Below are 144179 nucleotides of genomic sequence, written 5' to 3'. Positions count from 1 at the left end.
TAGATTTTGACAGTTTGACTGGAATACTCTCTTTGAAATTCCAGCATGGTTAAAATACAGGGAGCGAAAGGCTATTTACAACTTGCATAGAAACCAGAGTCGAGGGCCACGAAGGGGAAGCAGTGGTTGAGAAGGGAGAGAGACAGGGTCGTAGCCTATCGCCGATGTTATTCAATCTGTACATTTTAGCAAGCAGTAAAGGAAACCAAAGAAAAATTTGCTGTAGGAATTAAAGTGCAGAGGCAAGAATAAAAATCATTTAGGTTTGCTAATGACAATGTAATTCTGTCAGATACAGGAAAACCTTTGGAAGAGTAGTTGAATGGAATTGACATTGTCTTGAAAGGAGGAGATAAGATGAACAACAATAAAAGCAAAAGAATGGTAACGGAACGTACTATGACAGTTAGGCAGGAGATGAGAAAAATTGGATTTCATGATCGAGCGGCTGCTCATAAGCCACACATCACGCCGGTAAATGACAAACGACGCCTCCCTTGGTGTAAGGAGCCTAAACATTGGACGATTGAACAGCGGCAAAGCGTTGTGTGGAGTGACGAATCACGGTACACAATGTGGCGATCCGATGGCAGGATGTGGGTATGGCGAATGCCCGGTGAACGTCATCTGCCAGCGTGTGTAGTGCCAACAGTAAAACTCGGAGGCGGTGGCGTTGCGGTGTGGTCACGTTTTTCATGGAGGGGGCTTGCACCCTTTGTTGTTTTGTGTGGCATTATCACAGCACAGACCTACGTTGATGTTTTAAGCACCTTCTTGGTTCCCACTGTTGAAGAGCCATTCGGGGATGGCGATTGCATCTTTCAACACGATCGAGCACCTGTTCATAGTGCACGGCCTGTGTTGGAGTGGCTACACGACAATAGCATCCCTGTAATGGACTGGTCTGCACAGAGTCCTGACTCTACAGAACACCTTTGGGATGTTTTGGAGCGCCGACTTCGTGCCAGGCCTCACCGACCGACTCCGTGAAGAATAGGCTGCCATTCTCCAAGAAACTCTCCAGCACCTGATTGAACGTATGCTTGCGAGAGTGGAAGCTGTCATCAAGGCTAAGGGTTGGGCAACACCATATTGAATTCCAGCATTGCCGATGGAGGGCGCCACTAACTTTCAAGTCATTTTCAGCCAGGTGTCCGGATACTTTTGATCTCACAGTGTAGATACATAATTTTTTGGAATATTTATGGATGTAACTGAATTGTGGTGTTTTGAATTTTCTTCAATTTATATTGCATTGTGCAATGTCGTATTGTAAATTGGAATGATGCTGTTCGCTGTATAGAAATCTATAAGCAGAAATGTTAGAATGGACGGGGAGCCAAAGGATAAATGTATAAGTTTTCCATATTATTCTTTTCGTCCTTTAAGCCCGCGGACAGCGCCACTGCCATGCGGCCACAGATACGCAAGCGCCAGAGACCTTGATCGGCAGCAAAGAGGTATACATGAACCGAATCTGCGATGCCACGGATGGGCCACGCTGGAAATCCGATATATCGTTATGAGCGGCACTGTGGCGACGTTTTTGCAGGTTTACTAAAGAAAGCGCCAGATTCCATGACTTGTCCAAGCTGAAACCGCTGCCTCTATTAATCAAATTGTTCTCCAAACGAAATTCAAGTGCTTCTTTCCACCGTGTCTCAGAAGGATGGCGTCAACGCTAAAATTTCGACATTTTCGTACAGCATATAGTGAACTGTGCCCATACGGCGCTTTGTTGCCCCTATTTATTGGGTTGTAAGAGCTGTCACGATGTTCTGTGCGTCTTTCATGGACCGTGCGAGTTGTCTGCGCCACGTACGAAAGGCCTTACTCCCAGGGGATCATACAAACTCCAGCACTCCGGAGTGTCAAATCCTTTAGCGGAACCCAGACTGCTGTTGTCTTCTGTGAAGGGTGAAAAATCAGTTTCACTTAGTGCTTCCTGAGCATACGTCCCATTTTTGACGACAAACTTCCTATATTTTGAAGGAAAGCCATTAATATAATGTTTTCTCTGTCTTCTTCCAAGCTTCTTTTGCCTACCTTAGGTTTTCTTCGTAGCGCCTTCAGTATCTTCTGCGGAGAGTAATCATTTGATTCAAAAAAACTCTCTTTAAATGTAGAAGCTCGTGCTGCAGACTGCTCTTGTCAGCAATAATGTGCGAAAAGTGAACCAAGGTTCTGACAACATTCATCGTCTGACAAGGATGGTGGCATCTATTTGTAAGTAAATATAAATTCGTATGCGTAGTCTTCCAGTGAACTGTGTGTCCCAAGGCGTCATCATCTCTGCGACGAACCAAGCAGTTGAAATTCGTTTGCCGAAGAATTTAATTAATTAGAGACAGCGGTTTCAGCTTGGACAAGACATGAAATCCGGCGCTTTTGTAAAGAAACTTGTCAAGACGTACGCCTCTGTCGGTTGTGTATTTGCGACAGCTTGCGCAGTAACACGGTCCGCGGTTTTAAAAGGACGGAGCAAGTGCTTTAGCATCAGACTTTCGTCTCAAGGTAAGGTTGGACAGTAAGTGTTCGCCGCCGCTATTGACTGACTCTGTGACGTCACTAAGGAACAGCCTCAGCCTCGGAAACAGCGCCGTAAAACGTGGGCCGCTTATTTACGTGATGTATTTGTGTAATGCTTTAATTTCTGCTGAAATAATGAAATGAAAACTACTATTGTGCAGCGTAGTGCTAGAACGTTACTGCTATATTCTTTAACTTGTCGGGCTTTTAAACATACACCAGTGACTTAAAAAATTCAAGCAATTATCACATCGAAAGGACCGGGTTTTCCCTGGGTGACCTTGAATACACCTCCCCAATTGCCTCAGATGTAACCTGACACCGGAGGTGTAACCTCATACCCCACTTATCTTATCAGTGCCCTTGAGATAACAGGTGGTTATAATTATACTGTCAGTATTCCAAGTGCTGCAGTGTGGGCTGTATACAGCGCAAGATTCTAAAGCATAGTACGTTTGTTCCAAATCAGTGGGCTCGCAGAGTACACTGAAAATCGATAGTTCCACTTTCTACCACCAGGCGAAAATATGGCGCTCTAAGTAGTCAGAACGTGATGCGGTTGCAGAAAAAAGGGAGGAACGATCAAACTCCTAATAGCAGTGTATCCGGCTCGCTTATTAGGATATGGTCAGAAGTTACAACGTGTACACTGTGGTCTCTCCACTCAGCAACATGCTGCACGAGTAATAAGGCATGGACGACAGTTGCTCGCAGCATATCTGGTGTAATCAGGATGATATATCGTCATATCCTATCTTTCAGATCAGGGAAATTCCAGATACCTCCCTGATAGACATTATCTTTCACATATCTCCACAACCAAAAGTCAGATGCATTTAGGTCTGGGGATCTGGAAGGCCACATATCTTGAAATGGACTAATGATACGGTCATTATCAAAGCATTATCAAAGCTTTCACCTGTCAAGCAACATTTGGTGTCGCCCTATCTCAGTTGCTTTCTTGCAAATCACATGTTACACAATAAAGTCCTTATAATGTGAATATAACACTGAAAATCTCACAGGACTGTTAGATATCATCTCCTTGAAGAGCAATGGTCCAAGAATGAAAGAGCTTGTGAAACCACAGCCCATAATCATATAAGCTGAGTGGAGTGGATGTTTCTGCACAACATGTGACGGACCAGGGCTCCATATGCGATAGATATGTACATTTACGGTACCATATAGAAATAAGATGTGCTCGTCTATCCAGAGAATATTCCCTGGCCACAGGTCATTCATTTCCATGTGTCGAAAAAACGAAGGTCATAGTCACAGTGTAGTAGCCTATCTTGGGGCTTCGTTTGATACACATTCCGAATCTTGTAGAGATACCAGTGTAAAACGCGCCGCAGTATCTCTTGAACTGTTGACCAGAGGAGAGACAGTCCCCATGATACACCTCAAGCACTGGCCGCAGAATTTGAGGCATATGCTGCACATTTGGCTGTAGCTACAGTAGCTACATCAACAACTACCATTGGAATGGGCTGCCTTCCTCTCCCTGCTGCACCACATAATACACCTGTTATTTCAAATTTATTACATTCTGACATGGGACCTTTTTGCAGCTCTTTCTCTCGGCGACATTCCCGCAATGCATCGCTGCTATAGCTGCTGTTCCGATAAAACAACTTCACCAGTAGAGCACGGTCTTTCCTCTGAACAGCCACTGCGTTTCGTACGGAAAATTTCAACTTTCGTAATCTTTTACACCAAAAGTCAATTCAAAAAGAAATAACATTAATCGCCAAGCGACAAATAGCATACCGCTGTCAAAACAGAATATGTTTCACATTCAGAATGCTTGTAGTGCCATATTTTCACCTGGTGGCAGAAAGTGGAACATACCTAAGATGTTTTAGCATCCTGTGATGTATACAGCCCGCACTGCAGCACTCGAAGCGCCGTCAATTTAGTACAACCACCCAGTATATCGCATAAACTACTGATGTGCATGTTCGTCTGATTTCACAGCACTGGACCTTTTTCTCTGTGTATTGCCTTTAAGATAAGTCTACGCACATGTTCCAGTGGCCAACCCTTCAGTCTGTTCACTAGTTCTTCCACCAGCCACTGCAATGGTTCATTGACGTAGACGAAAAGCATTTCGAATACTTGGTGCTATAAATGAAATTTTAAGGAACTGCTGAAGACGGCATTTTTTGTGATTTTTTTGCTGTTGTTGGTGGTGATGTAATTTTGAAAAGTAAATGTGTATCTTAGCATTAAACTCATGAGACGAAGTTATTATTTGACAGTCTTTATACAACGAAACGTCTCCTGAAGACCACCCCTTTAAGACGACCCCCTCTCTAAACGACGATATTTTTAAGGAACAGAAATAAACTTCCACAAGATCAATGCTTCTTTACCCCCTTTCAGATGATCGCACATTTTCTCGAACAACGACCATTTTTTAACTAACAATGTCCTCCTCTTAAGACGACCACAAACAATCATAGGTGGGGGATTACAATACTGTATTGCTGTAAGGTTTCTTGTCGACAATGTGAAACAACAATCTCTAAAATTTCTTTGTCATTTGTATTTCTATTAGCAGTTCTGGTTTCCCCTCTATAGTGAACAGTTATAGCTACTTCAAATAAAAGAAAACTTGTTGTTCTTTTACTAGAGCAGCGAAATTTTATTGTTCTGTTATTAGAGATAGTGAAAAACAAAAATCTCTGCGTCAGTTGGCGAGTGAGTTTAATTATGAAAAAAGTCAAATACGGAATATAATTGCAAATCGCAGGAGGTACAGTACGAAATGGAAAGAAAGCGCAAACAAAAATTTATAGAAAAGACGATGTAAACCATTTGAAGATATTAATACTGCTGTTTTAGCGTGGTTTAATAGAGCACATACCAGAGGATTGTCTGTTGGTGGACCGATGCCATAGGAAAAAGCAATTCAATGCAAGCAACGACTGGTTGGGCCGATTTCATGTTCGACACAGTGTTGTTTTTCCAGCAGTCTGTGGAGAAAGAGCAGAAGTTACTCAAGATGTTATATCCGACTGGAAGTAGACACTTAATGTAATTACAGGTGGCTATTGTGATAGTGGCATTTACAACATGAAACTGGTCTATTTTCTAAAGCTATCCCAGATAAAACACTAACTGTGAAAGGGGATCAGTGCAAAGGCGGGAAAATGGTGAAACAAAGATTAACGATCGGTCTTTGTGCCAACCTCTGCGCTGAAGAAGAAGAACGACTAGCGATACATACATTAAATTACCGAAAGAAGAATCTGCGTTCCCTATTTGCGAAAATGGACAACGCCATATCCGTGTATGACATCGCTAAGACTGTGACCGTAGATGATACTGTCAGCTGGATTAAAAGTGCATGAAATGAAATGAAAAACGAAACAGTTAGAAATTAATTCTGGTTTTCAATCTTCACAAAATGTGGACGCTGGAGAAGAACAACGTGGCGATGAAACAATAAACAACCTCAGTCAGCTGTGATATGCTGCCAGTACTGAATTGGACATTTCTACAATTAACGAAGAAATTGAATGCTTAAACAGTGGTGATAATTGGGAAGACGTCGTTGCGGAAATGGATCCAGATCCTTTGTATAGTGACAACCAAAACAGTGATAGTGAAGATGACGCAATTCCTGTAGAGGCAAAACCTTTAGATGATACCTTACATACTATTGCTAGACAAAAGTCCCTTGTTCTGAGCTTTCCAATCAGAAACTGATGTACTTACTATCTAAGGTGGAAAAGGAATATGAGAATATGGTTGTAAACAAACGTACGAAAAAGGATGTGCAGAGGCCAATTTACTCGTATTTTATTACGTATTATTATTATTATGTGATCTTGTTTTGTGTTGCAGCAATTGTTGTCATTAATTGTGTTTAAATGATTACATTCTGCATCACACTTCACCTTGATCACCCTTTAAGAAGACCTCTCTTCCAGACGACCACTTTCTCACAAAAATTCATGTTGTTGACTTAAAAAGGTTTCACTGTACCTCAATTCCCTGTTTTACAAATCCATTCAATTTGGACGTTCACTTTTCTTTCAAGGCTCTGGTAGGAACAAGAGCAGAAATGTTACCGACGTTAACTGGTGGATCATCTTCAGATGCTACGGACTTTTCCTTCCAGTCCAGTCAAATATAGTTGAGTATATTTAGTATCAGTTTTAAACAAAACTTCTTTCTACGACTGCTGTTCTTAGCTGCGTCAAGCTGAAGTATTCCATCAGCCTAAAGCGACAGTTCCATACCACAAAACGAACTTCCGCATAAGGCAGCAAGACGTTTAATGTTCAAAACAGATAAATATTGAGTTCTAAATATTGTAATTTCTTGGAAACTACTGATTGGACATTGAAGAGTGAAACGCTGTTGAAGTAGTCTCTTTTAGAACTAAGATAACTGCAGGAGAAATACGTATGTACAGTTGAAAAAGTCAAGTTGATGCCGAGATCTCTGTAATTAATATAGCTATGACAAAAGACTATATGTCATTTAGTGAGGACTTGTTTACGGTTCATTTGGGTGAAAAAAGAATTATGATATGTTAAACGGATCAGGAAATTTCTTAGGTGAACAACTTAGCAGAATTACATGCATGGTAATTCCGTGATGATGTTACAAATTTTCAGGAGTGATGGAGAAGAATAAATCTATCAATCTGAGTCTTGAGGCCTTACTACGAAAAAGACCGAGTCGAAAGATATAAGTGAATGTCTACCCGAGTTCCGCTTAGCCTAGCGCCGCACTCAAACTAAGGACCCCCAACTTCAGAACCCTGATCATGACGTACAGAAGTCGCATTGAATACTCCCCAATACCCTCAGATAATTTCCCCTGTTGATGGACTATTAACGTCGCACGTAACTTGATGTCATAGAGACCGAAAATTTTAAGTCTACAGTACAACAATAGCGAATCCCACTTGTCTGCATAAGTTTCACTAACGGCTACATATACAACAGTTGTTTAAAATGGCGTCCCTCAGCGTCAGTGCAGGCTTGGCATCATCGCAAAAAAAAATCTGTCGTACCCGTTCTAATACGCTGGTGTCATCTGAACAGTGTCGCAGGCAACGAGAATTCTTGCCAGGAGTTCCTCTTCAGTCCCGACAGGCATCTCGTAGGCAGGATTTTTTGTATGGCCCCACAAGAAGAAATCAAGTGGGCTGAGATCAGGTGAACGTGCTGCCTCTGCCTATTCACTTTGCAGGGAACGTTTGATCCAAGTGTTCCTCAGTCCAAAGCGACATAGGCTCCATCATGTTGGAACCACGTCCGTTGAGGAATAACAAGTGGGATACGAGTATGTTCCAGGAACCTGCTTAGTGTGTCTCTCTTAAACACTGTATACACTTGTGCATTTAAATGGCGTGGAAGAGCAAACAGGCCTTTCACCTGATCATTAAGTCTGCCTGTCCACACGTCTGAGGCTGTAGTGTGGTGATTCTCCTCGGGCCGAACATGACTGTTGCGATTATTCAGTATTCCGTCTCCGGTGAAACAGGTTTCATCCGTGAAGAGTACATACCCAGGAAAGTGAGAATCGACAGTAAGACCCTGCAAGAACCACTGGTTGAACACAAAACGAAATCCGAAGTGCGTGGGAGTTAAAGATTTCACCTTTTGTGGATTGTGGAGGTGTAGCTGCATTTCCCGTAATACTCGCCACACAGTACTGTGCGGAACATTCATTTCACGAGCAACTACTCGAGTGCTGAGTGCAGGCGCCTCATCCAGTCGAGCAAGTACTGCATATCCTAAGTCAGGAGTCCGTTTAATTGCCCTCCTCGGTCGTTGTACTATGGTACAAATTGCACCGTTTCACTTAATAGCTGTAACAGTCTTGGAAGCATTATGTGAACGGGATGACTTGTATGATGGTATTTGAGTATTTGGTCCTGTACGACCTTTCCTCTTCTGTACAGCTTCCATTTGCTTCCCATGCGTGAAAATCATACCTGCAAGTTCCGTCACAGGGTGAAATTCCATTTGTTTAGCGCTGATCGCCCTCAGTACTTCAGCTTGTAAAAGCAAACTGCAGTCTACTACAATAGAGATACTGTACACCAGGACTCCTCGTCTAAGTACACAATACGCCATCTACATTGGATTAATAAGTGCCCCAGCGTCTACACTTCAGTGCTCGTCGGTATTGCCTACCCTACAGTCTTAGCAACAACACTACCGGTACATGTAACCCACTGTCAGAGACATCAGAACGATTTCTGCTTATAATTTTCGACTCGATCGCTTTCGGACCAGAGTCCCTTACCTCAAACTGCTACATTTACCTTTTACGATCATCACTGAAAGTTTATAAAATCATCATGGTATCACCCTGTGTATCTTGTCCCGCTCACGAAATAAAAGCAGCGATAGGTCAATGCGAATCACATGTTCTCACAGGAGACAGAACTGATCGCAGCTAGAAAGGAAGTCCCTATTATTATTTGTCTAGAAACCAATACTTGTTGAGATATGAGTTGATTTACTTGTGATGAGTCAATTAGAGGATTCGGTGGTGTAGACCTTCTTACTGTTTCTATTCATTGCACATATCTGAATGGTTGCAGTTTGCAAAACACAGATGTGGTGCTGATACCAAACACGGCAGTGGAACGATCTGTTACATCAGTCAGTAATTTTTTTTTTTTATCGATGGTGCAACTGTACCTCACCGCAGCGTGTCTTGGGCGATGGACTGGACGGAGGTCAGGTAGCACGACCTCCTCTTTGTCCAGACCTGAATCCGTTACCGAGTAAGCTGGAGCAGTGCTTAGCATACTGGATTCGCATTCGGGAGGATGACGGTTCAGATCCGCGTCCGGCCGTCCTGATTTAGGTTTTCGTGATTTCGCAAAATTGCTCCAGCCACATCCCGGGTTGCTTCCTTTCAAAAGGTCACAGACGATTTTCTTCCCCATCCTTTCGCAATCGAAGCTTGTGCTCCGTCTTTAATGACCTTGCTAATGCATGCGCGTGACTCACTGAGAACAAGAGCTGAAGAAAATGTCAGGATGCGTGGTAACCACATGCAGCACTGCCTGCACTGGGTAATCCTATGTGACAGACAGATGGGAATCAGAGGACAGATTGGCTCATATCTCAATACGTTCTGGTTTATTGGGATACAGGGGATGGACAAAAAATGGAAACACCAAAGACATAACACATTACCATTCCTAATACGGTGTAAAAAAAACCGTTGGCATTTAAAACAGCTTGCAGTTGACTCGGGGTGGATAATTACAGGTTTTCAAGGAAATATTATACCATTTTTCCTGAAAAATAGTGGCAAGTTTATTAAACGTCCCTTAAAAAAATTGTACATGACTGTTTAAACTGACACACAATATTTTTTAGCGCAACGCAATCTGACTTTCAATAATCCCTACAAGAGAATGGCCCTGACTAAATTAACCTATACGTTTCACAAATCACTTACCTCACAAAAATCTTCGTTACTCGAACTACTGCAATATAGCGAACGCCACTACTGCCAGCTAAATAAAAGATTCAAACTACTGAAGGCACTAACTACTGATAGGCATAGTTAGCAAATGAAAGATTTTGATAGAGAACAAACAATGTATTTACCTTAATAGTGTTCAAAAGTCATAATATATATATCCGTTCATGATATCCAATATTACAAATTTGCTCTTTCTGATGGACACACGTCCAGATCGTCCGCTCTCAAAATTCCGCCATCTCTCTCCTCACATCCACCACTGCTGGCGGCTCACCTCCAACTGCGCAACGCTACGCGCTGTTAACAGCCAACTGCCCACCACTACAATAGCGAATATTACAACAATGCCACCAAGCCACAGACCGCACACAGCACAGCCAGTGATTTTCATATAGAGCGCTACGTGGCGTTACCAATAAAAAAACCTAAACAGCCTACTTACAAGTTCAGGTAATGGTGATGGAAGTGGATAGCAGCTAAGCATCCTTCTCTGCGAAGCAGGCTGCAGAAACTCAGTAATAATGATTGTGAGATCAGCTGACTGCGGTGGCCAGGAGATATGAGACAACACATCCTCGTGCTCACAAATCCAGTCCTGGAGGATGCGTGATGTGTGAACAGGGGCCCTGTCGTCTTGGAATATAGCCTCACATTGTGGAACAAACATTGTACTGTGGGATGGACCTGACCAGCCAAAATGGTCACATACTTGGCATTAATGCAGCCTTGCAGATTAACCATGCGCTCCATGGAATAGTTAGTTAGTTAATTAGTTGGTTGCGTGTTCCATTGATCAATCGCACGGTCCGGTAGCCGTTCTGATGTGGAACGTGTCAAGTGCACAAGAAATGCACATATGAATATACAGACTTAAGGATTAATATTTATATTTTTACTCCATTACCTTAAATGGCACAAAATGCATATACTATATTTATAGATTTAATTATTCCTATTCAGGAATTCATCTATGGTATAGAAGGACTTGTCAGGGACATATGATTTCAATTTATTTTTGAAGCTATTACTGCTGTCTGTCAGACATTTTATTTCATCTGGTAATTTGTCGAAAATTTTTATAGCAGCATATATTACCGCTTTCTGTGCAAAGGTAGGCTGAGTAAAGGATAGTGTAAGTTTTTCTTTTTTCTGGTATTATAATCATGAATGTCACTGTTGTTTTTAAACTGGTCCATGTCGTTGAGAACAAATTTCATTAGTGAGTAAATGTACTGTGAGGCTGTTGTAATAATTCCCAATCTTTTAAAAAGATGCCTACAAGATGTGCGACTATGAACCCCACACATTATTCAAACCACTTTCTTTTGAGCAGTGTATGTCTGCCCAAATCATCACTGAATCACCGCCATGATTCACTTTTGGGACGTAAACTCGGCCAGAAATTAGAAACTGTGTGAAACAAGACTCATCCGAGCAAATGACCTTGTTCCATTGATCCATAGTCTAGGTGTATGGCTTCGGTACCGCATCTTCCTGTTAGGAGCATTTCCATCCATTGGTGTTTTGGAATTGCAGCTCGTCTTGCAAATTCCCCGCTTATGGAGCTCCCTTGTTTTAGTGCTAACAGGTACGAGGTGGGGTGATTGCGGTTGTAGCGTCCATACTCCTGAGAAGCAAAATTAACGGCCGGCTTGGAGCTAGAGAGGCACCACAGAAAATTTTAATTTCCAGTGTCTATACTTTTACAAATAAATTCATAAAACCTTGTCAGCATGAGCAGCAGGATTCACAATCATAGCAGTGGAAGTTCAAAAACATAACAAAATATTTTTTTTTACATGTGAAATTTTACAAGTGGCTGCATTTGTTGCTGTAGGTACATTTTTCTTCATAAGTAAGAGAGATTCTTCGATGAATTTTGCACAGCACACAAACCATACTTACAGGTGTACCAAACTCTAGAATTTATTTAATTTATGAAAAAATGAATGAGCTGTTACATTTTAAACTTCATGTTTAGAAAAAACTCAAATTTTATAGATAATTACCTCAATTTTTACCACAGTTTTTAATAGATGTGGAAAATTCTAGAGCTTTGCATTAAGGAGTTTGTGTTTAGTAAGCATACCATGTTTGAAAGTTATAGCATATTTATTTTGGAAGTCACATGTAACTAAGTACAGAAATTTGTGTTTCGCGGAAATTGCCGTTAAAGTTGCTGCTTGTATTTGGCATTCTTTTAGAACTGTCCAGCACCATAAGTAGGTTCTTTTTCATTTTCTAAATCAGTTTTCTTCCTTTTCATATTCCTATGACGCACTCTTCTTGATTTTATCACCTCCAGAAATGATTTCTCTGCTTTCACTACACGCTCTCTGTCTATCGCATACAAATCTTTGATGCAGTTCACTCCGGGCTTAACTCCCATTTTCCCTAAAACATATTTTCTGCTTTGCACACCATCATTAAAACATGAAACGATGTCATAAACACCAACAGCAAGTGCATTTCTTCCCACAAGAATTGTTTTTGGCAATCTTTCTCATACCCATTAGTTAAAACTTTCATTTGGGATTTGGGTACCGCCAAGAAGACATTTCTTCAGTGAGTTTTCATTTGCAAGGTCCCTGAATATAGGTTTGATGGGTTCCATTACAGCAGTTGCTACAGAATTCCTGTGATGATATTCTTCATAACCAGCAACTGGCCTTTGGTAGCCATGCCATGATTCACTTTCTTTTCGGCACAAGTTGTGGATAGGTTTATTGGCTGTAGATATTTTGTGGAAGTATAAGGCCCAAACTGCTTCCTTCATATTTTTCAAGTACCATGTGTTTCTTCTTATTGCCAAGCTGTAATATGTCTGTAGCTTGTCACTTTCTACATCCGTCGCCCTCTCCCTTCTTTCCCTTCCCATCAGGTAATTTTTTTTCCTGACGAATGTTGTCTCAGCCTTCCAAGTCTAGTGACAAGTCTTTTCTGTACATGTCCCACACATTCTAACTTCTGCACAATAGACTCAGCTCCATATGTAGCACATTTTTGAACCTCAATGAAAGCTTTACAATCACCATCACCAAGGTACTTCACATATCACAGGCCACAGCCATGATCCGGAATCCCTTTCACACAACTATGACAAAATTTGCTCAACACTTCAATATCTAGTATTTCGCCAGTGTCAATAGACGTTGTTGTAACAACACCATTCAATGAAGTGCGTCCTATTTTTTGCCAGGTACGATCAAAAGCGGCCACTGTGTCCCTGTCACCATCATTTCCGATAATAGATTCTTCTGCAACACTTTTTATTGATGATTCTACAACTTCTTTTGCAGCCCCAAGCAGTAAGCCATAATATCTCTCAAATTTCGCTGGAGGAGGTGGAAGATTCATCACAGCACAATGTGTTCTTGCTGCCTTCTGTTCCCTACCAATACAGCGCATGCCATATGCTACCCTCAAATTCACATCATAACCTTTGTTTACGATTTTAAATGTCAAGCAAGACGCACCAACGTTGCATATCACAGATAAGATCGTAGCACGGCCTTTCCTGGCACTCTCATCTTCTACCACAGGAACACATTTCACACCAAAGCAATGCTTGCACATACCATTGTCCAACATTAACTGTGACAGTATGTTAACATCAACAATAATATTACACTAACATTCATATACAAAGACTACATTTTTATTAGCACCAAAAACAAGTTTCCTTCTTGAAGCACTAGGCGGTGGTTTGCTTACCGGCTCTGAGAGGTTGCAGTCTTGATCTACTGGTGTAACATTTGTTGTATCACTCTTTACTGTGTATCTGTTGCCCTGGTGACGTAATTTACGATTGAAGCAACGAGTTCTACGTATCTTGTGCGATAATACTCGTATGCCACAAACGAACACAAAACAACACAGCCAAATGAAAATCGTTTCGAAATTCACAACACCACACTGCAAGCCTTTCAAAACAGAGAACAAACACAATCAGCGATCACAACAATTAACGTCGATAGCAGCAGAGATAGAATCGGTATCAATAGTCCTTTGTTTCACGTATGACAATCCTTGGCGAAAATGTAAGCATTCGAATTCTACATAGCGAAATACACTTACGTATGACAGAAGAATGCTATGCAAAGGGCTGTGGCGTTGCATCTTGGCACACTTAAGACCAAATAACGTGCCTTACAATTTCTCAAATACACTCCTGGAAATGGAAAAAAGAACGCATTGACACCGGTGTGTCAGACCCACCATACTTGCTCCGGACACTGCGAGAGGGCTGTACAAGCAATGATCACACGCACGGCACAGCGGACACACCAGGAACCGCGGTGTTGGCCGTCGAATGGCGCTAGCTGCGCAGCATTTGTGCACCGCCGCCGTCAGTGTCAGCCAGTTTGCCGTGGCATACGGAGCTCCATCGCAGTCTTTAACACTGGTAGCATGCCGCGACAGCGTGGACGTGAACCGTATGTGCAGTTGACGGACTTTGAGCGAGGGCGTATAGTGGGCATGCGGGAGGCCGGGTGGACGTAACGCCGAATTGCTCAACACGTGGGGCGTGAGGTCTCCACAGTACATCGATGTTGTCGCCAGTGGTCGGCGGAAGGTGCACGTGCCCGTCGACCTGGGACCGGACCGCAGCGACGCACGGATGCACGCCAAGACCGTAGGATCCTACGCAGTGCCGTAGGGGACCGCACCGCCACTTCCCAGCAAATTAGGGACACTGTTGCTCCTGGGGTATCGGCGAGGACCATTCGCAACCGTCTCCATGAAGCTGGGCTACGGTCCCGCACACCGTTAGGCCGTCTTCCGCTCACGCCCCAACATCGTGCAGCCCGCCTCCAGTGGTGTCGCGACAGGCGTGAATGGAGGGACGAATGGAGACGTGTCGTCTTCAGCGATGAGAGTCGCTTCTGCCTTGGTGCCAATGATGGTCGTATGCGTGTTTGGCGCCGTGCAGGTGAGCGCCACAATCAGGACTGCATACGACCGAGGCACACAGGGCCAACACCCGGCATCATGGTGTGGGGAGCGATCTCCTACACTGGCCGTACACCACTGGTGATCGTCGAGGGGACACTGAATAGTGCACGGTACATCCAAACCGTCATCGAACCCATCGTTCTACCATTCCTAGACCGGCAAGGGAACTTGCTGTTCCAACAGGACAATGCACGTCCGCATGTATCCCGTGCCACCCAACGTGCTCTAGAAGGTGTAAGTCAACTACCCTGGCCAGCAAGATCTCCGGATCTGTCCCCCATTGAGCATGTTTGGGACTGGATGAAGCGTCGTCTCACGCGGTCTGCACGTCCAGCACGAACGCTGGTCCAACTGAGGCGCCAGGTGGAAATGGCATGGCAAGCCGTTCCACAGGACTACATCCAGCATCTCTACGATCGTCTCCATGGGAGAATAGCAGCCTGCATTGCTGCGAAAGGTGGATATACACTGTACTAGTGCCGACATTGTGCATGCTCTGTTGCCTGTGTCTATGTGCCTGTGGTTCTGTCAGTGTGATCATGTGATGTATCTGACCCCAGGAATGTGTCAATAAAGTTTCCCCTTCCTGGGACAATGAATTCACGGTGTTCTTATTTCAATTTCCAGGAGTGTATATATATCAAACTATAGAGGAAGATGTGGGCTATAAAAAAAGGATGTTTTTGAAAAATCGAATTCTTTTAAATTTTTGACGTCCTAACCCCCTTAATGTCCCCATGATCGGAAAATGGAGTGACGCTCCCTATGCAATCATAAGAATATATTTTTAAGATAACATCTTATTAAGTCTACATTTAACAGGGGTACGCTCACCTTAAATAGTTAATAGTCATGCATGAAATACCCAAGTCAACCACCGCATAACACCACATTTTAGTTAAGATAGGATCTACATATTAAACGAAAATGTACGCTTATAAAATATTCTATTTATTTCCCTGCCGGCCGGAGTGGCCGAGCGGTTCTAGGCGCTACAGTCTGGAATCCCGCGCCCGCTACGGTCGCAACTTCGAATCCTGCCACGGGCATGGATGTGTGTGATGTCCTTAGGTTAGTTAGGTTTAAGTAGTTCTAAGTTCTAGGGGACTGATGACCTCAGAAGTTAAGTCCCATAGTGCTTAGAGCCATTTGAACGATTTATTTCCCTAAACGAAACTTCATCAAGATAACAGTGAATGAGAAGGTAGAGAACAGTTATGTTTAAATCCGATGTTGGTATCAATATTAGGATTGCGTAATGAATATTGCCAATGGTTAAGTGAAGAGTATATCAGGTAGTGCTAATGAAAGTGAACTCAGAAGAACAAATGCCGTTCACAGATGCAAAGTGCAACCTGCAAATCAAACAGCTAAGTGCGGTCATCAATTACTGAAACGACTAACTCCGTAAAGTCAGCAAATACCGCCCCCCACCCCGTCAGCTATTCCATGGTACTCGATTGCATGTGCGCCGGCTTTCAGTCGCAGTTAACAGCTTACTGGCGCCACCTTCGTGTGTGCGGCTCACGAGGCTGCAGAAAGACCGTCGTTCGTGGAGGCAGAAGGCAGAGATTTAAACAGAAATCCTATCTTCTCTCTCAAGTTTTGGAAAAGCTCCAAGCCATTCACTGATGGGAATGGTACCGAGCGCCATGCAACCTTTGGCCAAGTTTTTCCGAGATTGTCATCAACGCCCCAGTGAAATTTCAAGATTCTTACAGACTGCCAGAGAGAGTGGTACTTTTTATTTATTTTTTTCGGGGGGGGGGGGGGGGGGGGGAGTCATGCGTAGAGGCTAACTGTATCTTGTGGTTCCCAAGGAATACTTTCAACCGCCTCTTTCGTTAAGTGAAGGAGAGAGTCCTCCAAGTAGGCATCGCGTCTTTGCGCAAGCGCTTTCAAGCCATACGGCACATTACCTCCTGGCGCGATAACATGGTCAGCTCCGAGTCAGGGGAAGGTTGAGGAAGGAGGCTGCATTGGCCCTGAGGACCACTTGAAGCTATACGTTTGTGGCCATGGGGAAGGTCTCTCTCTCTCTCCTAGGCTGTTGGGCCGAATAAACGAAAAAATATGACTTCTTACAGACCGAAGTGAACAGTTAGTTTAATTTCTTGCTTGGCCATAGACAATATGTGGAATTACTTACGCATTTTGCGGGTAGTAGTGCAAATTAGGAAGTTAAGAGCTGTCGGCTTGGCTAGCATTTGAATGGGTCGCCGTCTGGGTCTGCCGAGTGCTTTTGGCAATCCGGGTGCACTCAGCCCTTGTCCAGCCAACTGAGGAGCTACTTGACTGAGGAGTAGTGGCACCGGTCACGAAAACTGACAACGGCCGGGACAGCAGTAAAAAACGGAAATGAGCGTATGGCGTCATTGGCCGGGAGCTCCCAGGCGGGAGGTTCGGCCGCCAAGTGCAGGTCTTACTGAGTGCGACGCCACATTGGGCGACTTGCGCGTCGACAATGGGAATGAAATGATGATGAGGACAGCACAACACCCAGTCCTTGAGGGGAGTAAATCTCCCACCCCAACTGGGAATCGAACCCGGGCTCCCGTGCGTGGCATTCCAACGCGCTGACCGTTCAGCTATTGGGGCGGACGGGACAGCAGTGTGTTGACCACATGCCCCTCCGTATCCGCATCCGGTGATGCCTAAGGGCTGAGGATGACACGGCGGCCGGTAGGTACCGTTGGGACTTCAAGGCCTGTTCGGACCGGTTTTTTTAATACAAATTACGCAAAGAACATCTCAGTTACCCATTCATTATGTTAATAGACCTGTGGAATACTATTAGAGCATAAAAATAAAATATGTAGGGTGGCGCTACATTAACAATTACACCACCTAATACAGGGTTCGTGAGTGCGACATTCAGTTCTACAGTGACTCTTATTTTTCGTCACAATCTTCTTCAATGACCGTCTGTCATGATCACTTAACAAACACTTTCGTCCGCGTAGTGACTCGGCGGACGATGTTTTCTGTTTTCCCTGTATGTGATATAAATCTTCGATACGGTGCCTCTTGAAACACCAAACACTTTGGCTACCTTGGTTAAGGAAACATCGACCATACGAGCACCAACAGCTTGCCCCTATTTGTATTCATTTAGATCCAATATAATGCACTCACAGCTACGTTTAACACTGTTCTGACTACGGCTGAGACTTGTAATGTCCTGTGTACCTTGCACAGATGTCCTTCGTGGTACATTGGCGCAACCTACAGGCTGGGGTAGCATCTGCATTTTTTGCTCAAGCATGCATTTGTAACAGTGTTTCCAAATTTTTGTCCGGTCCATGCATATTTACAAGTAGTTTTGTTCCAGGTTTGACCAATACTGTTTCATGTAGGAACATGTGAAACATCCTATATATAATATTTATGTGCAGGGTGAGACAGAATACCAACGAACTTTCAGATATGGTACTATGGACCAAAACAAGGAAAAATCTCACTGAACGTGGTCTCGAAAGTGCATATGGTTCAAATGGCTCTAAGCACTATGGGACTTAACGTCTGTGGTCATCAGTCCCCTAGAACTTAGAACTACTTAAACCTAACTAACCTAAGGATATCACACATATCCATGCCCGAGGCAGGATTCGAACCTGCGACCGTAGCGATCATGCGGTTTCCGACTGAAGCGCCTAGAACCGCACGGCCACACCGGCCGGCGAAAGTGCATACCTTAGGAGTCATGAGCACTTGTTCATCTTCTCTACCGTGGGAATCACATTTCTTTACAACAACATCTCCATGAGTACTTTGCAATTCACAATTTAGTGCCAGGCAACGGACTCATTGAATCACCTTCAAGCTACGGTATTTCTCTACTGTTCCAGTCATCAACAGCGCGCGGGGAGAACGAACACTCAAATATTTCAGTGCGAACTCTGATTATTTTGTTACGATGATCATTTCTCCCTATATAGATGGACGTCAAAAAACATTTTCTCATTCGGAGGGGAAGTCAGTGATTTAAATTTCTTGAAAAGATTTCGCCGCAATGAAAATCGTCTTTGTTTTAATGATGGGATCCGCAACTTGCCTGTCATAAGTGTGAAGCTTTCTGCCCTACTTCGGGATAATGCAAAACGAGCTGCCCTTTTTTGAACTTTTTCGATGTCCTCCATCAATCCTACCTGGTAAGAATCTCAAACCGCTCAGCAGTACTCTAGAAAAGAACGGACAAACGTAGTGTAAACAGTCTCTGTTGCGGATTTGTTGCATCTCCTAAGAGTTTGCTAATAAAGTGCTGCCGGCCGCGGTGGTCTCGCGGTTCTAGGCGCGCAGTCCGGAACCGTGCTACTGCTACGGTCGCAGGTTTGAATCCTGCCTCGGGCATGGATGTGTGTGATGTCCTTAGGTTAGTTAGGTTTAAGTAGTTCTAAGTTCTAGGGGACTGATGACCACAGCAGTTGAGTCCCATAGTGCTCAGAGCCATTTGAACCATTTGAATAAAGTGCTGTATTTGGTTCGCTTTCCCCACAACCCTACCTTTGTGATCGATACAGTTAAGTTATCGGTAACTGTAATCCCTAAGTATTTAGCTGAATTCCCAGCGTTTAGATTTGTGTGATTCATCGTGTAACCGAAATTTAGCGGATTCCTTTCAATACTCATGTGGATGACTTCACACTCCTCATAATTTAGAATCGACTGCCAATATTCGCACCACCCAGATATCTTGTCCACATCGTCCTGTAATTGATTTGATCTTCTGCTGACTTTAAGAGACAGTACATGATAGCATCATCTGCAAATAGTATAAGATGGCTGCTCAGATTGCCTTATAAATTATTTTTAGAGACTAGAAACTGCAGAGGCACATAACACTTCATTGAGGAATGCCAGATATCACTCTCTGACTTTCCGTAAATTACTACGAACTGCGATCTTTCTGACAGGAAATGATGAATCTGGTCGCACAACTGTGATGATATTCCGTATGCACGGAAATTGATTGGAACTCGCTTGTGAGGAACAATGTCAAAAGCCATCTGGAAATATAGAAATATGGAATCAATTTGAGATCCCTTGTGGATAGCACTCATTACTTCGTGTGAATAAAGAGGTAGTTATGTTTCACAGGAACGATATTTTTTGAATGCTTGTTGGCTGTTAGTCAATAGGTCATTTTCTTCGTGGTAGTTCATAACGTTGAACACAGTATATGTTCTAAAATCCAACAGAATCTATTGAATAAGTGCTCATAACAGTTTAGGTATGCGTTCCAGAACCCAAGTTTACTGAACATTTTTTTCTCTTTTGATCCACGCTATCACCTCTGAAAGTTTGTCGGTGGTGGTGGAGTTCCTGTCCTTCTCGGTCCGCCTTCTCCTCTCCTCTCTCTGTTCATCTTCTCCTTCTCCTACCCCTCCTCCTCCTCCTCCCTCCTCTCTCTTCCATAACCTTCTCCCCCCTCTCTCTGTCCATCTGATCCTCCCTCCTTTGTGTCTAACAGCTCCTCCCCAATATCTTTGTCCACCTCTTCCTCCCATACCTCTGGCTCCATTTCCTGTACCCCGACTATCTCCTCCTCCCGTCTCTGTCCATCTCCTCCTTCCCACCCTTTCTGTCCAACTCTTCCCCCTCTCTCTGTCCGTGTATTCCTTCCCCTTTCTTTGTGCATCTTCTCCTACCCTTCTCTCTGTCCATCTCCTCCTCTCCCCTCTCTCTGTTCATCTCCTCCTCTTCACTTTCTCTGTACATTTCTCCCCTCCCCCCCTCTCTCTCTCCCCATACTCCTCCTCCACATCTATCTACTCCTTCTGCCTCTCTATCTGTCTATCTTCTCTTCGCCCTTCTCTCTCCATCACCATCTTATCATTCCTAGCCCAACAGGATGTTGGCGGTTCTCAGACCCACAGTATTTCTTTCCAGACAGGAAGTAACAAGTGTACCAAGTTGGTTTGAAATCGATCCTAAACTTTACGATGACCTTTTGACCTGTGACTTTGCCCAGGTTCACACGTATATTTTATCCACCTTCAATATACACTACTGGCCATTAAAACTGCTACACCACGAAGATGACGTGCTAAAGACGCGAAATAAAAACCGACAGGAAGAAGATGCTGTGATATGCAAATGATTAGCTTTTCAGAGCATCCTCACAAGGTTGGCAACGGGGCGACACATAGAACGTGCTGACATGAGGAAAGTTTCCAACTGGTTTCTCATACACAAACAGCAGTTGACCGGCGTTGCCTGGTGAAACGTTGTTGTGATGCCTCGTGTAAGGAGGAGAAATGCGTACCATCACGTTTCCGACTTTGATCAAGGTCCGCTTGTAGCCTCTCGCCATTGCGGTTTATCGTATCACGACATTGGTGCTCGCGTTGGTCGAGATCCAATGACTGTTAGCAGAATATGGAATCGGTGGGTTCAGGAGGGTAATACGAAACGCCCTGCTGAATCCCAACGGCCTCGTATCACTAGCAGTTGAGATGACAGGCATCTTATCCGCATGGCTGTAACGGATCGTGCAGCCACGTTTCGATCCCTGAGTCAACAGATGGGGAAGTTTGCAAGACAACAACCATCTGCACGAACAGTTCGACGACGTTTGCGGCAGCATGGACTATCAGCTCGGAGACCATGGCTGCAGTTACCCTTCACGCTGCATCACAGACAGGAGCGCCTGCGATGGTGTACTCAATGACGAACCTGGTGCACGAATGGGAAAACGTCATTTTTTCGGATGAATCCAGGTTCTGTTTACAGCATCATGATGGTCGCATCCATGTTTGGCGACATCGCGGTGAACGCACATTGGAAGCGTGTATTCGTCATCGCCATACTGGCGTATCACCCGGCGTGATGGTATGGGGTGCCATTGGTTACACGTCTCGGCAACCTCTTGCTCGCACTGACTGCGCTTTGAACAGTGGACGTTACACTTCAGTTGTGTTACGACCCGTGGCTCTACCCTTCATTCGATCCCTGCGAAACCCTACATTTCAACAGGTTAATGCACGACCGCATGTTGCAGCTCCTGTACGGGCCTTTCTGGATACATAAAATGTTCGGCTGCTGCCCTGGCCAGCACATTCTCCAGATCTCTCACCGATTGAAATCGTCTGGCCAATGGTGTCCGAGCAACTGGCTCGTCACAGTACGCCAGTCACTACTCTTGATGAACTGTGGTATCGTGTTGAAGCTTCATGGGCAGCTGTACCCGTACACACCATCCAACCTCTGTTTGACTCAATGCCCAGGCGTATCAAGGCAGTTATTACGGCCAGAGGTGGTTGTTCTGGGTACTGATTTCTCAGGATCTATGCACCCAAATTGGGTGAAAATGTAATCACATGTCTGTTCTAGTGTAATATATTTGTCCAATGAATACCCGTTTATCATCTGCAGTTGTTCCTGGTGTAGCAATTTTAATGGCCAGTAGTTTATTTCGCACGTGTATGCAGACATATTTCACCAGTATCTCTAGCGAATTTGGCCCTGCTGTTTCTTTTTCATGCAGCTCAACCTCTAAGGCGCCTGAACTGTGTGTCGTACAACAATATAATTTGCAGATACATGCAGTGATGTATGTAGATACTGTAGGCGAAATGTGTTGCTATTAGAGTCAGTAGTAAGGAAGAACTAAATTGTAACGTCATGCTAGATGCGGAAGCTTTACTGCATGAACAGCGAAAATATTTGAAATTATTTGTAAAGTTCGTTGCAAGTCACTAATTGCTTTCATCCTCAAATATTGGATGAATACAGTCTGACTATTTGCCCGTCGTAAGCTGCGCTTCTTTGTGACCCCATTTGGCAGGTAGACGGTCCTTACCACCACAGTGGTTCTTGCCAGATGGTAAATGATATATGTACCAAGTTTGGCTGAAATATATCCAGTGGTTTAGCAGAAGAAACATACAGAGATACGTCCATTCCAGTTATATTGTTGTTATATATGGTCAAGTTATCAAAACGATGATTTCGTGAGTAATGGTACGCACAGGGGCATGTAATTTTGTTGTGCAGTTTAATGCACTTAAGTCTTCTAACAGCGAGGTAAACAAATACATTGAAACAACTGTGTGTCCAAAAATGTTCAAATGCGTGCGAAAACTTATGGGACTTAACTGCTAAGGTCATCAGTCCCTAAGATTACACACTACTTAACCTAAATTATCCTAAGGACAAACACACACACCAACGCCCGAAGGAGGACTCGAACCTCCGAGGGACCAGCCACACAGTCCATGACTGCAACGCCAACTGCGTGTGTGTGTGTTTCTTTTTTTTTTTTAACTGAAGGCATAATTAACTTTTAGTGGCATTTGAGAGTGCCTGAAAAAACAAGTACAGTTATGCAACTCCAGTTAATGTTGGAAATGAAACTTTTACAAAAATATCCGAGAAATGTGATAAGAAAAGGCGGCCGGAACCGGCTGTTGCCGTATAGACATTGCCTGATGGGACCGTCGCGCCAGCAAAAACATCAGCCTACGCTAGTAACTCTCCGCGTCCGAACAGCCCTTGTCATCCTCAGCCCACCGGCGTCACGGGAGGCGGATATTGAGGGGCACACTGCTCTCCCGACCGCTGTCAGTTTTCGTGACAGGAGCCGCTACTTCTCAGTCAAGTAGCTGCTCACTTGGCCTCACAAGGGCTGAGTGCATCCAGCTTGCCAACAGCGCTCGGCAGACAGCACGGTAACCCATCAAACGGCAGCGGCGCTTAACTTCGGCGATGTTACCACCGCTGCAAGGCTGTTGACCTACGCTACTAACGTGAAACGCGGTTCAAGCCACTACTGTTCTCGACAACAACAGTAGTGAGTTGATCACAGTACCTCGAGGTAGGCTAGCGCTACTTTCGCTTATGACGATGCCGCCCTGCTACACAGCACAAGGAGTGGTTATTAAGGCCCACTGAGAGTTAGCTGCCCCGGATGGAGACGTTCGCGACGGGGGCGGAGGAAGGCGCGAGATGGCTGTTGGGGCAGGTCGGCACCGCGTCGGCTGTATCTCAGCGGGAGATGTCGCCAACGGTGTGTGAGCGGCTGGCCGCGGGCGCCGCGGACCGAAATAACAGCAGTCAGACTCTGGCCGAGGCGCAGGCGTGAGCCGAGTGCCGTCTGCACCTGCAGCCGCGTACCCGTCACCAGGACACAAGTCTCCGTCACCATCACCAGCACCCTCTGCTCTGCACTCTGCTCGTGCTGGCCGACCCCCAGCGCCGCTCTCGCGGGCCGGATTTTGCGCTCGCCCGTACTCGGTGACGAGCCCTAAATCATTTCAGCCACGCACCTGAGGAAAAAACAGCTCCTTACATACCACTACGACTACAAGAACTGCGGCGTGGGACTAAAGGTCAGGTAAGACACGGCCACATATCTGTCTCCGTCCTGCCTTCGCGAATTATTCACCAGCGCATTCCGCGAAAGTGCAGTTGCACAAGCATCCACCGAGTGCTAGGTAACGAATCGTGCCACACAAACGCCAGTCACCGCTGCACAATCCTGCCGAACTGCTGAAAACGAGAGGGGGATACATCTGTTACGACCAATGTTTTCTCACTTTACGGCAACGCATCTGTCTCGGCGCGTCTAACGAGATGTTCCGTTTGTAGAATCACGTCCGCCATGTGTATTCGCGTGCAGATCGCCTCGCTGAGAGCTGTGTGACGGGCTCTGATTGGTGTTACACGATTTCTTCACACGGGGCCAAAAAAACGGCCGGCGGCCATGTTTGCGAGCGTGACGTCAGCTGAACGCCGATGTAAAGAAGTTTTAAGAATAGTTTTTTCCACTATTAAACGGTTGTTCCTATCTCAAATACCAATAAAAAACGTGTACAGATAAGGCATCACGAAATTATAAGCAATATTGTTTTAGAAACACAAAATACGGCCGTTAAGATAGCTTACATGTTGCTCGTTCTGTGGCGGGCTGCCATCTTGGAAAACTGTTTTAATATAATTTCGCCTACAACGTATGTTGTTAATAGTTTGCGTTTGTGAACTTCTGCAATGAACGAAATACTTCACCGCTAATTACTATAAAGAGCTTTCGTTTACTTGGATATAACTTTTAAGTTCTCTTTTTCACAAACATTTTACACACACTTAACGTAAAATAGAGAGTTTTTTGTAACAAGTACTTAGTTCTTACCCTAGTTTACGAAGGCTGAAATGTTTTTAGGTACACGTTGCGTCCAACAATTACGTGTTATAGCCTATAACTAATTAAGACAGAAATCTCTGGAAGTTGGTGCACGCTGAAAAAAGGGTCTAATTTTAAACTCACGTGACGTATCACATAGCATGTGTCTTTCTTTTTCTCTCTGTTTGATACATATCCTATCCGGAGAAAGTCACACTAGTTGCTGATGGTGTCAACTGTGCAGTCAATAAATTCTTATTTGTATCAAATTTTCTATTTAACAACACTTTGATCTGTTTTACTTATGAACTCAGTATTGTGATATGTTTTCTCTCGACCTCTAGCTACACTTCCTTTCAAAGAAGTAACCTCTATAACATTGTCGGATCCAGGGGAGTTTGTAGCGTTATTCTCTCTCGGAATGATACTTCGTCAACAGTGCCGTTTATTTCTGTTAGAATAAATGAATCGCCTCATAATAAACTTAAACAGAAATTAATTCACAATATAGCCTGAATTTACGTTTCTATTAAAGAAAGAGTTGCCCATACAAGGGTTAAATTGTCATCACCAGCACACGGAACAGCTGGCACTGTTTTTCTTCACTGTGCGTACACACATATTGTGAACCATTAATATCACATGCTTTCAGCCCCTACTTGTTAAAAAACTGGAGCCATTAACGAAATGTACCGCCGGTAACTTTTGCATGTAACCGTTTTATTATTCTTTTTTAGTATCGTGTCTGTGACTGTCACAGTATAGTAATTTTCTTGAAAATAAAAACTAAAATAACTGTCTGAAAAATGCCAACTAACCATCTATAGCTCCTGCCTTCAGAAACACCAAAGGAAAACTTAAATTTAGAGTCAGACTTGACATGTTTATTAGTCATAGCCACATTGAGGAGTTGTTGAATAATCAGCGCTCTTTCTCTGGCTTATTCCGTGCACTCGCAAAATAAATCACTTCATGGAGCTCCTGCCAGTCACATATATCATTGTAAAATAAGAAAAACGAACTCTTTTGTACTTTTTCATAATTATTTTGTCTTTGTGCAACTGTTCAGTATAACCAAAGATGGATTATTTTATCACGTTCACATATCTTGCCTATAACAAAAGTGAGAAGTAATTTTTCATTTTCCTTAGCACAAATATATTTCTCCACTCATTTATTAGCATCGAATTTTCGGGATCAGTAAATATAAAAGCACAATATACAGCAGACAGCTATTAAGTTCTCGAAGTACATGCACCTTCAATAATTCATGCATGACAGCATAAGAGCGCTTAAATGTGATAACTACTCCATTTCCATATTAGGTGAAAATTGAGGATATTAACTGATTTGTAGAGTGGTGAATGTCTAATACTCATACTGTGAAAGAAAATTGATTGAAGGACTTCCCTCCATTTCTTCAAACTGAGCATGTGCTTAACTGGAAGGTACAAGTTTTTTTATTTATGTTAGATATTTATTACTTTCTTTGTTAGGAAGGCACGCTATTGTTTTGAGGCAGTTCTCAAGTTGGTTTTGGTATAGCCTCCTCCGCGATAGAAAAAAAAATTCAGCCAATTTTTTTTAGTTGCTTTTTAACCGAGAAAAGTTGCTCTGAAGTGGCAATCAGAGCTAGAGGCTGTGAACTATATTTATAACAATACTGTGTGTATACCTGGAGTATCTGATCTATGAAACAAAACTGTAAGTCAACATACACATAGAGATTGTGGCTGTGAAGGTATGAGTAGCTATTAGAAAGATCTATCGTAATATGTATTTGCATGGAAACATGGAAAAGAACTGTAATACACTAACTTTTGCTCCACCTTCCCCAACGTACACTGAGTATCTAAGATCCATAGAGATAGAATGGAGCAAAACGCCCACGAGCGCTTGGAAAACTGTGTTATTAACTGTGTGGGTCATTCCTGGAGTTTAATGAATGAGCTACACAGACATACGCGACAGACGAATACAGTCGTACCAAACAGACTACTGGGATGAGCGCAAACAGTTCCTGGTAAGCTTAGCGTGGCTAGGGAGGGAGCGGGACAACGATCGAGTGTGAGCGAGAGATAGTGAGCAAAAGAGCGAGAAGGGGATGAAGGGGAAAAAGTAAAGATATATGATGAGGGAGGGGAAGGACCCTATTTTACAAATGTAATGAAAGTCATATTTAGGTCAAACGCCTTTCGCTTTAATTCCGTGCATCTTCCGTGGCCACTGTAACAATGTGGATTTCCTTACAAGATTATAAACAGTTCTCAAGTTTAAGTTACTACTATTAAACAGTATTAATTTACAATTATTACTCACGAATTTTTTATACTTCATTTCTAATCTTCTTCTACACATCGGTATTCGATTTTAGTACATTGAACTTTCACTGACACTGAATACGTTTCCGTTTTCATGTTGTATAGATCCACTTAACCTCGTACAAAACAGAGTCTTTAAGAATGTGTGTAGACATACCCGTCGAGACAGATGACTGTTGACAAAAGAACCATTCTTTGCCAATGGGCAAAGAATTATATCTCTGGATGCAGCCAGTTAGTCAGAAGCAGCATATAATCGTAGAACTTGAACTAAGGACGGCACACGCTGCAAACCTTACATGTAAATCTCTCATAAACTACGTTTACATGTGACATATCTTCCGGAACATGAAAGCCGAATTTCGGAAACCGTTTCTCGTTGTTCTGTTTACATGATAAATCCTGAAAAGGATTTGCTAGCCCCGTTAAATATGGCCTCTGGAAAACGGCTGTTCTAGATTCTGATTTAGTCAGCACAATCGCTAGTGCTCTTCAGTTAAATATTAGAGGTGTAGACATCTTCATGCTCAGTCCAATATTTCTACTTTTCCTTCATTTCGCTTATATTATCTGAAAATTTTTAAAAATGAGAAGTAACCTGACAACCCAAGCACTGTCTCAAAATCGTTTGTGCGTTTACATTGGAGCGAAAATCTATTTGGAATTGGAAAACCGGCAGCTGGAACCGAATTACCAGAACCGATTTTGGCGTCTTTACATAACCAGGCAGAAGGGATACTGGGAAATCAGTTTACGAAATCCACGTAAACAAACTCATAGATAGAGGGCCATATATATAGACGTTACTACGAAGCTACTCACTACACTGACAAAAACAAACACCGTCCGAATAGGCCCTGAAGGTCCAAAGGTACCGACCGGCCGCCGTATCATCCTCAGCCCTTAGGCGTCACAGGATGCGGGTACGGAAGGGCATGTGGTCAGCACCAGCACACCATTGCCAGTTTTCAAATCGTTCAAATGGCTCTGAGGACTATGGGACTCAACATCTGAGTACCCTAGAACTTAGAACTACTTAAACCTAACTAACCTAAAGACATCCATGCCCGAGGCAGGATTTGAACCTGCGACCGTAGCGGTCTCGCGGTTCCAGACTGAAGCGCCTAGAACCGCTGTGCCACACCGGCCGGCGTCAGTTTTCCTGACTGGTGTCTTTACTTCTCAGTCAAGTAGCTCCTCAATTGACCTCGCAAGGGCTGAGTGCACCATTCTTGTCAACAGCACTGGCAGACCCGGACGGTAACCCATCCAAGCCTGACAGCGCTTAACTTCGGTGATCTGAGAGGAACCGGTGTTACCATTGCGGCAAGGCCGTTGGCATTTACTACACTGGCGGAAAAAAAAATCGCAGCACCAAGAAGGAGCTGAGTGAACGAAAATTTGTAAGTGTGTTTCTACATCTGAAAGACGATCTCCATTGAAATTTCGCGTAAGTCACATAGGAGAGACGCTAGCACTGCCACTATGAAGATGCAAATCAGGGTTGCTTTAAATACATGCTGTAACGCTCGTCAGCGTTAGTTACCTTTGAGATTGGATGTGGTGAGCTGATGTTAGTCAAGATTGCATTTAAGGTGACAAAGACGCCATTATCAACCTCTCATTGACTTTTATTTGGGACGTGTAATAGGGCTAAGAGAAACTGGAAGTTCTTTCTTTGATACTGCACAAAGACTTGGCAGGAATGTGGCCACTGTACATGATGGCTGGCGGGAGTGTTTATGAGAATGTACCCTCACAAGACCGGATTCCGGACGAGCACGTGGCACTACCTAGAGAGAAGACCATAGTGTTCGTCGTTTGGCTCTGGCACACCGTACTGTATCTGCAGCAGCAATTTGAGCACCAGTTGGTACCACACAAGGAACTGTTACAAATCGGTTACGTTAATGACAGTTCCGAGCCAGACGCCCTGTAGCGCATGATCCACTGCCCCAAACCACAGCCATTTACGACTTCAGCGCTGTCAAGCGAGAGCTCATTGGAGAGTAGAGTTGAGGTCTATTGTGTTTTGTGCTGAAAGGTGATTCTGCCTCGGTGCCAGTGATGGCCCGTTGTTGATTAGAAGGAGGCCTACGACCAACCTGTCTGTGAGCTAGACAGACTGGCTAGACAGACTGCACTTACACGTTGAGTTATGGTTTGGGGTTCGATTTAGTATAAAAGCATGGGCACTCTAGTGGTTATAGGACAGACACTGACAGTAAATTTGTACGACAGTCTGGTGGTTCGACCTGTTGTACTGCGATTCATGAACAGCATTCCAGGGGGTGTTTTCCAACAGGATAACGGTCGCCAACATACTGCTGTCGTAACCCAACATGCTCTACAGAGCGTCGATCATCAGATCTGTTTCCAATCGAGTGCGTATGGGACATCATCAGACGGTAAGTCCAGCGTCATCCACGAACACAGTAACTGTCCCTGAATTGACCGACCAAGTGCAACAGACGTGGAACTCTACTCCACAAACTGATATCCGGCACCTGTACAACACAGTGCATACAGGTTTGCATCCTTGCATTCAACTTTCTGGCGTTTACACCGGTTATTAATGTACCAGCATTTCACTTTTGCAATGGCTTATCTCGCGCTTACTTCAACCTGTGATCTTGCAATCTTAATCACTTAATCATGTTACCTAGATAAATGTATTCCAGAAAGTTCATTACTCTACATTAATTATTTTCTGGTGATGTATTCAAATGATTACAACTGACAAACGAAGCTGTAATGTTATTAATTTCGAGTTTTTCGTTACTGTTAATTGCATAGACTAAAGACGTGCACATATTAACGACAATTCTCCTCATTGTCAAATATAGTTAGGAATTCAGCAGAAGTGCAGCAAGGGGCAAATGAGCAACTGTATTTGGTCTCTTAAGTTAACAGGAATATTTATGCCCAAATTTGTAACATTTTAAAGTATTCTGTAAAGCTTCGATATGTTCAAGTAGAAAGAAGCTTCCTTATAAAATCTCTGTATTTGAGCTTTTATTTTTGCGTGGTTCGCATGTGTTGCTTAAATCGTGTAACCTGCTGAGACTATCTTCAGCTATTTGTGACAATTTGTGCTACGTTTTACCACTTTTGGGACTTATTACTACATTTAAAGTTACGTTGCGTGGCAATAGTGGTAAGACATATTTCTTCAGGTAATACACTCTTTTATTTTGATCAAAATCTCTACCCAATAATTACTGACACGTGATGTCTATAAATCACTTTAAGAGAATGCTGGTTTGGTTACCTCAACATACAATTGGTTTCTATCCCGGTTTTGTCCGATCATATGTAGCGCTCCATCTCTGATGAACTCTCTACAAATTTATTTGTCTTGGCAGCAGTCCACTGTACATCTAATGATCTCGTCGACCATGAATCTTTAAATTCTGAATTTCACTCCCTTCTTTCTTCTCTGAGGCAGTGTTGCTTTGTGAGATCAAAAACAACTTTCCTTATCACGTTTCTTTCGAATCATGCCTTACAACGTCGTCATTATCATTGTCGCCATCGTCATTATCATAATCGTCATCATCATTACAAGATGCTACTCCAGTCGGGTGTAAAATGAATGTGAGCAGCCCGCATCTCGTGGTCGTGCGGTAGCGTTCTCGCTTCCCACGCCTGGGTTCCCGGGTTCGATTCCCGGCGGGGTCAGGGATTTTCTCTGCCTCGTGATGGCTGGGTGTTGTGTGCTGTCCTTAGGTTAGTTAGGTTTAAGTAGTTCTAAGTTCTAGGGGACTTATGACCACAGCAGTTGAGTCCCATAGTGCTCAGAGCCATTTGAACCATTTTTTGAATGTGAGCAACGGAAATACTGAACGCGAAAATGAAGATTTGGCCCTGTTTGACTACCCCCTGAAGCAGATGTTAGTATCTGTTGATGGTGATTATCTCCTTCTTGCACTTTAACATATAAATTACAACATAAACAAAAATGAATGATTAAGGGTAGTAGTAACTACCAAATGATAAATGCTTTTTCCGGTTACACATTCATTGTAGATTAAAACCCCTTTACATTACAAATGTTTATATATCACTGTCCAATGGACATAAGGAGATACACATGAATTTCCTATCTAATGCGATTGATCAATTGCCCAAATCTGCCCCTTTTTAAGGCTACGTGAGCTAATATAAATAACGTGAGATGACTGACATCATCTACAAACCAAACACTAGAAGACACTACTTTCAAAGATCATCTACAGTGGTATGCAACTTCAATGGATATAAAATGTACGTGATCACAGCTGTTTAGTTTTATAGCCTTAATAAGCAGAATCAATTAGCAATATCACCGTATGTACTGCATCCGGTGCATTTGAGTGATGGTTCTCGTACACATCTGCATCGGTGGAAGAACCCCATCCACAAAATAAGACTCTTTCGAACACTAGGACGGCAGGAGGCGGTCCACTGACTATTATAGTTTAATACTGTCTTCTCTTCTCTGTGTTCTACAGACAAGAAATGCGAACTCCCAGCCACAAGGACGGAATTCAGATAACGTCTCTACACGAGTATAGACAGAAGAAGTGCTCTCAATCACTGAATGCTGCATACTCAACGACGACTCCCTACCCGGAGGCGAAGTTCATAATCGTATAAGTTCGCAACAGTACAGTGCCTAACTGTTCTAACCATAAAATCTCCTGAGAGCAAAGACAGCAAATCCGTCTGTATCAACAAAAGCTGATACTGAGTGACCGTCAAACACGGGCACTCAAAACGGAAGACTACTTCTTTCCACCTCTGGCTTCCCAGCATAGCTCGGCTCCCTCCCTCAGAACTCAGAAGGCGAATCATATTCTCTAAACCACGGAATATTCACCCTCTCTACAGACTCTTCCGAACGCCGACCAACCATCTTTTAGTCTTTTTGTCGTCCAGCACGGAAAGTTTGCGAGGAAATACCTATACTCATACAATGGTACGCTTCTCAGAGTAAAAATCCTCGGAAATAACGCAGCCTGCGATTTCCGAGGTAACGCTTCCCCGTTCCTCTCTGCTGCGTCCAAGATTTTCAGAGTTTCCCAAGTATTATCCGGTTATCCTTCCGACCCCCGCTACAATATCGGCCGACCGCCGCTGTATTGTGCTTCCGCGCTCAGGTGCCCAGACCGTCCGTCTTGGCACTTACTATGTGAAGCAGGACCAACACACCTGAGCGGGCATTTCCACCCAGGGCATGAGATACGCCTGCTGTTTCATTTCGACTGGCGTTCCAACCTCTACTAGCATAGACAATCGCCGGCCGCTGTGGCCGAACGGTTCAAGGCGCTTCAGTCTGGAACCGCGCGACTGCTACCGTCTCAGGTTCGAATCCTGCCTCAGGCATGGGTATGGGTGATGTCCTTAGGTTAGTTAGGTTTAAGTAGTTCTAAGCTCTAGGGGACTGATGACCTCAGATGTTAAGTCCCATAGTGCTCAGAGCCAGTTGAACCATTTGAAGTATAGGCAATCATTCATTACACCTATTTGATAATAAAGACACTCCGTCACCTTTCACGCAATAAGCGTTAACAATTATTTACAAGGTGTACGTGACAATGTCAGTCTACTTTAAATATTCATATATACGATGTACAAACTACCAAATGATACCTAATTCCGGTTGTAAATCACGGCAAAGTGTATAGATGAGTACTTGTAAGGTGCGAAATTATAGCCACCTTATATTATCATCATCATAGTATCATCACTATCATCATCACTATAATTATGTTGATCGCCTGCGTTCCATCTTCCTCCACCTCCTTCTGAACCATTTGCCACTCGCAGTTTCTAATGGTCATTCGCATACCAAGGAAGCTGATATTCATTTCTGCTGCTGAGTGACCTTCAAACAACATCATCTTTTTCAGTGTTCTGTGGAAAGCCGTACTATATGTCATTTGACTTTGAATCGAGTAAATCTTGTCCTGGTCGTTTTCATATTTTAATTCATTTTATGGCTTAAGCGGAAACGTCCTCCATAAACGGTTGGAGGACTTCTATACCTGGTGAACCTAACAATAAAATTAGAAACACTGTTCACTATACGAGACGCTTCATGTCTCATCACTAGATACAAGACTTTAATGCGCTAATGATTTGTAAAATACACAGGCAAAATCCAAACAAACTGATAACCAAGCAAATTTCACTTCTTCGTCGGGTGCGTTCATCGAACACCGTCATCTTATAAGTACATAGGACCTTGTAGTTTCAGCACGTACCACAACAGTTTCAGCAGCATATTTGTTATTGAAACTGTTTTGATACACGCCGAAACATCCCAAAAGATTCACTTACCACCTAATGATATTCGCTTAACGCTGCTGGTAGAGAATATTCATTCGAACTGTCTGTCCTAGGTACAATTTTATCACTAGGTCAACTTAACAAGATGAAAAAAACCAAACTTTTATGTGTCATACTGGAATTGTTTGGCAATTACAAGGTAAAGACGCAGGGAATGGTTCGAAAACGAACAGACTCGTGAGAAGCTAGTCAGTCAGGAGAACTTCAAGACTGGATTGAAAATGAATAGAGAAAAGTCAAGATGGTGGTTTTAATGCTTCAAGTGTTCTACATAGTCTATCCACACTTGGGTACAAAGCATAGAACGTTCCTAGAACCACGTGAGTCTTTCTTTGTGATGTTGTTCTACTCGCGCGTCAAAGCGTTGACCCTTCATGTGAATCTCCGTATTTTGTCGTAGCTTCATGTTGCTAAGTCTAAGTCTCGTCACCCGTGTCGGCTTTTACCCAAAAAAGATTTGTCCACGGTTTCCATTTAACTCAAGTCGCGGCAGGCGTCCATGCGTCATTGTTTCTGTTCGAGAGTCAAGGTGCACGGCACAAACTTTGCATACAACTTTTCTCTTCTTCAAAACTTCTGGGGAATGTTGTGAACTCTTGGTTTAGAGATGTTACTGCAGCATGATTCGTGACACAACAACGCTGACGCACTTGCCGGAGAACGTTCACTGCTCACCACTGTCTGCTCTCAACTAAGTGGTCGAATGCATGTTTGTTGTTTACTGTTGTTAGTTCAAGCTGCCACCGTAGATACTGCGCTGATGTCGCTTATAAGCCAGGAATAAAAAGTCTCGGAACTTCTTGGACGGACAGTTCTTGTATGTAAATGTGACAGGAAGCTACATAAATAATACAACCACTTTGATTAGGCGAGCAGAATACGTTCAGGAACTCACACATTAAGGACGCATGCATACTAGATACACGTCGGAAACCGAGACGTTTCACCAGTACAACTATAGTTTGTTCGTCATAAAAATGAACCTGATGTAATGAGTAACAAACGCGATGATTGGTCAGTAACCGAATCGTACCTACATTGGCGTTGTTACCGTCTTGGAAGTAAGTCTTACTTAAATATTAGATATCTTACTACTAAGTTACGGTAAATGCAACTTTCAGATATTTTAATGTATTAAAAGCCATCAGTGTTTCTCTTAATCATGCTTTAGCTATGCAGTTTTTATTTCAAAAATCGTGTACAGCCACAGTCTCTGCATTGTTGTGGTCTGATTGTCGCGCTGGCAACAAGCAGTGTGAAAATGGGTAACGCTGCTTCCTGCTCAGTAGTGAAACACGCGCGTCGAGCACCGTTAAAAAGGTTGTCCTTAGTGTTTTTTTTTTTTCAAGTCTACAGAAAAAAATCGGCTTTGAAATTTTCTGAGGAACTTTATTTACTACAGTGAAGACATTATTTTTAAACGGTATGCGTAGCTGACACTAGCAGGTTTTATAAAACCCAGGTGATGTTCCGTATCCAATCACAAAACGCAATGGTGTGAACTGGATAAGGGACGTACTACACATTACATTCTGACAGAAGAAAATAAAAGCAATCTGAGGAAAACCGAAAAAAAAATTTGCAAATTTCTTAAAACTTATGATTAACAAAAAAAGTAACTCACTGAAATCGACTGGAAAAAAGAAAACTGAATAAAAGTTAATCTGGAAAGTTTCAACAGATATCCACCAATCTTACATTTCATCGCCAACGGATATACATTAAAAGTTAAAGTTTTAAACGCGCAGACCTCGATAAAACAAAAAGAAAGTATATACCCATAACTGTCAATACTTGAGATTCAAGTTTGATATTCTACAATGTGCACAAGAATTCATAAACTGATTGTTTTGTTCACATGCTGGAAAAAAATCGGTAGCGTTGTAGAATGGTAATCACACAGTTCATAGACTGCTAGTTCAAAACTCGCTCCGGTCTTTATTTTTTTCTTTCAGTTAGGAATACCTGTATCTGTTAAAAGTCTAGTTCATGAAATTTATGTTAATTAATACATATTTAACCATATATTTTATGAAAAATGCACGTCTTCTTGTTTATAATTACATGCTGCACGTAAAATTCCACTTTTCATTGCAAATATAAATTCTTGATCATCGATATTTTATAAAAGATTTTTAATAAAGGTTGCTTAAAATAAGAAAACATAAGAAATTAAATTTTTTGGGTTAAAAATGAAAAAGCAAGTATTCTTTACTTGAACTATGTCCCTTGTTTTACCAGAGATGTGGTCTCAGACGAAGCAGGATGATGAGCATCGTATAAAGATGGAAAAGAATTTCCGTAGCATCGAGCACACGACATAAAAGCCGCATTTTTATAGTTCACACCGTACCACTGCAATGTGAACCGAACAGAACTGATATGGAGGGAGTTTAGAGATTACCAGACGCCCGACCCTAGGTAATACCTGCAGTGGCTTCAATATTTAACAATGCGGTGAAATCCCTGCAGTACGCTTTCGCGTCGTACACAGCTCGTTCAGAAAAATTACCCTGAGGTTAGGTTAGGAATTTTCATCAGTTTTTTTTTTAAGTAAAGTACCTTGTTAGTATGGCCGAGCGGTTCTACGGTCGCTGGTTCGAATCCTGCCACGGGCATGGATGTGTGTGACGTCCTTAGGTTAGTAAGTTAAAGTAGTTCTAGGGTAGTGATGACCTAGATGTTAAGTTCCATAGTGTTCAGAGCCATTTGAACCAGTACCATGTTAGCTAAGAACGAGAGCATGTCATGTTTTCCGTCTGGTCCCCTACGAAGCATGCGGTAATGGTGGGGTTTACCGAATATTATTTCGTACTCTTTAAAAATTGAATGGCGTTCGAAGCTGTATTCTCTGCTCGTCCCTTTCTACGGGGTGAAAAGTATTTAAACCGACAAACTATGGGAGGTTGTAGGGGACATCAAAACAAATATTTTTCCCTAGTGTCATTTTTTCCTATGAGGATTATTTAAACCAGTGGAGGCCATATTACGCTCTTCAGTTGTTAGAGGTCGTATTACGATCTTCAGTTCTTAGAGGGCGTATTACGCTCTTCAGTTGTAGGCAATTGCTGTCCACCAGTGTAGTAGTGCATTGACTCTGTTTACTAATGGATCGATACACCTGGAGTAAGTACACTGATATGGTTGGTGCGTACTACGTAGCACACCACAACGGACGAGCTGCACAGCGGGTTTATCAACAAAAATATCCTAATCGCCGTATCCCGCATCATACGACCTTTGCTGCTGTGTACCAACGTTTGCGTGAGACCGGGTCATTTAGCAGACTACCTGGACAGGGACGCCGTCGCACGGTAAGAACGCTGCAATTTGAGGAAGCTGTCTTGCAGCATGTGGAGCGGGATCCTTCAATCAGCACTTGTGCAATTGCACGTAACATGGGGACGAATCAGACGAATGTAAGAACAGCCCTTCTAGAGCACTTATTACGTCCATTTCACTTACAGCGTGTCCACATCCTGGAACCAGTTGATTATCCACCCAGAGCACAGTTTTCGCAGTGTTACCTGGAACAGTGTGAAATGCATCCTACATTTCCATCCTCTGTGTTGTTTACCGCTGAAGCAACGTTCGGGCGTGATGGAGTCTTCAACATGCACAATTTGCATGTTTGAAGTGAGGATAACCCACATGCCACAGTTACTAGCGCTCATCAAGTGCGGTTCTTCGTTAATGTGTGGGTCAGTGTTGTTGGGGACTGTTTAACTGGGACGTATCTGCTACCTAAGCCATTAAATGGCAGGCACTATTACAATTTTCTCGCCAGAGCATTGCCAGAATTGCTGGACGACGTCCCGCTCCCTGCAAGACAACGCATGTGGTTCCACCATGACGGGGCGCCGGCATATTTCAGTCGTCGTGTGCGTCGATTCCTGGACCGACGGTTCCCAGAAAAGTGGATTGGCAGAGGTGGTCCTGTACCATGGCCTGCTCGATCCCCAGATATTTCCCCTCTGGACTTTTTTGTGTGGGGAGAGATGCACAACCTTGTTTATGCAACTCCTGTTGCATCAGAAGAGGATCTGGTTGCCCGGATAGTAGGAGTAGCAGCAGGAACAATTCAAGATACTCCTGGGGTTTTTGCCCCTGTCAGACAGAACATGATCCGACGGTGTAAACTTTGTTTACGTGTCAATGGAGGCATTTTTGAAAATCTACTGTAATTGAAATTGGGTTGTGTTAATGTGTTGTATCTTGGTCATAAAAATGGAAAAGTGTTTGTTGGTTTAATTAATTTGCTGCCAGAGAAATCTTCCTCTACCGGTTGAAATACTCCTCATAGGAAAAAATGGCATTAGGGAAAAATATTTGTTTTGATGTCCCCTACAACCTCCCAGAGTTTGTCGGTTTAAATACTTTTCACCCTGTATATCTTAACTGCGACTGCTCACATCACGGCTGGTTAGTAGGACCAGCTGGCTGGCCAGTGCTGTCCAAGTTCAAAGCGCCGGTACAGCTGTTGTTCCATATTATCGATGAGTCGATGTGCGTGTAACAGACAGCATAAACCGTAACCTCATTATACTACTTGACTGCACTCGACGCAGCTTGGTTTCCGCTCCACGTGAAGCGAAATCCAATGAGATTCTAGCAAACGCGGAAGAATACATGGAGTAATGTTTACATCAGGTTTATTTTTGCGATTAACACAGTATAACTGCTTGGCTGAATTGTACGTTGTCTACATCTGCATCTACATACATACTCCGCAATCCACCACAAGGTGCGTGGCGGAGGGTACCTCGCACCACAGCTTGCATCTTCTCTTCCTGTTCCACTCCCAAACAGAAAGAGGGAAAAATGTCTGCCTATATGCCTCTGTACGAGCCCTAATCTCTCTTATCTTATCTTTGGGGTCTTTCCGCGAAATATAAGTTGGCGGCAGTACTGCAGTCAGCCTCAAATTCTGGTTCTCTAAATTTACTGAGTGGAGATTCACGAAAAGAACGCCTCCTTTCCTCCAGAGACTCCCACCCGAGTTCCTGAAACATTTCCGTGACACTCGCGTGATGATCAAACCTACCAGTAACAAATCTAGCAGCCAGCCTCTGAATTGCTTCTATGTCCTCCCTCAATCCGACCTGATAGGGATCCCAAACGCTCGAGCAGTACTCAAGAATAGGTCGTATTAGCGTTTTATAAGCGGTCTCCTTTACAGATAAACTACATCTTCCCAAAATTCTACCTATGAACCGAAGACGACTATCCGCCTTCCCCACAACTGCCATTACATGCAATGTTACGCCCAAATATTTAAACGACGTGATTGTGTCAAGCGCTACAGTACTAATGGAGTATTCAAACGTTAGGGGATTCTTTTTCCTATTCATCTGCATTAATTTACATTTATCTATATTTAGAGTTAGCTGCCACTCCTTACACCAATCACACATCCTGTCCAAGTCATCTTGTATCCTCCTACAGTCACTCAGCGACGACACCTTCCCGTACACCACAGCATCATCAGCAAACAGCCACACATTGCTATCCACCCTAACCGAGAGATCATTTATGTAGATAGAAAACAACAGCGGACCTACCACACTTCCCTGGAGCACTCCAGATGATACCCTCACCTCCGATGAACACTCACCATCGAGGACAACGTATTGGGTTCTATTACTTAAGAAGTCTTCGAGCCACTCACATATTTGGGAACCAATCCCATATGCTCGTACCTTAGTTAGGAGTCTGCAGTGGGGCACCGAAGCAAACGCAGTTAGGCTGTACCGGTGGAAGTTGTCTGTTCCCCGCTGTGTATTTGACTCGCTTTGGTTCCCTAGAACAGCATTCTCGATTACCTGAAGCTGACGCTTCGGCCGGTGACTGGTGCGAGGTGCCGCTTGCGCTGCCTGGTGGGCGTGGAGCAAGCGAGGCGAGAACTTGCCGGCAGCGACCTGCCGTACTGCCCGCCCGTCCGCTTCCGCACCCAAGGAGAAGCGCTTCGCACGGCTGTTCAGTTTGCACGCAACGACATTTAACTCCCAGCCGTGGTCGCTTCTGTACACTGACGACTGTCAGTACCAACAGCAGCTACATCACTCAAGGAATTAGCGGTAAGTACGGGAGAACCCTTAATAACAAATAAATGTTTTTAAAATGAAGTTCTCGTGACAACCTCATTACTGACGTAATGTCAGCTGCTTAAAACATGGCTCATGTCTGAGTCCTGGACTTCGTCATCTTTGCCTACATCCACGTCTACATGATTACTCTGGAATCGCGCGACCGCTACGGTCGCAGGTTCGAATACTGTCTTTGGCATGGATGTGTGTGATGTCCTTAGGTTAGTTAGGTTTAAGTAGAATAGATTTAAAAGTCACGAAGTCGTTTCTGAAAGTATTTATATGGAGTGTAGCCATGTATGGAAGTGAAAAGTGGACAATAAATGGTTTAGACAAGAAGAGAATAGAAGCTTTCGAAATGTGGTGCTACAGAAGAATGCTGAAGATTAGATGGGTAGATCACATAACTAATGAGGAGGTATTGAATAGAATTGGGGAGAAGAGGAGCTTGTGGCACAACTTGACTAGAAGAAGGGATCGGTTGGTAGGACATATTCTGAGAAATCGAGGGATCACCAATTTAGTATTGGAGGGCAGCGTGGAGGGTAAAAATCGAAGAGGGAGACCAAGAGATGAATACACTAAGCAGATTCAGAAGGATGTAGGCTGCAGTAGGTACTGGGAGATGAAGAAGCTTGCACAGGATCGAGTAGCATGGAGAGCTGCATCAAACCAGTCTCAGGACTGAAGACAACAACAACAACCGTTCTAAGTTCTAGGGGACTGATGACCTCAGAAGTTAAGTCCCATAGTGCTCAGAGCCATTTGAACCAAGATTACTCTGCAGGTTCCTGGAATCGATTCAAGCTATTTATCGACCCTTCCACTCTCGAACACCGTGTGGGGAAAACCAACACTTAAATCTTTCCGTGCGAGCTCTAATTTCTCTTATTTTATTATGATAAGCATTCCTCCCTATGTATGTGGGCGCCAACAAAAATTTTCGCACTCTGAGGACAAAGATGGTGATTCAAACTTCATGAGAAGATCCTGCCGCAACGAAAATCACCTTTGCTTTATGATTGCCATCCCAAGTCGCGTATCATATCCGTGGCACTCTCTACCCTTTTTGTCGATAGTACAAAACGAGCTGCTTTTCTTTGAACTTTTTCGATGTCCTCCGTCACTTCCCTCTGATGCGGTTCCCACATCGCACGGCAAAAGGGCAGACAAGCGTAGTGTAAGCTGTCTCTTTGGTAGGCCTGTTACATTTTCTAAGTGTTCTGCCAACAAACCGCAGTCTCTGGTTTGCTTCTCCCACAGCATTATCCACGTGTTCGTTCCAATTTAAGTTATTCGTAACTGTAATCCCTAAGTATTTAGTTGAGTTTAAAGCCTTTAAATTTGTGTGACTTACCCTCTAACCGAAATAGATTCCCTTTAATACTCATGTGGATGGCTTCACACTTTTCATTATGTATGCCACTGTTCGCAACATACAGATATATTGTCTATATCGTTTTGCAATTTGTTTTATCATTTGATAACGGTAAATGACAGCATCTGCAATCAATCTGACAGATCAGATACTCTCCTAACTCGTTTATGAAGATTAGGAACAGCAGAGGGCCTACAAAACTTTTTTTGGGAAACGCCAGATATTACTTCTGTTTTACTCGACAGCTTTCTTTAAGTTACTACGAACTGTGACATTTCTGACTGGAAATCTCGAATCCAGTCGCACAACTGAGGCGATACTTCATAGGCAGGCAATTTGTCTAGAAGTCGCTTGTGAGGAACGGTGTCAAAAAGCCATCAGAATCAATTTGACATCCCCTGTCGATAGTACTCATTACTTTGTGAGAACAAAGTTCTAACTATTCTCTGAATTGCTGTTGCCTGTATGTCAATAAATCTTTTTCTTCGAGGTAGCCCATAATGTTCCAACATAGTATATGTTCCAAAATTCTATTGCAAACCGACGTTAGCGATGTGGGTACGTAATTCAGCGCATTACTGCTATTCCTTTCTTGGGTATTGGTGTTGCTTGTGCAACTTTCAAGTCTTTGGGTACGGATCTTTCCACGAGCGAGCTGTTATATTTGATCGGTAAGTAAGGAGCATATTTTGAAAGGAAGCTGAATGATATACACAATGGATCGCAGGCCTTTACTTTATTAAGTGATTTAAGCTGCTTCGCTACATCGAGGATGTCTACTTCCATGTTACTCATATTGGCAGTAGTTCTTGACTCGAATTCAGAAGTATTTGTTTCGTCTTCTCTGGTGAAGGAATTTCGGAAAAGACTAGTGTCGTGTCTGAAGCAAGCAAGTTAAGATTTGTCTTGTTACGGAAAGAATTTATTTTTCTGCACAGTCAAACCGACTGACATTTTGATTACACAGAACTGGCATTTGATTAGTAACTCTGAACAGTTCACATTTGAAGGTGTCCAGATAGTGTCATAGAAAGCCCATGTTCAGGATATTGTTCAAATACTGAATTCTGCTGTATTTACCACTAGAACAGTATCTGCAATAAGTTAGGGTCCACCACTAAAATTAGTCTACTTTGCTTACTTTCATTCGTTTATGACATACGTCATTATATTCTGGGGTAACTGTTCCTACTCAAAAAAGGTATTTTTGGCACAGAAAAGGGCAGTTCGAGCAAAATCAGGTATATGTTCGCGAACATCTTATCGAACCCTATCCTGGAGTCCGAAATTCCGGCTTCGGCCTCTCAATATATATATACTTCGATGTCGTTTGTTGTTAACAATATCGGTTATTCCTAAGAATTACAAGCTTTCACTCAATTAATACTAGGAAGGAGTCCAAACTGCATTTGTATCGCATTTCTTTGACTCTTGTGCAGGAAGGTGTACAGTATTCTGCTGCAACCGTTTTCAGTAAGCTACCATATGAATTAAAAGGCCTTACCAGTAATTCTTGCACATTCAGTTATAAGCTGAGGAATTTCCTTATGGTTCGCTCCTTCTCTTCTGTCGGAGAGTTCTTGGGAAAAAATAACCTAATTCCTGTCTTATAGTGTAGATTATGGTAATATATACGCGCAGCTTGTAATCTTTAATCTCATGTATTTACTCGTTCCATGACCATGGCGATTTGCACCTCAATTTGATCCTATAGAAATAAACGTGGAAAATGAAATAAAATAAAAATTTCAATACGATATCACCTGTCTCAGGCGTCGCCGGCCAACTTCAGATCATAAGACAGATGCTGAATTTCGCCCCAGCTACTGAGGAACCGCACTGACAGCTTGGTTTCCTCAGTGGTCAGAGTGAACTGCAACGTCTGTCTTATGATCTGAAGATGGGCGGTGACGCCTGAGACAGGTAATTTCTCACTGAAGTTGTTGTGTCTGCGCTGCAAACAATTTATTTTCGAAATAAGCATTCGGACAATCACTGGTGACTCCAATACGACTAAATTTTTGTCCTTTCCTAAATATTTGCCTGCTTGTATAACATCATTAGTACTGGTAGCATATTGTTGGCAACAAATTAGAAATCTGGGAGAGCTCATTTCTCTGGTATCTTATTCGCTTTTCTATTGTTCGTACTTTCCCCCCTGCAATCCCGAATTTCATAAAGGTCCTCGTAAGCGATTAATCTTCTTTGTAAAATTCGGTCTTATCTAGCCACGGATTTTTCGAGCAAGCCCGTGCACGTACCAGCAGAAAAGTTTGTCAATTTAATCTCACTTTTGAAGTAAACGCTGCTCATGTATGCAGTATTTTGACCCTAGTGGGAATGGCTGCAAATTCAGACAAAACATTTCTAGCACTGGCCTTGGCACTCTCTTAAAAGAAAAAGAAGAAGAAGATGAAAACAAGACATCGCTCCTTGTAATAGTTTAGATGAGAGAGAAATATACACGTGAAAATCTCGTAAAGGAAATGTTACACTCGAAACCTGATGATTACATCAACTTTCTCCGAATGGGCAGTGAAACTTTTAATAACTTGTTTAGACTTACTTCACCTCCACACGGAAAAGAAGGCACAAGTATGCGAAAATTTATTCTCTTCTACTTGGTCATCTAACAACAGTCCATTAAAATACCATAGCCTGGAAATATACCGTCGAAGAAACGGAGAGCTTCGATTTTATTTATCTTTTCGACTCCCGCTTGTATGTTGTGTGTAGAAAACTGATTTTCTCCTTAACCTTTTCATGCGTGATGTGCGGCTGGGAAAAACGTGACAGCTCTACTATTTCGGTAATTGTCAGTACTATTTTGTTTTTATCCTTGATCAGAATTTTCATAGTTGTGGAGACTCACGATACCAAGAGATAAATTGTATTTAAACTCTTTTTCACTAAACATACATCAACACAGACAACGACGGCCATCTTGCCACCTTTTTAATAATTTCTTCCGAACACGTCAAACGCGCTATATTTTGACAAACATGTCAAAACGCTCTGTGTTTGTTGAAGACGTCAAACGGCCCGTACACGGTCAAATATTTGACAAACACACTGAAGTTTGAAAATTTCTTTGATCATTTATGGAGGCCTTAAGAGGGAGAATTCATAACTTCAGATAATCTCAAAACTAGTTAAACTGTGCAACTCATAGTCTCAGTCAAACACTTAGGCACAAGTACTGCTTATTGCTGTTGTTAGTCCTTACCCGGCACTTGTGACGACATCTGTATGAGGTTTTAATAGCGCAGGGTGTAAGGAATTATAGGTTTTAGTAACTGCTTTTAGAGTAATATAATGGTGTTTATTAATATATATATATATATATATATATATATATATATATATATATATATATATATATGAATTAATTCATTTGTGTAAAACGTAGCCTCGTCTTAGGGTGGTTATCTACGAGATTTTTCGTTACTGACGTCCTCTCAAAGATCACTACACATATCCATGCCATCCACGTCATGTACTTCCTCCACGTGATGAATTACTACTCATACGTTTCATCTCAAGTGACTATATGCTCTGGAATCAGTCACTGGAAAACAAATGATATCCGTGTCATATCTGAGAGCGTTTGTCCACAGCGATTTAAGGAGGAACTACACGAGGCGATTTTGCTAAATGGTCACAAACAGCAGGAAACTACCCATGAGAGGATAACGTGCAGGAAAGGTCGTATGGACATATGGCCAGGAATGCATGGTGTCTACGATCCAGTGTATTTATGAATTCTTCGCTCCGGTACAACAAAATGCATTGTAAGAGGTGCTGTATTGTAAGAGGTGCTGTGATGATATCACCGCTGTTGAAGGTATCCGAACCGGAGTCCACGGGGCTCTAAGCATGCGTGACTACGACAGAGCAGCGACTGACGCATGTGCCATCTTGCAACTGAATGGCGTCACAGGCAGCATGAATGCGTTGTTCCAGTGGCTGTACGTTCAGAATGAGCTCCACATACATTTCTATGGGGTGCTCCAACAGGAGAAATCCGAAAGTTTGAGTTCCGGCGAGTGGGCGAGACTCGCGACCTCGTCCGGTCCTTTTCCGGGCATACGTGTTGTCGAGATGCCTTCGTACGGAAATGCGGAAGAGAGCTGTAACGCCTTCATATAGCAGCCACATTACCCTTAGTACCACCAAATGCGTGTCTTCCAGCCGGGGGAGGCACTATAAGCCACAGGACGTGTAGTCATGCCTCGCCTGTGAGGCGTTGTGGAAGGATGACTGGTCCCACATCTGAGTGTGGACCTGAAACACTAGTACATACATAACATTCTTACTTGCCTCCCGCGTTCTTATGTGTGCTTTCATTCACTGAAATCTATACAACGTACATTCCAGACCAATAGCCATAGGAAGAATCCCTAAGTCATCTAGAAAGGACAGCCCTTCCAAAATCGACTATTTCCTTCTAATGTGATGGTTTGGGAGCTGTACTAACAGGATCGGTGTGGCCGTGCGGTTCTAAGCGCGTCAGTTTGGAACCGCGTGGCCGCTACGGTCGCAGGTTCGAATCCTGCCTCGAGCATGGATGTGTGTGATGTCCTTAGGTTAGTTAGGTTTAAGTAGTTCTAAGTTCTAGGGGACTGATGACCACAGCAGTTGAGTCCCATAGTGCTCAGAGCCAGCCACTAACAGGACAAAACAACTGCTGTGTGATTCGCCACAGACCTGTTGAGTCAGCGCGAGAGCGCCGCGGAAGTATTCGGCAAACTACTGTATAATGAGACACGCTTCAATAGATTGACAAGTGGCTTTTGGTGGCATCTCTAAAAATCCCGGAAGCCGTCGTAGCAATCCAAATCGAGACACGCATTACTTCCTCGCTTCGTCCAATTTACATATCCACGAGTATAACACTTCATACAAGCTGGCTTCTACAGGGGCGTACAAGCAAAACGTTTTCCGACGTAATATCCGTGAATGGAACTAAAAGCGATGAAAATCCTACTAGAACATTGTCAGCTCCCCGCCACGCACTGTCGGTTCATTAGGGAGACGGACATTATTTGGATAAATTTATATCTATATTGCTACTAGAATAAATGAACAAATTTAAAAACATTTATTCCTGCACAAATTATTTGTCTACAAGGTGTTCGGAAATTCCCGTTACAAACTTCTAGCACTTGTAGATGGGAGTGAGTACATGATATTCTGAATAGGAACCCATTTCCGGAAAGGTACCGTTTCCCTTCTATGACGGTTTCAGTTCAGATGTTTAACTCATCCAGTTCTGCTTGAGGAATTAAATTAGGCGCGACGCAGTACAATTGCTATAAAACAGTTCGAAAGGAAACATAACGAAACATCCATTTATCACTTAAGCACATTTATTTGTATTAACAATTCAAGATTACGGGTTTACATTATTCCAAAACAAAAATAGATCCCTGCATTCTACAGGAATAGTACTGATGCATTACAACAGCGGCTCGACGTGGCGTCCACCAACTTTGTTACAGACATTACACCTATGAAGAATGTTTTGGTACTCACTCTCCATCCCACATGGTGTCTCTCCAATTTCTAGTGAAGCTGCCAAAACTCGTGCCAGCAGATCTTCCTATGTCTGTACAGGGGTCTCGTAAATAAAACTTTGAATACGACTCCACAAGAAGTAGTCCATACAGGTGACCGTCTGATGTAGTACACGTCGTCCTGTCTACCCTATTGCATACCAGAACAATCAGCTCTGAGACCTTGCAGGTTGCAGACACATGACTGACAACAAATGGATGTTAGGGTCTGGCCGTGGAGCGTGTTCGGACAGCCTAATGCTAATGCGAACGCTCGCGATAAGCGGGAAATCCGGTTCGAGTCCTGATGCGACACAAGTTTTCATTGTCGTAATTCCATTATACAGCTGATGGTCGTCCTTGTTCGCAACTGCGAATACATTACATGTGTTTCATAATGACTGTACTCGCTGCAGTGCCTGTTCCCTCAAACACGAGTGTCTCTTCGAAGGAATATTGCATCGTAATTCTGAACAACACAGCCACTGCAATATCGTAATCGACAAGTTGCGAATTCACGCCTTTTGGGCATGATGTATTGCGATCTCGTGCCAGGAAAGTTCCAGTAGCGTTCAACGCACTCGCCAGCCGTCATGTACTCACCTCTACATCTATAGGCATGACTTACTTCTGTACTGAAAAGAATCTCTCCTAATGATGAAATTTTATTCAACGTATTCCAAAAGGATGTAAATTCTGTTATATCAGTTCGATAGCGCCCGGCCAAGGTGTTCAGATATAACACTCTCCGTCAGTGTAATTCTGTCTGTCTACCTTGTGGCACTCTCAACCACAGGTTTAGCGCTATGTAATTACAATGGCGCCGCGGCGAATGCGGTTCCGCTTAGCAGTGGCAGTCGGCGGCAGTGATGACAAGATGCGTCACGCGATGCTCCCTGGATGCACGCCTCTGAAGTTAATCTGGCGGCACGCCAGGCGTGGGCTACTGCACTCTGCTGCACGTACGGCCGCTCAGCCGCACGCAAGTAAGCGCTTCTCCGGTGCTCTGAGGTCCGACTCCCTCAAGTTGTGTACTCGACACCAGACCCAACAACTGTTGTCACTATGTCTCTCCCATAGAAACAGTAATAGAGGGGGGTTTTATTTATTTTTTAAATTTATTGGCTATCGATATGTGCACATATAGCTGTTTCAGCGGTGGAAAGACGATAACCTTCCTCTGTGGCCTAGCGGTTCTAGGCGCTTCAGTCCGGAACCGCGCTGCTGTCTACGGTCACAGGTTCGAATCCTGCCTCGGGCAAGGATGTGTGTGATGTCCTTAGGTTAGTTAGGTTTAAGTAGTTCTAAGTCTAGGGGACTGATGTTGAGTCCCATAGTGCTTAGAGCCATTTGAACCATTTGAAAGACGATACGACAGTGTGTTTCGACAATGCAGAACATTCGTTAGGGCCAAGCCGTAGCCCGGTACGAAGTTACTTAGGCCTAGCCCTCAAATGTGACGCCATGCAGACGAATTTAGTGCCAGGTATGACGATACTAGGATAAGGACAATACAATACCCAGTACCGGAAACGGCACCACATGTTCAACCACTGGTGTGCCTAGAAAAAGAAAGAAGCGCAACAAATGATTAAAAGAAGGTGCGTCCTGAATCAGAAGCGAAAACGAATCTCAGTAAGTGCAAATTTTTCTACTTCTTAGCACAGTTATTTTCGTTTCATTCATTCTCATTGGCTTTTGTAGCAAAAAAGTGTGTCGATAAAAGTGTGTTGGATCAAACAAGTTGAACTTCCGAAATAAGAGTGACTTCCGGTGTGCCGCAGGAGGGTGTCGTAGGACCATTGCTATTCGCTTTATATATAAATGACCTTGTGGATAACATCGGAAGTTCACTGAGGCTTTTTGCGGATGAAGCTGTAGTATATCGAGAGATTGTAACAATGGAAAATTGTACTGAAATGCAGGAGGATCTGCAACGAATTGACGCATGGTGCAGGGAATGGCAATTGAATTTGAATGTAGACAAGTGTAATGTGTTGCGAATATATAGAAAGAAAGATCTTATATCATTTAGCTACAATATAGCAGGTCAGCAACTGGAAGCAGTTAATTCCATAGCCGGCCGCGGTGGTCTAGCGGTTCTTGGCGCTCAGTCCGGAACCGCACGACTGCTACGGTCGCAGGTTCGAATCCTGCCTCGGGCATGGATGAGTGTGATGTCCTTAGGTTAGTTAGGTTTAAGTAATTCTAAGTTCTAGGGGACTGATGACCACAGATGTTGAGTCCCATAGTGCTCAGAGCCATTTGAACCATTTTTTTTTAATTCCATAAATTATCTGGGAGTAGGCGTTAAGAGTGATTTAAAATGGAATGAGCATATAAAATTAATCGTCGGTAAAGCAGATGCCAGACTGAGATTCACTGGAAAAATCCTAAGGAAATGCAGTCCGAAAACAAAGGAAGTAGGTCAGAGTACACTGCTTGAATACTGCTCACCGGTGTGGGATCCGTACCAGATAGGGTTGACAGAAGAGGTAGAGAAGATCCAACAGAGAGCAGCGCGCTTCGTTACAGGATTATTCAGTAATCGCGAAAGCGTTATGGAGATGATAAACTCCAGTGGAAGACTCTGCAAGAGAGGCGCTCAGTAGCTCGGTACGGGCTTTTGTTGAAGTTTCGAGAACATACCTTCACCGAGGAGTCAAGCAGTATATTGCTCCCTCCTACGTATATCTCGCGAAGAGACCATGAGGATTAAATCGGAGAGATTACAGCTCACACAGAGGCATACCGACAATCTTTCTTTCCACGAACAATACGAGACTGGAATAGAAGGGAGAACCGATAGAGGTACTCAAGGTACCCTCCGCCACACACCGTCAGGTGGCTTGCGGAGTAGGGATGTAGATGTAGATGTAGATACGTGCAGACCGTGAGCCACAAGTTAAGCAAACATCAGAAACTTTGCTTTTCTTCTTCATCACTTATTTATTTGCAGTTCACCGACAAGGTTCTCATTGAATACCAAGGAACGTAAGTATAGGCACATAAGCTGCTTTCCAACGAACCTGAGAAAATGTGAACCGCAGATGAAGGAAAATTCGAACTTTATAGTTATTATCATTAATTTAGCACTATTACTCCTTCTGTGGCTATCCAATAACGGATGTTTGCGATCAAATTTTCCGTAGCTCCCGGTTTCCTTCGACGTAAATGGTGATCAGTAACAGCCTAAAAGGCTTGCAAGGGTGTTTCAGGGGAAGTAGTGCTGAGAAACAGTTGTTAAGAAAAAAATCGATATGTTACGCCGTTTCCGAGTTATTTAGCACTGAAGTTAGCCGATCAGGTCGTCGCGCGCTCAAATTCAAGCAGCCTGCCATAGTATAGCCAATCATGTTCTTCGCTTCGTTTCCTCAAACTGAACAAACGTGGTTTTCGCTCGCATAGCTTAAATTTATCACTTTAGACAAAGGCACATTCTGACCGGCAATGAGCAATTGAAGAAGTGGTGTCTGCCGGACTCAAAAAATGACTGAGCGTTTCAGCGCGTGCAAGTGCTTCAGTTTGCCCGCAAAGGTCTAATTGGCAAATTTCAATTCTAAATGACTCGGGAACGGCACAACGTGTCGAATTTTTTCTTAATTATTGCTCCTCAGCACAATCTGCCCTGGAATACCATTACAAGCTTTTCAGACTGTTTCTGAGCAGACTGCATATCAATCATTGAATACCATGTAGCCGCTTCCATTGTCTAAAGTTTCGTAGTGAAAATATCCTCTTTCTTCCGATTCTTCTTCTTCCTTCATCTTTATCTTCATCTTCAATTATTAGCTGAAAATATCCACATTTTTCGTTTCACTTCAAATGGTTCAAATGGCTCTGAGCACTACGCGACTTAACTTCTGAGGTCATCAGTCGCCTAGAACTTAGAACTAATTAAACCTAACTAACCTAAGGACATCACACACATCCATACCCGAGGCAGGATTCGAACCTGCGACCGTAGCAGTCACGCAATTCCAGACTGAAGCGCCTAGAACCGCACGGCCACAACGGCCGGCTCGTTTCACTTCATGGATCCTAAATACGCCGCCTTTCTCTTATCAATTACGTGTTATTTCTCGGTCTATGCTAACACATTAAATTTGTCTCCCTCGTTTGTCATTCTAGCTGTCTATGAAACATCAAGCACTGCAGTGTAGCCACATCTCTAAAGCTTTTATTTTGTTGATGGCGTACAATTTTAATCTCAACTTTTCTACACCATAAGTAAGTACAGGCCAAACAAACATTGCATCAACCTTAGCCTTAAACCCACGTCAAAATTTCAACATATAGCCACTTTTTAAAAATATTAGAATTTCTACCAAGCTTGTTCAATGCGGCATTTTACCTCATAATCAGATGTCAGTTCTTCTAAAAGCCATGTGCTCAGATATTAAACCCACTGATTCCTTCTACAGCCAATGGCCATGCTGCGGTGGTAACACCAGTTCCCGCCAGATCACCGAAGTTAAGCGCTGTCGGGCTGGGATAGCAGGTTGCCGGGTCACCGTCTGCGTCTGCTGAGTGCTGTTGGCAAGCGGGGCGCACTCTGCACTTGTGAGGCCAATTGAGGAGCTACTTGACTGACGTGAGATGCAGCGGCACCCGTCACGAAAACTTACAACGGCCGGCAGAGCGATGTGTTGACCGCAACCCCTCCGCATCCCGTGACGGCTACAGCCTGAGGATGACAGGGCGGCCGGTCGGTACTGTTGGTCCTTCAGGACCTGTTCGGACGGTGTTTGCTTTTGATTCCTTCTGCAAATGAAACGTTATGTTGTAATTTGGAAACAAGTTGAGTTTCTCAGAGATGATGATTACTGTTGTCTCTTTCACACTGACATTTAGTGTTCCCCTATTGCACTCACCAGCTGTTTTAGGACATTTATTACTCTCATCGCTAATATGGATTCCAATTACTTTAAAATACATGATTAATAATTAGTACAGTGTATAAGATGTATCTACACATCCATAACAAGTGCTGGAGAGCGGGGGACGGATAATATGAAGTTACTGGTTCAAAAGAGTACAAAATGTTCCTATGACCGCGTGTCCAACGGCGAGGTTGCCAGTAGTCGTCGGCACCTGTTTGAACTCAGTGCATCAATAATAATATGAATGGCCCATAAATGATATTCATACAACTTGAAGGCGCTAATGCTTCACCTTCTTAAGGGACATGCCGTGTATGTGTGTGTGTGTGTGTGTGTGTGTGTGTGTGTGTGTGTGTGTGTGAATTCCTAAGGAACCAAACTGCCGGGGTCGTCGGTCCCTAGACTTACACAGTACTTAAACTAACTTACGCTAAGAACAACACACGCACCCATGCCCAAGGGAGGACTCGAACCTCCGACGGGAGGGCCGCGCAATCCGTGACATGGCGCCTCAAACCACGCGGCCATTCCGCGCGGCTTGTGAGTGTGTGATGCTAGCGCTCATCACCGACGAAGTTGCTGATTGACGTTATTTATCATTTAATTAGGCTGTATAAATTACATGACAATCTATATGTCTAATATGTTCGACCTCTACGACCATTATCAACTGACCAGTGTGTGTAGAAACTGTAGAACGCTTATTGATAACTTGATAATGGCCGTCAAGCTAATCGTGTAAGACGTAAATACTTTAGTCTAATAAATACAGCGCAATTGCAAGAGAAATGAGATCAGAGATAGTTTTATACTGACTGTTGATGCATGTTTTAAGAAGTATCGAAGTTCTACCTTCCAACTACACTACTGGCCATTAAAATTGCTACACCAAGATGAAATGCAGATGATAAACGGGTATTCATTGGACAAATATATTATACTAGAACTGACATGTGATTACATTTTCACGCAATTTGGGTGCATAGATCCTGAGAAATCAGTACCCAGAACAACCAGCTCTGGCCGTAATAACGGCTTTGACACGCGTGGGCATTGAGTCAAACAGAGCTTGGATGGCGTGTACAGGTACAGCTGCCCATGCAGTTTCAACACGATACCACAGTTCATCAAGAGTAGTGACTGGCGTATTGTGGCAAGCCAGTTGCTCGGTCACCATTGACCAGACGTTTTCAATTGGTGAGAGATCTGGATAATGTGCTGGTCAGGGCAGCAGTCGAACGTTTTCTGTATCCAGAAAGACCCATACAGGACATGCAACATGCGGTCATGCATTTTCTTGATGAAATCTCGGGTTTCGCAGGGATCGAATGAAGGTAGAGACACGGGTCATAACACATCTGAAATGTGACATCCACTGTTCAAAGTGCCGTCAATGCGAATAAGAGATGACTGAGACGTGCAACCAATGGCACCCTATACCATCACGCCGGGTGATACGCCAGTATGGCGATAATGAATACACGCTTCCAAAGTGCGTTCACCGCGATGTCGCCAAACACGGATGCGACCATCATGATGCTGTAAACAGAACCTCGATTCATCCGAAAAAATTACGTTTTGCCATTCGTGCACCCAGGTTCGTCGTTGAGTACACCATCGCAGGCGCTCCTGTCTGTGATGCAGTCAAGGATAACGGCAACCATGGTCTCCGAGCTGATAGTCCATGCTGTTGCGAACGTCGTCGAACTGTTCGTGCAAATGGTTGTTGCCCTGCGAACGTCCCCATCTGTTGACTCAGGGATCGAGACGTGGCTGCACAATTCGTTACAGCCATGCGGATAAGATAGCTGCCATCTCGACTGCTGCTGATACGAGGCCGTTGGGATCCAGCACGGCGTTTCGTATAACCCTTCAGAACCCACCGATTCCATATTCTGCTAACAGCCATTGGATTTCGACCAACGTGAGCAGCAATGTCGCGATACGATAAATCGCAATCGCCATGGGCTACAATCTGACCTTTATCAAAGTCGGAAACGTGATGGTACGCATTTCTTCTCCTTACGCGAGGCATCACAACAATGTTTCACCATGCAACGCCGGTCAACTGCTGTTTGTGTATGAGAAATCGGTTGGAAACTTTCCTCATGTCAGCACATTGTAGGTGTGGCCACCGGCGCCAAACTTGTGTGAATGCTCTGAAAAGCTAATAATTTGCATATCACAGCATCTTCTTCCTGTGGGTTACATTTCGCGTCTGTAGCACGTTATCTTCGTGGTGTAGCAATTTTAATGGCCAGTAGTGTATTTTTCTAAATCTAGCTCACATCAGTCTGCTTCACTAACGTGTACATATGAATCACAGGAACTATGGTTGAGCACAATAAATCATGTTTCATTTGAAACAGAGGAAATAGGGTTAGGAGGTTGCAACCTATCGACAACTACACTGAGATGGAAAAAGTCATGGAATACCTACTAACATCGTGACGGATCTCCTTTTGCCCGGCGTAGTGCAGCCCCTCGACGTGGCATAGACTCCACAAGTCATGGAAGTCCTTTGCAGAAATACTGATCCATGCTGCGTCTATAGCCGTCCATAATTGCCGGTGCAGGATTTTGTGCGCGAACTCACTTATTGATTATGTCCTATAAACATTCTATGGTTTTCAGTCGTGCCGATGGCCAAATCATTCGCTCGAAATGTCCAGAATGTTCTTCAAACCAATCGTGAACAATTGTTGTTTGAAAACTTGAAGTCCATGAATGGCTCCATATGGGCTCCAAGTAGCCGAACATACAGAGGACCCACACCATTCCACGTAAACACAGCCCACACCATTATGACCCCACCACCAGCCTGCACAGAGTCTTGTTGACGACTTGAGTCCATGGATTCGTGGGGCCTGCGCCACACTCGAAACCTACCTTCAGTTCTTATCAACTGAAATCGGAACTCATCTGACCAGGCCACGGTTTTCCACTCAAATGGCTCTGAGCACTATGTGACTTAACATCTAATGGCATCAGTCCCCTAGAACTTAGAACTACTTAAACCTAACTAATCTAAGGACATCGCACACATCCATGCCCGAGGCCGGATTCGAACCTGCGACCGTAGCAGTCGCGCGGTTCCGGACTGAAGTGCCTAGAACCGCTCGGTCACCTCGGCCGACAGGTTTTCCAGTCGTCTAGGGCCCAACCGATATGCTCACGAGCCCAGCAGATTCACTGCGGGCGATTTCGTGCTGTTAGCAAACGCACTCGCTTCGGTTGTCTTCTGCCACAGCCCGTTAACGCCAAATTTTGCCGGACTTTCCTAACGGATACGTTTGTCGCAGTTCCCACACTTATTTCTGCGTTTATTTCACGACGTGTTGCTTGTATGTTAGCACTTAGAACTCTACGCAGACGCTGCTGCTCTCACTCGTTATGTGAAGGCCTGAAATTTGGTATTTTCGCCATACTCTTGAGACTGTGGATCTCAGGATATTGGATTTCGTAACGATTTTCGAACTGGAATGTCTCACGTGTCTAACTCCGACTACTAATCCACGTTCAAAGGGTGTAAACTGCCGTTGTGCGGCCATAATCACGCCAGGCTCCTTTTGACTTCAATCACCTGAGTACAAATGACAGCTCTACCAATGCGCTGCTCTTTTATTCCTTGTGTAAGCGATACTACCGCCATCAGTGTATTTCATTAGTGGTGATCCACAGACTCTGCTGAACAAGTACCAGTGGTCTCTTCAAGGTAACCATCCCGGCATTCGCCTTAAGCGATTTAGGGAACCCACTGGGAACCTAAATCTGGATGGTCCGACGGCGATTGGAATCCTGCTCCTCCCGAAAACACCGAGCGGGGTGACGGAGTGCTCAGCAAGCTGGAGGATGGTGGTTCAAATCCATGTCCGTCAATGAAGTTTTAGGTTTCGGCGAATTTCCCTCAGTCGCTTAGGGTGAAGGTGGGGATTGCTCCTTGTGAAAATTATAGATGACTAACCCCATGAGTCTAGGGTAAAAGATCTATACTAAAATAAGAAGAACAAGTCGTGTTTAGGAAAAGAAGAGAATGCATGGGTAATGTCTTCGCCATTACACAAATAATACACTCCTGGAAATTGAAATAAGAACACCGTGAATTCATTGTCCCAGGAAGGGGAAACTTTATTGACACATTCCTGGGGTCAGATACATCACATGATCACACTGACAGAACCACAGGCACATAGACACAGGCAACAGAGCATGCACAATGTCGGCACTAGTACAGTGTATATCCACCTTTCGCAGCAATGCAGGCTGCTATTCTCCCATGGAGACGATCGTAGAGATGCTGGATGTAGTCCTGTGGAACGGCTTGCCATGCCATTTCCACCTGGCGCCTCAGTTGGACCAGCGTTCGTGCTGGACGTGCAGACCGCGTGAGACGACGCTTCATCCAGTCCCAAACATGCTCAATGGGGGACAGATCCGGAGATCTTGCTGGCCAGGGTAGTTGACTTACACCTTCTAGAGCACGTTGGGTGGCACGGGATACATGCGGACGTGCATTGTCCTGTTGGAACAGCAAGTTCCCTTGCCGGTCTAGGAATGGTAGAACGATGGGTTCGATGACGGTTTGGATGTACCGTGCACTATTCAGTGTCCCCTCGACGATCACCAGTGGTGTACGGCCAGTGTAGGAGATCGCTCCCCACACCATGATGCCGGGTGTTGGCCCTGTGTGCCTCGGTCGTATGCAGTCCTGATTGTGGCGCTCACCTGCACGGCGCCAAACACGCATACGACCATCATTGGCACCAAGGCAGAAGCGACTCTCATCGCTGAAGACGACACGTCTCCATTCGTCCCTCCATTCACGCCTGTCGCGACACCACTGGAGGCGGGCTGCACGATGTTGGGGCGTGAGCGGAAGACGGCCTAACGGTGTGCGGGACCGTAGCCCAGCTTCATGGAGACGGTTGCGAATGGTCCTCGCCGATACCCCAGGAGCAACAGTGTCCCTAATTTGCTGGGAAGTGGCGGTGCGGTCCCCTACGGCACTGCGTAGGATCCTACGGTCTTGGCGTGCATCCGTGCGTCGCTGTGGTCCGGTCCCAGGTCGACGGGCACGTGCACCTTCCGCCGACCACTGGCGACAACATCGATGTACTGTGGAGGCCTCACGCCCCACGTGTTGAGCAATTCGGCGGTACGTCCACCCGGCCTCCCGCATGCCCACTATACGCCCTCGCTCAAAGTCCGTCAACTGCACATACGGTTCACGTCCACCCTGTCGCGGCATGCTACCAGTGTTAAAGACTGCGATGGAGCTCCGTATGCCACGGCAAACTGGCTGACACTGACGGCGGCGGTGCACAAATGCTGCGCAGCTAGCGCCATTCGACGGCCAACACCGCGGTTCCTGGTGTGTCCGCTGTGCCGTGCGTGTGATCATTGCTTGTACAGCCCTCTCGCAGTGTCCGGAGCAAGTATGGTGGGTCTGACACACCGGTGTCAATGTGTTCTTTTTTCCATTTCCAGGAGTGTAGAACGAAGAAGACAAAAGAATTTGGAAACATCTCGCTTTTATAAATTTAAAATTGATATAAAGTACTGACGACATTTTAAAGAAATGGAAATTGCTAGCAGATCCAGGAATTAAATTATCAAACAGTGTCTATTCAAACATTTTTTTATTTGCAGACAATCAAATAACGATTCAACTAAATGAAACTCAGTTACAGAAATTCATAGATCTTTTAAATAATCTATATGTTGTTTATAATGTTCAGGCAATAAGACGAAAATTATGGCTTTTAGAAGAATGGATCTAATCAGATGAAAAACAGTGCTAGGAAACCACGTTCTAGAACAAGTATCCAATTTTAAATATCTCGGTCGTCACACAAGTTTTTATAATGGAAAGAACATACAGCAGAAAGTTAGAAAATCTGAAGCCGCCTGTTCGACAATTCCAAGAACTTTTTAAAAAAAAATTTAGGAAAGAAATGAAAATGAATGTTTAGAAGTTCATGGCTTTACCAACATTGCCTTATGCCAGAGAAGCCTGGGTGCCGACTCGAAAGAAACATTGTGAGTAAAATAAACCGTCGAAAGTGAGATTTTTACGGAGTATTAAGGGGATGTACGAGGATGGACAGGATACGAAATGAAGATATTGAGAGATGATTAAATATTGAATCAGTACATAATAAAATATGAAGCAACAGAATTGGTCCGAGAACCTACAAAGAATGGAAGGTACCAGACTTCCCATGCAGCGTTGGATTACACGCGCAGAGTAAGAAGAAATCGACGAGAACCCAGGACACGCTAGAGACAACTGTGAAGCCGGAACAGGCAAGAATTCGTAATCCATGAAGTGCAGAAGAAGAAGATCGGTATATCAGAAGGTCTCTTACAACCATTATTGCTTTACTCGTAACTAGTAATACACATTCTTCTCTGATAATAATGGAATTATTGAAGTTGGGAAGAGATAGATCAGTCAAAGTAGGTCCCGCTTTATCACTTAGTTTCTCTTAATTCCGAAATGTATCTTTATCCAACAGACGATGACTTGTTGACTGTTGTAAATACGAGATCTGTTCTAAAAATTCCGGAGTATTCATAATTTCGCACCAATGGTGTGCTGGAGCGAAATGCGGTTGCCATCCCTGCACGCACCTGTTTAAAGTGTAACTCCCCGAAGTTAGTGCTGTACTGAGTAGAATGTTGTGTCACACAGTTCGCGAATTTCGAGACGGCAAAGTTAGAGGAGCAACGCGTCTGCATAAAATTTTCCGTGAAATTGAAGAAAAACTTTACAGAGGCACACCAAATGATGCAGGAAGCCTACGGTGATGAGTGCTTAAGCCGTACTCGGTGTTACGAATGGTTCACACGGTTTAAAAATGGCCGGATGGAACTTAAAAGATGATCCTCATTCAGGACGCCCTTCGACGTCTATCGACGACGCTATGCTAGGAACGTCAACGAAATTGTGCGTGCCAATCGAAGACTAACTGTCCGAGAGATTGCAGAAGAATGTAACGTTTCAGTTGGATCATGTCATGATCTCCTGATACAGCATCTTGGAATGCATCATGTTGCCACCAAGTTCGTCCCACGGCTCAGGAATCAAGACCAGAAAGACATTCACCTTGCAATGTGTGAAGATCTTTTAGATCACGCAAATGAGAACGAAATATTTCTTAAGAGACACATAACTGGTGATGAGACGTGATCTGAGATTATGATGTTGCAGCCAGGATTCAATCTTCTCAAAGCGTCTGGAAAGGTTCTCCAAGACCAAAAAAAGCTCGTCAGCTCAGGTCAAATGTCAAAGCCACGCTGATAGTCTTCTTTGACTTTGAAGGATTAGTTCGCATGAATTCATGCCACAGGGACAAACTGTTAATCGATAGCACCATCGGAACGACTTGCGACGCCCGAGAGAAAATGTAAGAAGGAAACGGCCTGAAACGTGTCGAGACAATTCATGGCTCTTGCATCACGATAACGCACCCGCACATTCATCCCTGTTGGTGCGTGACTATTGCACAAAAGACGAAATCACTGTGCTGCCTCATCCTCCGTACTCTCGAGACCTGGCCCCTTCGGGCTATTTTTATTTCCAAAGTTGAAAAACCATGTTAAAAAGACGAAGATTTGAACCATAGACGAGATAAAAGAAAATTCGCAGACGGCGCTTCGCGCGATCCACAAGAGGCATTCCAAGACCGGTTCAGGAAGTGGAAACAGCGTTGGGACCAGTATTATTTCGAAGGAGACCATGTACAATAAGTGAAAGGTAAGCGTAGAAAAATTTTGTGGACAAAGTTCTGGAATTTTTTGAACAGACCTCGTAGTGTTAACAGTTCCTATATGTCGCACTTATTTGTGCGATTATTTCTTTTGCTACATAAAAGCTTCAGGAAAGTAATAAATGATCTGGAATCAGTTAATATATAATCTGTTCTTATACTTACTGGTAAGCATATTGGAGACTGTCTAAGATGGCTGTCAGCTCGGTTATCAGAGCAGTGATAGCAGTTGGGCATAAATCTTTGTTTTGCATTCGGCAGTAGAATCCAGTAAGCTCTTACGCATCCTTCTTCACTTAGCAAGACATCGTTTTCCATGGGTCTGTCATTTTTCCATTTGCAGAACTATTCTGCTCCGTCCGTAATATCGGGGTTTAACGACAATTCGAGCTGTAAGGCGTAAGAGTAGGAGCTGAGCTAACATCAAAGCAGTGTAGTCTTTACGACGATCTGTTTCTGGTGATATCACGATTGGTAGTCACCAGGGGACAAGCGACCTTTCCTTCGTAAGTTTTTTTTTCAGGATGTCTTCAGCCTCAGCAGTAGGGCTTCCTTTGGGGTTCGCACCCTGATCCAAGGCAAGAAATGTGTGATTTAGACTGGCATTTATCAAGGTGGTGTAATGTCTCATCAGCAACCAAATCAGAGCATAGGCAGACGTAACTGAAACTGACCCGTATAAAATTGACTACCATTTTAGAATTTCGTATATTTGTTGTATTTTTATGCTTTTAAGCTCTCTGTCCTCCTCATCCTTCCACCTTTACCTATCCATTTCCTCCTCCCCAGCCGAGCAGTCTAAGGCGTTGCAGTCATGGACTGTGCGGCTGGTCCCGGCGGAGGTTCGAGTCGTCCCTCGGGCATGGCTGTGGCTCTGAGCACTATGGAACTCAACTGCTGTGGTCATCAGTCCCCTAGAACTTAGAACTACTTAAACCTAACTAACCTAAGGACAGCACACAACACCCAGCCATCACGAGGCAGAGAACATCCCTGACCCCGCCGGGAATCGAACCCGGGAACCCGGGCGTGGGAAGCGAGAACGCTACCGCACGACCACGAGATGCGGGCTGGCATGGCTGTGTGTGTGTTTGTACTTAGGATAATTTAGGTTGGTTGGTTGGTTTGGGGAAGGAGACCAGACAGCGTGGTCATCGGTCTCATCGGATTAGGGAAGGATTGGGAAGGAAGTTGGCCGTGCCCTTTCAGAGGAACCATCCCGGCATTTGCCTGGAGTGATTTAGGGAAATCACGGAAAACCTAAATCAGGATGGCCGGACGCGGGATTGAACCGTCGTCCTCCCGAATGCGAGTCCAGTTGTAAGTAGGCTGTTTATGTTTTCTCTATGTAAGTAGGCTGTTTATGTTTTCTCTATGTAAGTAGGCTGTTTATGTTTTCTCTATGTAAGTAGGCTGTTTATGTTTTCTTATTGGCAACGTTACGTAGCGCTCAATATGAAAATCACTGGCTGTGCTGTGTGCAGTCTGTGGCTGCTTTGCATTGTTGTAATACTCGCCATTGTAGTGTTAGGCAGCTGGCTGTGAACAGCGCGTAGCGTTGCGCAGTTGGAGGTGAGCCGCCAGCAGTGGTGGATGTGGGGAGAGAGATGGCGGAGGTTTGTAATTGGTCATGAACTGATATATATATTATGACTTGTGATGATATCAAGGTAAATACATTGTTTGTTCTCTATTAATATCTTTCATTTGCTAACTATCCCTATCAGTAGTTAGTGCCTTCCATAGTTTGAATCTTTTATTTAGCTGGCAGTAGTGGCGCTTGCTGTATTGCAGTAGTGGGAGAAACGAAGATTATTGTGAGGTAAGTGATTTATTGATTTGTGAAAGGTATAGTTTAATGTTAGTCAGGGCCATTTTTTGTAGGGATGTTTGAAAGTCAGATTGCGTTGCGCTAACAAAAATATTGTGTGTCAGTTTAAGCACAGTCTTGTATAATTGTTCAAAGGGGAAGTTTCATATGTCGACCCTTAGCCTAGGATACCTCACTGAAATCTTCTGATTTTTCTTGTAGTTTGTGTATTTAGTGTAGCTTTTGTTTATTGCTAGCGCGTAATTGTAGAGAGAATCTCCTTTGTAGTTGTAGCCTTTCATTGTTGTACAGTAAAACAGTTGTGGCATGCATATAGATTTGCACCAAGTATTTCGCAGCTGTAATTAACTAGATATTATTTTCAGTGCTATGTTAATGTGTTCTCCTATTTTTGCACTTCAAATTGTGCTTTTCTGTGTTATCGTGTGAAATACTGTGACAATAATGGCGTGTGAAAAACGTAATACTAGGCTCCAAAGTAAACTGAGAAATGACAGTGAAAATGAGAGCAGTGTGTTAGCGCCACCGAGTAATGAATTAACTGATGTTCAAAGTAGTAATTTGGTAACTGTGCATAGGGAAATGGAGCGGGCGGCAAACAATGGCGTGGACAGTGAAACAATTAGTGAAGAGGGAAGCATTATCGATCGATCGGTCGGCAACAGCTCGCCTCAGGAATCCGAAATGATAGGACACAATTTTGCAAACACTGTAGATTCAGGTTTTGCGTCCTCACCGTTTTCTCAAATGAGTCAAGACACATTTTCTGCTTGTCAAAATGTGAATGTTTCCGGTGCAAATTCACTGCCGAAAAGCACTGAGGAACATGTTTCAGACACCAATGCATTGTTATTACAATTAATACAACAAATGGGACAAACACAGCAAAAGCTTCAAAAGTTAGACACAATGGAACAAAATCAGAGACAAACACAGCAAAAGCTTCAAAAGTTAGACACAATGGAACAAAATCAGAGACAAACACAGCAAAAGCTTCAAAAGTTAGACACAATGGAACAAAATCTTAAAAAGTTAGACTCATTGGAGCAAACTCTTGAACGAACACGTGAGGATTTAACTGCTGAGTTACATAACATTGAATCGAAATGTCAAAAAGTCTGCAATGACGTAAAAACTCAAATTTGTGAGCATTTTCAACCTATTTTTTCGCGTCATGAAAATGCATTACAGAATCACGAAGCAGCCATAAAAGAACTGCAAACTATTGTTCATGAAAATCACAACACCTTGCAAGCTAAATTTGACGCAGTTGCATCTACCGATTCGGTTACGCAACTTGCAAAAAGTCAAGAAAACTTAAAAGACACAGTAGATATGATTTCAACACAAATGGACACTCTGAAACTTGGTTCAGAAAAACACACTGAGGAAATAAGTACACTATCGGATAAAGTAGCCGAACTTTCAGATCAGTTCACTAACTTATCTACAAAGGTAGATGATGATCTGAATGACACAACACCTGTAGCCTTCACTGACACAGAAGAGTATGAACAAATTAGGAAATTCAAACAAAATCAGAATCGAATTAATACACAACACCAAAGAGAAATCCGGGAAGTACAAGATCAGTTGGCACAAGTAGTACAAGAATTACGTATTTCAGAGGACACTCGCGCCCCAATACGGGAAGAGGGACATACAAATACGGAACAGACACAAAATAACAACACAGGGCACTTCGGAAATTGTGAAAGAAGTTGGCAAGGTACGCCGAATTTTGAGATGGAACCGCCGAAACGACGTAACAATGACCGACATGCGACTTGCCGACATGATGATTTTGACTATAAGCTGTTCATTACTACACGTAAATTCAAAACGTTTAAGAATTCTGCCAACGACATTCATCCACAAGCATGGCTCCATCAATTCTCTCATTGTTTTCCTCCCAACTGGTCGTTGGAACACAGATTAGAATTTATGTGTGGCTACTTAGAGAATGAACCAGCTGTAAGAATGCGATCGGTAATTCACGATTGCCACAGTGAAGGAGAGTTTTACCATGCCTTCCTCTCAGCATATTGGTCTCAAGCCACACAAGACCGTGTAAAACATAGTATCATAATGATGAAACATTTCGAACAATCTGAATTCTCCAGTCTTGTGAAATACTTTGAAGACATGTTGCACAAGAATCAGTACCTGTCAAACCCATACAGCCCCTCAGAACTCATCCGCATTTGCTTACTCAAATTGCCTGAACATTTACGGCATATTATTTTAGCAGGACGTTGCAAAGACGACATTGAAGCCTTTCAGGGACTGTTACAAGAACTGGAAATTGACACTGACAATCGCGGAACGCGAAAACAGGAACACAACAATTACAGGTCACATCTGTCACAATTCCGTGACGACAGAAACGATAACTGGACGCGACAAGGCTATTCTCACAACACAAATCGTGACCGAAACAGGCACCACCCGTATTACAACCGTTGGCAGAGTAGTAATAATTACAGGGAAAGATCACCTCTCCGCGGTAATGACTATTACAGAGACAATCAGAGAAACAGACAATATGGGAACCAAAATAATTATTATTACGGGAGACAGAATAACTTTAGACGCAACGGACCAGCGCGCAGTTACGATTCAGGGAGAAATTCTCCACCATGTGACCGACAAGAAAGAAACTATGGAATCTACCGACATGACGACAGACGATATGATCGTAACGACAGACCTGAATTGCATCAGAACTGGCGGGATTCAAACAGAGCAGGGCACTTTCGACAACGTGAATTTGTAGAAGTTAGGTCTCCTAATCCCAATAACGACGCGCGCCAACAAAGAAACAGACAATGACTCACACCGCAGGCAGCCGCGTGCGGCCGCTGGCTCAGGGAAAAATAACAAAGACGCTAGCCTTGAGAAAAGATTTAGCATTCTTTACCGATGTAAACAACATGATAATTGCTTTGAAGTTGAAAGTCTGCATACTAGGAAGAGTAAAGGATTGCACCACACTTCACATGTAAAACCGCTTACTGAGAGATAATCTGCTTTTTAACTTTGTCTTTGCCATAAAACGTTTCACTTCACGTTACTAGTATGCTTTAGAAACTGTTACCATGCAACAATGTTTGAAGTTAAATATCCCGCCAAGAACCAAGAGAAATTATTTAAACAGAAATTACGAATGCATTGTTATTGCGAACAGACGACACAGTGTAATTGTGTGTGTACATTCTTGCTTGTTAGTTGCACGATTAGAACATTTACCAGTACTGCTAATGAGATTTTAATGCAACATTTTGGTTTACTTGAAAATACATTCCGGATTTAAAGTACTTTCTGTGAGATACCAGATGAGACAATAGTTAGTTTATGTGACAGCTACACGATTTTATCACGACGCTACTAATGAGTGACAATTTACAATGTTGCTTTTGCGGTGTATCTGTTTTATATCTGCACAGTTTTCTAAATTCTTCTGGAAAGAAAAACATGTTTTAGTAGTAACTTTTGTGGTATAGCAACAATGAGACAGCCTTTTTCGTGGCACAACATTACGTTACTGTACAGTACTTTCTTCATCACGCCAATAAGCATTATAACTACGATATCTATACGCAAAGCATTTCACTTTTGTTTATCATGAGGTAAGTACATTGGCTTCTGCAGAACTTAGCTTTCGGAGGACGATAACTACGACACTTCCACAGAGATTATGTTGCAACAAGACGCACATTTAGCGCTACAGGACACGCATTTCAGTGATTAATTTTGTACTTAAAACATTTATTTTTAAAGATTTTTGAATTACAAAGAAAGTTTTCCGTGATATATTTCATTCCATTGGTGTAATCTGTAACACCTGTGGGTATAATTACATTAATCCTCAGGGGGGTACATGCCTACTTTGTGTACCATGTGTGTGGCAACCACAAGGAACCCTAGCTAATATGGTATTTGCTTATACAACTTTACACATCGGTACCATATTTCTCTAACACACAAATTACACAGCTATCTGATCATTTAACTGAGAGAGACAAACATTTATTTTACTATATCAGTGACAGATGTTTACGTAATTACACAGTTGGATAACTTCACACTTATGAAACTGTATTTTGTCTGTACTTTGTAAACTGTTCATATTTTTTTGGAACCATTGTGATACTATGAGAGCTTTGAATGATGTATTTGGTATGGATTCATGATTTTAAAGTACGTTTGAGGCAGCTGACACTTTTAACATGAGCAGAGAATTTTTTTAGGCTTGGAAATTATTGGAGGAAGTTACGACGATTTTGAGATTTGACTGAGGTGTTATGATGTTATTATTACGACGACGATGTGTATTATGTTGTTGAGGAATGTTTATTATGCTACGTATTTCTCAGGATGAAATATTGAAGAAGTGTCGACGAATATGTATATGTATAATAAGGTAAGGAATAATGAATAGTGGTTAGGGACTCTGATTTATGAAAAGGATGTTGGAAACCAAGAAACGTACTTTAAGAGTTATGAAATGTGTGTGTATATGCGTGAATGTATTACAATGAAGACGAAAATTTTTTTGGACACTGTTATATCAATAGCATTTTGTTTCTACAGATTTGTAACGCAAATTCTTGACCTGTGAAATATTTTTATATCAGACTGTCACTTTAGCGGTAAATATTTCCGTAAGAAAGTTAAGTGACCACCTGCACGTAATGCGTCGCGGGCACCCAGCTGTGTCAGACGCCTGGAGAAAAAGCCATTATTGCGAGCCCTTTTCAGCGGCACAGGTAGAAAAAAAAAGAAAGGGAAGGCCATTGTACGCGCTACTGACATCTCCTTGTTGAAAGCATACTGTGGAGCTCGTAATTTATGATATTTACTGAAATGCCTAATGAAACGATGAGAAACATTTCACAGCTATTGTCTTGCTAGTTAAGAAAAATGCCATATGGCTTGCTTTATGTATTTATTTACACATTTTGTTTAATATCAAGTTTCTAGCTGCACTGCAGCAATGGTTAAAATAAAATTTAAAATATGTACTAATATAAATATTTTATGCCTACAGATCCAGTAAAAAATTTTATGATCCATCCAAAACAAATGAGGGAGCACAAAAAGAAATTTCCCTTCACAGGAATTGCATAAATAATTTTTTTTACGATTTGGTAACTTATCTACTAGCGTAAGTTTTTGTGATGCATCACTCTAATGTTAAGATGTGACATAGGTATTAGACATGGCCATTTTAGTGTAATATTTTTTCTGCTTGCGCTATGTCATGTTTAAGTATAAGTTGCTGCTGTTTGCCAGGCATAGTGTTATTGAATTTGACTTTTGCTCATTTATGCTGCTAGCTTTGCCAATTTGCATTTTTTTTGCATTGCTGTTTGTGTTGATTTGTTATGTGATGCTGCATTGCCTCGTCCCTTAGTTTAGCATCTGAGCTCAGTAGATTTAAGTTAGCTTAAGAGGGGGTAGCCTCTAAGAGAATGAGTTGCGATGAATTGGAAGAAATGCATTGAGAAAACAGGTTTAGGTAGGATTTTCTTGGAAATAAATGTTGAGGTACGAAATGTGTGAACATTTAAATACAGAAAGCATGCTTAGATAGAATTTTTTTGGTGGAAACAACGGATGAAATAAAAGGAAAGATATATGAAGTTTTGGGTTGGACTGCAGTACCACATGTTACACTGAAAACGAACCCTGTCCTTTCCTATTGATGTTATCCCACTATGTGTTTGTGTACCCTTGTGTTTTTGTTTTCTTCCTGTCTCTGTGTAGTTTCATAGAATTTTTTCTTCTTTTAATATTAAGCTACATTCACTATGATGAGGAACACTGTTATCCTCAAATATAATTGGCATTAATAATATGTTATTTACCTTATAAATATGCTTACACATTATTTATTCTGTTTAATGCTCATGTGTGAAGTTGATGTTTCGAAAGTTATTCTGATCTTTTATGTACGTACTCATGTCATAATTCCTGTAACACTGATGTCTATGTTAGTTCGATTCTTTTGTAAAGCCTGTACTACAAATGTTATCTGTATTGTTATGTTCTTTAATGATGTATTTTGTACCTTTGTTATTGTATTCTTCTGTTATAAAATTGTAATTGTCACCAGTTCATGATATTATTAACTTGTAAGTTACATTTCACTGCACACGTTTCTGTTGGTCATAGTATATGGACAATATGTGAGAAGTAGGGACTGATAGTGTTTGCATGTGTGTTAATAACTCAGCAAGGGACTGGATAACAGCATTGCTGGTTCTAAGGACAATTTCAAAAACTTTGTGAGTGCACAAGTGGTGGTTTATGGACTTGCTATATTATCCGCAAGACTCTTCAATGGTGATTGTGCACCTGCACAGTCACAACAGATGGCTGCTGGCCATCTCTACAAGGACTACAGTGGGTCTGCATCTTTGATGGCCCACCAATACCGTAATCTCTACAAGGACTACAGTGGGTCTGCACCTCTGGTAGCCCACCAATACCACAATCTCTACCAGGACTCCAGTGGGTCTGCTCTGTGATGACCTACCTACCAATATTCTTCAAAACTTCGAATGACTCTGCTGTGGGTTTGCTCCATTGTGGCCCATTACCTGTCAGCATGTCAAGAGTCAGCACTGTCTTTCCATTGGAAGGACAACACTACTTCTTCAAGACTGCATGGAAGTCCACTACTTCTGTGTGCATTGTCTTTTACTGCTCAGACTTTGAGAAAAGAAACGGCAGTTTCACTGTGATGAACAATGTGGACTGTCTTTATGGACTGTGAGAAATTTTTAGCTTTTGACCAACAATGTATCAATAAGTGTGCGCATTTTATATCTTTGCTACTGTAATTGTGAAAAATTTTTGTCAAATCTGTATTGGCCAGTGCCCAACACCATTTGTAAAAATTTTTGTGGGGAGCATGGGGGCTATGTAAGTAGGCTGTTTATGTTTTCTCTATGTAAGTAGGCTGTTTATGTTTTCTCTATGTAAGTAGGCTGTTTATGTTTTCTCTATGTAAGTAGGCTGTTTATGTTTTCTTATTGGCAACGTTACGTAGCGCTCAATATGAAAATCACTGGCTGTGCTGTGTGCAGTCTGTGGCTGCTTTGCATTGTTGTAATACTCGCCATTGTAGTGTTAGGCAGCTGGCTGTGAACAGCGCGTAGCGTTGCGCAGTTGGAGGTGAGCCGCCAGCAGTGGTGGATGTGGGGAGAGAGATGGCGGAGGTTTGTAATTGGTCATGAACTGATATATATATTATGACTTGTGATGATATCAAGGTAAATACATTGTTTGTTCTCTATTAATATCTTTCATTTGCTAACTATCCCTATCAGTAGTTAGTGCCTTCCATAGTTTGAATCTTTTATTTAGCTGGCAGTAGTGGCGCTTGCTGTATTGCAGTAGTGGGAGAAACGAAGATTATTGTGAGGTAAGTGATTTATTGATTTGTGAAAGGTATAGTTTAATGTTAGTCAGGGCCATTTTTTGTAGGGATGTTTGAAAGTCAGATTGCGTTGCGCTAACAAAAATATTGTGTGTCAGTTTAAGCACAGTCTTGTATAATTGTTCAAAGGGGAAGTTTCACAGTGTCTAACCACTGCGCCACCCCGCTCGGTAGGATAATTTAGGTTAAGTAGTGTGTAAGCTTAGGGACTGATAACCTTAGCAGTTAAGTCCCATAAGATTTGAACCTCCTCCCCACTCTCTGTCTCTTCATCTCCTCCCCCCTCTCTTTGGCCGTTTCCTCCTACCCTTCCTCTTTCTCCGTCCATCTCGTCCTCCCCCCTTCCTCTGTCCCTCGACTCCCCCCTCCCTCTCCAATTGCTCCCGCCCACCACTCCCTATGTTCATTTTGTCCTTCCCAATCACTCTGTCCACCTCCCACTTCTTACGCTTTCCTCCAAAAGGAAAAATTCGTGATCAGAAACCCTTGACTCTATCCAAATAGATCGTCCTTGTATGCAAATACAAACCACATGTGGTAGTTTTGATAACATTCTGTAATGAAAAGAGACTGTATTGTTGCAAGTTCACGCAGATATTCTGTCTACTATGATGTCCCTCATCCGCTGATGGCCTGGATGGGACACGCCGTTATATGAGCCGTATTTTCTCCTAGGGGGAATCGCACTCTGCATTCTCGTTAGCTGCGCTACGCCAAAGAAATACGTGCACCCTATATACACTCCTGGAAATTGAAATAAGAACACCGTGAATTCATTGTCCCAGGAAGGGGAAACTTTATTGACACATTCCTGGGGTCAGATACATCACATGATCACACTGACAGAACCACAGGCACATAGACACAGGCAACAGAGCATGCACAAGGTCGGCACTAGTACAGTGTATATCCACCTTTCGCAGCAATGCAGGCTGCTATTCTCCCATGGAGACGATCGTAGAGATGCTGGATGTAGTCCTGTGGAACGGCTTGCCATGCCATTTCCACCTGGCGCCTCAGTTGGACCAGCGTTCGTGCTGGACGTGCAGACCGCGTGAGACGACGCTTCATCCAGTCCCAAACATGCTCAATGGGGGACAGATCCGGAGATCTTGCTGGCCAGGGTAGTTGACTTACACCTTCTAGAGCACGTTGGGTGGCACGGGATACATGCGGACGTGCATTGTCCTGTTGGAACAGCAAGTTCCCTTGCCGGTCTAGGAATGGTAGAACGATGGGTTCGATGACGGTTTGGATGTACCGTGCACTATTCAGTGTCCCCTCGACGATCACCAGTGGTGTACGGCCAGTGTAGGAGATCGCTCCCCACACCATGATGCCGGGTGTTGGCCCTGTGTGCCTCGGTCGTATGCAGTCCTGATTGTGGCGCACACCTGCACGGCGCCAAACACGCATACGACCATCATTGGCACCAAGGCAGAAGCGACTCTCATCGCTGAAGACGACACGTCTCCATTCGTCCCTCCATTCACGCCAGTCGCGACACCACTGGAGGCGGGCTGCACGATGTTGGGGCGTGAGCGGAAGACGGCCTAACGGTGTGCGGGACCGTAGCCCAGCTTCATGGAGACGGTTGCGAATGGTCCTCGCCGATACCCCAGGAGCAACAGTGTCCCTAATTTGCTGGGAAGTGGCGGTGCGGTCCCCTACGGCACTGCGTAGGATCCTACGGTCTTGGCGTGCATCCGTGCGTCGCTGCGGTCCGGTCCCAGGTCGACGGGCACGTGCACCTTCCGCCGACCACTGGCGACAACATCGATGTACTGTGGAGACCTCACGCCCCACGTGTTGAGCAATTCGGCGGTACGTCCACCCGGCCTCCCGCATGCCCATTATACGCCCTCGCTCAAAGTCCGTCAACTGCACATACGGTTCACGTCCACGCTGTCGCGGCATGCTACCAGTGTTAAAGACTGCGATGGAGCTCCGTATGCCACGGCAAACTGGCTGACACTGACGGCGGCGGTGCACAAATGCTGCGCAGCTAGCGCCATTCGACGGCCAACACCGCGGTTCCTGGTGTGTCCGCTGTGCCGTGCGTGTGATCGTTGCTTGTACAGCCCTCTCGCAGTGTCCGGAGCAAGTATGGTGGGTCTGACACACCGGTGTCAATGTGTTCTTTTTTCCATTTCCAGGAGTGTATATATTATTATAGGTCCGGCATACATTCTTTGGAACTACATTTTCATTTCATTATTTACGTTTTTCCTCGTGTTTTACAGTTTGGCTAAGTTTCACCACATTTTAGACATTGTTCGGTAGTTTCAAAGATGTTCCACCCATTTTTAATAATTGTGCAACATTAACACTGTGTACTACATTTTTAATACACTATGTGATCAAAAGTGTCCAGACACATGGCTGAAAATGACTTTCAACTTCGTAGCGCCCTCCATCGGTGATGCTGGAATTCAAAATGGTGTAGGCCCACCCTTATCCTTGATGACAGCTTCCACTCTCGCAGGCATCGTTCAATCAGATGCTGGAAGGTTTTTTGGGGTATGGCAGCCCATTCTTCACGGAGTGCTGCAGTGAGGAGAGGTATCGATGTCGCTCGGTGAGGCTTGGCACGAAGTCGGCGTTCCAACATATCTCAAAGGTGTTCTGTAGGATTCAGGTCAGGACTCAGTGCAGGCCAGTCCATTACAGGGACGTTATTGTCGTGTAGCGACTCCGCCACAGACCATGCATTATGAACAGGTACTCGGTCGTTTTGAAAGATGCAATCGCCATCCCCGAATTGCTCTTCAACAGTGGGAAGCAAGAAGGTGCTTAAAACATCAATGTAGGCCTGTGCTGTGATAGTGCCACGCAAAACAACAAGGGGTGCAAGCCACCTACATGAAAAACACGACCACACCATAAGACTACCCCCTTCGAATTTTACTGTTGGCACTACACGCGCTGGCAGATGTTCACCGTGCATTCGCCATACCCACACCCTACCATCGGATCGTCACATTGTATACCGTGATTCGTCGCTCCACACAGTGTTTTTCCACTGTTCAATCCTTCAATGTTTACGCTCCTTACACCAAGCGACGTGTCGTTTGGCATTTACCGGTGTGATGTGTGGCTTATGAGCAGCCGCTCGACCATGAAATCCAAGTTTTCCCACCTCCCGCTTAACGGTCACAGTACTTGCAGTGGGTCCTGATGGAGTTTGGAATTCCTGTGTGATGGTCTGGATAGATGTCTGCCTATTGCACATTACGACCCTCTTTAACTGTCGGGGATCTGTCAGACGAGGTCGGCCTGTGTGCTTTTGTGCTGTACGTGTCCCTTCACGTTTCCACTTCACTATCACATCGGAAACCGTGGACCTAGGGATATTTAGGAGTGTGGAAATCTCGCATTCAGACGTATGACACAAGTGACTCCCGATCACTTGACCACGTTCAAAGCCCTGAGTTCCGCGGAACGCCCCATTCTATCCTCTCACGATGTCTAATGACTACTGAGATCGCTGATATGGAGTACTTGGTAGTAGGTGGCAGTACAATTCACCTAATACGAAAAACGTATGTTTTTGGAGGTATCCAGATACTTTTGATCACATAGTGTATGTCTACGTTCCTCTAAGCACCGACGGAATAGTTCATAAACGTTACAATAATACTTGCAATTTGCAACAGAATCATCAAACAAGCAGAGGTTAATTTCTGCTGCTCTCTGTTGCATCGGCGTTGCTATCTCCGGCAGCAAAAAGATTTAATAATTAAACAAGTTATGTATTGTTTTAGTTGTCATCCTAAGCAAAACAAAAATTCAATACTTTTACAGTTAGTCGACTGCCTACTCACCAAAATATCAGCAAGACGCTGACTGCCATGTGTAATCTGTCCTCTACCACAAGCAAGAGAAACTGATGATGCACAGTGGAACCACAGCCAAAATGTACCTCGCTAACCCAAAAGCACTTCTGCCTCAGTGATGCAAGCCAACTGAAATTCTCTCCTGCTTTCGATAAGGACAGGCAGTTTTAATGTAAATAAATATTGCTAAAAGGGATTTGTACCAAAATTTTCGCTATCACTCTTACCCCCCACCCCGCCCCACATACGCACAGACACATGGTGGGGCTTGTGTGCCTCTATGACATAGAGCCACGTCGAAGAGGGTATCTAAAGAGGACCAGTAGCCTTTGCAGTAAGTGCAGCGGTAAGTCTGGATGGAGCACTGATCTAACCTTGTTACATCAGCCAACGTGGCCCTGCTATGTTGATATTGCGGAAGGACTGAAACTAGGGGGAAACTACAGCAGTTATATTTCCCGATAAATGCAGTTGTACTGCATGATTAAATGGTGGCAATCTTTTGGGTCGGACGTAAAATCGTCCTCTTTTGGATCTCTGGGCTGGGACTGCTCAAAGGTGGATTCACCAAAAATCAATGTTACTGAAGAATGCTGTAGGTTGGATGGTAGATAGAATAACCAGTCAAGGCACTGAACAGAATTGTGGATAAAAGGCTTTAAAGCACAACCTGAGTACAGACACCGATAGGTTGACAAGATATATCAAGAGGCGTCTAGGATTAATGAAACCGGTAACGGAGGAAAGTGTATGAGGTAGAATTTGTAGATGATTACGCTAAGCAGATTGCGATGAAAGTAGGCGACACTAGTTATGCGGAAATGAAGTGGCTTCCATATGACATGCTGACGTCAAACCAGTATTCGGACAGTAGACTACTAAAACAAGTTTTTAACTTGATAGGAAAATTGTAAGATCATTTAAGAGCTATAATTGCTTTAATATTGAAGAGGTGTAGAATATGATGCAGCGTAATTCTAATCTATGCCAAGATATTGTGAAGTAAGTTTAATATTTTCAGTTATTTAAAAGATTATATTGTTCCAATATTATGAAAAAGATAGTTGCTACTCACCATATAAAACAGAGATGCTGAGTCGCCGATAGGCACAACAAAAAAGACTGTCGGAAAGCGATATTTCGGTCACACACACATACGCTCACGCAGGCACAACTTACACACACATGATGCAGTCTTTGGCAATCGAGGCCACATAAGCTATAGATAAGAGAAATTTTGTAGACAAAATCTCCATAAGTTCTTGACGATTATTTATAATTTTTACACGTAATTGTAATTAACTTTCAGACAGACAAAGTCTACATATTTGTTAACATAATCAACTTCTACTTCACGTCAAGCATTAGGACTTGTTACGGTACCCTTCCTCTGTCTACCTTGACTTCTCACAACTAGCGTAACTCTCCTTATTTAGAGAGGTGTCTTTCTCCACTCATTCTTTCGAGATGTTCATTCTAGTTCCTTATATTTTTTTGCGAATGTTAAATATATTCAGCTTTTCTCTAATTTCCGAATTTCTAACTCTGTTGGCTCTTTCGCGACACTTTTCTGCTCTTAGAAACTTCATCTCCTTTTTTTGTATGCGATATTCTTGACATTTTCTTGTAGCCCACGACTGACTTTCGTAAACAAGCCTTCGAACTGCCATTGTAGTATAAAATTTCAATCTCGTTTAATTTTTAGATATTGTTTATTGTTCCACTGATGTTCCCAAAGTCTGCTAATTTCTTCTCTATGTCTCTATCATACTCATGTATGACATCACAACCTAAATAATTATGCTGTTTGATCTGTTCTGTTGTTGATCACAATTTTTGTCCTTACAGGATGTTTCCCTTTGAAAAGCATTGATTTGTTCTACATTTCTAAAATCTTCAGATGATACTCTTCACATATCTTACTTAATAAATATAGTCCCCTTTGTAGGTCATCTAAATTGTCCGCCAGAAGTGTGGCGTCGCCTGCGTATCAAAGACAGTTCCAGCGGTAATTACTGTTAATCTTAATCCCCCGTTAGAAATATCCTCTCATTTCCGAACTGCGTCATGTAAATAAATGTTAAAAAGTTCGCGTTAAATGCTGCACCCTTGTTTTACTCTTTTGTTTGTGAGTATAGGCTGTGTAGTGTCTTTGTACAGACCTTTTAAAATGTTTGTTCGGTGTTGTGGATATTCTTTTTTCCTCACAATTCTCCACAGATTCTCTCCACCAACATTATCGAATGCCTTGATAAAATCAATGAACGCTAAATGGGCTTCCCTAGTATGCTCTCTCTGTTTTTCGATTATTTGATTTATTATAAATACTGCATCTGTCGTCGAACTGCCCCTTTGAAATCCTGTTTGTTCTTCGCCTATAACCTTTAACCTCCAGTTCAGTATTCTTACATAAACTTCGTATGAGGTGTCAAGGAAGCTGATTCCTCTATAGTTATCGCAGATATTGCCGACTCATTTTTGAGTAGTGATATTACCATGCTTTTGGAATAGCTCCCTTTCTCCAGCACATATTAAATAAATGTAGTAATCTCTTTTGTAGTAAGGCGCCTCCATATTTTAGCTCATACCAGTCGCTTATCCGTTGTTTGTGGAGTCTTAATTCATCCACATACATTCGTCTACACATCCTATTTCAAGCTCATTCTCTATGTTCTCTGTGGAGCAATTTTCTTCATACCAATACCACAAGTTCTTGGAATGTTCTCTCCATTTTGCTTGTCGGGTGCTATGTATTTTAGCAACTTCTTTTTCCGTTTGATTGAGCATTTTCGTTGTTTTATAAGCTATCATTTACCTTCCGTGAATATCGCCTTCACTTACGCTTATAAACCGTCCCAAGATTCTTGACGAGCTCGTTTCACTGCTCGATTTGCTGCATTTCTCTCTGTTCGAAAATTCGATGACTCTTCTCTGTTGGTTCATTGAGATACTTAAGATATGCGTCTTGTTTTTTCTTATAACAATTCTGGTGTCCTAATTTTTAACCCTTTCTTCCTTCTTATCTTTTTCTTTTTTCCTAAGGCTTCTTGAACAGCTTTTTTAACTGCAGTTTCTGTATTGTTCCATTCCTTCTCTACTTCTTCGTCTTATTCTTCCTTCTCTAGCTCTTGACTAAGTCTCTTCTGGTAGAGTTCTCTTATGCTTTGTTCATGTAGTAGATGTAATTTATAGATTTTTTTCCTTCATCTTTTCTTCTGTCAACTTTTTATTCTTTCACCATTTCGAGTACATATCTATTTGATATATCACCAAGAAATGGTCAGAACCTATGTTATACCCCAGTACACTCTTGTGTCTCTTACTTTGCTTTCTAATTTTTCATTCATCATAATGTAATCAATAAGACGCTTAAATCCTCGGGCTGATCATGTACATTTATGGATATCTTTTCAGTGGAAGGATGTGTCTGTTACCTTTAGGTTGGTGAAAGAAACAAATTCTCTAACCAATCTTCCATTGTTTTTTATGACGTTTTCTCCCATCGTTCCCCCAATGTTTGGGATAGGGTTATTCCCCACCCTTGCATATAAATCGCCTGTCAATATTATTTGATACTTATTGTTATACTTGTCCAAAACAGATCGCAGTTTATCATAGAAATCTACAGACTCCCCTTCTTTCCTTCATCAAGTGTGTAAAGTTAAAACTGTAATTCTTTCATTTAAAATGTACTCTAGAATTCTCTTTTCCCATATTTTATGTATGTAAATGGCAACCCCAGCCTTCGTGTTCCGCTATGTAACATCTAATATTCTTCTACATATTTGTTACCCTGTAGCTATTTCTTTGTTTCTGTTATGGAAGCTATGTCTATCTTGGCCTTTTTAAAAATTTCTGCTATCTCCTTTGTTTGCTAACCCTTTGACACTCCATATAGCTACTTTGTTTGTATTAGCAACCCATTTATTCTTAACCATTCTCTTCGCCGGCTTCGTCATCGGTTTGTCTGATCTTGATCCGAGGCTGTTTTGGGTACTAGTAGTAATGGCCGCTTTACGAGGCCTGCTCAAGTATGGTTGGACAGTGGGACTGCCAATTTGCGGCCTTTCTACCCGCTTGATTTTCTTTTAAGGGTTTACTCTGACTTCCCTACATCTGAGAGTCCTCCATACCCTTTACTTATAACTGGAGATGACAGGAAAAGGGACATAGGAAGGACAGGCTTAGTATACGAGAAAGAGACCAATAAACAGTTGTGAGACACACTAAGTCTGGTTCCTCCCCTTCGGTCTACCCGGCTTGTGTGATCCTTCTGGTAGCTAAGCTACCGCCGGCATAGCCCTTCAGATCCAGAGCACGCAAACCTCCTTGCCCGCACGGATAGTGCTACGTTAAAATGGTGTCCCCTGAGAAGCGTTTGATAATATTTATGGTATATTTTTTAATATCTATGGTATATAAACACGCACTACATAAAGGGGAAACATAATTAGCAAAAAACTCTAAATGTTCCTGACTAATTTATTTCAAATCTTTACATTGTACTCTATTAAACGTTCAAATGGACATAGACTACATATTTTTTTACATCCATGGTACACAAATATATATGTAATACCTAAAGGGAAACGTAGCTAGTAAATATCTCGAAAAGTCGTTGACCGATTTTATTACAATTTTTACACTACACTCCAATAAATTTTTGGACAGGCATAGGTATAGAGATGTGCAGTGTAGCACATAACGGAAACGTTGTTAACAAAAATCTCGAATAGTTTTTGACGGTTTTAGTTTGTTACACGATAACCCACTAAAATTCAAACAGATACAGACTGTATATTTTTTTAAACAAAGATGTACAGATTTTGTGTTAAAACAACTGCGAGAAAGAAATTGCTGTGCTGTGAAAATGTACGGTTTCGTTTTCTTTCTCACAATGAGTTTTAACTTAGATGTCAGGGCACTTAAACCATCAGACAAAGTTTTTCTTCCGAGTATATTCTCTCTCTTTATATGTACTTTTAAACAAAAATTGTAAACACAACAATGTGCTGTTTTGTTTTCTCCGTCGTAGTCAGCCTTAAGAGGAAAAACGAATGTTGTATTTATAACTTATCGACTTATGATTAGAACGCTATTTTGCAATGCTACCCATTCACAGATTAAAACTATGAGAAACACTGACCGTGAAGCTGCTATCCTCACAGGTTCAGCAGCTAGAGAGGCGTCTCCTATATGCCTTATATTAATGATCCCAACCGATTTACCCATTCATTTTAAGTGACTTCACTTCTCAATCAATGTTTTGTTTGGAATAACGATAAGGGAGGCTCAAGCACGGAGAAAGAGGGGAAACGGCCAAAGAGAGAGAGAAGGGGAGATGGACAGAGAGAGGAATGAAGAGGAGATGGTCAGTGAAAGGGAGCAGAAGGAGGAGATAGACAAAAAGAGGGCGAAAAGGGGGAGATGGACAAAGAGATAGGGAGGAGGAATGGACAGAGAGAGGGTGGAGAAGAAGATGAGGATGTATATACAATTCGCATAGACATTCAGGAACTGCAAAGCATTGCCAGATTCGCTATTATTGTGTATTGCCTGTTTTTCCCCATATCAAGAGTATATCAAAGCTCAAGCACAATTTTACCTTGCTGAATTCTTATTCTGGGTTGGGAAATCCCACGAATGTGTCTTGATTTTTCTGAAGTCCGGCTTCCAAAATCAAATGCAACATCAGAAATACCTTCTGGTGCCTTTATATTTGCTAAAAACCAAATCCCCAAATCAGTTATGTGCTGTTTTCCATGTAGAGTTTTGCTGAAAACTGTATGTAAGTTTTACTGAAATAGTGATTGAGAGTGAATATTGTGGGGGCGAAAGACTTAACGACCTGTGATAATGTGTGTCGAATTTGTATTGAATGAGTTGATACATTAGGAAGGCAGCTCAACTAGCTGCTAAATCAATTTAAGAATAGCATTAAAATTTTCTGTTATTTTTGGCTGTCTGCCTTGACTTGTGGAAGGCCGCGTAGCTGTTCCAGGGAGAGACGTGTGAGACAGCGGGCGGTGCCGTTTGTGTTGCAGGAGGTATGAGGGAGTGGCAGTGAGGGACGCCCCCGACGCCGGCCATGGAAGCCGCGTCGCCGCAGGTGGGCAGGCGCGTGCTGCGCTCCCGCAGGAACAGGTAAGGACAAGGCTGCCAACTGCTAAACCCTTACAAGCCGTCGACGTCAACAATATTTTTCTTTTTTTACCTGCGATTAGGCCAGAGAACCACACGATGCTAAGCAGCTGCCACGTCACCATCTGATATATGACGTCATTTTGATGCGGTATAGCCGGCATGTGTGGCCGAGCGGCTCTAGGCGCGTCAGTCTGGAACTGCGCGACCGGTACGGTCGCAGGTTCGAATCCTGCCTCGGGCATGGATGTGTGTGATGTCCTTAGGTTAGTTAGGTTTAAGTAGTTCTAAGTTCTAGGGGACTGATGGCCTCCGCTGTTAAGTCCCATAGTGCTCAGAGCCATTTGAACCATTTTGATGCGGTATGAAGGGGCATGTGGTCAGCACCCCATTGAAGTCCTTCCACCAAGGAGAAGTCCTGGCAATGCTAGTAACTGAACACAGGTTCTCTGCAGGGCAATCAGCTATGGAGGCGGACGGGTCACGTACCTTAGCTTCCGATAATTCATTCCGGTGGGGACTGATATAGCAACGAAATGGTTCTGGACAAAAATAGCCATTATCCTTTCAAAAAATCGTGATCTGGGCGCTCATGAAACATCAAGGCAATATTCGATTATTGCCCATGAACAGATCGGCATTGCAGCATCTACATTTCTGAGTGCTTCACTGCCTCGAGCACGAAGGGTAGCAGTGTCATTGACGGGTATTATGTACACGCTCCACAAAAAGAACCTATTGGCGTGACATCTCGAGAGCGTGGGGCTTATGCTATAGCTCTGTGGTTTCCAACCTTTCTTCGACCATTACCCCTGCATGCAATCAAACATTAGCCAGTATCCCCACCCACCCACCTGACGACTGTTGCCTCTTCCTTTCCCCCACATTATCAACAATTTAGCATCTACCTAAACTGTAGAATGAAAGACTTTTCTTGGAACAATTTATTTTTAAAATGATGAAAGATAATTGATATTTAGTTTTTGTGTTGTTGTTGTTGTTGTGTGTGTGTGTGTGCGTGTTAGAATGAATGGCGAAGGTATCCGTGATGCATCGCAAGGGCTAGCCACAGCTCCTTCTCAGATAAGAAAGCTAACTATCCACAATGACGGTAGACATTTTGTTACGAAACATACTTCCCCTGCATTACTTCTGTTCACTGCAGCACTTGCTTGACATGCACGCTACAACTCTATTTAAAACCAAACAGGTTCAGATGTGTGCACTATACTTACAGTTTGTAAATCAGTTGATTGCTGCACTCCTTACTTCTGAACTTTCTTCCCATTGTCAGGAACTTGGGCGCCCCCACCTATAATTTGGCCAAATATTTAGCTTCAGTCCTCAAGCCATATGTGGGAAAATGTGAACATAACATATCAAATTCGTCCGACTTTATTCGACGATTAAAATCGTTGTACTGCGGTCCTTCTGACTTGCTCGTCAGCTTTGACGTTATTTCTCTCTTTACTCGGGTTCCTGTCACTAATCGGTGCCCGCATCTCGTGGTCGTGCGGTAGCGTTCTCGCTTCCCACGCCCGGGTTCCCGGGTTCGATTCCCGGCGGGGTCAGGGATTTTCTCTGCCTCGTGATGGCTGGGTGTTGTGTGATGTCCTTAGGTTAGTTAGGTTTAAGTAGTTCTAAGTTCTAGGGGACTGATGACCATAGAAGTTAAGTCCCATAGTGCTCAGAGCCATTTGAATCAAGTAATCGGTACGAAATTAGATGAAGAAACTACCAAGTTATGTCGTCATGTGTTGACTTCAACGTATTTTCTTTTTAATGATATATATTTTGAGCAAACAGCGGAGTGGCTATGGGGAGTCCACTGTCCCCCATAGTCGCCAACCTTTTTATGGAAGACTTTCAGGACATGGCACTCAAAACTTCGTTTCTTAAACCAAAGTGTTTTTTTAGATACGTTGATGACATTTTTATGGTTTGGCCACATGGAATTGATGCTTTGAATCGCTTTGAATCATTTTAATTGTCTACATCACAGTATTCAATTTACTATGGAAATTGAAAGTGATGGTAAACTTTCATTTCTTGATGTTTTAGTTCAAAGAAAGGACGAAGGGACTTTTGGACACTGTGTTTATTGGAAACCTACTCATACTGACCGCTTTCTTCATGCGACCAGCCGTCATCCACCACGCCAACGTAGTGGAGTTTTTCGGACTCTGGTGAAAAGAGCTTATGCCATTTCTGACGAGGAACATTTGAAAGAAGAACTTGATCATTTGAAGATTGTTTTTAAACAGAATGCGTATACAGAACAACAAATATGCCGTGATCTTCAGTTTGGTCCGTCACGCGAGCCAATAGAGGATACTTTTGAAGCTGTTGCTTATTTACCCTTTGCGTAAAGTATATCATCCAAAATTTCAAGAATTTTTAAGAAAATATGATATTAAAAGTGTTTTTACGCCGGTGGCCAAGACTAGAGCCCTTCTTGGCTCAGTTAAAGATGATTTGGGCTTGAGGAAGGCCGGGGGTTATGTCGTGTCACTGTGGAAAGAAGTATATTGGTCAAACTATTCGAACTTTTCAGGACCGGTGTGTGGAACATCATCGGCACAGTCGGTTGTTCCAGCCTGAGAAGTCGGCAGTGGCGGAACACTGCCTTAACGAAGGACACAGGATGATATATGACAAGACAAAATTGATGGCTTCTGCTGCTCGCTATTGGGAATGTGTTCTTAAAGACTCCACTGAAATTAGATTATCAAGTAATATTATTAACAGGGATAAAGGTTTTCCTGGAATCTGATTTTGTCCGACATTAAACAACAACGGTCTTCTTTACTATCACAGGATTCTTCCAGCTAGTGCTGTTGCGATTTATCGTTTCTGCCGTCTTCTCCCACCGGCGCGCTGCGTGCCTACTAGCCGCCTGGAGGCGCTGCCCATCATCTCGCGCACGCGCGGTGCTCTGTTCACGGCGTATAAAGGTTTCCGTCGTAGTGGCTGGAATTCAACTTTTGGTTTGGTCACCACGTTGGTGTGGGCGTGGAGGGGTCCCATCTCTAAGAAGAAAGAGGTTGGAATACAGTTTCCGGCGAGGCAGTGCACGAGCATTAACTCACCTGAAGATGGCGGCCAGATGGTCCGCCGAAATATTGTGTCTAGACGACGACATGATCCGGCTGCAAACCCGTGAAGAATATCAGCTGCTATTATGCCGGGAAAGTCTACGAAATCAAATTACATCATGGCCAGGTACCGATTCCGAAATCATATATTGGATTGTAAGGTGTACCCAGGAGCAGATACAGACTCAGATCACAATTTAGTAATGATTAAGAGTAGGTTGATGTTTAAGAGACTAGTCAGGAAGAATCAATGCGCAAAGGAATAGGATATGAAAGCACTAAAAATGCTAAGGAATGAAGACATGCGCTTGAAGTTCTCTGATACTGTAGATATTGCTCAGTAGGCAGTTCAATTGAAGATGAGTGGATATCTCTAAAAAGGGCAATCACAGAAGTTGGAAAGAAAAGCATAGGCACAAGAAAGGTAGAAGAAACCACGGGTAACAGAACAAATACTTTAGCTGATCTGTGAAAGAAGGAGGTACAAAAATGTTCAGGGAAATTCAGAAATACAGAAATTCAAGTCACTGAAGAATGGAATAAATAGGAAGTGCAGGGAAGCTAAAGCGAAATGGCTGCATCAAAAACGTGAAGAAATCTAAAAAGAAATGATTATCGGAAGGACTGACTAAGCATACAGAAAAAACAAAACGACCTTCGGTGACTTTAAAAGCATGGATGGTAACATTAATAGTGCAGTGGGAATTCCACTGTTAAATGCAGAGGAGAGAGAGGATAGGTGGAAAGAGTATACTGAAGGCCTCTATGAGGGAGAAGACTTGTCTGATGAGGCGATAGAAGAAGAAACAGGAGTCGAAAATATAGAGAGATAGAGGATCAAGTTTCAGAATCAGAATTTATAAGAGCTTTGAAACCCATAAGATCGAACAAAGCAGAAAGGATAGATAACATTCCATCAGAATTTCTAAAATCGTTGGGGGAAGTAGCAACAAAACGACTATTCACATTTGTGTATAGAATGTGTGAGTCTGGCGATATACCACCTGACTTTCGGGAAAACATCATCTAAACAATTCCGAAGATTGCAATAGCCGAGAAGTGCGAGAATTGTCGGACCCTCAGCTCAACAGCTGATGCATCCAAGTTGCTGACAAAAATAATGTACAGAAGGATGGAAAAGAAAATTGAAGATGTGTTAAATGACGATCAGTTTGGCTTCGTCCGCCCCTGGTAGCTGAGTGCTGTTGGTGCAATCAGCAGAGTTTTTAGCCGGCACGGTTACTTAGCGTGTTCGGTCATGGGGTTAGCTGCCCTCTGTAATAAAAAAAACTGAGTTAATTGATCAACGACGAACTGAAACGGGTGTCTTGCGACGTCCACCTCGAGCAGATACAACGAACGAAAACGAACAAAATGAGATAAAAAAAAAAAAGGTGGTCAGCGCGACAGAATGTCAATCCTCAGGGCCCGAGTTCGATTGCCGGCTGGGTCGGAGATTTTCTCCGCTCAGGGACTGGGTGTTGTGTTGTCCTAATCATCATCATTTCATCCCCATCGACGCGCAAGTCGCCGAAGTGGCGTCAAATTCAAAGACTTGCACCCGGCGAACGGTCTACCCGACGGGAGGCCCTAGTCACACGACATTTACATTTAGTTTGGCTTCAGGAAAGAAAAAGGCACCAGAGGCACAAATCTTCATGTTGCATTTGATAATGGAAGAAAATCTAAAGAAAAATCATAGGATTTCCGACATGAAAAAGCATTCGACAATGTCAAATGGTGCAAGATGTTCGAAATACTGAGAAAAATAGCTGTAAGCTGTAGGGAATGACGGGGAGTGTATAGTACGTACAAGAGCCAGGAGGGAACAATGAGAGTGGAAGACCAAGAATGAAGTGCTCGGATTGAAAAGGGTGTAAGATAGGGACGCAGTCTTTCGGCCCTTTTGTTCAATCTGTAAAGCAAAGAAGCAATGACGTAAATAAAAGAAAGGGCGGAGCGTGAAATTAAAATTCAAGGCGGAAGGATATCAACAATAAGATTCGCTGATGACATTGCTGTCCTCTGTGAAAGTGAAGAAGAATCACAGGATCTACTAAATGGAATGAACAGTCTAATGAGTGCAGAATATGGATAGAGAGTAAATCGAAGAAAGACGAAAGTATTGAGAAGTAGCAGAAATGAGAACAGCGAGATACTTAACATCAGTATTGTTGATTACGAAGTAGATGAAGTTAAGGAATTCTGGTACCTAGGCAGCAGCATAACCCATGACGGTCGGAGCAAGCATAACATAAAAAGCAGACTGGCGCTGGCAAAAAGGCGATTCCTAGCCAACAGAAGTCTACTAATATCAAGCATAGGTCTTAACTTGAGGAATAAATGTCTGAGAATATCCGTTTGGAACACAGTATTGCATGATAGTGAAACAGGGACTGTGAGAAAAGACTCGAAGCATTTGAGATGTGGTGCTACAGAAGAATATTGAAGAGTAAATGGATTCATAAGTTAAGGAATGAGGAGGTTCTCCGGAGAATCGTCGAGGAAAAGAATATATGGAAAACACAATCAAGTAGAGGGGCAGGATGGTAGAACAACTGTTAATATGTCACGGAATAACTTCCATGGTACTAGAGGGAGCTGTAGAGAGTGAAAACTGTAGAGGAAGCCAGAGATTGGAATCCATCCAGCAAATAATTGAGTTTAAAGGCTGCTAGTGGTGCTCTGAGATGAAGAGGTTAGCACAGGAGAGGAATTCGTGCCGGGCAGCATCAAACCAGTCAGAAGACTGGTGACTAAAAAAAAAAAAGAACCCCTCATCTGAAGACTGTCTCTCGAGTAGAGTTCGTTTACATTCTGTTGTATGTCGTTACTTGGACAGTTCATTAAGCTAAACATATACAGCAAACTACTGAGTAGACAGGATTAGCTGAACTACTAAAGACATTTTCTACATGCAGAATTCTGGCGGCAAAATACTTGATAAGCTTCGTAAGAACAGCACCTATTGCAGAGCAGCTGATGACCTTTCAGAATACAACTGGTACATTACTATCGACCAGCACTAGAATGCCAATTCTCTAAGCCAGTCCTCGCTTTGTAGTTCACTATACTGTCGCAGATACTCCACCCGGACCACAAGTCGTCAGTAACCGAATCCACTGGATCTGTTTTTATCTTCTTTTCAATTTTAATCTTTTTCTCGCATGGAATAAGCCTTGCTGCGAGACATTTTGGTAATCAAATGGTTCAAATGGCTCTGAGCACTATGAGGTCATCAGTCCCCTAGAACTTAGAACTACTTAAACCTAACTAACCGAAGGACATCACACACGTCCATGGCCGAGGCAGGATTCGAACCTGCGACCGACCGTAGCAGTCACGCGGTTCCGGGCTGAAGCGCCTAGAACCACTCGGCCACTAGGCCGATGGTAATCATTTCTTCGCTCTTCCAATCATTTAGAATATCCACGGACTTCCACATCAGCCAACATCTGCTTGCCAGCTAATTTGTATCTGAGGAGATAAGAAATATTGCGTGTGGCTCATTGACCGTGTGCAAGTCTTTCAATTGGACGCCACTTCGGCGACTTTCGTGTCCCTATCAACCCCAATTACCGACACGGACAAAAGGGACCTATAGTTTAACGTCAAATCCAACCTGACGTCTCCTCACAGCGTTGAGAGGTGAAGGCTACGTTAATTGCAGACTAGAAATTTCCATGGTCCGACCGTGGTTCGGTCCAGCGACCTCTCGATTGCAAGGCACACGGTTTACCCCTAGATCGCCAGAGAGGACCTGAGGGAACGCCTGATATCACTACTATTTTATTAGATGACCTTTCTGACAGGAAATCGCGAATCCAGTCACACAACTGAGACAATAAGCCATAGGCACAAATTTCATTATAAGCCGCTTGTGAGGAACGGTATTAAAAGCCTTCTGGAAACCTAGAAATATGGAATCAATTTGAGATCCCTTGTCAATATCACTCATTACTTAGCTTGTATATAGAGCTTCCTGTGTTTCAAAAGAACTATATTTTCTGAATCCGTGCTAGCTACGTTTCAGTAGATCTTTACTTCGAAGTAATTCATAATGTTCAAACATAGTATATGTTGCAAAATCCTACTACAAATCGACGTCAGTGTTATAGGTCTCTAATTCAATGACTCACTGCTATTTCCTTTCTTGAGTATTGGTGCGATCTATTCAGCTTCCCAGTCATTAGGTACACACTTTTCGTCGATCGAGCGTTGTATATGACTGCTAAGTATCGAGCTACTGTATCAGCATACTCTGAAAGGAACGTAATTACTATACAATTTGGACCGGGAGACTTCCCTTTATTAAGTAATTTGAGTTGCTTTGCTACATCGAAGACATCTGCTAAGTTACTCATGTTAGCAGCAGTTTTTGATTCGGATTCTTGGAATATGTATTTACTCTTCTTTGGGAGGAATTTTGGAAAACCATATTTAGTAACTAAGTTCAAAATGGAGATAAGGTGTTCATACAATACATTACAGAGCTTTGGTGAAAGTTTTTACTGAAAAGCAAAACAAATGGCAAAAAGTGTGGCGTGAAATGACATATGTATTATTATTATTATTATTATTATTACCTCATTGAAATTGAGAAGTATAGCGGCATTTATTTGGGTATGAAAAAACACAGGCTGTTCTGTGGACATATTAAACGAATGAAACCAACGAAATTAACTAGAAAGGTTGTGAAATTGTAAAAAAAAACTAAAATTGAAACAATAAACTGCAACGGTACAGAAAAAGAAGAACCAAAGCATGAGTAACACAACTTTATACATCAGACAGAAAAAAATTTAGGCGGAAAATTCAGGATTGGATAGCTGACTTGCCTGAAAGACCCACGAATACCGGAACAGCATGGTACGACGCCAGGAAAAAGCCCATTCTGAGAGAACAAAAATAATAGGGGCATAAAGAAAATGTAAATCAGAACACTGAAAAATGTCCTTTCTTGTGCGTCACACGGTTAATAATAATAAGAATCATTATTATTGTTATTATGTTACATTTTTCTTTCTTCAGCTATGCTACAATTGAACTTCTATGTCTGATCGCGTCCACATCGACGAAACATTAGACTTCCTTTTTCTTCTAACCTTCCTTCCATACTGGTAAGTCCAACGCTCTTTCTAATAGTTCCAGAATCTCTCTGACCGCTACTGCACGACGACGAAGTTGTCTATTTTTCTTGTCTGTAGTGTGTTTAGGAGAGCCTGTATCTGGTTTCCGTGACGCGAGGCATGATGTGTCCATATCTGTAAACATCGTGTATATTCGTGTCTGCACGCTCCACATGAAGCTCCGTACGTCGTATATCTCGACCATTGGACACCGTTCGAGCGTGTAATCTGCTCTCAGTGCCGCATCTACATCTGCAATCTACAACTACATAATTGCTCTACGATTCACAATTAAGTGACTGGCGGAGGGTTCATCGAACCACCTTCAAGCTATTTCTCTACCGTTCCACTATCGAACAGCGCGTGGGAAAAATGAACACTTAAATCTATCCGTGCAAGCTCATATTTCTATTATTTTATCGTTCCTCCCTACGTAGGTGGGTGACATAAAAATATTTTCGCATTCTGAGGAGAAAGTTGGTGATTGAAATTTTATGAGAACGTCGTGTCACAACGAAAATCGTCTTTGCTTTAATGATTGCCAGTCCAATTCGCGTCACATATCCCCTATTTCGCGATAATACAAAACGAGCTGCTCTTCTTTGAACTTTTTAGATATCCTCCTTCAATCTTATATGATGTGGATCTCACACCGCACAGTAATACTCCACAGTAGAACTGTTTTTCCAAGCGTTCTGCCAATAAATCGTTGTCTTCGGTTCGCTTTCCCCGCAACATTATTTATATGATGGTTTCAATTTATGTTATTCATAACAGTAAAATGTAAATGTCGTGTGACTAGGACCTCCCGTCGGGTAGACAGTTCGCCGGGTGCGAGTCTTTCGATTTGATGCAACTTCGGCGACTTGCGCCTCGATGGGGATGAAATGATGATGATTAGGACAACACAACACCCAGTTCCTGAGCGGAGAAAATCTCCGGGCCCTTAGGATTGACATTCTGTCGCGCTGACCACTCTGCTACCGGGGGCGGACATTCATAACAGTAATCCCTAAGTATTTAGTTGAATTTACAGCCTTTTGATTTGTGTATTCTATACTGTAACCGAAACGGATTCCTTTTAGTACTCAAGTGGATGACTTCACACTTGCCATCATTTAGAGTCAATTCCCACTTTTCGCACCATACAAATATCTTGTCTAAGTAGTTTTGCAATTTTTTCGATCATTTGGTTACTTTATAGGACGATAAATGACAGCATCATCTGCAAACAATCTAAGAGGGCTGCTCAGATTGTCTCCTAAATGGCTTACGTAGATCAGGAACAGCAGATGTCCTACAACACTTCCTTGGGATACGCCAGATATTTCTTCTGTTTTACTCAATGACTTTCCGTCAGTAACTACGAACTATGACCTTCCTGACAGAAAATCTTGAATTCAGATGCACAACTGAGACGATACTCCATAGGCACGCAATTTAATTAGAAGTCGCTTGTGAGGAACGGTGTCAAAAGCCTTCGGTCAATCTAAAAATATGGAATAAGTTTGACATCCCCTGTCGATAACACTCATTACTTAGTGAGAATAAAGTTAGTATTTCACAAGAACGATATTTTCTGAATCCTTGTTGTCTGTTTGTCAAAAAAAAAAAAAAAAAAAAAAAAAAAGTTCAAATGTGTGTGAAACCTTTTGGGACTTAAATGCCAAGGTTATCAGTCCCTAAGCTTACACACTGCTTAACCTAAATTATCGTAAGGACAAACACACACACCGATGCCCGTGGGAGGACTCGAACCTCCGCCGGAACCAGCTGCGCAGTCCATGACTGCAGCGTCCTAGACCACTCGGCTAATCCCGCGCGGCGTCTGTTTGTCAATAAATCTTTTTCTTCGCGGTAGCGCATAATGTTCGAACACAGTATTGTTCCAAAATACTGACAGCTAATCCTTTTTTCTGGCGGACACACGTCCAGATCGTCCGCTCATTGTAACCTCTCAAAACTCTGGTATCTCTCTCCCCACATACAACAATGAGTAAAGAATATAGCCACAGACTGCACACAGCGCAGTCAGCAATTTTAATACAGAGCGCTACGTGGCGTCACCAACTTAAAAACCTAAACAGCCTCCTTACACAGTGAGAAATTCAATGACGGCACATTGCTTGTAGCGTACATCACCTACAGACGTCATTTTGAAATTGTCCTGCAGCTATGCTATCTGTCGAAAGTGACGGAAACTTGGCGCGCTCACTGAACAGACTTCAAGTAATACATACGTAACGTTTCGCATTCGTAGCGTTGTTTTCGGCTGAGAATGCGGTGAATTACTTTCTGGACAACCGTCGTAGAAGAGTAGCAGAGCTACTCCTAGCGCCTTGGTGTGGGCAGCCATCAGGTATGATTTCAGGTCACAGATGGCAGTGATTGAGGGAACTCTGAAGGTACAACGAAATGTCAGGGACATCCTCCGTCCTCATGTGTTTCCTCTTATGCCACAGTATCTTAGGACCATTTTGCAATACAGCAATGCTCGTCCACACATGGTACGTGTCTCCAAGAAATGTCTGTGTGTGGCTGAGTTACCCTTGTGGCCAGCGCGATCCGCAGATACGTTCCCCATAGAACATGAATGGGACCAGCTCGGACTTCGACTCCATCTCAGTTCCAGTATCCATGATATCAAGTACAACAGTTGTGGGCCAGCTTGACTATGCCACCCTTCACAACCGACTTAGCGCATGCAGCCCGAGCCCGAGGAGTTCAGTATCTTATTGATAGTATGGCTCATAGAGCTACGTTCTTCCTAAATTTACCGAGCGAGGTGGCGCAGTGGTTAGACACTGGACTCGCATTCGGGAGGACGACGGTTCAATCCCGCGTCCGGCCATCCTGATTTAGGTTTTCCGTGATTTCCCTAAATCGCTCCAGGCAAATGCCGGGATGGTTCCTTTGAAATGGCACGGCCGACTTCCTTCCCCATCCTTCCCTAGTCCGATGAGACCGATGACCTCGCTGTCTGGTCTCCTTCCCCAAACAACCCAACCCCTCTTCCTAAATTTGACTCGATTTTCTAATCACCCAATAACATTGCATACCTTCTCAACCCTTGAAGTTTCATTTCGGCTTGTCCTCCCCTCTTGCGTGCATCACTTTGTCAAAGAGTGTATTTTGTACTTATGCAGGTGAATGTTGAGCCGTAACGAACATGGCCTCACTTTGTAGACTTATTTAGTGTGTAATCTATACATTCCTCTACTCGTTATTGCAAGCAGGGGTTTGCTTTTTTAGTTGTATGAGAAATAAAAAATAGTATAGGAGAAATGGGGGAAATGGCGGTCAGTTAAGCACGAATCAAAATTAGAATATCTAAAACTCAAGTGCTTATTTACTAAATGACATGTTTATATTCACTGAAATATAAAATTTAGAAATAATGTTGTCTTGCGATATTATTATCAGCTCTAGTGTGCAGAGTGAATCAAAGAAAATACTGCAGTAACCAAAGATAACAACGGTCAGAGGTCAGAGAAATCTTTATGGAATTAAGTTTAAGGAATAAATGTCACATGGTCACAAACATGGAAAACCACGCTAGTTCATTCCATCCCGAAGTGTCTGAATATGCCCATAGTCCACAGACTGTACACATGTACCATACTGAACTTCGCCGTACTGCATAAACTAGACACTTTTCCCCGCCAGTTTCAATGCTGTCGTCCGAGTTGTCGTCACTCAGGTTGTCAAAGTCACTCTCTGATGTAGTATCATCAAATGCAACAGCTAAATTTCTCCTGAGAATGCAATTTTCTTCCGAAGGATCGGTTTCCTCTTCTGCAAAGTCTTCCAATTTCTCTTTGTTTGCCTTTCCCGCAGTGGCTTAGCATGGTTTTCTGACACCCAGTGTGTGCCCAAGTTTGCCGATTCCTTCCCATTTTCGAAACTAAGCAAAAAAGTAAGAGAGACCGTTGACAGTACGTATCAATATTTCGTTAATGCCTTTCTAAAGAAGAAAGGGACGTTGCAATTTATTTTCCTCGTATAATTTTCTTGCTTTCTATTATTCTGAACAAATGACTTATTTGTGTGAGTTGTCCTAACAGCAAAGAAAAACATGATATACCTGACAGTTCCAACAAAGAAAATATATACATGCATCCAATGGCAAATAAAATCTTTGTAACATTTGAACCTACGAGGAAAGAAAGTCACTTGGTCGGATGAGACTTTTTTCAACTGTTTCTAACTTCTGACGGAGTTAACGTCCTTAGATTGAAACATGGCGGTAGTTCAGTGATGATTTGGGCAGCCATATCTGATGTTCCACAGGCCCCATGGTTACTCTGCAATGTCGCATTATTGCCAGTGATTATGTGACCATTTTGGTTGACCAGGTCCATCCCACGGTAAAGTGTTAGTTTCCCAATGGTGATGCTGTTTTCCGATAAGACAGAGCATCGACTGGCACAGTTCGTACCGTTCATTACTAATTTTTTGAGCACGAGGATCAACTGTCGCACCGCCCAAGTCATCAGACCTCACTATTGTTTAGCCTTGGTGGTGTGCTTTGGAGACATGGGTGCGCCATCGCCATCCATCTCCATCATCGTTACGTTTTCACTATTTTGCGGGAGGAATGGTATAATAGTTACTTGAAATTCATGCAGAACATGTATTTACCCGTTACGAGACGATTGGAAGCTATTTTGAATGTCAACGGTTTTCCTGCAACGTATTATGCAGGGTAATGTGTTGTGTTTTTGGTGTTTCCATATTTTCGTCCACCCCCGTACTTACGTCTCACGCGAGTTCTCTCCTGCTTTTGGAAGGGCTGCTGACACAAATATGAGGCTCATTCAAATGAAACCTGGTCAATGCGTCTACCTTTGCCTTACACGTAAGGTGGCACCACGCATCTGCGGGTATGGTGGCGCCATCTGTTGGCAGAGAGACCGACGCGTACGCACCGTTTGATGTTGCATAGCGCCAGTGTGGTTTCACGCCTAAGTGAAGGTGGTCACACAAGTTATTGCCCACTACCGGACATGCAGGCGACTTTCGAAATGTATTACGTATCTGAAATGCAAGTGAAGGAATTATAATGTTACAGAACGTCTGCGTCATTCGTATTGTTTATATAGGACGCAAGACAACCCATAGTTTCAACTCAACAAACATAATAAAGAAATTGCCAAATCTTTACTGAACTGTGTAAACGATAGTTAATAGTCACTTTCGACAGGCAGGCCTTAGAACTGAAACAATGTTTGGTTGACGACCAGTCTTCAAACTGGAAACATGGAGCTGAGCAGATTCGGACTAAAGCAAAAAAGTTCTTTTCACATAAATTGCACCGAAATATTAGAAAATGTCGAAACTACTAACATCGTTCAGTCGATGAAACAAATGATACACATTCGAACAGCGTTATTGAAAATATTCAGCACATTAAGGCCAGGTTCACACTAAAATGAGCAAAAAGTAGGCGAGGTTTGGAAGTTTTTATTGAGACAATGAAAAGACATTCAAAGGGTCTGTTTGAGGATTATGATTGACCATACTTTGAACTTTATTTTATATTTTCAATTTAAAAAAAAGGCACCCATAATTAAGGACTGATCAAGGGCCTGCGAATTTGAAATACACAGACTGTGTACAGTTTAGCCCCTCAGGAGTTGTCTGAAACCAAAAATGGATAACATCTGTCGATACTATATTAAATTTATGGTATAAGCTTTCAAGAAAAGCGTTTAATTTTCGCGGGCCGAAAGTGGAAATTAATAGGTTGAACCGATTTTTTTTATGCTACATGCAGTTCTAACAAATCGTTTCTCGAGAAAAGCCTGTTTAAATTTAAGGGAAAACTTTTATAAGTATTATTAGTTCTATTTGCATAAAATTAAAAATTTTTGATGTCGCTGAACACAAATCTGGTGTTGTTGTTGTCTTCAGTCCTGAGACTGGTTTGATGCAGCTCTCCATGCTACTCTATCCTGTGCAAGCTTCTTCATCTCCCAGTACTTACTGCAACCTACATCCTTCTGAATCTGCTTAGTGTATTCATCTCTTGGTCTCCCTCTACGATTTTTACCCTCCACGCTGCCCTCCAATGCTAAATTTGTGATCCCTTGATGCCTCAGAACATGTCCTACCAACCGGTCCCTTCTTCTAGTCAAGTTGTGCCACAAGCTCCTCTTCTCCCCAATTCTATTCAATACCTCCTCATTAGTTATGTGATCAACCCATCTAATCTTCAGCATTCTTCTGTAGTACCACATTTCGAAAGCTTCTATTCTCTTCTTGTCCAAACTATTTATCGTCCACGTTTCACTTCCATACATGGCTACACTCCATACAAATACTTTCAGAAACGACTTCCTCACACTTAAATCTATACCCGATGTTAACAGATTTCTCTTCTTCAGAAACGCTTTCGTTCCCATTGCCAGTCTACATTTTATATCCTCTCTGCTTCGACCATCATCAGTTGTTTTGATCCCCAATTAGCAAAACTCCTTTACTACTTTAAGTGTCTCATTTCCTAATCTAAATCCCTCAGCATCACCCGACTTAATTCGACTACATTCCATTATCCTCGTTTAGCTTTTGTTGATGTTCATCTTATATCCTCCTTTCAAGACACTGTCCATTCCGTTCAACTGCTCTTCCAAGTCCTTTGCTGTCTCTGACAGAATTACAATGTCATCGGCGAACCTCAACGTTTTTATTTCTTCTCCATGGACTTTAATACCTACTCCGAATTTTTCTTTTGTTTCCTTTACTGCTTGCTCAATATACAGATTGAATAACTTCGGGGAGAGGCTACAACCCTGTCTCACTCCCTTCCCAACCGCTGCTTCCCTTTCATGCCCCTCGACTCCTATAACTGCCGTCTGGTTTCTGTACAAATTGTAAATAGCCTTTCGCTCCCTGTATTTTACCCCTGCCACCTTTAGAATTTGAAAGAGAGTATTCCAGTCAACATTGTCAAAAGCTTTCTCTAAGTCTACAAATGCCAGAAATGTAGGTTTGCCTTTCCTTAATCTATTTTCTAAGATAAGTCGTAGGGTCCGTATTGCCTCACGTGTTCCAACATTTCTGCGGAATCCAAACTGATCTTCTGCGAGGTCGGCTTCTACCAATTTTTCCATTCGTCTGTAAAGAATTCGCGTTAGTATTTTACAGCTGTAACTTGTTAAACAGATAGTTCGGTAGTTTTCACATCTGTCAACACCTGCTTTCTTTGGGATTGGAATTATAATATTCTTCTTGAAGTCTGAGGGTATTTCGCCTGTCTCATACATCTTACTCACCAGATGGTAGAGCTTTATCAGGGCTGGCTCTCCCAAGGCCGTCAGTAGTTCTAATGGAATGTTGTCTACTCCTGGGGCCTTGTTAGATTTGCGAAATTCATGGCTAATCCTATATGGCGGACAAAAAGTTATGTTCTGACTAGTTACGACCAAAATTTGACAAAAAAAAGTGTTTTGTTACTTACGTTTAGTCTGCAATTCCAGGACCGTATATCAACCCTTCCTCTAACTCGAATTGCTCCTGGAGAGAAATTCCCTCGTTCTTCCTGGCGAGAAAAGCCGATCTGGCTGCGCTGAATATGCTGCGTTCGGCAGACTGCACACGTTGTTCTTCAGCTTTTTGGCGAATATGCTTGCATACTGCAAAATAAATCATTTTGTGAAGGTGCGTTACGGCTCAGGTTTTCTAGCTGAGCTGGGTGTGTCTGGCTGGGAGCGTCCCATGGCGACGCCGACGCTCTTTCGAACATTGGGCTCTATAATTTTGTAACGCACTGATAAAAAAACCTTTTCGTCCTAATATTCTAGACACACATACCTGTCAAAAAATGCAATAAAAATCGAATTTCCGACCATTTTAAATGAGAAGTTAGCCTTAAAGTTACTAGCGAAACAGGGTCTTCCAAGACGTGGACTCAACAATGATGAAAATTAACAACTTTGTCACGTTCTTAAAGACTCGAGCAGATGTGGGAGAATTAAAGTGTGGTTTACAAAGAGAGGGTTAGAAATGGCTTCCCAACTATAATCAAAATGAAGTTTGCGAGCTGATGGCCACAACAACCTTGTCTGGAATTACGGACGATATAAAAACTGCTGAATATTTTTCAGTTTTATAGGATAAAACTTGTGATTTGTTTCAAAGCGAGCAACTATCTGTTTAATTCGACGTCGTTTCTGAGGATCTGACAGCGAATTAATATGTTACTAGATTTTATTCTATGGTGAGTACTTCGGCAGGAATGTAGTTTGATCTCGTTAAAGACGTTTTAACCCTACACAAGTTACCAATTTCGAATCTCAGAAGCCAATGGGGCACAAATGTTTTTGGCCAAATCTCAGGTGTGCAGTCACGAAAACACAGAGAAGACTACCGAGCACTGTCTATGCATTGCAATGCTCGTAATCTTAATCTGATCGTGCAGGATAGGTTTGAAAACCTTTTACCACAAAGGAAATTTATTGAATTAATGAAAAATTTAATAAACTTTGTATGGAACAGATTGAAGTATTGTGCTGAATTCAAAACCTGCAAATTGAAATTGAGAAAGAAATTGAAAATATTTACCTGCATTCCAGCAAGGTGTGTATTACACTTAAAATTTTTATTGTATTGTGACTGCGGTTTTAAAGCGAGCTGATAGAATGGCATCAGCCAAAACATCAAGCTTCTGTCATTACTTCAAAGGTTGGAGTTTTATTTTAATTTAACAATGCCTACTTAAGTTCTTCATCGAATCACGCGGAATTACTGACGTTTAATACATGTGCTATCGAATCTTTTGAACAAACAAAATCAGTTACTGATATTAAGTACTTCGCTTTATTTTAAATTTTCGGAAATTTGGCATAAAAATTATCAAGCTGTTGCTGATCTTGATCTTGACCAACCTACGTTTCTGCAATAGCATAAAACTCCAAAACGTCTCGATCAAGGAAATAAATAATACATCAGATTCAAAACACTAGAAGAATTTGTCAAAAAATCATTTCTTGAAGCTTTCAGTAAATCACTCAGAATAGACTCGACAACGATTCTGCAATATTTTTTAAATCGTGTGAAAAATTTATTCTGGCACATCCTACAGGCAACGATAAAATTGTACAATTTTACAAAAATGATTTTGACTGGGAGAGATAGATAAGCGATAGAAACATGTTTTTGCATTTCGTGAAGAGACAAAACGAGCAGACGTGAGGAAAGTTGTGGAGTTCTTAAAAACATATGAATGATCAAGAGGGCTAATTCTTCAGCTTGTGGGCTTTGCTCGCTTACTTATTACAATTCATAGATTATCCTGTTCTAATAAACCAAGTTTTCCTTTTTACGTCCTTTCAAATCTTATTTAAGATCAATAATGTGCTATATCGATCCCATCATATTGTTTTGTTTTGCATATTAATGCGATATTACCGATAAACTAGATTTAGATGATTCGTTAACTGCATTCACAAGGTGCAGTACAGTTGTTGCTATATGCAACTGACTTTTTTGTACTGAACAGAATTTAATGAAATAAACAGACTTATTTTTAATTACATTTACAAGGGGGGGTGGTCACTTTCTGGACAACTATCAGTCACACAAAACATGAATCGCTGGGCCTGGTACGCGATACTTCAAAATGACTGTAAAAAGTCCTTTCTTCACACGTTTTGGAGATATTATGTCCTCCCATTCGTAGAGCGTAGTATCCTTCGACATTGGCCACTTACAGGTCTTGCTGGTGGGCCTCGTGCCTTCCATTAGAGGTCCCTAGACTTCTGTTTGGTAATTACTCGAAAATCCTTGAATAAACTACTTTTTACAAACATCAGTCTAGTTTTGCAAATGAATGTATTCCACAATAGTATCGCATGTGAAGGCTAGTTATGTTATTCAGGGTCACTTGACCCCAAATCACGTGCCAAAAAAAAGGGGTTGAAGTAGCTCTATTACGGTACTGCATGTTATAGTATATTGATAAGTTTTTTAATCCACGTGTTCTTACAATTTACTTAATAAAAACATTAAAATGACTATGAATAAAATTGTAAAAGGTGTTAAATTTGAAAAAAAGAACATCACTTACCAACAACCTATCTCCTTTGATGATGCGCATGTAGATGAAAGTTGAGAAGTAAACGAAACAATAATTTTTCACTGTGACAAACGATCCAGAACACATAATATCTGGTGGCCATTATATGAAATAACAAATCAATGCGTGCTGAAGACATTACTGCTACATATTGGAAAATCATCGAGCTCATTAGTACCTGTCACGTCTGACAACAGACCGAAACTTTTTTCGTTTGTGGGCTGAAGAGAACCCCTACACCTCAGCAGTCCTAGTTTACAGCTTATTTGTTTACCTCCAGTATTACATCTCTATTTTGAACCACTTACACTCGTCGAATTATCTTGAAATTCTTCATAAATAGGCCTACCTATGTAGTTCTCGATAACAATACACTTATCTGATCGAATGACCATGCAGACAGGATTATCTAGCATGGCCGTTAGCTGCCCTCGCCCCCCCCCCCCCCCCCCTCGCTGCCCTTAGTGTCATTTTCTTCATAGGGGATTCAGGATTAGCGAGTGCTATTGTTTCTTTCCCTGTCTATTCTTAGGGGCGTTGCTAGTATCTGGAATTGGAGATACTTCTGCAAATGACTTTATATTGCTGGAAGAAACTGCATCATGAGTGTCATTTGAGTAAAAGTAAATCAGAGTAACTTTTTACCGGTACCAGTTACTACTTTTGTATCAAATGGCTGCAGCTCCACCTACTTGCATTATTTGGGACTGAAAGTAACAGTTTCGATACCTCTATACTCGTAGTTTCAAGTTAGAATTTCAGTTGTCTTTCCACCTTCTCACAAGCTCTCAGGCTTGTGATTATTCTTTAATGGCCTTTGGCTGTGAAGACAATTTCTGGCGACAGTGATTTAAGTTGAACAAACGTCTTGATATTTCGAAGTAAAGCTCCAATACTGACTTAACGCTGTTTTCACTTCTTCTTAAAAAAAACTTGAATTCCTTCTAGCATGATCCAAATTTACACAGAGCACTAAAACATATGAAAAATGTTATGTTTTTTAAGACTAGTCTAAAGTTACCGTAAAAGACTGTGTCACTTTGTAGCAGTATCAGAATAGAAGTTTTACTCCAATACAGTATAGTTAGGGTACATTTTCACTCTCACAAGAAGTCAGTAATTATAGATGTAAAATGTCCGTTGTTATGTGAACTTATTTTGTGTTCAGTGTTTTCAAAAAATGGAAAAATGTGGTACAGAATTAACTTTGAGCCAGAGGACCTTCAGCGATAACGAATCTTAGAAAATGTGTATACTACGATTGCCTGTTTCATTTTATTTATTCTACCTATCCGTGGAAGAAGCCGTAATATAAGAAAAGCAAATACTAGTGGGGCAAGATGCATTATAAGAAATCCCAGCTAAAAAGATTTGCACATGATATCGGAATCTTACAAGGGAACTTCCCCATCGCACCCCTCTCAGATTTAGTTACAAGTTGGCGCAGTGGATAGGCCTTGAAAAACTGAACACAGATCAATCGAGAAAACAGGAAGAAGTTGTGTGGAACTATGAAAAAATAAGCAAAATATACAAACTGAGTAGTCCATGCGAAAGATAGGTAACATCAAGGAAAGGGTAAGCTCACGAGTGCTGTGGTCCCGTGGTTAGCGTGAGCAGCTGCGAAACGAGAGGTTCTTGGTTCAAGTCTTCCCTCGAGTGAAAAGTTTAACTTTTTATTTTCAGTTTATGTGACAAACTCTTATGTTTTCATCACTTTTTGGGAGTGATTATCACATCCACAAGAAAACCTAAATCGGGCAAGGTAGAAGAATCTTTTTACCCATTCGCCAAACGTACCAGTTAGGTGGGTCGACAACATATTCCTGTCTTGTGACGCACATGCCGTCGCCAGTGTCGTATAGAATATATCAGACGTGTTTTCCTGTGGAGGAATCGGTTGACCTATGACCTAGGAATCAAAAATTTTCTGTTCCCATTGGAGAGGCACGTCCTTTCGTCTACTAATCGCACGGTTTTGCGGTGCGGTCCCAAAACACAGTCACTAAACTTATTATAGTGAACAGAGACGTCAATGAATGAACGGACAGATCATAACTTTGCGAAAATAAAGAAAATAAACATTTTACTCGAGGGAAGACTTGAACCAAGGACCTCTCGTTCTGCAGCTGCTCACGCTAACCACGGGACCACGGCGCTCCTGAGCGCGCACTCTCCTTGATGTTGCCTATCTTGCACATGGACGACCCAGTTTGTATATTTTGCTATTTTTTTCATGGTTCCACACAACTTCTTCCTGTTTTCTCGACTGAGCTGTGTTCAGTGTTCCAAGGCCTATCCACTGCGCCAACTTGTAACTAAATCTGAGGGGCGTGCGATGGGGAGGTTCTCTTGTTAGCAGTCTACCCCGGAGGGATGAGTAAGATTCGTAAGTCCTTCTCGTTATCTCTGAAAGAAATTAGCAGAAAATTAGCTAATAAGACAAAATATATGTTCAGCTTTTACCTAAAACACAAACAGTAAAAAGTTACTTCAGAAACATAAGTGCTGTGCTGTCTGGATGGTACCATTACAGACCACAATAGAGATACTGAAGAAATGGAAAAGAATGAGACTTTTACAGTACCGTATTGATCTATGAAAGGAGGAAAAAATAATTCGAAATAATTTTGCACATACAGAAATAAAAGTTTTTTGTCTTATTATTACATTACAGTGAATTCTGGACAAAAAGATGCCAGGCAGGCACAATATGGCCTCAGTGGTAAGGGGACAAGGAAGAAACATATCAGAACATCTTCAGTAGATGGAAAAAGAATAACTCGATTTGTACTGGAGCAGACCGAGGAAATAAAAACTGCATCTGTAGACTACGTCACGAGGCACGATAGGCTGTAAGATAACACGGTGGGTGAGAAGATCTTGAGACAAGGAGGAGATGAACACCCAGAAAAAGATTTCCTGGGGAACATCAAGAATGACCATCCCAGAATTCCCGACATTTGAGGGTTTCAAGAGAGATTGATGACGAGAAGGCCTTAGTTGCGACAAGACATTGTCTTTAAAACGATAAATAAATGGTTATGAGGATGTGGTATCTCTAAAAACAAAATCCTTTAAAAATTGGAAAACAGTCTATATTACTAAACGGCTAACCCGGTCCGTGGCATCCAGTGCAAATTGCAGATGGCCTATCTAACATCTTCCAGGGGGCAACAAATTTGATTTTCAGTATTTCATATAATTACTGACCGAATTTAAAAACTTGAAACGCTATCGTAACCTTCTCATTACTGGTGTGATCTTATGTTAAACGTTTAACAGAGTAATACAAGTATTACTGCTAGACACTTGAGGCAGCGTAAGTAACTCGGACTTTTCTCATCCAGTATTTGAGAATGAGAGCATTTTGTGATTTGCAACAAACTTTGTACCTAGTCTCAAACCCTAAGGAAGCTTTTTCTCGCTGGCAACCTCCACAAAATCATAAAAGGAAAAAAGTGTATCTTACTAGATTTTCGCTCCTCATGCAGTAAAACTGCTGCATCAGGCCTGGCGTTTTAGTTTATTACTTCATTACTATTAACTCTAACCATAACACATTTTGCAGACAGTATTCCCATATAACAATGAATGTATCCGCAAAATTATATCATTGTACGACCCATAATTCAGGAAATATGACGTCATAAACATTGAGACGCGCTGTTGCTTGAAACGAAATGCAAATCACCCAATCTACACTTGACCTCTGTTTCACAATGAGAGCACTTAGCAAGATGTCTAACCTTTTCTACACTTTTTCACGCTTACACGCTTGACATAAAATATTAATTGCAGTAATTCATTTGTAAACAGAAATCTGAAGCCGTTTTGGCTCTGAGCACTATGGGACTTAACATCTATGGTCATCAGTCCCCTAGAACTTAGAACTACTTAAACCTAACTAACCTAAGGACAGCACACAACGCCCAGTCATCACGAGGCAGAGAAAATCCCTGACCCCGCCGGGAATCGAACCCGGGAACCCAGGCGCGGGAAGCGAGAACGCTACCGCACGACCACGAGCTGCGGACGAAGACGTTTTATGCACGAATCAGGGATTTACTGGTATTGTGTAAAGATAGTGTAGAACAGGGAAGAAGCTTCCTGGCCACTCGTCGATTGCACAAATTCAGTTCGTTGAGTCAAGAGGAGAAACAGTACAATTTCAACGGTATTTTAAGGTGTGCCTCGCACTGACGTAATTAGGGTTACTTGAACGGCTCCTATAAGCACGTGCAACACAGAAACACAGCAAACGCGTCGCTGGCACGGTACTCCTCTGGCACTCGTCCAGTGGAATGCCTGACGGGTGGTCGCGGCTTGTTTTGTCGTTGTTAACCGCGCCTCCACCTCTCGCGTCTCGGCTCAGAGCGAAATCTCGCTCACTGAGTGTGATAATAGAGCAGACCAACTTTGCACATTATCTACATAGGATATAAGTCCCAAAAGCCTTGATCGGAACCGGGGGACTGGGCCCATTTTTGGTCAAATGTTTGACCGGAGCGAAATCAAGACTCCCTAGAAATTACACAGTTGATTTTGGACCGTAATTTCAGAGCCAAACTAAAGTTGGGGATTGAACAAAAAAGGCGTACCAGATTGATGAGGGTGAGTTTTTCAAAAAGAAGGATTAATTGCTCGAATGTAGTCAGGGTAATTAAGAAAAAATAGTGAACTGAGGGTAGCTTTTTGACTGAATTTTTGCAGCCAAACGGGGAGTACGACATCGGAAAATAGGGTATCAAACTGACCACCTTAAAGTCTAGTTTCGAAAAAATTAATTAATTATTTTCTTGAAAGTAATCCGTGTAATTAAGAACGATTTAATTAGTGATCAGTGTTGATGGAAAATTGCAATATTTCACAAACAGGTGCTATGTAAATGTAGTGTCAAAAGATATCAAATCACCGCATAAACTGATATGTCTACGGTTTCTCTTAATCTACAGGGGTTGGACAAAAATATGGAAACACCACGAGAAGGCCGGCCGGCCGGAGTGGCCAAGCGGTTCTAGGCGCTTCAGTCTGGAACCGCGCGACCGCTACGGTCGCAGGCTCGAATCCTGACTCGGGCTTGGATATGTGTGATGTCCTTAGGTTAGTTAGGTTTAAGTAGTTCTAAGTTCTAGGGGACTGATGACCTCAGATGTTAAGTTCCATAGTGCTCAGAGCCATTTGAACCATTTTGAACCACGAGAAGTGCATGCTTGAACATATGTGCAGATGTTAGCCAAACCTCAGGTGCGTACGGGAAGGGAAAAACCCACTGACCCACCCCCTATACCGCCCTCCGTGTTGGTACACATACATCATGCATCTGCTGTATACTATAGTTCAGTGTATGGAAGCAGTGCTTAACTGCTTATTCAATTTTTATCCATTTATTGAATCCTTGAGCCCCCACTTCGCGATGTACGCTCAGCGGTTGGTGACGTCAGCATTCGGAGATTAAGGCAGCAAAGTTAAAGTTCTTATACATTGAGGGATAGGAAAGTCAATGTTTACAATCCTATAAAATAATAGTAAATGTTAGCTCTATCTGCAACAGCATTGGAGCACTATCCCTCGTCGTCGTGTCTATCGTCATCGCCGCCACCGCATGCCAGTCTACAAACACATAATAAGCCTGGAGAATAAACCTTGAACAGCCCCTGTCCATTGTCCTCAATACGTCGCAAATGTCAGTTGAGGTCAGAACAGTGTTGTGAGCGCATTGTCTTGGAGGCAAGTGATTTCGAACGTTGGCAAATTGTTGGTGGTGCTGGTGTGGTGAGAGCTTCCGCAACCAAGTTAGCCGAAGTGTTTGGTGTTCCAAAACGTGCCATGTCGAAGACTTACACTCCTGGAAATTGAAAAAAGAACACATTGACACCGGTGTGTCAGACCCACCATACTTGCTCCGGACACTGCGAGAGGGCTGTACAAGCAATGATCACACGCACGGCACAGCGGACACACCAGGAACCGCGGTGTTGGCCGTCGAATGGCGCTAGCTGCGCAGCATTTGTGCACCGCCGCCGTCAGTGTCAGCCAGTTTGCCGTGGCATACGGAGCTCCATCGCAGTCTTTAACACTGGTAGCATGCCGCGACAGCGTGGACGTGAACCGTATGTGCAGTTGACGGACTTTGAGCGAGGGCGTATAGTGGGCATGCCGGAGGCCGGGTGGACGTACCGCCGAATTGCTCAACACGTGGGGCGTGAGGTCTCCACAGTACATCGATGTTGTCGCCAGTGGTCGGCGGAAGGTGCACGTGCCCGTCGACCTGGGACCGGACCGCAGCGACGCACGGATGCACGCCAAGACCGTAGGATCCTACGCAGTGCCGTAGGGGACCGCACCGCCACTTCCCAGCAAATTAGGGACACTGTTGCTCCTGGGGTATCGGCGAGGACCATTCGCAACCGTCTCCATGAAGCTGGGCTACGGTCCCGCACACCGTTAGGCCGTCTTCCGCTCACGCCCCAACATCGTGCAGCCCGCCTCCAGGGGTGTCGCGACAGGCGTGAATGGAGGGACGAATGGAGACGTGTCGTCTTCAGCGATGAGAGTCGCTTCTGCCTTGGTGCCAATGATGGTCGTATGCGTGTTTGGCGCCGTGCAGGTGAGCGCCACAATCAGGACCGCATACGGCCGAGGCACACAGGGCCAACACCCGGCATCATGGTGTGGGGAGCGATCTCCTACACTGGCCGTACACCACTGGTGATCGTCGAGGGGACACTGAATAGTGCACGGTACATCCAAACCGTCATCGAACCCATCGTTCTACCATTCCTAGACCGGCAAGGGAACTTGCTGTTCCAACAGGACAATGCACGTCCGCATGTATCCCGTGCCACCCAACGTGCTCTAGAAGGTGTAAGTCAACTACCCTGGCCAGCAAGATCTCCGGATCTGTCCCCCATTGAGCATGTTTGGGACTGGATGAAGCGTTGTCTCACGCGGTCTGCACGTCCAGCACGAACGCTGGTCCAACTGAGGCGCCAGGTGGAAATGGCATGGCAAGCCGTTCCACAGGACTACATCCAGCATCTCTACGATCGTCTCCATGGGAGAATAGCAGCCTGCATTGCTGCGAAAGGTGGATATACACTGTACTAGTGCCGACATTGTGCATGCTCTGTTGCCTGTGTCTATGTGCCTGTGGTTCTGTCAGTGTGATCATGTGATGTATCTGACCCCAGGAATGTGTCAATAAAGTTTCCCCTTCCTGGGACAATGAATTCACGGTGTTCTTATTTCAATTTCCAGGAGTGTATGTCTCACACAGGGAAAGCGGAAAAACGTCATCCGCTAAGCCACAACGCTGCTGAAAATGTGTGTTGAGTGATAGTGACAGATGGTCATTAGAGAGGATTGTTATGAAAAATAAGAGAGCGACAGCTGCAGAAGTCAATGCAGAACTGACTGTCGCACTCGCGAACCCTGTGAGCACCAAAACAACACGAAGCTGGGAGTTGCTGGCGAGCTGGAATTCCAAAACCACACACCAGTCTGTAACAGGAAAACGTGGCACGGAAGCCATAAAACCTGAAGTGTGGAGCAGTGGAAGAAAGTCATTTAATCGGATGAACCTTCTTTCAAACTGTTCCCAACATCTGGCAGAGTCTACGACCAAAGAGTTCAAAATGGTTCAAATGGCTCTGAGCACTATGCGACTTAACTTCTGAGGTCATCAGTCGCCTAGAACTTAGAACTAATTAAACCTAACTAACCTAAGGACATCACTCACATCCATGCCCGAGGCAGGATTCGAACCTGCGACCGTAGCGGTCGCTCGTTTCCAGACTGTAGCACCTAGAACCGCACAGCCACTCCGGCCGGCTACCAAAGAGTGAAACATGGCGAGGGCTAGGCGATCATTTGAGCAGCCATATCGTGGTATTCCATGGGTCCAATGATTCCTCTGCAAGTCACTTTACTACCAAGGATTATATGACCATTTTGGCTGATCGGGTCCATCCCACGGTACTATGTTCCCTAATGGTGATGCTGTGTTCCGAGATAACAGGCCCCAAGTTCACACAGTTCGCATAGCCCAGGACTGGTTTTGTGAGTTCGAAGATGAGCTGATGCATCTCTCCTGGCCACCACAGTCACTAGATCTCCATTTTATTGAGCCTTTGTGGTCTACTTTGGGAAGAAGTGTGTGTGATTGTTATGCATCTCCGTTATGGTTAAGTCAACTTGTCACTATTTTGCGGGAAGAATGGTATAAAAGTCCCTTGAAAACCATACAGGACCTGAAACTTCCTGGCAGATTAAAACTGCGTGCCAGACTGAGACTCGAACTTGAGACCTCTGGCTTTCGCGGGCAAGTGCTCTACCAAAGGAGCTACCCAAGCACGACTCACGCCCCGTCCTCACATCTTTACTTCCGCCAGTACCTCGTCTCCTACCTTCCAAACTTCACAGAAGCTCTGCTTCTGTGAAGTTTGGAAGGTAGGAGACGAGGTACTGGCGGAAGTAAAGCCGTGAGGAGTGGGCGTGAGTGGTGCTCGGGTAGCTTCCTCAAAGTAAGTAATAAAAAATATTAGACAAACATCGAATGTGCATTTGAAATAATGCTCAAAAACATGTACCATATATGAAGTGCCGACTGAGACTTTGAAGTTCAATGTTCAACTTAGAATTCTAGAAGTTTAAAAGGGTACTATGAACATCATAGCTGCTTAGTCCATTAAATTTCGGGCATGCAGCCGCGCAAATAAAATTTCCTCCACTGATATTTCGGGCGCTCATCGTCCGGCCATCCTCAGAGTGAGTCACACGACTTACGACAAGATGCCAAGCGCGGCGTTATATGCTTCACCGCGGCGGTAATGCCCATGCGGGTCACAGATGCTGGTCAGCGGCAAAGAAATAAGCTTACACATGCGCCACCTGTGGCGAAGGAGTATAGACATTCGATTCGCTTATCGATGTGTGATCGGCGGCGGTGATACCATGACGACTTCTCTGCAGTTTAATTACCCCAAGAGTCGGATTCCATACTTTGTCCGTGACTCACTCTGAGGATGGCCGGACGATACGGGGCAGAAATATCAGTGGAGGAAATTTTATTTGCGCGGCTGCATGCCCGAAATTTAATGGACTATTAATTACGCCGCGGGAAGTTGAAAATGCACATACCAGCTGCTGTATATGATTTTGAGCCTAATTCAAAGGCACGTCAAATGTTCTCTAATTTTAATTTTCACACAACATACTTTTCATGATTAATTTGTATCTGGGACAGTGTTGCCCACTGACCCTGACCAAGATAACAGTTTTGTGTTGTGTTGTGTGTGAGAGTGTACGCTGGTGCACACCTCCCGCTTGTTGCAGGAGGGCGTGCACTTCGGGCGCTGAGCAGCGGCTGGCGAAGCGGCTGTTCACGGCGGACATCAAGCAGCAGCTGAAGCGTTGGCTTCTGCGCCGCCGGGACAACCCGTACCCCAGCCGCGAGGAGAAGCGGGCGCTCGCCCTGCAGACGGGACTCACCTACACACAGGTGTGTCGAGCTGTGCGGTACAAGCTTCCGAGGCTCTTGTCGGCAGGGAGAAAATGTTAAACTCCAGTATTTTTCCGCTGTGGTAGCGCCTATGCCGGAGAATCTACACTACTGGCCATTACAATTGCTACACCAAGAAGAAATGTAGATGATAAACGGGTATTCATTGGACAAATATATTGTACTAAAACTGATATATAATTACTTTTCACGCAATTTGGGTGCATAGATCCTGAGAAATCAGTACCCAGAACAACCACCTCTGGCCGTAATAACGGCCTTGATACGCCTGGGTATTGAGCCAAACAGAGCTTGGATGGCGTGTACAGGTATACCTGCCCATGCAGCTTCAACACGATACCACAGTTCATCAAGAGTAGTGACTGGCGTATTGTGACGAGCCAGTTGCTCGGCCACCATTGAACAGACGTTTTCAATTGCTGAGAGCTCTGGAGAATGTGCAGGCCAGGTCAGCGGTCGAACAGTTTCTGTATCCAGAAAGGTCCGTACAGGACCTGCAACATGCGGTCGTGCATTATCCTGCTGAAATGTAGGGTTTCGCATGGATCGAATGAAGGGTAGAGCCACTGTTCAAAGTCCCGTCAATGCGAACAAGAGGTGACCGAGACGTGTAACCGATGGCACCCCATACCATCACGCCATACTGGCGATGACGAATACACGCTTCCAATGTGCGTTGGCATCGATGTCGCCAAACACGGATGCGGCCATCATGATGCTGTAAACAGAACTTGGATTTATCCGCAAAAAAGACGTTTTGCCATTCGTGCGCCCAGGTTCGGCGTTGAGTACACCATCGCAGGCGCTTCTGTCTGTGATGCAGCGTCAAGGGTAACCGCAGCCATGGTCTCCGAGCTGATAGTCCACGCTGCTGCAAACGTCGTCGAACTGTTCGTGCAGATGGTTGTTGTCTTGCAAACGTCCCCATCTGTTGAGTCAGGGATCGAGACGTGGCTGCACGACGCGCTACAGCCATGCGGATAAGATGTCTGTCATCTCGACTGCTAGTGATACGAGGCCGTTGGGACGGAGCACGGCATTCCGATTACACTCCTGAACCCACCGATTCCATATTCTGCTAACAGTCATTGGATCTCGACCAACACGAGCAGCAATGTCGCGACACGATAAACCGCAGTCGCGATAGGCTACAATCCGACCTTTATCAAAGTCGGAAACGTGATGGTACGCATTTCTCTTCCTTACACGATGCATCACAACTAGGTTTCACCAGGCAATGCCGGTCAACTGCTGTTTGTGTATGAGAAATCGGTTGGAAACTTTCCTCATGTCAGTACATTGTAGGTGTCGCCACCGGTGCCAACCTTGTGTGAATGCTCTGAAGAGCTAATCATTTGCATATCACAGCATCTTCTTCCTGTCGGTTAAATTTCGCGTCTGTAGCACGTCGTCTTCGTGGTGTAGCAATTTTGATGGCCAGTAGTGTACGTACTAGTTTCATGTAGTGGCAGATACGGCGCCGCTTGTGGAAAAAATATGAACTAAACGGGATTTGATGAGATATTATTCCGTATCGTGTTCAAACTCTGACACTCCGACTCGTAGAACGTTTCCCTTTTGTTGATCATTTAGTCTTTTTCTCATGATCGGTGATTGTAGCATGTTTAAAGGCAACGATAGTTCAGTTGTACATGCCGACGTCGCAAGCTGAAGGTGAAGAGACATAGAAAGTACACGGGGTTACTGAACGTGTAATTCAGTACTCACAGGACGATGAAAATCTAAGTGTGTTGAGGGACAGGAACGCCGTTGTACAGGAAGGAGTGGAAGGAAGGGTTCCGGGGAACTCGAAATGAGAGAGGAGAAAGAGTAATTGAGTTCTGCAATAAATTTCAGCTAATAATAGTGAATACGCTGTTCAACAATCACAAGAGGAGGAGGTACATTTGGGAAAGGCCGGGAGATACTGGGAAGATTTCAGTTAGTTCATCGTAGTCAAGCAGAGATTCCGAAATCATGTACTGGATTGTAAGGTGTATTCAGGGGAAGATATAGACTCAGATCACAGTTTAATAGTGATGAAGAGTAGGCTGAAGTTTAGGAGACAAGTCAGGAATAACATGCAAAGAAGAGGGATATCGAAGTACTGACGAATAAAGAGACATGCTTGAAGTTCTCTGAGGCTATAGATACTGTGGTAAGAAAGAGTTCAAAAGGCAGTTCAGTTGACGAGGTATGAACATAGGGTAAGGCTGGGTTAGAGTACTTGTCTGGTAAGAGTTCGCATTGGCATTTTCTCTACACTGGCAAGGGTGACCGACAACAAAAACCTACGAGAGTTGCCTAGAAAGTAATGCACCGCATTTTTTTTCTTCAACAATTCTTTATTGAACATAATGAGAACTCCACACACGAAAGAATGGTGTTTTATCTGCATACCCTATTTTTCCACGTAATGTCCATCCCGTTCTACGGCCTTCCTCCAGTGTGAAACAAGGCCGTGTATGCCCTGTCGGTACCAATCCTTGTCCTGACAGCGAAGCCAGTACTTCACCCTGAGACTCACCTCCTCATCGTCCTAAAAATGTTTTCCACGAACGGCATCCTTTAATAGCCCAAACAAATGGTCCAAGGGGGCTAGGTCAGGTGTGACAGCCGTGGATGGTCTCCCCGACCGCTGCAAATCGTGGAGATCGGCCGAACCGCATTCTAACGGGCTCACCCTCCGAGCCCACGACTGACCCTACTTCTGTCGTCAGCAGATGCTCCACAGATTTTGCACAGAATATTCCCCACAGTTCCTTTCTCTGCAATGAGAAATTTCATGATTGCACGTTGCTTGTAACGTACATCACCTACAAACGCCATTTTGAAACTGTCTTGCAGCTATGCTATCTGTCAGAAGCGATGGAAACTTGGCGCGCTCACTTAGGAGACTCCAAATAATACATACGTAACGTTCCGCATTCGTAGCATTCCTTTCGGCTGAGAAAAAAAATGCGGTGCATTACTTTCTGGGCTACCCTCGCATATTCAGTTGCTGCTTCTATAGCGACTCCATCACATGTAATCTTGAAGAGCTCCGCCATGTTTATTGATTATAGCAGGTAAATATAAGTTTTTGTTCAAATTATGTAATCTTTTAGTTGTATATTGTAAGAAATAACCGCTATCTAAGTTTGCACTAGAAAATAAAATTATTTGGGAAAAGAATCACCGTTCTTTGAGGAACTAACGACGAACAATGGAACCAAGCAGTGACTGCCATTTATGATATTTTTTGAACTCTTTGGGGCATCAGTTAAAGAGTAAGCTGTAATATAGCGGGAAAGACTATGCGCGCACTGTTAATCCACCCCTCCCCTCCCTCTTTGTTTCTAATGGTTACTAAGTCCTTCGTTTCGAACTGCATATCCCAGAGTAGCCACAATCCAAACAGCTGAGAAGTCTTTCCAGTAATCGGGAATATTCCCGTTCAGTCCGGATGTCTTCACAGCAGAAGACTCTGGTGCATTAGAAATCACTGAGAGCGCCGAATTTCCAAGAACTGAAGAAGGCAGATGAGTTGAACAGGGACCCACGGACAAATTTTGCTCCTCAGTGACAGATATGCCTCTGCAGTCACTAGGAAAAAACCAAGAACGTGACACAACTGAAGTTCAGAGTGCTGATGTACGGACAGGTGTAGACCTATTCACTATTTATCCACTGTCAAAATATGACCGACCACAACTAAGAAGAAAATGGCAAAAAAATCCGACATTTTGTCTGGGTCTCCATACAATAACGCATTGTTAGAAAAACAAGCTAAACCAGGAAAAAAAACAAGAATAGACAAAGTACCAGTAACGAACAACGCAGAATCTCTGGAGCTAATCTGGACTTAACAGCGTCATCATTTTCAGGAACACCCGTGTGCAAATCCAAGAAGGAGTCTATCACGGAAGACTGGACTAAGTATGATAATTGCTCCCAATGGTGGCATGAAGAATGCATAGGTTGTGAAGGACATTGTGAATTTTTTTGTGTTTTATGTTAGTGAGTACTCTTTGACTATATGTCGCATACTCTTACCAGACCATACGGAAAGAGTACGAATGTGCAGTATCTTACATATGTTGACATTTAAGGTTTGTGTTAAAAGCTAGGCAGCTGTAAGTGATATATGTTATTCCTAAATAAACCAGCAATAATTTGTTATAAGAAAAGTTTGTTTTAACCTTCTCATCTGCTAGATATAAGCGGTTAAATACTAAGTGCGTTCTCTTTCCCGACTTTCCCTTATCTAAAAAGGGCAATCACTGAAGTTGGAAAGAAAAGCTTAGGTACTGCAAAGAAACCATGGGTAAGAGAAGAAATACTTTAGTTGGTCGGCGAAAGAAGGAAGTACAAAAATGAGCAGGGAAATTCAGGAACACAGAAATACTAGTCACTCAGGAGTGAAATAAATAGGAAGCGCAGGGAAGCTAAGGCGAAATGGCTGCATGAAAAATGTGAAGAAACTGAAAAATTAATGGTTGTCGGTAGGACTGACTCAGCACACAGGAAAGTCAAAATAGCGTTCGGTGAAATTAAGAGCAAGGATGGTAACATTAAGAGTACAATGGGCATTCCACTGTTAAACGCAGAGGGTAGGTGAAAAGAGTACATTGAAGGTCTCTGTGAGCAAGAAGACTTGTCTGATGATGTAATAGAAGAAGAAAAAGAACTCAGTATAGAAGAGAAGGGAAATAGTACTAGAATCAGAATTTAAAAGAGCTTTCGAAGGCTAAAGATCAAATAAGACAGAAGGATAGATAACATTCCATGAGAATTCCTAAAGTCATTGGGAGAAGTGGCAACAAAACGACTGTAGACGTTGATGTGTAGAGCGTATGGGTCTGGCGATGTACCATTTCAGATAAACATCATCCACGCAATTCCGAAGATTGCAAGAGCCGACAAGTGCGAGAATTATACCACAATCAGCTTAACAGCTCACTTACCCAAGTTGCTGACAAGAATAATATACAGAAGAATGGAAAAGAAAACTGATGCGACAATCACTTTGGCTTCAGGAAAGGTAAAGGTACCACAGAGAATTCTGATGTCGCAGTTGGTAGTGGAAGCAAGACTGAAGGAAAATAAAGACACGTTCACAGGATTCGTCTACCTGGAAAAAGCGTTCAACAATGTCAAATGGCGCAAGATGTACGAAATTGTGAGTAAAATAGGGGCTAGCTATAAGGAAAGACGGCTAATGTACAAATTGTACAAGAGCCAAGGGGGAACAATAAGAGTGGAAGACCAAGAACACAGTGCTTGGATTAAAAATGGTGTGAAACAGGGAAGTTGTGATTCGCTCGAACTGTTTCATCTGTTCATCTATGAAGCAATGACTAAAAGCATCATTTCTGTTCGTCTCATTGTATATATCTTTCAGTTATCTTTGTACTATACCAAGGCACATCTTTCTATGTCTGGTCCAAATTCTGTCGAGCTATGGTACTAGGTAGTGACACATCATACGAAAGTTATTCGTTCTTAAGTTCTCCACAACAGTATATTTTCAAATCCAGACAAGCTCAACAATCCGAACAGTTTATATGTAACCGTGCAAGTCTCGAGTCTTGACGCCATCAGATCACCGCCCAAAGAGCATTTTGATGGGTCAGTAAATTGCACCTTGCCACCAATATGACCTGGCACTGTTGACTGTCAACATTGCTGGCCATGTTCAGCAACATTGCTAGACACTGTTTCCCAGTAATGTTTCTGGCAGTACATTTCCGGACCAGAAGTACTTATATTTCTGGAAATAACTCGACAATAAAAAGAGAAATCAGGCTTTCCGGGAGCGCACTATTTTAAGTAAGCGAACAGTAAGCCGTCCACTGGGAGCACTTGGCCAAGACAGTCGCCGCCATGCAGACGCAGTACTCGCTGCATTCTCGCGCCATGTCCTGGGCGCAGCTGATGCGGCCGCTCCTGGCCGACCTTGGAAGCTAAAGGACAAATCTCGACAACTTCCACCGGACATCCGCCAGGTCATAAACGAGATGAAGCGGATCTTTCGTGAGTGGCGGATCACGAGGAATCCCGCCATCAAACGGCTGCTAAATCGACTCCGTCGTGACATTACAGCTGCAGTCGCCAACCACTGGAATCGAGAGTGGGCTGGCAAGATCGCCACGCTCAGGATCGACGGCAAGAGCGCCTGGAATATGGCGAATCAGTTCCTGAGATGGAGCCAGCGCATACCGCCGCTGCAAGTGGTGCGCGATGTTATCCCAGAACCAGACTCCAAAGCCAAGTCCTAGCCGACGTATTCGCGGCTAGTTTCACGCTGGCTCGACAGACCACATCCGCCTGGAAGCGGATGTTGCAGGTGTTCCTGGCAAACAGAGGCGTCATCGATAACAGCTCGCTCACATGAAACCCAGGAAAGCAGGAGGGTGCGACCAAATGGACAACAACCTACTGAAGGTTCAAATGGTTCAAATGGCTCTGAGCACTATGGGACTCAACTGCTGTGGTCATAAGTCCCCTAGAACTTAGAACTACTTAAACCTAACTAACCTAAGGACAGCACACAACACCCAGCCATCACGAGGCGGAGAAAATCCCTGACCCCGCCGGGAATCGAACCCGGGAACCCGGGCGTGGGAAGCGAGAACGCTACCGCACGACCACGAGATGCGGGCCAACCTACTGAAGCAGCTATTAGCAGATGCTATGCATATCCTGGTGGCGACCTTCAACAACATCCTCCGAACCTGCCGCTACCCTTCCACAGAGAAACACACGGAAGTAGTAGCCATTCCAAAGGCGGGAGAGAACGCCACCCTAGTGCAGAATTTTCAGCTTGCTGCCCTCGTTCTCCACGGTCTTTCACAAGCTCTACATCAAGTGACTGAGGCTCAATGGCAGGGAGAAAGGGCTGCTTCCTAACATATAATCTGACTTCCCAGAGGCTATTCCACGCAACATGAACTCCTACGGCTGGTGGAGCAGACGATGGGGACAATGGAGTATCGCAAGCACCTAGAGGCGCTGCCCTTGACGTCTCGAGAGCCTTCTACAGCATGTGTCACGAAGGTCTTCTACGCAAGCTGCTTGTGCAGGGGGTACCTGTGTCGCATGCCTGCCTGCTGCAAATCTGTCTGAGTGGACACACATTCCATGTGTGTGCCAACGGCGCCACATCAAGAGCAAGCCACATCACAGTGGGACCACCACAGGGGTCTCTGCTCGGGCCCCTTTTGTACTCCCTCTTATCAGTCCCAAAGACCCGGGAATTCAAATGGCTTTATATGTCGATGATACTGCATTACTTGTACAGAGCCTCAGCGTACTGTCACCTACAGATGACCTGCAATGAGCTTGGGGCCAGAGCCACCAAATGGCAGCTCAAGTTCAATGTAGCCAAAAACCAAGCAGTGGTCATCACCAAGCAGAAGTTGCCAGCTAATCTACAGCCAGTGTGAATTGTGAGTGGTCCTATTCCTTGGCCACTCAATAGTCAGTATCTCGACATCACCCTGGACTGGTGCCTGATGTGCAAGGCGCATATATGGTGGGCAAGAGTAAAGTGCTGGGAAGGTTGCACTTACTTTCCACCCTGCCAAATCATACGATGCTGCTGCCCTCACACTGCGGCATCACACTGTACCTAGGAGTTATCAGGGCACTGCTCGAGTACGCCACCAAGTTGTGGCGAAACGCCACTAATACATCATTCAAGATGTTGCAAATGGTACAGAACAAAGCTCTTCTCCTGGTGATACATCTTCCTACAGATTTCCCAACGAGGGAATTACATCAGATTGCAGGAATTCGGACGCTCCAAGACCGATTCTGGCATTCTGCAAGAAAATTCTAGGTGGCAGCATGAGAAATCGAACAACCGACTCGTCATTGGGCTGGGCAACTAACTACAGTGGCGGTCAACTATGAGGTGTCCAGACGTGGTGCGTCTTAGTCATGCCATGCAACAAGAGGATGGGAAAACAACATGTGACAATGAGAGAAAGAGGTCAACGTCGAGAGGCCGCACAACACTCAACCCAAGGCAGAAGCAGGAACAGCAAACGCTGCTTAATCTGCAACCAGATGAAGCAGGAAGCTTTGCAAATGTTGTGAGTGATTGATTGAGTAGTGAGTGAACAGCTTCCGAAACTTTAACTAGTGAACTGACGCTGGATACATACCTTTTCCGAAATGATGAAACACTGTTTTCAATATATTGTAAAAGCAACTGGTCGAGAACTGGTAACAACAGTACCAAAATGAAAGACCGTGTACCAATTACAACTAGACCATTAATTACTCTCCAGCTTTGGCTATCAATGATTCATACAGAAGTTTGATGTAACTTTTTCAAAGAGCATTCATCACTATGAATCTAGGAACCAGATGGTTGTAGCACTGATAGGACGACTCCAGGATTTTATAAAGATAATTTGGAGTAACTATCAAATGTTTCTGTTTCCGTAATGAAGTTTCACTCTGCAGTGGAGTGTGCAATGATTTGAAATATTCTGGCACATTAAAACAGAATGCCGTATAGGGACTCGAATGTGGGACTTTTGTCTTCTTCCCAGCGGGGTCAGGGATTTTCTCTGCCTCGTGATGACTGGGTGTTGTGTGATGTCCTTAGGTTAGTTAGGTTTAAGTAGTTCTAAGTTCTAGGGGACTGATGGCCATATATGTTAAGTCCCATAGTACTCAGAACCATTTTGTCTTCTGCAGGCAAGTGCTCACTGACTGAGCTATCCAAGAATGACTCGCAACCTGCCCTCACAGCTTTATTTTCTCCCATGCTTTACCTCCTTTTTTCCCAAATTTCACCGAAGTTCTTCACCATATTTTACTGAATTGACACACTGGAAATAAAGGGAGTGCTAGTCTCTCTAGCCCCACAAGATGTGCAGGAGAAGTTCTGCAAAATTTGGAAAAAAACGGAGATAAGGTATTGCAGAAAGTAAAGCTGAGAAGGCTGGATGTGAAGCTTGCCTGGGTAGCTCAGTCAGTGAGTACTTGTCTGCAAAAGGCAAAAGTTCCAAATTTGAGTCTCAATCTAGCACACAGTTTTAATCTGCCCAATGAGTGTGTGCATTATTTAACATAGCTCCAGGCAGCGGCATACTGGTGATAGTCTGGACTTTAGCAAACAGAAATTCACTCACCCTACCCTCCAATTGATGTTTTCATTGAGTCACTTCCTCTAAAAGAAACAAAAACTTGTAAGTATGTTAAGGATCCAAAATATGTAGACTGTAGCTCATGGACTAGGAAAAAGTTTTATTGCTATTTCTGCCCAGTTGCCTTGAGTAACATGAACCATCTGGCATCATGTTCGTGGCTGTATCAGTGACTGAATAACAACCTTGATGACAGGAAATATTTTATAAGCAGTTTTAAGAACTAAGTTGTTTCAAGTCATACTATAAGACTTAAGAGTAAAAAAATATTATTTTCCATGTATGTTTGCTAAGCTCCTACAGAGCTTCATTTAAAATGAGAACATACTTCTTGATGCAATCTTCACTAACACTAGGAGTGATACTGCACTGGGTTCTTAAACATGATTTTCACTTTATTTGCCTATTTTGATTAAGAGAAAAGAGATAATGTAGCTCCAATGACATTATACTATCAAGAATTCAATTTATCATACGTATGAAAAGGTCTAGGCCAACAGGCTTGCCACAACGGTACTACTGGTTCCTCTCAGATCACTAAAGTTAAGCATTGTCAGGCTGGGATAGCACTTGTATGGAAGACCATCTGGTCTGCTGAACACTGTCGGCAAGTGGGCTGCACTCAGCCCTTGTGAGGCAAACTGAGGAGCTACTTGACTGAGAACTAGCAGCTCCTGCCTCGTAATCTGACATATGGCTGGGACAGTGGCGTGCTGACCACGGGGCTCTCCATACCTGCATCCAGTGGTGCTTACTGGTTGAGGATGACATGGCAGCTAGTGGTACCATTGGGCATTCGTGGCCTTTTAGGGCGAGTTTAGTTTTTTAGCTTATGAAAAGGTCTTCCGTGCCAAAAAAGAGGGACAAAAATCATCTAAAATGTGCCTTGTAAAATATTCTATACAAAACACTAGAATGAGATAATGTGTTTTCTGGTAACATTCAAGTCAGCATTTTATTTCACATTAGTTGTATCAGATGTGGCTCTATTTTCTTGTTACCCTTTTTCACTGTTAAGTAACATACTTCTTTCCTTTCCAGATCTGCAATTGGTTTGCCAACTGGAGAAGGAAGTTGAAGAATGCAGGCTGTGGAACAGAACACCACTGCACATGGACATCACTCATCAAAAATTACAGCAGGAAGACACAAGGCAACATCGAGAGATTCAGCATCGCCTCAGATGACAGTATCTGGGATGAATGCGACACTGTCGATACTGGTAAGTCAGCGAGCATCTCACAATCAGGATGCTGTAAGTGAGTAATCAACTAGCTGTTTAAATATCAACTCATATATCTTTGGTACTTACTGCTTATGATGTGATAGCCCATTTGACAAGTGTTCATATGGTACAACTGGCAGTTAAAATTGTAAAACCTTGAAGTTGTAATGCAAGAAACACAAATTTGGTGTGCATGATTGGCAATGCAGCAGATTGCCATTTAAGTGATACCACACAAAGTAGTTAGGAGTAATCCCATCTACATTCTGTACCTAAGAAATTTTTATGCAGAGGGTTGCTCATTCAGAAGTCACGTTTGAATATTGGGTTGTTTTTGAGAAGATTGTGTCATGCTCCCTATAAGAAAGAAAAACATCTACCACCACATGTCAGAATTTGGTAGCATCAAGATTTTGGCCTATAGAGACTGCAGTTTAATGTTATGTAATATTACATCAGGATCCCATGAATGCCATGTAGATATGGAGTTGACACTCAGCCACACAGGATCATGCAGCCACATCACATGCAATGGGCCAGGAAACGGCCTTATTGGCAGCAAGCCAAATATCTACCAATATATTTACAGTTCATTTCTTTTATTGGGCTATCAATTTACTGACATGTTCCCTGGTTGCCTGTGAAAGGTCCTCTAAACAAATGTTTTAGTGCTATTAACTAAATAAACACTGAGGTGACAGAAGTCATGGTATAGCAATATGCATATATAGAGATGGTGCTAGTGTCACATACACAAAATATAAAAGGGCAATACATTGGTGGAGCCATCATTTGTGCTCGGGTGATTCATGTGAAAAGATGATTATGGCCGTACGACAGGAATTAGTGGACTTTGAAAGTGGAATGGTATTGGAGCTAGACAGATAGGACATTCCATTTTGGAAACCGTTAGGGATTTCAGTATTCTGAGATCCAAAGCATCAAGAGTCTGTTGAGAATATCAAATTTCAGGCATTACCTCTCACCACTGACAATGTATTGGCTGATGACATTCACTTAATGGCAAGAGCAGTGGCGTTTGTGTAGAGTTGTAGAGAGTGCTAACAGACAAGCAAAACTGCATGAAATAACTACAGAAATCAATGTGGGATGTACAATGAATGTACCCGTTTGGACACTGTTGTGAAATTTGTCATTAATGGACTACAGCATCAGATGACCAATGTGAGTGCCTTTGCTACCAGCACTACATCACCTGCAGCACCTCTCCAAGGCATGTGACCATATCAGTTGGACAATAGAAAACTGGAAAACTGTGGCCTGGTCAGATGAGTCCCAGTTTCAGGTGGTAAGAGCTGGTGGTAAGGTTCGAGTGTGGTGCAGACCCCATGAAGCCATGGACCCTGGCTCTTTAATGGTGTGGGCTGTGTTTACATGGAATGCAACTGATCATTAAATGAAAATGATTATGCTTGGCTGCTTGGAGAATGGCATTTTTAGGGTGACAATGCACATTGTCACAGGATCACAATCGTTCGCGGCTTGTTTAAAGAAGATTCTGGATCATTCAAGCTAATGATTTGGCCACCCAGACTGTCTGACATGAATTCCATCAAAAATTTATGGAATATAATTAAGAGATCAGTTCATACATAAATCCCTGCACCACACTCTTTTGCAATTATGGACAGCTATAGAGGCAGCTGAGTATTTCTGCAAGAGACTTCCAATGACTTGTCAAGTTCATGCCACATCCACTTGCTACTCTACAAAACGTACAAGGAGGTGAGAATATTCATGGGATACCTCCTAATATTGTCTCAGACACCCTTTTGCAAGGCATACTGCAGCAACTCAAGATGGCATGAACTCAAATAGTTGTTGGAAATTCCCTGTAGAAATATTCAGGCGTGCTGCCTCTGTAGCCCTCCATAGCTGTGACAGTGTTGCTGGTGCAGGATTTTCTGCACTATCTGATGTCTTCATTACACCTCATAAATGTTCAATGGGATTCATGTCAGGCAATCTGGGTGACAAATCCCTCACCTGAATTTTCCAGAATATTCTTCAAACCAGTCACAAACAACTCTGGCCCAGTGAAATGGCGTACTGTCATCTGTAAAAATTCCATTGTTTGCTTGGGATCATGAAGTCTACAAATGGCTGCAAATGGTCTCCAAGTAGCCAAACATAATCATTTGTATCCAACGATTGGTTCCATTCCCTGTAAACACAGCCAACACCATTATGGAGCCACCACCATCTTGCAGAGCACATTATTGACAACTTGGGTCCATGGCTTTGTGGGGTCTGCACCACACTCAGATCTTACCATCAGCTTTTACCAATTGAAATCGGGACTCATCTGACCAGGCCATGGTTTTCCAGTCATTTAGGACCAAACCGATATGGTCATAAATCCATGATTGATGCTTCAGGTGATGTCTTGCTGTTAGCAAAGGCCTCTGCACTGATCATCTGCTGCCACAGCCCATTAGTGCCAAATTCTACTGTGCTATCCTAAAGGATATGTTTGATGTATGTCCCACATTGATTTCTGTGATTATTTCATGCATTGTTGCTTGCCTGTTAGCACTAACAACTCTAAGCAAACACTGCTATTCTAAGCCATTAAGAAAAGGCCATTGGCCAGTGCATTGCCCATGTTGAGAAGTAATGACTGGATTTAATATTCTCAGCACACTCATGACATTGTGGGTTTTGGAATATGGAATTCCCTAACAATTTCTGAAATACAGTGTCCCATGCATCTAGCTCCAAGTACCATTCTCTAATCAGAGTCTGTTATTCTCATCATGTTGCCATAATAACATCGGGAACATTTTCATATGAAACACGTGAGTACAAACATAAGCTTTGCCAATGCTCTTCCCTTTTAATACCTTTTGTCTGCGACACTACTGCTATCTGTATATATATGTACTGTTATCCCATGACTTCCATTACCTGAGTGTATATTATTACTATTATTAACTTGATTGGCTACATTGGACCACTTGAGTCATTCCTTGTTCACTTTCTCTTTGAAGATTGGGCTACTTGCTTCTTGTGCTCAGCCCAGTGCTTTTTCATTCATTCCATACGCAATTTTCTTAGCTCATCTGAAATCACTACCAGTCTTCTTTGCATCATTTCTGCTGGAAATTTATGATTCTTAAGGAGATTGTTAATTTTGTTTTTGTTCTCTGCATCAGTAATACTAAGTCCAACTGCTTCAAGATCTTTCTGAATTTCTTTGACCCTCTGTCCTCCTGTCTTCTTCCAGAGACTCCTCATCACTAGTTGTTTTAAGGGGAGTTGGAATGCCCTATCTCGCCAATGTTAAATTTGCTAACTTTGTGTACCTTTTTCTTTGGAACTATTATCTTCAGAACTTTGAAATTCTGGCAGAGGTTTTCAGCATATATTGTGAGCCCACTGAACTAGAACCAATGTTTTCTTTTTGTTGGTATAGTATTTATGAATTTTTTACCATTAAGCCATTTTTTATTGGAAAAAGTATAACATAAACTTCCCTAGTTCAGAGAATAAGCCAGTTCTTGTCATGATTCTAGTTCAGTGGCCTCTTTGAACTGTTTTGCAGCATTTCTGAAAATTTGAATGTTGTTGGTTGAGTGGTTTATGAGATAAAGGTACATGTAACACTAAAAATGTCAAATGCCAGAAAATGCGATTAAAGTAATTTATTATGAAAATTCACAAATACCTTTTATTCTATTATCAAAAGTGTCCAGCAGAGTAATCAGGGTCATCTTCTAGTTCTTCTTCTTCACCTAGAAGCTTTCTTCTCCTTGCTGCCCTTGCTTTTTTTGTATTAAATTCAGCTGCATACTGAGCCTTCCTTACTCGCACGCTGTCCAGAAGCTGAAGACCTCTGATGGTGTTGATACCAGGAGCAATGCCGAGCCTTGCCATGACCTTTAGCCTACCCATATGACCATCATTGAATGAAATAACAGCATCACTGACTCCCCATTTCAATGTTTTTATCCCAACAAATACATTCTTAGGTACACGAGTCCAAATGAGGTTGTTGAACGACTCGTTTTGATTCTGGGTACAACCATGAAGACATTTTCGCAGAAGATCAGGATGCCCCAAGTCTCTATATATTGGTTTAATTACTTCCATAACAGCCAATGGAATATAATTTTTATGGTGATAAGGATCCCCAGTAGCTTGAGATTTTCTATAATTGCACCATGACTGAGGACCATCTGGACAAGCAAAATGTTGAGGATTATCATCAGTTGATGATCGATGTAAATATGTGGCCCATACAGCTTGTCTCATTTCCTGCAAATTATCTGCATTATTTCTTATTGCCATACCATAGTATTGTTGTAATTCATTTATAATTTTATCTGACAGGCGACCTCTAATGGTTTTACCATCTGACAAAATTTTGTCCTTCAGATTCTGTTTCAGTTTCCTTAGACGAGTGCCCATTCGTTTCTGAACATGACCGACACATTCTAGTTTAGTTATTGTCTTATTGACATATGGCATGGATTCTGTAACACTTTTGTATGCCTTGGAGTCCCCATCTCCAAGGAATTTTGTGTAAAATACTCCCCGTTCTTTTTCTGATCTGCTAAACATTTTCACAGCAGCGGCAGCCTCCATGCCTCCACTCGTACCTTCATAATTCTTGCTACATATGTGAGCTGCTTCTATCTTACCAGATGCACAATGGTAACAATGTTTAGTGAGCACTTCATAGTCCAAAACTTTACCGCTGTCCACACTAGTAACAGTAGCAACAGCATTTTTGGATGTGTGACCCCTTTTCTGCCAGGTTCCATCAAAAGCAACAGGGATATCTGGGTTTCCTTCATTTATATATTTTGCTTCACTGGCAGCAGCTTTCATTGATAAATCTGCTACAGACTGAACAGCATCTCCTATCACTTCAGTGTAATTGTCAATTTTAGCAGGTGGAGGTGGAAGATTCATTATGGCACAAAATGTTTGAGCAGCAGTATGTCCTTTACCAATTGCTCTCATTGCATACATTAGCCTGATATTACTCTCAAACAAATTGCTACTGCATGTTTTAGAGCTCCAAAAACAGGTCTCATTTTCACAACTGGCACAAACTATAGCAATTTTGCAGGAAAGTCCTATAGATTTTGTTATGTTCATATCAAAAGAACCTCCACAAAGATTACAACACAAACATTTCTTCATAAACTCAGTAAAAACAGGAAAGTCGACTAAAACATATTGTTCATTAGAAGCTTCATCTGTAATTTCACTTGCACAGTTTGATAACTTCTTTTTTGATGCACTGGTGGGCGTGTCTCCTTCACACATCTCAGCTGTACAAACGTCAGAACTTTCACCAGCATCAACAGGTGCTGAAGCAGAATCACTTGAACAAACGTTATTTGTAAATCTATTACCGCGAAACTTTCGCTTTTTAAATAATGATGCACTCCTAGGCATCGTAGAAACTACGCACTCACCACTGAAAGTCAAAACAAGACAGATAACAAACTCCAAATGAGCGACAAACTAAACTCGAGGCTCAAAACAAACACTCACAGATCAAAAACTGAACAATAAACACAGCTAGTCGTAAAAACAATGGTACCTATGGAAGGATCAAAGATTCTACAACTGAAGAGTGAAATCCACAGCCTTCTATATGTAATGTTTTCGGAAATGCGAAGATTTAAATGTGTACAAATCACAAGATGGGTAACTTTGCTGGGCGCACATGTAATTTTGAAAAATTAAATAAAAATACTTCCAATTGGAATTTCTTAACAAATTTTGCACCATTTTAAGCAGAAAATTTCAAATTAAGTTATAAGGTTAAAAACTGAAAATGTGAATTTTTTCCATTTTCCGGCATTCCAACTCCCCTTAAAATCCTGTTGTCAGGCAGTCAAAAGACATGAAAGAAATATGAGATTCTTTTCTCCTTCATTGTGCTGGTGATTGGGTCAATCTCACAATAGACAGTTTCATTAGGGAGGATTCTCCAGACTCCATCAACCTGGTATTTTTTTATTGATGCGATTGGTCCTTCTTTCATTTTTAAGTTGGAACAGAATTTCATAAGCATAAGTTGCTTCCGGGAGAGTTACAGTTGTATAATGTTTGGTCTTAGTGTCTATTGACAGGCATTTCTTATTATATGTTGACCAGGTTAGAAATTGTGCTTTTTTTCATTTTGTTGATTCTATTTATCCATGTTGCTTTCTCACTCAAGTTGCGCAAAATAATTTCTCCATGATATTTAAATTGTAGAACTATGTTAATTGCGTGATCATTTATGAAGATTTTATCTATGCAAAGAGGTTTCATAGGCATAATTTCAGTTTTTTCAAAGGATATTTGTAATCCTATTTTTGAAGCACTTTTCTGGAGGCTTGTGATCTGAGCATGAAATTCTTCCATGTCAAAGACTAAGTGAGCTAAATCATCAGCAAACCCAAGGCAGTTTGCTCTTATTGCTGGTTTTCCTCCAATTTTGATTTTACATGGATTTTCTTTTTGCCAGATTGTCATGATGTAATTGAGGACCACATTGAAAAGCAAAGGGGACACTATACACCTAAGTGTACATAGTATTATGTTATGATATTTTCCAGTTTGTATCATATTAGTAAAGGTAAAGAGAAAAAGATTAATGGTTTAGAGAAAAAATATAAGATAGGACACTACAATTAATTATACCGTAATTATGATGTATACAGGGCACCCCAGGAGGAATGGGAGAAACACATTGTGAGCAAAGAGACTGACAACAATGGCATAGACTGGGCTTGAATAAAACATCAAAGAGGTTACTTGAGTAATACACATACATTGGGCATCACTAGCCTTATAGCAAGTGTACATTAAATTTTTTCTATCTCAGAAACCATTCGGAATAGGGCATATGTCCATATGAATTTTTTTGCTTCATGCAAACATTCCTGTCATATCTCTGAATACTGACTGTTCCCACTGGGACACCCTGTACTTTCTTTCATGAGTTCAAAACATTCATTCTAACATAAACTTTGTTGTACACTGGATCTATTCTGGTTTGGTAGAAATGGGGTCATGGCAACCACTCTAACAGTTAACAACTTCTGCTGTCCAGGTAAAGCTATATGCTTTCGCTTTAGTCAGTAGAACTCATCTTGCTATGTCACATGTGGGTTGCCATGTGTTTAGTTATAAGTCCACAGCATTTAGCACACGTGATTTACTGTGTAACAACCCAATCTAGCTACATCAACTATAACAATATTAGAGAAGGAAAGTTGCTACTCACCATAGCAGAGATGCTGAGTCGCTATAGGCACAACAAAAAGATTCACACAATTATAGCTTTCGGCCATTAAGGTCTTTGTCAGCAACAGACACACAGACACACATACAACACGCAACCCCCACCCCTCCCACACACACACAAACACAACTTACACACACATCTGCAGTCTCAGACAACTGAAACCATACTGCAAGTAGCAGCACCAGTGTATGATAAGAGTAGTGACTGGGTGGGGGTAAGGAGGAGGATGGGGTGGTGAGGGGGAGGGATAGTATGGCGGGAGTGGCGGACAGTGAAATGCTGCAGTTTAGATGGAGGGCAGGAGAGAAGGTGGGGAGGGCGTGGGGGGCTAAGTAGCAGAAAGGAGAGAAATAAAAAGAAATTGAAAGACTGGGTGTGGCAATGAAATAATAATAATACTAATAATAATATTTATTCAACATTTAATAATCAGATACAATCCCTAGAAATAATACAGTTTAAGGACATCATACAGATTATTCTTCTGAATACGTCAGTTTTTAAATTACAAACTAAAGCTGTGTAGTGCTGGAATGGGAACAGGGAGGGAGCTGGATGGGTGAGGACAGGGACTAACGAAGGTTGAGCCCAGGAGGGTTACGGGAACATAGGATGTATTGCAGGGAAAGTTCCCACCTGTGCAATTCAGAAAAGCTGGCTTTGGTGGGAAGGATCCATAAGGCACAGGCTGTGAAACAGTCATCTCAGTGTGACTGAGATGACTGCTCCTCTTACTTCGCAGCAGATGAACATCCAAGAAAAGCCTTAGCACCATGTATCACCAGACTTTGCCTGGATTGCATCAAAATGGATGTTTGAATGCACTGGATTACTAGAGAATACTTTTTGTGTTGATGGTGACATGATAAGATGACCAATGACCTCGAGTGGCTGCAGAATAATACTGAACAAGATCAGAATGTGCCAATATGTTCTGCAGGGCCCATCTTACACTACTGGCCATTAAAATTGCTACACCAAGAAGAAATGCAGATGATAAACGGGTATTCATTGGACAAATATATTATACTAGAAATGACATGTGATTACATTTTCACACAATTTGGGTGCATAGATCCTGAGAAATCAGTACCCAGAACAACCACCTCTGGCCATAATAATGGCCTTGATATGCCTGGGCATTGAGTCAAAGAGAGCTTGGATGGCGTGTACAGGTACAGCTGCCCATGCAGCTTCAACACGATACCACAGTTCATATAAAGTAGTGACTGGCGTATTGTGACAAGCCAGTTGCTTGGCCACCATTAACCAGACGTTTTCAATTGGTGAGAGATCTGGAGAATGTGCTGGCCAGGGCAGCAGTCGAACATTTTCTGTATCCAGAAAGGCCCGTACAGGACCTGCAACATGCGGTTGTGCATTATCCTGCTGAAATGTAGGGCTTCGCAGAGGTCGAATGGAGGGTAGAGCCACGGGTCATAACACATCTGAAATGTGACATCCACTGTTCAAAGTGCCGTCAATGCGAACAAGAGGTGACTGCGACGTGTAACCAATGGCACCCCATACCATCACGCTGGGTGATACGCCAGTATGGTGATGACGAATACACGCTTCCAATGTGCGTTCACCACGATGTCACCAAACACGGATGTGACCATCATGGTGCTGTAAACAGATCCTGGATTTATCAAAAAATATGACGTTTTGCCGTTCGTGCACCCAGGTTCATCGTTGAGTACACCATCGCAGGGGTTTCTGTCTGTGATGCAGCGTCAAGGGTAACCGCAGCCATGGTCTCCAAGCTGATAGTCCATGCTGCTGCAAATGTCGTCAAACTGTTCGTGCAGATGATTGTTGTCTTGCAAACATCCCCATCTGTTGACTCAGGGATCGAGACATGGCTGCACAATCCGTTACAGCCATGCGGATAAGATGCCTGTCATCTTGACCGCTAGTGATACGAGGATCCAGTTCGCAGCGCGGCATTCCGTATTACCCTCCTGAACCCACCGATTCCATATTCTGCTAACAGTCATTGGATCTTGACCAACGCAAGCAGCAGTGTCGCGATACGATAAACCGCAATCGTGATAGGCTACAATCCAACCTTTATCAAAGTCGGAAACATGATAGTACGCATTTCTCCTCCTTCCACGAGGCATCACAACAATGTTTCACCAGGCAACGCTGGTCAACTGCTGTTTGTGTATGAGAAATCGGTTGGAAACTTTCCTCATGTCAGCACGTTGTAGGTGTCACCACTGGTGCCAACCTCGTGTGAATGCTCTGAAAAGCTAATCATTTGCATATCACAGCAGCTTCTTCCTGTCGGTTAAATTTTGCATCTGTAGCACGTCATCTTCGTGGTGTAGCAATTTTAATGGCCAGTAGTGTAATGAATAGTGAGAACTGACACAGCTGAAGGTACATGGCAACAGAAGGAAAAATGTTCAAGTAAACATGAATCCACAAACATGCCATTAGCGAGATAAATACAAATGGTGATTACCACCCACCATTGACATCAGCATGAAATTTGTGTGAAAATACATAACTTACTCAAAAGGTACTCAATGTGTGTATTCCAATTTAAATTTTTATCTATATTTAGTCCTAGAAATTTGGCAGATTCCATTTCTGCTCTGTCCTTATTTTTATAACTTATTTTAATTTCCTGGCACTTTGCCTCTTTGGGTTTTGTATTGTACCATATACAATTCTGAGATATTCAGAGGCAACCTGTTTCACTGGAAATGTGTTTCTTAACTATCAAGAGTATTCATCACACAATCATGGATATTTCCCACTTCAGAATTTTCAGTGAAAACAGATCTATCATCTGGAACCAGAACTGATGGAGTGCTGACACTGATGGGCAAATCATTAAGACAGAGCAAAAAGGGAATAGTACTGAGAACAGAGCTCTAAGGGACAGCTTGTGTCACTATTCTCGATTTTGAAGTACAATTTACAGTGTTTGGGGAGGAGCTAGCAAATGCTCCCTACCCATCAAAACATGCATGAATACGGTGTGCCAAATTCCATATCTCTAGTGACCACCTCATGAAGCGTGGGCATGTAACACTGTTAAGGGTAATTCTTTTGTTGATGGAAGACAAAGAAGTCAGCAGAGTTTACTGATACTCAAGAGGAATGGACCTTGTACCAATTTCACATTTCAACAACTCCCCTCTTTTTTCGTTTCTGTGATCATCTACCAAAACAAGACTATATTGTACAAGCACCCTTTACAGTCAGTCATATGGCAAAAATATGTCCTTAAACAATGTGCTAAGAGAGACACATTCTCTATGTCAGTCTTTCTTTATATATGGCAAACAATCATGAAAATGGTATCTTTTGGTTTGAACTGATGACCTGGCAGGGACTTATAACACTATATGAATGTGTGGTTTCTGTACTTTTGAATGTGTCCAAAAGAACAGAGACCTCACAGAATCTGCAGTTGTGATACATGTTATGTAATTGATAGTGGAGGGGGGAGTGGGGGTAAGGAGAGGAGGGGGGAGTGGGGGTAAGGAGAGGAGGGGGGGGGGGGAGAGAGAAAAAAAGTAAAGGGAAGAAACTAAAGACATCAGCTGCCTTTAGGCTTTGTGTGGAATCAGCGGTGGCATGTGAAAATTTATACCAGACTAGGATTTGAACCCAGGATCTCCTGCTTACTAGGTATTTGTGTTAACCACTGCACCATCCAGGCACAATGTTTATCACAAATGCACAGACTCTCTTGACATGTGCCCTGATCGACTCACATTCCTATCTAGTGGGACAGCAGATAGTGGCACTAGCTGGGAATGTGAGTCAGCTGGGGAGAATTTCCAGATAGTCCACATATCTGCGATAACATTATGTCCAGATGGAGGACTGGTTAACACAACAGCCTACTAAGCAGTAGATCCCAGATTCGAATCCCAATCCAGCACACATTTTCACCATTGCCTCTGATTCCACACAAAGTCTCAATGTTGATACGATTAGTTCCTTTCCTTTCCTTTCCTTTCCCTCCCCACCCTCCCTCCACCTTCAATTACACATCTTTTATCACTATAGTCCACAGCTCGTGGTCTGGCAGTAGTGTTCTTGCTTCCCGAGCACAGGGTCCTGGGTTCAATTCCCCACTGGGTCACCTGCCTCGAGATGACTGAGTGTTGTTGTGTTGTCTTCATCATCATCATTCATCCCCATTACAGTCAGAGGAAGGTAACAGCAAGCCACCTCCAATAGGACCTTGCCTAGTACGGCAGTGCGGATCTCCCGCATCGTTCCCCTACACTCTGTCAAGAAGCAAGGGACTTCATTCCCATTTCCATATCACTGTTAGTCACACGTAGTGTACATATTATGTATATGCTATGGTACCTTCACAGATTCAAATGTCTTTTTTCAGCAGACTAATTCACCATGAAGTACTAACAGTTTTTATCTAATGTACAGCTAACAAAATCATTTTGAGTAGAATTTTTGACTTCGTGGTTTTGGTTTCAGAGCAAGATGGTGAAGTAGAGGTCTCAGATGGATTACCTGCACTATCTTATGTTGCTAACGCAACAGCAATGGATCACAGTTACTCAGCACTGCACCGTGACCACCAGCTCCCTGCAGCCGAAATGCCATATGTCATAGATGCCTCCAGTGTACACCACCAGTCATGCAACGTCACCTCGCCTCCTACCGATTCTCACATGTCTGATCTCAGAACATTACCACCAAGGAACAAGTACAAAAGTCACATGATGCACAAATTCCTCAATGACAGCAGGCGGAGTGAAAACAGTGATCAACTTGTCCAAATCATTGACATGGAAACAGGATTGCCTCCAAAAGCGGACATGTGCCTCAGAGATAAATGGCTTGAAAGTGCTCAAAAATTCCAACCTAGTAATAGTTTTGTGACATGGTCAGCCAGAAACATAACATGGAAAGCAGTGGCGAATCAAGACTACAGGAAGGCTCACAGGCTGAATGTCCCAGGTAATAAGAAGAAAGTGATTCTCATACTACCATAATTATTTGACTAGATTTCTTGCCATTTGTGTTATTTATCAAAATCTGTAGCCTCACAGTGCAAGGTAGATTGTTGAATCATATGGTTCTGAGCACCAGATAGTACACAGAGAAACTGTTGCATCAGCTAGGAGCTAGATTACCAGGAAGTTATCAAATGTACATAGTATCTAGGGCTAGTGTTCCACAGTTGTTGATAAAGCATAGTGGGGAATCACACAGTGAATTTGATAGTTGATGTATTACCACAGATACTGAAATTGTAAATTTTTAGGGAGGGAAATACACTGAGGTCTGTATTGCATTCTTTCAGCTGCTTGCAGGTGCCTTTACCATATGGAAAGACATACTATTTTGCCAATAGTTCCAGCCTTCTCACAGGGAGTTAGTTTCACAGTAAATGTAGTATTCAAGGACAGGTTGCAAGAAAAAAATTCTTCAAGAATGCCTCAAGAAGAGATAATGGTCCTAAAGGCAACAACAAAAACATTCAAAACACAATGATGCTGCACCTAACTCATAGTGCTTATCAACAAAAGGATTACCACGAGAGGGATCCAACTATGAGGTCATCATTCACTTGATCCTGTGGGAGTCAAATCAGAAAGATACCTCTAAGAGGGACAAGATAGTTGGTCAAATGGTTCCTTTAGTGCATTCATCATGGACAACAAAATGATTAAAACAGAGACTTAAGGTGAAGGATGTGTGTGGTGAGAGAGATGTGCCAGACAAAAGCAGCTAACACCTGCTCCTTCCATTCCCTCCTCCCATCACACTCACTGTAAAGTATGGTAAGACAGTCAGATGAGTAAAATGACAGAAATAAGCAAAGCAATGCCCATAGATTAACAGTGTTCACTTTTTCGCAAAAACCAATAGTGATCCCATTTTGCACATAGGATGAATCAGTTTCATTATCTGTGACAGTAATGACTTAAATACAGCGGTAAAAATGATAATGATGCCAGAAAATTACTATTTTTAGTCTAAGCAACAGTTTAAAATTGTTGATTTACAGAATCAAAACACTGAGTATTTAACTGTTAATAATACCTGAAATTATGATACACTGATCCAAGTTTCTTTCTGTCATAACACTGAATTTATTTCTCAGGTTGTGATTAACAGTCTGCTTCCCTTCGGGTCCACATCTGGCACTGACTGTATGCAAAAACTTGTATGTCAGTTGCTGAGTGACCAAAGCTGTACATGTGCAGCCTGACAAATGGATAGCCTAAGAATGGTCATTTCCCACTGTTATTACGTGGACATCACCTACATCTTCCCTCACACTATGCAAACCATTGTGAAGTGCATGGCAGATGGTACTTCCTATTGTACCAGTTTATTAGGGCTTCTTCCCCTTCCATTCATACGTGTAGCATGGAAGGAATGACTGTTTAAATGCCTTTGTGTGTGTGTGTGTGTGTGTGTGTGTGTGTGTGTGTGTGTATTGTAAGTAATCTAATCTTGTTCTCACAATTCCTATGGAAGTGATACAGTAGGAGCTATAATATAACACTAAAATCATTGTTTAAAGCTGGTTCTCCAAACTTTGTAAACAGACTTTTGTGGTGTAGTTTCCATCTATTGTCAAATGTCTACCAATTCACTTTCTTCAGCATCTCTGTGACATTTTCCCTTGGATAAAAAAAATGTGTGACCATTCATACTGTCCTTCTCTTGTGTAAGTTCAATATTCCCTGTTAGTACTATTTGGTACAGGTTCCCCATAGTTGAAGAACATTCTATGATGGGTCACATGAGTGATTTGTAAGCTGTCTCCTTTGTGGACTAATTTCATTTCCCTAGTATTCAACCAATGAACCTGTCTACCACTTGTGTTACCTATAACTGAACCTATGTGATAACTCCATTTCACATCCCTAAAAAGGGTTACACCCAGGTATTTGTATGAGTTGACCAATTCCAGTTGTGATTTGTTAATTCCATAATCATAAGATAATATGTTTTTTTGTTTTGTGAAGTGCACAATTTTACATTTATGAAATTTTAAACCAAGTTGCCAATCTTTGCACCACTTTTAAATCTTATCAAGCTTCTGAATGGACATTTGTGCAGCTTTTTCAAACAGTAATTCATTATGGACAACTGCATCATCTGCAAAATGTCTTGAGACTGTTATTAATGTGGTACCCAACACACTTAACTGGGGTACACCCGAAGTTACATCTACATCTGTCAATTACTCTCCATCCAAGATAACATCTGCAGCTTCCCTGTCAAGAAATCCTCAATCAACTCACAAATTTTGCATGATACACCATATAACTACACTTTTGACAGTAAGTGTAGGTATGGTACAGATTAAAAGGCTTTTTAGAAACTGAGAAGTGCTTAATCTCCCTGACTACCTTGATCCATCACTTTGAGGAGACCATGTGAGAAAAGTGCAATTTGGGTTTCACATGATCAATGTTCTCAGCAACCATGCTGGATGGCACAGAGGAGGTCATTCTGTTTGAGATACCTCATTACGTTTGAAATCAGAATACGTTCTAAGACACTACAACAAATGGATGTCATGTATATTGGACAGTAGTTTTTTACATCACTTCTGCTACCCTTTTTGAAGATGACTGTGACCTGTGCTTTCCTCCAACTACTGCATGGGTTTTTCTTCAAGGGATCTATGGTAGATCATGATTAAAAGAGGGGCTAACTCAGCAACAAATTGGGTATAGAACCTAATATGAAGTTGATCAGGCCCTGGAGCTTTGTTCAATTTTAGCAGTTCCAGCTGTTTCTCAACACCACTGACACTGTTAGCTATATCATTCATCTTCACAGTAGTGTAAAAATTAAATTAGAGCAATTGTACCGAATTTTTTATCTGTAGAGGAATATTTGAAATTGGAGTTCATTGTTTTTACTTTTGCTTTGCTACCCTCAATTTCAGTACCTGTCTTGTCTACGACTGTCTTGACAATAACTTTGGTACCCATAATAGCCTTTACATATGCCCAGAATTTCTTTAAGGTTTGTGAGAGATCTTTCAATAATATTTTGCTATGGTAGTTGTTGAAGACTTCCTGTATTGTCCTCTTCACAGCCAAATGTGTTTCATTCAGTATGTCCCTATGTACAGTCCCATGCTTTGTTTTGCATCTATTACACAGTAGTCTCTGTTTCTTTAGAAGTTACTTTACAGTGACTGTGTACCATGGAGGGTCCCTCATATCATGAACTGTTCTACTAGGTATATATTTAGCAATCGTATGGTCCACTTTGATAATCCTGAGCCACAGTTCTACATGCTCTGTATCCAGAGCTCAATGTTCCCTATTCCTTATTGAGATATGATACTACTGCCTCTTTATCCAGTTTGCTGGACATATGAACCCTTCCATTTGTTTCAGTTACCACTTGTAGTTTGGTAATCATTGCCGCTACAACTGCTTAATAGCCACTGATGCCCTTTCTACATTGATCATCCAGAACATTATGACCATCTATCTAATAGTCAGTGTGTCCACCTTTGACAAAGATAACAGTGGTAACACATTGTGGCATGAAAACAATGAGGCCTTGGTAGGTCACTGAAGGTAGGTGGCACCACAGCTGCACACACAAGTCACCTAATTCCATAATGTTACTTAAAATCCGTCTTGATTGCAAATTTTTTTTTTTATTATTCATATGACGGGTTTCAGTTCATTCAGAACCATCTTCAGATCTGATATTACAGTTACAGAAGTAACCAGTCCAAATCCAGCAACTTTCACATGCTACGTCTGCTGGATTTGGACTGGTTACTTCTGTAACTGTAATATCAGATCTGAAGATGGTTCTGAATGAACCGAAACCGGTCATATGGTTAATAAAAAAAAAAAATTGCAATCAAGACGGATTTTAAGTAACATTATAAAATCACTGATTGCTGTTATCCCACAAGACATTATGTCTGTTTTTGCAAAATCACCTAATTCCCACAAATTCTGGGAAGGGAGGCAATGAGTTCTCATACCACTTTTAATCACATCTCACATGTGTTCAATTGGGCTCAGATCTGGTGAGCTCCAGGGCCAGCACATCAATTGGAACTTGCCACTGTGTTCCTCAAACCACTCCAACACTCTCCTGGCCTTGTGATGTGGTGCATTATCTCACTGAAAAATGCCACTGCTGCTTGGAAACATGATCGTCATAAAGGGGTGTATGTGGTATGCAACCAATATACAATACTCCTTGGCCATCATGGTGCCTTGCACAGGCTCCATTGGATCCATGGATGCCCATGAAAATGTTCCCCAGAGCATAATAGAGCGGCCAGCAGTTTGTCTCGGTCCTGCAGTACATGCAACAAGGAGCTCTCCCCTGGAAAATGATGCATTTGTGCTCTCCCATTGGCATATTGAAGAAGGTCTCAGTATTCATCAGACTATGACTATGCAATGCTCTGTGACTGCACCAATGTCTGGTGCCAGTGGTCATGTGCTCATTTCAGTCATAACTGCCAATGTGGTGTTAATTAACATTGGTAAATGCATGGGTCACCGGCTGCAGAGGTCTATTGTTCAGAGTGCACAGTGTATTCAGACACACTTGAACTCTGCCGAGCATTAAAGTCTGATGTTGTTCCACTACAGTTTGCTACCTGTCCTGTTTTATCAGCCTGTCCAACATCTGTAATGAGGGGACGCTGCCCAACCCCATGATGTTTGCACAAGGTTTCACCTTTGTTTCACCACACATTGAAAACACTCACCACAATACTCCTTGAACACCCAACATGTCATGCAATTTCCAAAATGTTCATGCCAAGCCTCTAAGCCATCAAAATCTGTCCTCTGTCAAATTCATATAGATCACACACCTTTCCCATTCTACATATGGACAGCACAGTCACTGATACTAATGCACTGTGCATTTGTCTGACTAGCAGTCATTCCTTGCCAGGTGATCCTGCTTTTGGCTGGATGGGTTTATATCAATAGTAGGTCAGTGGTCACAATGTTCTGACTGCTCAGTGTATGTAGATATCCCCAAAGGCATCAGGTCTGTTTGCTGCTATAAGATCCAGTATATTTCCAGTGTCAATATACTTTCTGACAATCTGTTCTAGGTAGTTCTCAGAGAATGCATTTAGTAATGTTTTGCAGAATGTCTTGCTATGCCCACCACTGACAAAACTGTAATTTTCCCAATTGATTGTTGGATGGTTAAAGTCTCCTCCTATGATGGCAATATGACTGGAAAACTTACATGCTATCTGGAAAGAAGCACAAAGAAATTGCTCTTCACAGGAGTTGTTATAATTGACGGTAATCAATTATACTAATGCCAAGCCCATTACTCTTTCAGTACAAGGCTTCAAAATGTGCATTGAAACATTACTTCAAATTACAAATGATGCAATTTAAGTATGGTGAACGGCTCTATAAATAAGTAAAAAGATTTGTTGAACAGGTTTACTTACTTGTGCTAACAGCAATGGCTACACGAGCATCAGGTAACCATTGTGTTTCTATTTCAGTGTTTATCTAATTAACACCAGGATGGATACAGCTTTGGATATTGATTATGTGAAGTGAAATAATCACATGGGGTCAGTTATAGATAAGGTAGGTTGTAGACTGCAGTCCATTAGTAGGAAACTGTGAAAATGCACTCAGTCTGCATAGGAGATTGTTTACAAGACACTGATGTGACCTCTATTAGAATACTGCTCAAGTGTGTGGGAGCCATGCCACATATGACTAATGGGGAATGTTGAGGATATACAAAAGATGGCAGCACACATGGTCATAGTTTCGTCTGAATCAGGGGAGAGTAAGAGAGTATATTAAATCAGGAATGTAGGAATATACAAAATGCCCTTACGTGAAGTTCTGAATGGGTTTACAAAAACAAGATTAGACTAATTACAGTATGGTGCACACAGATATTTAAGTAGTCATTCTTTCCAATATCCATATACAGATGGAACAGGAAGTAATCCCAATGTATAGTGCAATGGGAAATACCTTCTTTCACGCTTTTGACTGTGGTTTGCAAAGTTTGTATGTAGATGTAGATGGATGTCAAAGAACATGTCAAATGTAATGAAAATGATAAGTGTTTCAAACAGTAATTTCTAAGTATAAAAACTTACTGGTATCAGAGCCATTCCCTCTGTTTAGCCTGTAATCCAAAACAACAGAAACACACCTAATGCTCACTGATTTGATACTGTAATGTAAAGAAGGTCTTGATGCAGTTCAGGATGACATCAAAACCTAATCACTTTTTGGTAATAATTGTAGCCATATTAGACTATTTGTCTATATGTGATGTTCTTTTAGCTTCCAGGCATTTCCTGATGTAAACTTCAATACCTCAGCAGTTGACACTAGAGTGGTGTGTGTGTGTGTAAGAAAGCATCTGACTGATGCACAATACACAGAGAGAGACGAAAAATACTTTCCAGCATCAGAAGTGTGCTCTCTGTCTCTGTATTAGATCACACACTTTATATGTAGCCTACCCTGATCACTGATAATGCTGGGGTGAGTGCCCTGCTGCCCCACTGCTTCTGATTCTGACTCTCCCTGCAAAAATTCTTACACCTAGACAACTACTGGCATTGCTTGTTAAAGTAATACTTCATATGTATGCTTTATGCAAACTGTAATTAACACCACAGTAACTAAGTATTTTTGTTATACCTAAATTAACAACCAACACTAAATATTCTATGCTCGCCCTAAAGTGTGCCCTACAGAGAGAAACAACAGAACTATGCTGTTGGTTGGAGCATGCTGTTTATTGCCCACTGCTGCTGCGCATTGACCCACCTTCTAATGTGGACACCATTATAGATACAGGCACTACAGTGGGCATTTATATCAGTGGGGCAGCAATGCACATCAGCACTACCAGTATGAGAGAATCAAAACATTAATCTCTGATGGTGACAGTAAGGCAAACCAAGAGCTTGTGGGGAGCGGGGGGTTTCTTTAGAGTTGTATACAAGATATTATACCCCTAGGTAAATATATCAGTCACGAAGACTTGAGTTGCAGGTGAATATCTTTCTGATATGGAACTGCTTTTCATTTGTAATATTTATGCACAGAAATGGTGCACTGAATCCAGTGGAGGGATAAACTGCAAAGTTGTATCAGGAGAGTAACCAAAAGATTTATTTTGTGAAGAGGAAACAATTCAGATACATACCATCTAAGAGTTAAAAACAGAAGGGTTGTTTGATTTTAATAAATCTGAAATAACTTATAAGCTTTGATACTAGTACTGCAGTATCTCATTCAGGTGCCTCAGCATGAAATTACTTTTGGTTTGACTCATTCTGAAGTCTTTTTTTTTTTAATCCCTGTTATATTTATAAATTGTGAAATAGAAAAATTCTCCTGATCTGTTACATTTCTGTACATGACCCGTCAACTGCACACAGGCAAGTAGTTGCCTTTTCTTATATTAATTTGTGGTTTCCATTCTGGAATTTCCATATCTGTGTGTATGTGTTGCACACTTATGTATTAGAACTTATATGATAAAATTTGTTGCTTTAAGTTTTATTGCCTGTCAAGTGTTGGCTGTATTAGAATACTTAAATGGTTCCATTCTCAACAGCACTACAAGCAGAAGAGCCTGTGTTATCAACAGCTGGACACCACCGAGAGGAGCTCGATGCTGCTTTTGCACTTACCTGCCTCTCTCAAACACAGCATTGAAGTCTCTGATCCTGCTTCAGCTGCATAATATATGATCTCTTAACAGTTGTAGTCTGATGTTCAGATTGCCTACTGTGATATTTGCTACACTCTAACATAAACATCTTTATCTGGAGAGAAAAGATTGAATCACTCATCATACATTTGGGCTTGCATTGATAACCAATAAGTTCCATGCATAAACAAAGATTGTATGCACATTTCAAGATTTTTTCTTGTTACTTGAAACTATAAAGTAAAAAGCAAAATACACAAACAGTTCCTGTTGTAGACAGACGTTTATTTTTCTGTTGAGTCTTTTTTTGCCACAATTTGTTAATAATAATTGTTACACAAATTAGTTGTCAGTATCTACTTCTAATAGCACTTACAAATAAGTTTATTAGTCTACTAACACTTGACAGCATTTCATGTAAAATATGTATTTTCTTTCTTACCAGAAAAAAAGACTGAAGTTACTGAATTATATATTATTTACTCAGTTCCTTGTTCTTGACATTATGATAACAACACCAGGCACACAATAACAAATAATACTTTTGACAAATGATCATTAAAGTGTACTGTCTGACTTAATACCTTTTTTTTTTCTTTGTGGGAAATACACATAGAGCAGCCTGAGTGATTAGCATACATTGGATACATCTATATATGGTACCAGATTATTTATAAAAATTCAAGAGAGAACATTTACCTAAATAAGGTGAAATTTTTCGTGTTGCCAACAGACACATGCAAAGAACAGAGGAATAGATTAAGATCTTTATTTCCCTTCTGTCCTCACCAAGGACATCCAAGCCCAGTGGCAAGGGGAGGTGACACCCCCCCCCCCACCTCCACACCCCCCCCCCCCCCCACCCCCAGCTCGCAGGGAAAAGAAAAAAAAAAGATTGTAGTCAGATATTTTTCTTTCAAGAAAATGATTTGAATATTGATATTACAGAGGTTTTTAATGGAGTTCGAAATGAAACTTTCTTATGGCTACTTATTAGCTGCCATTCATCTTCCAAAATATTAAACCAAATAACAATAACATGGAAAGGATAGAATTCTACTCACCACACAGAGGAAATGATGAGCCACAAACAGGCATAATGAAAAACGGTGTTAGAAACATTTTGCATTTTGGTCAAAGTCCTTCTTCAGAAATTGAAAGCTCACAAACGTTCACACAAGCACAACTCACACACACGTGGTTATAGATGTCTCCAAGCCATAAGGCCCAGCTACAAACTGCATCTGACAAGGAGCAGCTATCTAGATGGGGTAGGTAGTAGTGGTAACAAAGAGGTATTGGGTGAGGAGGGGGCAGAATGGCAGGGTAAGAATGGGAGAAAATGTTACTGCTGCCCGTGGGAGCGTGCACACAGATATAGTGGGGACAGGATAGGGTTGCTAGGCACAGCATCCAGAGGTTGTGTTGTTGGGAGGGTGGGGCAAAGGCAGAGGAGAGAAGCATAAAGAGAAAAAGACTGTGTACATATGTTGGCAGGATAGAAGGTGTGTGTAGTATAGTACTAAAGTCGGAGCAGGACAGGGGATAGGAAGGTGAAGAACAGGGACTAGTGAAGGTTGAAGCCAAGGCTGTTATGCGAATGAAGGATATGTTGTAGGGAGAGTTGGCAGCTGTGAAGTTCAGAAAAGCTTGTGTTGGTGGGAAGAATCCAGATGGCACAGGCTGTTAAGCAGTAATTAAAGTCGTGAAGCACATCACATTGGGCAGTTTGTTCAGCAAATGGATAATCCAGCTGTCTCCTGGCCAACCAGACTCTTTCCAAAACCAATACCAAACTCTCCCTGACTGTGTTTATTCCTCCATTCAGCTGTGATACACCCTGACAGCTCCAAAATCACCTGGTTAATTTTCCAGGATTTGCTAACCTTAAGCCTTGCTTCTCCATTATTCCCCAAGTTGTCTACATTGAAACTGTCCTCACATCCACAGAAGGAACCACAATCCACCACCTAACAACTGATCCTTACCTGCTGACAAAGACTCCACCACTATTGTTATGAACTGAAGGAATTACCTGGTGGAGGGAATCCACCAGGTGTCAGGTACGTCCACCTACAAGCCTTGCCACAGTGACCCCATTCCAGAAATCCAGCAGGATGCATTGTCCCTCCACCAATCCTTAAGTTTATCCCAAAACCTCATGCTGAATGTCTGTCTCCTCATCCCCAGCACTCCCCACATTCCTGCCTTCTACATGCTTTCTAAGGTATATAAATCCAACAACCCAGATTCCTCATTGCTGCTGGTTACTATGCCCCCACAGAGAGAATCTCTGCCCTTGTGAAACAACACCTTCAGCCTATTACCACCCTACATAAAAGACACCAGCAATTTCTTCCACCAACTCTCCAGAATTTCTGTTTATCACCCCACATCCTGCTTAGCACTGCCAATGTCACCTCTCTCTACACTTACATCCCAAATACCCCATGCCTTGCTGCTACTAAATACTACTTTTCCCAATGCCCAACCGACTACAGGCCTACAACCTCCTTCCTGGTCACCATGACCAACTTTAACTTCACCCACAATTAACTCTCCTTTCAAGGCATCACCTACAAACAAATCTATGGCATTGGCACCAACCTATGCCAGCCCATTCATATGCAATCTAGGAATCCTTCCTAGCCACCCTGAATCCCAAACCCCTCATCTGATTCAGAATCATTGATGACATCTTCATCATCTGCACCAAGGGTGATGACACCCTATCCACATCCCTCCAGAATCTCATCTCCACCTGGTCCTCTTTGGCCCAGCAAGTCACCTTCCTCAAAGTAAACACTCACCTCGAGAATGGTTACATCAGTATCTCATCCACATTGAACCTACTAAACATCTCCAACACCTGCACTTCAGCAGCTGTCACCCAATCTGCACCAGGAAGTCCTTTTCATACAGCCTAGACAGCCTATCAATCTGTTGTCATTGCATCTGTAATAGTTAGCAGTCCCTCTCCAAATGTACCAAGAGTCTCACTGAGGCCTTTACAGACTGAAGTTATCCTGCCAACCTTGTCCAGAAACAGATGTCCCACATCTTGTCTCTCCAGTCACCCACCACCCCCCACATACCCACTGTCTGGCCACAAAGGTACACTCCTCTCGCACTCTGCAACACCCAGGACTGAGCCAACTGAATCACATTTTCTGCCAAGGTTTTGACAACTTCTCATTGTGCCCTGAAGTGAGAAATACCCTCCCCACTAAACTCACTACCCATCCAGCAATGGTATTCTGCCACCCCCCACCCCAACCTATACAACGTCTTTGTACATCCCTATTCCACCCCTGCTCCCAATCCCTTGCCTCATGGCTTATATCCCTGCAATATATCTAAATGCTACTCACTACTATCAAACTCTAGCCTTGTCACACACATCCCCTACCCCACCAAAGGCAAGGCCACTGGTGAAAGCAGCCATTGTAATCTATCAACTTAGCTGCATCTACTGTGCTGCATTCTACACATCCTCTTCATTCCAATAACCTTCACTAGTTCCTGTCCTCCACTTGCATATCCCCTTTCTGCACCTGTACTACACATGCCATCTATCCTGCCAATGCACCTACATAGTCATTTCCCCTTCACCCTTTCTCTCCACTCCCTCCCCTGCCCCCCTCACAGCACAGCTTCCTGATTCTCCAGTTAGCAGCTCTATCCTATTCCCACCACAACCCTGCATGCTCTCACAGGGAGTACTGACATCTTCCCCCACCCCAACTCTACCAACCCTCACTCTCTCCAACCCATGCATCTTCCTTGCCCCCACAATCCACCCACACTAGATTGCTACTCACATCAGTTGCAGTCACAGCCTGACCTTAGCACCAAGATGCCAATAGTTTTGTGTGTTTGAGCTGTGCTTGTGTGGATGTGCATGTTATGAAAAACAACTTAGTCTGAATACTGAATGTGTAGCAGCATTCTTTTTAATTTTGCCTGTCTACAACTAAGTGACGAGTAGCAGTCTATCATTTCCAGATTTTTGATATGCCATCTTGTACTTTCTATTGTGTGTTTACTGGAATTACTACAAATTTTGTCTCCTGAAGGTAAGTAATGGTCAGAAATTCAGTCCAATAACTTTTCAGTTACATTTTTTTTTTTAAATACAGTTATCAGGTTATCTCAATCACAAGACTAAAATCAAATTTTCTAAGTTTTTTTGTTGCTTTCAGATGATTTATTTCTGAATGAATAAGAAATAGTACATTTAATTATAATGTTTTGAATATAATAGAGGGAAACATTTCACGTGGGAAAAATATATCTAAAAATAAAGATGCTGTAACTTACCAAACGAAAGCGCTGGTATGTTGACAGGAGACAATAAAAAACACACAAACACACACACAAATTTCAAGCTTTCGCAACCCATGGTTGCTTCATCAGGAAAGAGGGAAGGAGAGGGAAAGACGAAAGGATGTGGGTTTTAAGAGAGAGGGTAAGGAGTCATTCCAATCCCAGGAGCAGAAAGACTTACCTTAGGGGGAAAAAGGGACAGGTATACACTCGCACAAACACACATATCCATTCCCACATATACAGACACAAGCAAACATTGTAAAGGCAAAGAGTTTGGGCCTTTACAATGTCTGCTTGTGTCTGTATATGTGCAGATGGATATGTGTGTGTGTGCGAGTGTATACCTGTCCCTTTTTCCCCCTAAGGTAAGTCTTTCCACTCCCGGGATTGGAATGACTCCTTACCCTCTCCCTTAAAACCCGCATCCTTTCGTCTTTCCTGATGAAGCAACCGCAAGTTGCGAAAGCTTGAAATTTGTGTGTGTGTTTTTTATTGTCTCCTATCAACATACCAGCACTTTCGTTTGGTAAGTTACAGCATCTTTATTTTTAGATACAATTATAATGTTTGATATTCAAATGTTTAAAGTCCACCTTGTTTGCAAAATAACAACTCAGGATGTAATTGTTTTCTTTCCCCTCTTGCACAAGCGAGAGAGAGGGGACAGGGGATGCGGAGAAGAGAAAGGAAGGAAAATCTGGGGAATCTGAAAAATTTGTTCATAATATCACTTTGAATCATTACATATGATGATGCCATCCCTGTGTATTCATACAAAAACTGGCAAACATAATTAAGTAGTAGGATAACCATCTGAAAAGTTTAAAGAATTTATCTTAAATATAAGTGTGGAGTAATGAACTGCAAAGAGCTAACTGGGTGTTGAAAATAATACATTTTTAATTTTTTATTTATTTAATTATTATTTTTTTACTTCAGTTGCATTTTTCCTGTTATGAATATTATGTTTGCCAAGAACTTTAGGTCTTTGTAATAGAATCATCCACCAACATCTGTTACAACACAGAGTATCAATACATGAAAATAAATATTTAAACTTGTCACTCATATTCCTGAAACATACACTTATGGATGTCACTCTCAAAGTTTCCCATCAAGAAAGTATAAGAATGTGCTAAAGATATTTCTGCTACAAATTTGTCTTTGACATTTATTGGCAACTCCAGTTTTGAAATAAGATCACAAACATTGTTGCAAGGACCACCATATTTGGTCACAACTCTGGGAACAGCAATATCAATTAATATTACATTCCACTGCAACAGCCACCAGTCACTACAAATGGTGCTAATGTCGTCAATCTGATATACATGATGTTACAAAACTATTCATTTAAATTCATATAGGAGGTAGAGAACATCAAAACAAATATAGTTTGTTATGGTGCATATCATCTCTGATGGCAATTTTTGGTGCTCGGGATAATTTACACAGAATGCAATTTAGCTTGCTAATTACAGCAGTGGCATTCACAAGAACTGGTTGGCCTGTAAGCACACAGTATATCATCAGCATGTCTGGAATTGTACCAGAAGCAATGGCAATTGTAGTAATGAGTTCGTTTTCGATTTCCACAACAGTTTCATACACAGCTGCTTTCATATGCCCCAACAGGAGAAATCCAAACATGGATATCAGGAGACTTGGGTGGCCAGACCACAGGGACACATTGGCTGATCTGTCAGTCCTCAAAGATGGCTCTCAGATGATTCCTCACAGCAATGCTGAAATGGACTGGTGCCCAACTGTGCTGGAAGTACATCCCTTACTTAACATTCAGATGCACACCCTCAAGCAGTTCTGAGAACACTTGTTGCACAAAGATGTGATTTATCTGTCCATTGAGATGGAATAGAACATTGTATGGTCTAATGAACTTATCACTGAGTATGCCAGCCCACATGTTAACACTGAACCACTGATGATGAGCACAAGGTTGAGTACCTCATGGGTTCACACATGCCCAAACATGAAAACTGTGGATTTTGAAACAGCCTCCATGAGTGAATAAAGCCTCGTGCAGGGCTGCAATGGATCATGTACTTGTAGATGGAGTGTTTTTAACATGTCACAGAATCTCATCTTCGATTTTGGGAGTTTATTCACACTGTTCAATTCTGATCTGTGTCATGCATAATTGCACAGAAAGTGCCTATTTCATGTAGTAGCTGATACAAACATCTGAATTTTTGATGTTGTGGAACCCATCAGTTGGGGAAGTGCTGTTAATACTATCTCTCTGCAACCTATCCATTTCCATTCACAGAACAGTATATCAGAGGCCTGTCAGCCATTTCAGCATATGTAAACCACCCCATGTTCACTGTTGTTGTCACAAGGTGGTGACTGAGTTGGTGTGTTTACGAGGATGTCACAATTTGTTGTCAGAAGGTGGTGATGCTTGCCAATGAATCAGTGTCTTTCCAAGCAGACCTCACATCAAAACTAACCATCTGCCTACAGAGCAGTTTTGAATGTCAGAACACATTCCAGACAGTGAGACTGACACATCTTACATCAGCATCACTAACAACATGTTTTGTAACATTACAAGTTGACTTCAGAGATCATATGTTCCATATAAAAATATTTTTGTTTTGATGATCTCTACCTCCTGTATTTGAATGATGATGTTGTTGATACACTTTCCACCATAAATAATGCAGAGACCATTTAAACAATAACAATTTTATCTTCATTGCTATAATAGGACATGGAAAATTGAATGGGTGAATTAATACCACCTTCAGTAATACATATGATTTGTAACTTCAAAGCAAACAACAAAAACTCCAAGATATCTAAGAAGAGAAACAAGCAGAATGGGTTAGTATGTCTTGGCAAATTGAAGATCCTGTTGCAAATAAATAACAAGTTAAAATTTTTTACTTCCCCTGAACACCAATGTTCTGACAGAAGAAATGTCATCCATTTTACAACCTTTTCGTAACACTTACCAATATGTGAAAAACAATTATCATATTATCAGATTTCAGATCAGTGTTTACTCTCCAATAG

At 42.6% G+C, this 144179-nt stretch overlaps 1 protein-coding gene across 2 annotated transcripts; it reads left to right on the top strand.

Annotated features, from left to right (window-relative positions):
- Window positions 1-24023: 24023 nt before the first annotated feature.
- Window positions 24024-137331, top strand: LOC126455557 (homeobox protein Mohawk). Of its 2 annotated transcripts, none has more exons than XM_050091312.1 (6): window positions 24024-24295; window positions 78568-78667; window positions 106300-106465; window positions 116671-116851; window positions 128601-129086; window positions 136716-137330. In XM_050091312.1, the coding sequence occupies exons 2-6, from the start codon at window positions 78612-78614 to the stop codon at window positions 136814-136816; spliced, it is 990 nt and encodes a 329-aa protein (XP_049947269.1). In that variant the 5' UTR covers window positions 24024-24295; window positions 78568-78611; the 3' UTR covers window positions 136817-137330. The 2 variants fall into 2 exon arrangements, with proteins under 2 accessions (XP_049947269.1, XP_049947270.1); XM_050091313.1 differs by lacking the exon at window positions 24024-24295 and adding an exon at window positions 39701-39812 and having other exon boundaries at window positions 136716-137331.
- The last annotated feature ends 6848 nt before the right edge of the window (window positions 137332-144179 follow it).

The sequence above is a fragment of the Schistocerca serialis genome, chromosome 2 (assembly GCF_023864345.2).
Source record: "Schistocerca serialis cubense isolate TAMUIC-IGC-003099 chromosome 2, iqSchSeri2.2, whole genome shotgun sequence".
In the NCBI taxonomy this organism is placed as follows: Eukaryota; Metazoa; Arthropoda; class Insecta; order Orthoptera; family Acrididae; genus Schistocerca; species Schistocerca serialis.
The sequence above is the reverse complement of the archived record's forward strand: the minus strand, read 5'-3'. Positions and strand labels throughout refer to the sequence as shown.

Bases quoted from the DNA above. Each gene is read 5' to 3' on its own strand.
- LOC126455557 (XM_050091313.1), top strand. From the start codon at position 78,612: ATGGAAGCCGCGTCGCCGCAGGTGGGCAGGCGCGTGCTGCGCTCCCGC. The intron at 106,466-116,670 runs GTGTGTCGAGCT...TTTCCTTTCCAG, and splicing joins CGGGACTCACCTACACACAG to ATCTGCAATTGGTTTGCCAA. The intron at 116,852-128,600 runs GTAAGTCAGCGA...TTTTGGTTTCAG, and splicing joins ATGCGACACTGTCGATACTG to AGCAAGATGGTGAAGTAGAG.